At 32.7% G+C, this 142,887-nt stretch overlaps 12 protein-coding genes, 3 long non-coding RNA genes, 1 other non-coding gene and 1 pseudogene across 60 annotated transcripts; 10 read left to right on the forward strand and 7 right to left on the reverse strand.

The window, feature by feature from the left end:
- Positions 1–15,267: 15,267 nt before the first annotated feature.
- Positions 15,268–19,883, reverse strand: LOC123909968 (5-methyltetrahydropteroyltriglutamate--homocysteine methyltransferase 1). Its single transcript, XM_045960941.1, has 12 exons — positions 19,646–19,883; positions 18,532–18,885; positions 18,201–18,288; positions 17,854–17,981; positions 17,378–17,769; positions 17,131–17,294; positions 16,976–17,056; positions 16,714–16,880; positions 16,519–16,624; positions 16,162–16,412; positions 15,865–16,066; positions 15,268–15,781 (listed from the first exon to the last, which is right to left on the reverse strand). Exons 1-12 carry the CDS (start codon positions 19,795–19,797, stop codon positions 15,413–15,415), a joined length of 2,454 nt encoding a protein of 817 aa, XP_045816897.1. The 5' UTR covers positions 19,798–19,883; the 3' UTR covers positions 15,268–15,412.
- Positions 19,884–22,079: 2,196 nt separating this feature from the next.
- On the reverse strand, positions 22,080–25,320 carry LOC123909969 (metal tolerance protein 9-like). Its single transcript, XM_045960942.1, has 6 exons — positions 25,109–25,320; positions 24,901–25,013; positions 24,309–24,554; positions 24,055–24,135; positions 23,573–23,803; positions 22,080–22,752 (listed from the first exon to the last, which is right to left on the reverse strand). The coding sequence occupies exons 1-6, from the start codon at positions 25,296–25,298 to the stop codon at positions 22,402–22,404; spliced, it is 1,212 nt and encodes a 403-aa protein (XP_045816898.1). The 5' UTR covers positions 25,299–25,320; the 3' UTR covers positions 22,080–22,401.
- Positions 25,321–34,450: 9,130 nt separating this feature from the next.
- Positions 34,451–40,481, reverse strand: LOC123909970. 7 transcript variants are annotated; one of them, XR_006810063.1, is made up of 5 exons: positions 38,058–40,130; positions 37,712–37,907; positions 36,736–36,849; positions 36,530–36,615; positions 34,451–34,995 (listed from the first exon to the last, which is right to left on the reverse strand). It is a non-coding gene; the product is annotated as an uncharacterized LOC123909970 (long non-coding RNA). The 7 variants fall into 7 exon arrangements; XR_006810069.1 differs by lacking the exon at positions 34,451–34,995 and adding an exon at positions 35,453–36,043 and having other exon boundaries at positions 38,058–40,481; XR_006810066.1 differs by lacking the exon at positions 34,451–34,995 and having other exon boundaries at positions 35,470–36,615; positions 38,058–40,028; positions 40,101–40,240.
- Positions 40,482–42,064: 1,583 nt separating this feature from the next.
- On the forward strand, positions 42,065–44,877 carry LOC123909971 (serine carboxypeptidase 1-like). Its single transcript, XM_045960943.1, has 7 exons — positions 42,065–42,452; positions 42,936–43,043; positions 43,143–43,417; positions 43,546–43,913; positions 44,043–44,135; positions 44,300–44,405; positions 44,594–44,877. The coding sequence occupies exons 1-7, from the start codon at positions 42,065–42,067 to the stop codon at positions 44,744–44,746; spliced, it is 1,491 nt and encodes a 496-aa protein (XP_045816899.1). The 3' UTR covers positions 44,747–44,877.
- Positions 44,878–47,116: 2,239 nt separating this feature from the next.
- On the forward strand, positions 47,117–49,836 carry LOC123909972 (serine carboxypeptidase 1-like). The gene is made up of 7 exons (XM_045960944.1): positions 47,117–47,560; positions 48,107–48,214; positions 48,321–48,595; positions 48,691–49,052; positions 49,174–49,266; positions 49,424–49,529; positions 49,684–49,836. Exons 1-7 carry the CDS (start codon positions 47,173–47,175, stop codon positions 49,834–49,836), a joined length of 1,485 nt encoding a protein of 494 aa, XP_045816900.1. The 5' UTR covers positions 47,117–47,172.
- Positions 49,837–53,027: 3,191 nt separating this feature from the next.
- Positions 53,028–55,934, forward strand: LOC123909973 (annotated as a pseudogene).
- A 3,282-nt stretch (positions 55,935–59,216) lies between these two features.
- TRNAF-GAA lies at positions 59,217–59,289 on the reverse strand. The gene has a single exon. It is a non-coding gene; the product is annotated as a tRNA-Phe (tRNA).
- A 2,485-nt stretch (positions 59,290–61,774) lies between these two features.
- LOC123904094 (serine carboxypeptidase 1-like) lies at positions 61,775–63,956 on the forward strand. The gene is made up of 4 exons (XM_045953783.1): positions 61,775–62,162; positions 62,750–62,857; positions 62,947–63,218; positions 63,615–63,956. Exons 1-4 carry the CDS (start codon positions 61,775–61,777, stop codon positions 63,954–63,956), a joined length of 1,110 nt encoding a protein of 369 aa, XP_045809739.1.
- Positions 63,957–67,569: 3,613 nt separating this feature from the next.
- Positions 67,570–74,789, forward strand: LOC123909974. Of its 28 annotated transcripts, XR_006810094.1 has the most exons (15): positions 67,652–67,911; positions 68,048–68,086; positions 68,181–68,240; positions 68,327–68,485; positions 68,618–68,750; positions 70,645–70,781; positions 71,120–71,239; positions 71,596–71,859; positions 72,423–72,480; positions 72,711–72,773; positions 72,910–72,992; positions 73,277–73,324; positions 73,921–74,002; positions 74,080–74,221; positions 74,586–74,789. It is a non-coding gene; the product is annotated as an uncharacterized LOC123909974 (long non-coding RNA). The 28 variants fall into 28 exon arrangements; XR_006810084.1 differs by lacking the exon at positions 68,048–68,086 and having other exon boundaries at positions 67,630–67,969; positions 68,315–68,485; positions 72,414–72,480; positions 72,717–72,773; XR_006810074.1 differs by lacking the exon at positions 68,048–68,086 and having other exon boundaries at positions 67,636–67,969; positions 68,315–68,485; positions 72,414–72,480.
- A 1,205-nt stretch (positions 74,790–75,994) lies between these two features.
- Positions 75,995–82,457, forward strand: LOC123909976 (phosphatidylglycerophosphate phosphatase 1, chloroplastic/mitochondrial). 2 transcript variants are annotated; one of them, XM_045960948.1, is made up of 6 exons: positions 75,995–76,330; positions 80,435–81,178; positions 81,289–81,366; positions 81,526–81,599; positions 81,693–81,800; positions 81,978–82,457. In XM_045960948.1, exons 2-6 carry the CDS (start codon positions 80,491–80,493, stop codon positions 82,089–82,091), a joined length of 1,062 nt encoding a protein of 353 aa, XP_045816904.1. In that variant the 5' UTR covers positions 75,995–76,330; positions 80,435–80,490; the 3' UTR covers positions 82,092–82,457. The 2 variants fall into 2 exon arrangements, with proteins under 2 accessions (XP_045816904.1, XP_045816905.1); XM_045960949.1 differs by having other exon boundaries at positions 80,450–81,178.
- A 4,686-nt stretch (positions 82,458–87,143) lies between these two features.
- LOC123909978 (NADH--cytochrome b5 reductase 1-like) lies at positions 87,144–91,149 on the reverse strand. Its single transcript, XM_045960950.1, has 9 exons — positions 90,855–91,149; positions 89,724–89,865; positions 89,461–89,551; positions 89,285–89,362; positions 88,970–89,050; positions 88,765–88,854; positions 87,882–87,947; positions 87,685–87,771; positions 87,144–87,428 (listed from the first exon to the last, which is right to left on the reverse strand). Exons 1-9 carry the CDS (start codon positions 90,952–90,954, stop codon positions 87,336–87,338), a joined length of 828 nt encoding a protein of 275 aa, XP_045816906.1. The 5' UTR covers positions 90,955–91,149; the 3' UTR covers positions 87,144–87,335.
- Positions 91,150–92,445: 1,296 nt separating this feature from the next.
- LOC123909979 lies at positions 92,446–92,820 on the reverse strand. The gene is made up of 2 exons (XR_006810104.1): positions 92,762–92,820; positions 92,446–92,664 (listed from the first exon to the last, which is right to left on the reverse strand). It is a non-coding gene; the product is annotated as an uncharacterized LOC123909979 (long non-coding RNA).
- A 5,348-nt stretch (positions 92,821–98,168) lies between these two features.
- Positions 98,169–101,852, forward strand: LOC123909980 (linamarin synthase 1-like). Its single transcript, XM_045960951.1, has 2 exons — positions 98,169–98,844; positions 100,654–101,852. The coding sequence occupies exons 1-2, from the start codon at positions 98,304–98,306 to the stop codon at positions 101,598–101,600; spliced, it is 1,488 nt and encodes a 495-aa protein (XP_045816907.1). The 5' UTR covers positions 98,169–98,303; the 3' UTR covers positions 101,601–101,852.
- Positions 101,853–104,281: 2,429 nt separating this feature from the next.
- Positions 104,282–109,275, forward strand: LOC123909982 (linamarin synthase 1-like). The gene is made up of 2 exons (XM_045960954.1): positions 104,282–104,956; positions 108,222–109,275. The coding sequence occupies exons 1-2, from the start codon at positions 104,461–104,463 to the stop codon at positions 109,163–109,165; spliced, it is 1,440 nt and encodes a 479-aa protein (XP_045816910.1). The 5' UTR covers positions 104,282–104,460; the 3' UTR covers positions 109,166–109,275.
- A 160-nt stretch (positions 109,276–109,435) lies between these two features.
- LOC123909981 (disease resistance protein RML1B-like) lies at positions 109,436–117,061 on the reverse strand. The gene is made up of 7 exons (XM_045960953.1): positions 116,237–117,061; positions 113,186–114,278; positions 112,651–112,953; positions 112,191–112,497; positions 110,915–112,039; positions 110,468–110,556; positions 109,436–110,389 (listed from the first exon to the last, which is right to left on the reverse strand). The coding sequence occupies exons 1-7, from the start codon at positions 116,731–116,733 to the stop codon at positions 109,583–109,585; spliced, it is 4,221 nt and encodes a 1,406-aa protein (XP_045816909.1). The 5' UTR covers positions 116,734–117,061; the 3' UTR covers positions 109,436–109,582.
- Positions 117,062–135,431: 18,370 nt separating this feature from the next.
- On the forward strand, positions 135,432–139,616 carry LOC123909983 (tubulin alpha-5 chain-like). 9 transcript variants are annotated; one of them, XM_045960959.1, is made up of 7 exons: positions 135,432–135,754; positions 136,063–136,216; positions 136,400–136,496; positions 137,391–137,429; positions 137,854–138,053; positions 138,204–138,712; positions 138,976–139,237. In XM_045960959.1, exons 3-7 carry the CDS (start codon positions 136,484–136,486, stop codon positions 139,175–139,177), a joined length of 963 nt encoding a protein of 320 aa, XP_045816915.1. In that variant the 5' UTR covers positions 135,432–135,754; positions 136,063–136,216; positions 136,400–136,483; the 3' UTR covers positions 139,178–139,237. The 9 variants fall into 9 exon arrangements, with proteins under 9 accessions (XP_045816915.1, XP_045816916.1, XP_045816917.1 ...); XM_045960960.1 differs by having other exon boundaries at positions 136,109–136,216; XM_045960956.1 differs by lacking the exons at positions 135,432–135,754; positions 136,400–136,496 and adding exons at positions 135,779–135,936; positions 139,474–139,614 and having other exon boundaries at positions 138,976–139,096.
- A 148-nt stretch (positions 139,617–139,764) lies between these two features.
- On the forward strand, positions 139,765–141,661 carry LOC123909985 (proline iminopeptidase-like). Of its 3 annotated transcripts, none has more exons than XR_006810106.1 (6): positions 139,765–139,846; positions 139,925–139,987; positions 140,090–140,183; positions 140,372–140,467; positions 140,666–141,295; positions 141,387–141,661. XR_006810106.1 is itself a non-coding variant. In XM_045960964.1 (5 exons), exons 1-4 carry the CDS (start codon positions 139,823–139,825, stop codon positions 140,449–140,451), a joined length of 261 nt encoding a protein of 86 aa, XP_045816920.1. In that variant the 5' UTR covers positions 139,776–139,822; the 3' UTR covers positions 140,452–140,467; positions 140,666–141,661. The 3 variants fall into 3 exon arrangements, 1 of the variants encoding a protein (XP_045816920.1); XR_006810105.1 differs by having other exon boundaries at positions 139,773–139,846; positions 140,666–140,734; positions 140,864–141,661; XM_045960964.1 differs by having other exon boundaries at positions 139,776–139,846; positions 140,666–141,661.
- Positions 141,662–142,887: the final 1,226 nt, after the last annotated feature.

Raw genomic sequence — 142,887 nt, forward strand, 5'->3', positions numbered from 1 at the left:
AAGACAAATCATGATTAACAAATTTAGTCGCCAATTCCTTTATTGCTCTTCTTCCTTCTTGAATATACTTTCCATATTTTATGTCCAGCTGTATCATAGTGTACCAAATGCTCATGTGGCAGTGACTCAGCTAAATGGATCTTATCATATGGTACTTGAATTATTGCCTAAGGGTTCTTATTTGAATTACATATATCATCTCAAGTTGTTTTGCTTGATTAGAGTACTCTAACTTCGAACATTTTTATTCAATATTCTATTATTTTTGTTTCAAATTCCATGTCATGAATGTGATGCCCCTAAGTGTGGGCAACACGTTCCTATTTCTGCATTGCACATTTTTCAAATTATTCACAATACCTTTGAAGTTAAAATTCCAATAAGAAGATTTGAAAAGACAAGCCCTCAAAATACAAAAATTTTTAAAACTCTACTTGCACTGAGAAATATCTCTTATTCACATTTGCTTGAAGGAATAAAAATCAAAATGAACAAAATATATTCTCTTGGGGATTCAGTGTTGGACTTAACCTTATATATATTCTTCTTCTCGGTTGAACCAATGAATTTGCAAGAAGCAGTGGCTAAGTGGCCTCAACTGCGGCCATTGTGTTTGATTTTGAAAGTATTTTTACAACAAAGAGAACTTAATGAGGTATGAGTTTTTCTTAAAAATGTTGTATCTCTTGCACTTAACTGGGTTCTTGATTTTCTAATGGAAGATTCTTGTAAAGTATGGAGGTATATTCTGGTGGGATTGGTTTGTATGCCTCCTTACCATGCTGATGGCAATGTTACGGGTGAACAATTCTTAAACGTGCTTATGCAGTTCCTTTTTTTACTCTTAGGCCTTCACCATATGGTCCACTTACATATACATATCAACAAAAATAGTTCTTAAAGTTCACTTTGTTTTTATCTTTTGCTTTTGTGCTGTAATCTTTGGCATTGCATTAAGTTCAAAACACTTCTTCTCAGTTATGTCATCTCTAAGTTTGTGAGCGTTATATTCTTCAGAATGTTCATCAGAGCCAATCTACTGCAGAGCACAACTAGCGGTCCTTTTTGTGCGTATCTTCTGAACTACAGTTTACATATTTCTGATGTTTTAAAAAAGAGAAAATGTAAAATAATCCTGTGCATTCCTTTGTTTGGATGTCTCTTATTTTTATTATTCTGTGTTAGTAAAAAGCTTATTTACTTTTTCCCCTTTTCATCTCTCAGGTTTTACATCAAAGCACGGCCATTTCTTCTCAGCATTCAGGATCCTCAGCTTCTCATAATGCAAGTCGAGATGAACCTTGGTGCCTTCGATGCGAAATTGAGTATACGTCCCTTGATGTCCCTATGTTGAATTTATGTCCATCGATGTCCCTAAATTGAGTTTATGTCCCTCGATGTTCCTACATTGAGTTAATGTACCTCGATATCCCTAAAATTGAGGGTCTGAATGGAATTTCAACGTGAATGCTTTATAACTTAAATTAAGTGGAGAAGATCCTTGGCGCCTTAGATGCAAAATTTAATATATATGTTCCTCGATGTCCCTAAATTTTTTTGAAAAAACCCTAAATTATGTGTTCATAATTTTGCTCTGTTTTGTTGTCTATTATAAAGTTTATGGGAACATCGTATGGTAACAAGTGCTACACCCAAGCTTTATAGTCGAAAATTATGTTCATCGGTTACTTTAATGCTGGAATTTAGCGTAGAGATTGTGTTATGTTTCAGCCTTTCAGGTCTGATGTAGGTAAAACCTGCGATTGCTTCGGGTCTGATATGGGCTAGTCCTTTGCCGAATGCTACAACGGCTGAGCCTGGAAAAGGGCAATTCAAATGTAAGATTGATGCATCATCCACAACACATTGCATTTTCAATGTGAATGCTTATTGATAACTACAAAAGTAAGTTGAGAATACCTTTGGCGCCTTAGATGCAAGATTGAATATATGTTCCTCGATGTCCGTAAATTGAATATATGTTCCTCGATGACCCTATTGATTATCCGACAATATGGTAAATAGGGGAATCTTGATTATTCAATCATAAGAAGGCTAATTTGGAAAGTAAGAAATTGTGTAATGGCTAGAGGAATTCTTAAGACAATACTCTGTTTTCCGCAAGGAAATTTCTCTCGACACTCCCCAACTCGATTCGGTTTATTCAACTGCCCCTGATTTCTTCTCCCTCGATGTCGCCGGAGAAACTGAAGTCGAAGATCCCCTCCTCGAGCCTATCACGCCGGTTGAGCCAAAGACGCCAACTATTGAACACGAGTCGATGCTAGAAGGTGGTTGATTTTGTGGGAATTGCAAATTCAGAAGCCCCATCCTTCAGCTTCATATAGGTATAGAATTGAAACACATTCTGTTTTGTATTGGTGCATGAGTATTTAGCTGAAACCCCTTGTTAGTTTTTTCTATAAAAAAAATTGTATTTTTGTGGTTGCCTTGGTTGGTGTGCAGAGATAGTGGATTTTTGTGAGTTTTTGTCACCTACTCTAGAAGAGAAAGCTAAACGTGATGCAGCAAGAGAATATGTTTTTGGAGTTATAAAACATATATGCCTCATTATCAGGTATGGTTATAATTTAGCTCAGTGTTTTAAAAACCGGACCGGTCATCGAACCGGTGAGGGTATTGGTTCACTGGTTCATTGGTCGAACCACTGGGTCACTGGTCAAACCGCATGATAAATCGGATTAAACCGGATTAAACCGGTAGAATGAACCGGTCTCTATAATAAAACTATATAGTTATCAAACCGGTCGAATCAGATAACTCGGTTTCTAAAAAAAATCATATCAACTTAAAAATGTAAAAATATCATGATTTCACAAGTTTATTCTTTAAAATTTAAATTCTAAATATAATTATCACACACAATAAAATCCAATTTTAACTTATCGAGAAAGTAGAAACACAAAACAAACAAAAAGCAAGTAATAAAGAAAATAAGAAGTCTGTGTCGGGAAAAAAAAAAGTCATTGTATTTTATTTTTTTGTTACTAGAATATTATTACTGGCTCTGTCCCTAATTATAAGAATTTGTTTGGCAAAGATATACTATTCATTTACCTTGTTTTGACCGTATTTTTTTAATAATATATAAATGTAAATATTAATATATAAGATCTTGTTCAATTTGTTTTAATGAGTATTTTTAAAATATTAAATTTTTATAATTTTTACTAATAGAACATTAAAGATACTAGTAATCAAAATTATGCATTAACGTACGTGCAGTGGTCAAACATGATCTTATAATTAGGAACGGAGACAATATATAATAATTTATCAGTTCAAATAAAAGGTTGTGTACCAAAAAAAAATTATGTGTACAAAACTGTGTGTATAATAAGTGGAATTAGAAGTGACAAACGCATGGCCCAAGCCCATAATATATAATATACATAATCTTTTCTTTTGGTTCAAATACATACACATAACCCTAAATTAGTGCTTTATCAATTGAAGAATAGTTGCTGCGCCGCATCTTTTATCTCCCTGCTTCTTTCTTTCTTTATTTCATTTTCTGTTCTTCTACTGGTGTACAACATGATACTTCTACATACTTCTTCTTCATCTTTAGCTCGCGAGTGTATGAGGAGTTTATTATCGGTTCAAAAAAAAAAATTTCAGCGGGTTCAAAACTAAAAAATATAGGATAATATGTACAATTTTTTATATAATTATTATAAAGTATTTCATCCCTTTCTTCTTTATCTGCTAAAGAAAATATAGTCTTCTTATACGCTTCAAGTCTCAGCTTTTTATTTTTGTTTCTGCTATTTTCTATTTATTTATTTTTTAAAAAAACATAAGTAAAAAAAAAAACTCATGCATTAAAACCGCCGGTTTTCCAAAACCGCCGGTTCTCCGGTTTTTACCGGTTTTGACGGTTCTGGCCGGTTCTCACCGGTTCAAAAGCATGTCCGGTCCAGCAATTGAACCAGACCGGTGAACACTCCGATTCCCGGTTCGACCGGTTCAACCGGCCGGTCCGGTCCGGTTTTTAAAACACTGATTTAGCTATTGACATTGCATCCTTTTGGGCATGTTTGGATTGATTTATATGAGCTTTACTATTGACATAAGCACTTCTGACATAAGTACTTCTGAGACTATTTGTGACTTGTGAGAGCTTATTGAAGTCTGTTTGGATTTGACTTATTTGAGGTTATCTACTAACATAAGTTTTGTGAGATTGTTTGGGATATGAAAACAACTTATGACAATTTTCATAAGTTGTCCAATATAGCTTTTGAAAATAGCTCGTAGCTTACACAAAAACAATTTATCTATATTTTATCTTTTGTTATAAAAATGGCGTATGTAAGTTTATATGTAAGCGCTTCTCATGATAAGCGGTTGTACTATAAGTTGCAAATAAGTTGTTTATCCAAACAGGACCACAGTTTATGAGATGTCTATAAGGCGCTGTTTTCAGCTTATTTCTATCAAGGCATAAACTCTTTATTATATATATATATATATATATATATATATATATATATATATATATGCAAACCATTTGACTTTATTTTATCATTTGTTATAGATATAGCTTATATATAAGCACTAGAATATATGATAAGCACTAAATTAATCTGTTTATCCAACCATGGTCGTTATCTTTCTTCTTGTTTTTTCTTCTTCTCTGTATGTGTCAATTAATCTTAGGGCTGAGCAAAAGATCCGGACCCGCCAGAAACCCGATAAATCCGAGAAATGATGGATGATACGGGTCGAGTTGATACGGTTCACGGGTACAAATATGAAAAAATTCAGTCTTGTATGGGTTAGAGTGGTCGGGCCCGGTCTGGAAAAATCAAATCCAGCGATACCCGAACCGACTCGAGGTATGTATAAAAGGTCATGTGAGTACTTATATTTTCTGCCAAAAAGTAAATGCTATCAGTCTTTTTGCCTATACTAGTACTAGTATACTAGTATAACACTATTTTAATACTCCTTTATGTCACTTTTCTGTAACTTTTCTTATCATCACGTTTTCTCTATTCCAATGTTCCATCTCAATAACTCATATATTAAATTAATTCTTTTAATAAATGTATCCTTGTTTTCTCTCTCTGTTTTATCTTCTTCCTCTACCTTTCTTCTTAGCCATGTTTATGCTTCAACAAAACCAGTGAAACCCATTTTTGTTTCTTCACTTCTCAATTTTTCTTTTCTTTTTTTCTTCTAGTTGTAACCCGATCCAACTGACTCGAAGACCCGCAGTTTCGTCTTAACCGAACCCGTTCAAACTGATACAATTTATGGGCGGAATTGGGCCTTGAAAATGCATGTTCGGTTTCATAAGGTTTGAAGACATTCTCCTCTTTGATTTTTGATTGCTAGATTTTGTTCTGTTTCAGGTCTGATGCAGGTTCCCGCAGGTGGAACCTGCGACTGCTTCGGGTCTGATACGGGCTAGTCCTTTGTCGAATGCTACAGCGGCTGATCCTGGTGCAGCACAAACATATTTGGCTGCTGTTAATTGGAAAAGGGCAATTTAAATGTAAGATTGATGCATCCTCTGTAACACATTTAAATAGAGCTGGGATTAAAACATGGATCCATGACGAACTTGGTCAATTTTCTTTCAAAGATAGAATGGATTGCCCTTCTTTTTGGAGTAGATGCTGGTGAACCTCTTGGTGAGTATAGTTCCCTAATTGATAGTATGTCCCTCGATGTCCCTAAAATTGATGGTCTTAATGCATTTTCAATGTAAATGCTTATTTGTAACTACAAAAGTAAGTTGAGAATACCCTTGGCGCCTTAGATGCAAGATTGAATTTATGTCCCTTGATGTCTGTAAATGGAATATATGCTCCTCGATGTCAGTATTGATGATCTGAATGCAATTTTAATGTGAGTGCTTAATCTTGATTATCCGACAATGTGCTAAATTGGTGAATCTTGATTGTTCAAACATAAGGCTAATTCGGAATGTAAGAAAGTGAGTAATGGCTAGAAGAATTCTTAAGACAAGTATTGAGTTTATGTGTTTGGATGACCCTAATGAGATGAATTTTTTACCAAAATTATGGTTTACAATATGAATTCTTATTCTATGGTCTAAATGCAATTTGTATATGAACTTTTTTATTCATAACTTGAAATACAAGTTGAGATGATCCTTGATTTTCTCATGACGGTAAGTTGGGAAGATGGTTGTGTGCCTTGGTTCCTTCGATGCAAAATTGAGTATACGTCCCTTGATGTCCCTATGTTGAATTTATGTCCCTCAAAGTCCATAAATTTAGTTTATGTTCCTTGATATTCCTAAATTGAGTTTATGCACCTCATTATCCCTAAATAGAGTTTATGTCCCTCGATGTCCCAAAAATTGATGATTTGAATGCAATTTCAATGTGAATGTGTATTCATAACTTCAAATGTAACTTCAAATGCAATTTTCATTTGGAGATATGAAGTTTACCTTATTTATTAGAAAGGACGTTTTCATTTCAGCTTGCCACCTACCTCTGTCTGGTCGATCATTCCACTGGCGTCTTGCATTCACACGTTCGTTTGACTGTCGCTATATATAGGGAAAAAACTCCATTTTTTTTGTCCCAAATTATAAGGGAAAAATCATTTTCAAAAATGTTTTTTTTCTTAATCTCATAAAATTAAATGCAAATTGTATTTAATTTTCTCTCTCCCATTTTCTCAAAAAACAACAACCAATCAAAATTGATTTTACATCTTCCCATGCAACTTATTTCAAGGAAAACCCACAAAAACATATTTCAAATTATCGTGTTTTACTTTTTTCTTAATAAGTGTGATTTTTTTTTTCTCTTATAATTTGGTACGGAGGGAGTATATAATTTGTTACGGAGGGAGTATAAGTGTGTGTGTTTCTCTTCTATTTTTTAATTTATTATTGATTTATAGTCTTATAATCTCAATGAAATCAACATTAAAGGGACATGCTAACTATTTTCTTTGGCATAAGGACATCAAAAGAAGTAATTATTGTATTAAGGCTTAATTAATAAAATGGTCCCTTAAAGACATTTTTGATTTCAGATTGGTCCCTTAAAGAAAAAAATGTCCAAATAGATCCCTTAAAGAAAAAAAAGTCCGAATAGGTCCCTTAAAGACATCTCCATTAATCAGTTTGGTCCCTAAAAAGAGGTCTAAATAGGACCAAACTGATTAACGGATATGTCTTTAAGGGATCTATTCGGACCTTTTTTTCTTTAAGGGACCTATTTAGACCTTTTTTTCTTTAAGGGACTAATATGAAACCAAAAATATCTTTAAGGGACCATTTTATTAATTAAGCCTTGTATTAAAAAGTAGATTACAATTCCAATACTTTCGTAGCTTCTTTAGAGTGTGTTTGGATGAGGGATTTTAATGAGGGAAAATAATGTTTTGAGGGAATTAAAATGATTTGAGTTAAAATTCATTGTTTGGATAATAATTTAAGGGCCCGTTTGGTGCGCAGGATAAGGCGACAGGATAGGATAAAACTATCATATCCTGTTTAAATCTCTTGTTTGTTGCACCAAGAGGAAAGGATAAATCTAACCTATTACTAATCCTATCCTATTACTCCTTTGTTATTTTAATCCTTATTTTTTGGTGGGTTAGCAACCTGATAGGATAGAGCTAACACGCGTATTGTTTCCATTCCACAGGAAAGACCTTCGATTCCCACTCTCTACCAACATCGTATTTTTTCTTATTTTATTTTTTACTCCACTGTCATTCATTCTCTGTACCAACCTCCTCTTCTCTTTCGATCATCGTTCGTTTGCTGCAACTATCACTGTCATCTTCTTCTCTACAATCAATTCAATTTCCTGCACCTTCCTTCCTATTCCACCATGTTACAATCCACAATTAATTTGCAACAACCTCTTTTCTCTCAACTCCACCTTCTTTCATGTAACAATCCAAAATTTATTTGCTTCTAATCATCAAAGGATTTGTTTCTCAGAGATTGAATCGGTTTGTTTTTGTGAATTAGTATTCATATGCTTCTAATTCCTAATTAGTCTCTGATCTTGTTTTTCGGTCCTAATTTTGCTCTACTGTTGATTTGGAAAAAAATTTGTGCTCCTGTTCCTAAAAAAAATTAATTATTTTTTGTTTTCTATAAAAAGTTACATTTTGATTGATTATTTATTAATTTGTAATGTCAATTAAAAATATAATAATTTATTTATTTTAAAAATATGTATTTGTTTCACTAATATAATTTGGGCATTTAAATATATAATAGATATTTTATTGTCAATATTAAGTTGCACCAAACACATGATAAGATAATATAATGATATCCTATTTTTTTATCTGGTGTGCTCCAAACACATGACTCTCTTCAAATATTTGGTTGCGGCCTCCAAATGATATTGTTAACGGCCTCCAACACGTCCAACATGACTCTCTTCTCTTTAACAAGGAAATATTTGGTAATATTAGGAAGAGGAAAGATCAAATTGAGCGAAGGCTGAAGGGGATTCAAAGTGCTCTTGAACGGGTTGACTCAGCGAGACTTGTCTACCTTCAGAGGGATCTTCAAAAAGAATATGATGTGATCTTGGGACAGGAGGAAATTCATTGGTATCAAAAGGCGGGAGAGGATTGGATTCAGCTCGGTGATCGTAATACCAAGTTCTTCCACACCAAGACAGTTATTCGGAGAAAGAGAAATAAAATCCATGGCCTCCACCTACCGAATGGTATTTGGTGCACTGATGATACTACTCTTCGGGAGGAAGCCCAAACTTACTACAAGAACCTCTTCTGCTCCCAAACCCCTCAAGTTAATGATGGCATAGATGATAGTCTTCAAATCCCCACCCTAACGGAGGAGGCGTGTCTATCTCTTACTAAACAGATTACAAGAGATGAAGTTACTCAAGCTTTGAATCAAATGCATCCCTTCAAGGCGCCTGGACCGGACGGCTTCCAGGGTATTTTCTTTAAACAATATTGGCATATAGTTGGAGATGATGTTGTCCGTCTCATATCTACTTCCTTCGAAACAGGGAGCTTCCCTCCGGCCCTCGCTGAGACCCTTATTGCTTTAATTCCGAAGGTTGAATGTCCAACGAACTTCAAGGAGTTTAGACCCATTAGCTTATGTAACACCATCTACAAGCTTATCACGAAAATTATGGTCAACCGTTTACGTCCATACCTTAACCAAATAGTAGGACCTTTTCAAAGTAGCTTCCTGCCTGGAAAAGGGACAACTGACAATGCTATCATCCTTCAAGAGGCAATTCATTCTATGAAGAAATCTAAGCGGAAAAAGGGAGATATGGTTTTCAAAATTGATCTTGAAAAGGCCTATGATAATGTCAGCTGGGAGTTCCTCCAACATTGCTTGCAAAGGAATGGCTTCCCTCCCTCCACTATAAGTTTGATTATGTATTGTGTTTCCAGCTCCTCCTTGATTATTCTATGGAATGGTCGTCGCCTTCCGAGTTTCACACCAACCAGAGGATTGCGACAAGGTGACCCTTTATCACCTTACCTTTTTGTGATTTGCATGGAAATCTTGTCACAAATTATCATAAGAGATGTCGAGGAAGGACATTGGAAACCAGTGAGGCTTTCGAGAAATGGTCCCCCTCTTTCACATTTATTTTTTGCAGATGATGTCCTCCTCTTCGCCAAAGCTACTAAGTCCCAAGCTTTGAACATTGCCTCTACACTAACGAGGTTTGCTAACTACTCTGGTTTGAAAGTCAATGTTAGCAAATCAAAGGTTTTCTTCTCATCTACTACGAAGCGAGGCAAAATTACCTCCATTGTTAACAGTACAGGGATTAACCGCACCTACTCTCTTGAGAAATATCTTGGATTTCCCATGTTGCATGAACGTCTTCATCGGAGAGATTATGAATTTCTTGAAGAGAAAGTAAGCCAGAGACTTGCTAGTTGGAAGCACAATCTGTTAAACAAGGCAGGTCGTATGACACTAGTGAAGTCAGTTCTAAATTCTATACCTAACTATTACATGCAGGTGGCTTAGTTGCCCCAATCGACTTGCGACTCTATAGATAGAATGGCGCGCAATTTCCTATGGAAAGGCACTTCTAATACAGGCATCAATCTAGTTGGATGGGATAAGATCACCAAACCCAAAAGCAAGGGTGGTCTCGGTATTAGGAAAACGAGAGAGGCCAATACTTCCCTCCTGGGCAAGCTGGTCTGGAGTATTCACCAAAACAAGGATGCTTTATGGGTTCAAATAATGAAGCACAAATATGTCAAAGATGATGTATTCATCACTATTTGAAAGAAACAAGGTTCGGTCATTTGGAATGCCATTATGAAAGCCTTATTGATCCTTAAAGATGGTTTCCAATTTCGTCTCGGTAATGGAAATACTTCCTTTTGGTATACAAATTGGTCTGGCAGTGGCATTTTAGCTAACCAGGTGTTATATGTTGATATCCATGACCTCCAGATGAGAGTGAGGGATGTCTACATAGATGGTAAGTGGGACTTTAGCACGTTGTATACAACCATCCCTTCTGAAGTCGAAGACCGTCTGAAATTGCTACCTGTTTGCTTAAATCCCCTCGTCACCGACCGATACACTTGGAAAGGCAATCTGAATGGCCTTTATACTGCCCGAGATGGTTATTATTGGCTTAACCGTATTGATTTTAGCAATAGTAACTCAGACGATATCTGCTGGTCCTGGTTATGGCACATTGAGGCGCCAGAAAAAATTAAATTCTTCATATGGACTGCCCTCCACAATGCCCTCCCGACTAGAGTGATGCTCTCACATCGCGGGTTGCTTCAAGTTCATGTTTGTCCGAGGTGTAACACGGAGGAAGAAACTACTTTGCATTGCCTAAGGGACTGTGAGTTCGTTGAGCACCTCTGGAAAACCATCGGGTTCACAAAACAAACTTTCTTCCATGGAGATAATCTATATGTTTGGTTGCGGAAAGGGATTGACAGTCCCTCCAAATTTTTGTTCCTAGCCGCGATATGGTGGATATGGTGCGCTAGAAATAAGATATGCATGGCTAATGAGTTGGTTTCTCAATTCTCTATCAGGAGGTGTATTGAAGATTACGCCCAAGTGTTAATGAAGTGCTTCTTTAAACAAAATTTGAACTCGACAAACAGGCTAGTGCGATGGAATGCTCTTGATAGAACGGACATGATTTTAAATGTGGATGGTAGCAGTATTGGTAACCCGGGAATTTCAGGCTTTGGGGGGTTGATTAGGAACTCTTATGGAGCTTGGGTCCGAGGATTTGCTGGGAATATCGGTTTCTCAAACATACTACATGCTGAGCTTTTGGCAATGTATCATGGCCTAAACCTAGCTTGGGAACTGGATATAAAAGATATGATATGTTATTCTGACTCCAAAACAGCCATTAATTTGATAGAGAAACCTATCAACGAATGGCACCATTTTGCAGCAATCCTTCACAACATCAAAGATCTTCTTGCTAGGGACTGGCGAGTCACGGTGGTACATACTCTCCGGGAGGGTAACGCATGCGCAGACTACTTAGCCAAGCTTGGCGCCCGAAATGTTGAAGCGTTCTCGCTGTTAGCTACTCCACCTGTTGGCATAAAACTATTCCTTCTAGCTGATGCTAGTGGGACTTGGTTTACTAGATAGTTTCCCTTCCTGTTTTGTTTTTTTTTTCTTTTTTCTCCCTTATTGTACCAAAAAAAACACATGACATGATATATGTTTATCCTGTCACTATCCTATCATTTCCTTATCCAGCTACTTATCCTATCCTATCTCTATCCTATCCTGCGCACCAAACGGGCCCTAAAGGATTTGTCAAATTCCAAGAATTTTTAAAAGGATTTGTTCCTTCAAAAAATGAGGAATTCCCAATTAGAGAGAATTTGAGAATTCTCTTGTGTTTCTAATTTGATTTAAATATGAAATATTAAAATTTGAAAAAAAAATCAATTTTTAAATGATTTAAAAATAAATACAGAAAAACTGTATTTTTTGTTCTCAGTTGAGCTAGAAAACATACTAGAAAAACTGATAAACAAATTGAACAATTTATCCATATGCGTATTTATCTTTTACTAGTAAAAGGAAGGTTGAGTTGCTCACAAGCATGCATTGTGATGATGTGGCACTCTATAAGAAAAGTTTACAATCTCTATAAAAACCTTTTCATATTTCATATAATAGAGTTACTCTAATAATAAATAATAAACAATAATAATATATTAAAATATATATTGTATCTTTTACTAGTAAAAGGAAGGTTGAGTTGCTCACAAGCATGCATTGTGATGATGTGGCACTCTATAAGAAAAGTTTACAATCTCTATAAAAACCTTTTCATATTTCATATAATAGAGTTACTCTAATAATAAATAATAAACAATAATAATATATTAAAATATATATTGTATGTTACAATTCCCTATTAATGCAATTGAAAACAAAGAATTCTTGGAGACACTAATATTGAATATGTAAATTTAGCTAATTATCAAACACAAGCTCTATATAAAGTTAACCCAAAAGCTAATTATCACCACCACCATATCAGGAAGTCTACCTTCTATGTTTTAACATAATTTTAATTTATCTATCTCATGGCAAAAACTCTATGGTTTCTTTGTCTAACATCTCCATGAGAAAAAGTTATGCATCTTCACCTTCCATATGTTAAAGTTACACATTATAGTGTCTTGAATTGATTTAAAAGCTACTGTGTGCACATATATAGTTACATTGTAAGTATATTGGTTTTTGTCCTTGGTAGGTGATGGTGTCTAACCTCTTAGAATGTCAGGTATGTCTACATGTGATTGATTAAGAAATTGATATACATATATGTGATAGTTGCCTATTAATATGTTTGTAAATTGGAATTTTTCTATTACTCTGAGTTTAGAACATCTCTAATCATTTTTTATATTTCTTTTTTAGGTTGGATATTTTTTAAAATATCAACCGGTGTTTTGTTCGATAATTAATTAAACTTTGACTTGAATCGATTAATATGAATATGACCATTTTTTCATGTGAAGGAGGAGAACAGGATAAAACATACTTCTATTTTTGCTTACGTTGCATCATTGCTCCTTATAAAGCCTATGAAATGGCACATCATGTAAGGATGTGTATTTAACTCTAATGGCAGTTTGTAAACCATCATTTTTTTTTAATTGATATAATGTTTATAATTAGACAACTTTTCTTTTTCATTTATTATTTTATTAGTCTAATGTTTTAGCTTATTTGTTTCTTATTTTCTTTTTCATTAATTATTTTATATAAGGTAAAAGATTTGTATAAAAAATTGTTGATTAATGGGAATATAATTAATTTTTTTCATGTGAATAAGTTGAAGAGGATAAAAGAGACTTCTTTTTATTGATTTTGAAGTGCCTTAAAATTTATATAGATCGAGGGTATATTGATGTTGGAGGCATTCAATTAAAAGAGGACAATCCAAATAATTTAGAAATATAAATATGTGTCTCATTTTTAAATACTATATTGTCTACAATGTGTAGGTGATCTACTTGATCTCGATCAAGAGAAATATAGATCTCGATCAAGAGAAATATAGAAACAAAAACAAAGTAGAAATTAAAATAAGTTTTTTTTTTGTTTTTGTAGTTGACACTCAAGTCATACGGTTCTTATAATTGTAATACATGTAAGAAGTATATTGATTCAACTTGACTTAGAGGTTGTCAAAATATATAATCTTCATATATCGTATAACACTTGCCTAAATCTGGATGGTTCAATATGAATATATATGAATTTTAATAGACGGTCCTATTTTAATCTACGTATGTCATCTTATTCTTACAGTCATAAAATGAATCAATGAAAATAATTGTGCTAAAAACATGTTAGTTTAGAAATTGTGCTAAATACTTTTTCCTCCACTTAGAATTGTACTAAAAACTTTCTAAATTAAATTAAAAAAGACAAAAATTATTAAATAAAAATTGTTGATGCTCATTTGTCAAAATAAATTTTAGAAATTATTAAAACCGTAGATGTTAAAATATATTTACATATATTTAGAAAATATAATCACACATATATTTAAACATATTTACACACAACTAAAATTCACCAATAATTCAAAAAATATTAATTTAATTTATATAATAATATAACTTTTTGGATAAATTAAGTACATATTCTAAAATAATGTTTACGTTACAGCTGAAAATAAAATAGTGGAATATTTATAAGAATAAGATGACATTTTTTTAAGAAAATAAGAAGATGACACATGTTAAATCTTAAATTCATCTATAAGACTTTCTTTACATTAACCAAATAACTAAACCTAAATTCAAATATATAAAATCTTCGTCCAAACTTATATATTGACAACAACAAATATTTAAGTTTATATAATATAATAAGAAAAATAAAATAAATGTTCAAGAAAATATTAAATAAGAGGGACAAAAACTAACAATAATTTTGAAGAGACACAAACCTCACCAAGAAAAAGAAAAACAAACCAAAAACAAAAGGACCAAGCAAAAAAAAAAGTGAACCAAACAATAGACTAAAAAATTGGGACTAATAAAGTTGGAATAAAATTTCACCAAGTGAATAAGTGAGAATAAACTCCAAGAGAACGAGAGATGAGTAAGTAGATAAGTTATTTGGAACCTTAAATTGCATAGAACGTAGTAAGCAAATACGCTATTTGATACATAATTTTCAAAAAATGAGATCACGTGGAACAAATAGTCAAAGCCACCATATATGAATCATATTCTATAATCAAAACTTATTTTAACATTTCTCATGAGCAATATTGTCTACAAGTATAATTAGGTATACCTCCAACTCTTATTGAAAATAATAAAATAAGGGATACATAAAAAAAAAAAAAAAAAAAAGTGACATTTGACTATAAAATTGCAACTCATATAAAGAAAACTAAAATCTTATATGATTACACTAATAAAATAAAAAAAATGATACATCCTTTCAAACTTATGAAATATTATAAGATATCTATTACATTAAAATATAAACAAACTACGATATAAATTAATAAAAAATCTAATATTTCTAAACAACTTTTTTTTTTACTCATATACTAATATTAAATATAATCACATTTTAAAATAATATATATATATATATATATATATTATTTAACTATATGTGATTATAGTTATCACAATTATTATTTTTTATTTATAAAAATATTTCAATTATATATTTTAATCAAACCCGTGCAACGCACGGATTTACCCCTAGTTTATTATAAAATGCATACCTACAATGAAAAAGCACAGAAGAGCATCATGTGCGAGAACATCGGATAAAATTCTATATCAAAACATTATTCGAAATATAAAGATTTCAGTTTCCTAACTGGAGCATGTCCTCTAACATAGATGACTCTGTTGTCTGACTATCAATTCACTTGGAACTAGCTAACTGGTTGCGAATGAGCTTGGCAGCAGCAACCAGGTTGGTGAGAGCAGGCTTAACCTCGGTGTATTTTCGTGTTTTAAGGCCACAATCTGGGTTGACCCAGAGGATGTTGCTTTCAAGAACTGCAAGCATCTTGTTGATTCTGTCAGCAATTTCTTCTGTGGGTGGAATCCTTGGTGAGTGAATATCATAAACACCAGGACCAATGCCAGCACCATATTTAACTCCTTCACGGAAGACAGATAGTAACTTCTCATCTGATCTAGAGTTCTCAATGGTGATCACATCAGCATCCATATCAATGATCGAGTGAATGATGTCGTTGAAGTTCGAGTAGCACATGTGAGTGTGAATCTGCCAAACAATAAGATATAGTAAAATTAATATAAGCTCAGTAATCATTCGTGAAGATTAGAGCCAGTGAAGTGAAGCTGAACCTGAGTAGTGTCGTGCACGCCACAGTTTGTAATCCTAAATGAGTGAACTGCCCAGTTTAGATAAAAAGCCTCCTCTGACTTCCTTAGAGGCAAACCTTCTCTTAGAGCAGCCTCATCGATCTGAATGACGGTAATACCAGCTCTCTCAAGATCCTCAACCTCATCCTGTATAGCCAAAGCAATCTGGTAGCAAGTTTCAAATCTAATAACAAATAGACAATGTTAAATGAAACTGATATACTGCAAAATGATTGTCTTCTAAACTTGCATATCAACAGTAAGGGTGATTTTGCATACCTAGGCTGGTCATCTCTAACAAAGGACCAGTTCAGAATAGTAACAGGGCCAGTAAGCATTCCCTTCATTGGCCGTTTGGTCAAACTTTGAGCTGTTGAAGACCAGAAGACAGTCATTGGCTTGGGACGGCTCACATCACCATAGATAATGGGTGGTTTAACGCAGCGGGATCCGTAGGATTGCACCCACCCATTGGCAGTGAAAGCAAAGCCAGATAATTGTTCTCCGAAGTACTCAACCATGTCGTTCCTCTGAATTGGCAAAAAAATTACTAATAAATATTTTTGAACCATATATACACACAAGAAAGAAGCCCCCATTAAGCCGGTCATTAGGTAACAAATATCAGCTCCATACCTCGGGCTCTCCGTGCACTAAGACATCAATGTCAAGCTCTTCTTGGATCTTCACGACATTGTTAATTTCCTCCTTAATGAAATGGATATAATCCTCTTCAGAGATCCTATTCATATAGTGACATATAGCAGGTTAAGTGATAAAATGTGAGAATCATGGAATGTGGTAGATAACTTTAAGAAGACTTTTGCTTACTTGTTGGCCTTGAACTCACGGCGAACCCTTCTAAGATCTGCAGTCTGAGGGAAAGATCCAATTGTAGTGGTTGGAAGAATGGGAAGATTCAATTTTTTCTGTTGCGCATCCAATCTGGAACTGACATTAGTGGCCCTACGGTGATCAGAGCCCTTCAGAGCAGCAGCCTGAGAAAAGAAACCAACAATTTAAGAATAATCCTAATTGCTTAAAATTTTTCGAATACGGAAATAACAGAATTGAAATCCTAAAGAGCACTAACAGCCTTTTGGACAGCCTCATTTGTAACCCTTGGGGAGGACTTCCTTGAAGCCAAAGCGGCTGCATTAGAAGAAAAGTAAGCCTGCAAAATGGAACGCATTAAGAAGTTAAAAAATATAAAGTGTAAGCCAAGACATCCTCAAGGGTATGATGTACCTCATCCTTTTGACCAGAAAATGCCTTGGCCAAGGCATTTACTTCGACGATTTTTTGTGCTGCAAATGCAAGCCAAGACTTAATCTCTTGGTCCAGCTTGGTCTCATTCACCAGATCAACTGCAGTGTGAAGAAGAGAACAGGATGTGGAAACCACAACTTTCTCTGCAGAAGAAAATAATAATTCACATTTAGGTTGTAGCGTGTTGAATATATAAAATAACCAAAAGACAGAAAATAATAAGTACCCTTTCCAACAATGTCCCCAAGTGCCTGCAAGGTGTTCAGCGAAGATTCAAGATTATTGGCCCAAATATTTCTTCCATCAACAACACCAGCAAAAAGAAGTTTTCCAGATGGAAATCCTTGCTTGATCAAATCAAGGGTCTTTGTTCCACGAACGAAGTCAAACCCATATGCAGTGACAGCCTTCAAAGAGGTGAGTGTTTTGTATGCTTCAGCGGGGACATCAGCAAAGTAAGTCTCAACCAGAACATTCAAACCAGATAAAGTTGATTCTAGCTCTGCATAGGCATAATTAAATGCTTGTAACTGGTGAGCATCAAGATCCTTGACAAGGGTAGGTTCATCAAACTGGATCCAAGTAGCACCAGAAGCCTTTAGTTCAGCCACCACTTCCCTACAATAAATTACAAAGTATGATTAAAATTTTAAACAACTAAAATACATGATTAAATAACATATCGCTACATCAAGGCATTACTTGTAGACAGGAAGGATCTTGTCAATTAGGGAAAGAAGGGAGAATGACTTCTCAACACCCTTAGCTGGTTTTGAAAGCAGCAAGTAGGATACTGGTCCCACAAGTACAGGCACAGTATTAACTCCTAGCTGCATAGAACAAAAATACATTTTATAAACATCAGTCGATGAAATAAGTAATTCAAAACAACATTCTCTTGCAATAAACACTCTTCATAGGTTTCAATATTCTTTAGTATATCATTGGTCAGTCGTGGAGATTCTTCCAAGGCCAGAGTATTCAGTAGTTCATTCAAAAAATTTAAATCAAAATTAATATACTTATGCTAAAGCAATTTTTAAACTTACAGCTTTGGCCTCATTGTATTCATCCACCGCCTTGTGTGATGCATATGAGAACTTAACATCTGGACCCAATTCAGGAACAATGAAATGGCTGTACCATGATAGATTATGATTTTGTCACAACTATGATAAATATTAATTCAAATTTCCAAATTAAACTTGTATTCATATATTTAAATGAAATACAGTGATGACTATAATGTATACATCAAATATAGATACATTCGTTCAGTTATCACAAATTACTACAATATTATGTATAGTTATGCACCAAAATGCATTGATACACTAAACTTCAACTTAAGAAAAACTTTTCTAACGTGGGTTAACTTACTAGTTGGTGTCAAACCACTTGGTCATTTCCATGGCTGGCACAGATGCATTTCCTCTCGCCATGGAGAAGTAAATGTCAAAGCCAATCTCCCCACCAGTCCATTTATATCTGTCAGGAACTGCACCGAGCATTGCTGTTGTGTCCAATACTTGATCATAGTATGAGAAGGTGTTGCTAGGAATATGCTGAATTCCAGCATCGGCCATCTGCTTCCAGATGGATAATCTAAGGTTAGCAGCAACCTGCTTCAGTTCCTCAGCACTACTCTTTCCATCCCAAAATGATTCCAGGGCAAATTTAAGCTCTCTCTTCGGTCCCATGCGGGGATAACCAACAATATGGGATGCCATCGCTCTGTTATTACAAATACACAATTTGAATACTTCATATGACCAACTCAATTATGCTAAAAGAATGTTTCTAGTAAATCTACTACAGATTTGTAAAATGATGACAAAATCGATAAGAAATTTGGCAGTCATGGTTCACAGAAATTTGTGGGTTCAACACAGTCAAATAAATCTATGAAACACAAGATTCATTAAGAAAACCGGTGAAGATCAAATCATAAGGCACAATGCAGCACTTTGCATGTATATTGCCTCTGTAGGAACCAAATTGAACAATGTTTTCTTTTATGAACCAGCTCAACTCTGCCAAAAGCTTAAGCTATTAGGTAAAGACACATGTGATGATTTAAAGCGACATTTACACATGATACCAATTATAATTTAAGAAATGGATGTGACCAAATACAATTATAGTGTATGTGCTACATAGTAAAAACATTATAAATTTCAATCATAAGATTCATAACTTATTAAGAGCTATGAATCATATAGAACAAAAACTACTAGATTCTCAATAAACCCAAATTAAAAACTTAAACTACTCTAACTCTAGTGAATAACAACAAAATACAAGTCTGACTACAAAATATCAACTTCAACATGTAGAAAGCATCAAAATCAAATTTTGAAGGCCACAAAACAGAAAAATCATAAAGGGCAATCTGAAAACACAAAAATTGATTTCTGATATGAAAATAAGCAGCAAAAGTATTTAATGAAAAAAAAAAAGAGAAGATAGTAGAAGAAAGGTAAAGAGAAGAAACCGAATAGAAGTGGCACGAAGAGAGAAGGTGAGAAAGGAGCGTGGTGGTGAGTGATGATGATGATGATGATGATGAGAGAAAGAATGAGAAAGAGAAGAGAGTGAGAATTTGAACGACGGCGTGAGACACTGAAAGGATGCTACTTTGTTCATTTACACGCACGCACCCTTCACTCTCTACCTCTTCTCAACCTCATTTCTGCTCTTTTTCATTTTCATTTTTCCTTTTCTTTCTTTTTTCTTTTATAAAGAATTCATTTTTATAATTATAATAAGGGTATATGAAAATTCTACGTTATATTTGTACGGGTATATGAGATCATTAAATAAATAATAATTAAATGAGTAATTTTTTAAAGAATTTATTTTTCTATCATTAAAACAATTATAGTAATTAAATAATATTATTTATCAAAATTGTTAAAAATATTATATTTTATTTTTATTTATCATAATAATCAATATTGACATTTTTTTTATGACAAAATGTAAAAATTTAGAAAGACACTGAGTATTATTTAAGTATTTTAAAGTGAATATTCCTGAAAAATTTAATTAATATATAAAAAACTTAATTGAAATTATAGGAAAAAGTATTAGAGAATATTAATTTAATTGAAATTATTGGAAAAATTTAATTAAAATTATTGATATTAATTAAGTATTTAAGTCACTGGGTTTGATCTAATGATGTAGAATTAGGTAGTATACATGAAGTCCTAGGTTTTATCATTTGATTCAATACCACAAGTATTTTAAAGTGAATGTTCAGAAACATACATTATGTAATACTTATTTTACACAAGTAATTCCATAAAATGGGATAATTTTGAATGAATTGTTTATCCTATTTCAAATGCGCATATTTTTATTATAATAGATTTGCTAACAAATATTAATGTTAGATTTCAATATTATATTTCTATCTAAATATATTTATTCTACGTAAATATTAATGGATTAAATATATTTTTTGTCCCTATATAAAATATAAATATCTTAAATTTTATTTTTAGTTTTTATAAATAAATTCAGTAAGTTTTGGTCTTCAAATATTTTTTTTGTTACGATTTTTGGTCCTTACTTTTCAGTCAACTCATCATGCATTTGACATTTTTTGTTTTCTAGGCTGTAAACCTTTTAAACAAATTTCAAAAGGTCATGCATAGTAATGTTCAAAAGGTTATGCATAGTAATGTTATGTCGCCTAGGTCAATAAATGTAGTTTTTCAAAAATTAGGTTTTGTTATTCAAAAAGATTTAGCGGCATAGCTTGTTGTCGTGTACCTTTTGCTCATATGTAATTATTATAATTATAATATTGAATACACATTGAATTGATATGAAAAAAAAAAATTATATCATTCAAAATTTTAAATTTATTTCCCCAGTTATGTTAGAAATCTTACATAGAAATTTTAAATTCTAAATATAAATTCAAAAATTAATTTTTTTTTAAAACCAAAAAAATAACAATTAAAAATTAGCAGAGAAGTAGCTGAGGAACTAAAAGTTTATTATTTTAAAAAAGAAGTGTTAAAGTTAAGTGTAAGAAACACCAAACAATTTGGTGATGACAATACCATTACAACTAATTTGTTAGAGCATTCACAATGGAGCACTCCAACTTTGAGTACTTAAATGAGTCTCATATGGATATATAACTAATTTATTATTTTTTAATAATAGTACCTAATAGGAACTCAACCCCTCCAATGGAGCACTTCTTAAAAAATTCTAAAATGGGTCTCATCAATAACCTCGCATCATTACAATAACATATTATTTAATTATCTATTTTATAATATAAATTGATTGAATGATAAAATTACAAAATTAGTATGTACTATTTTTTTTTATAATTCGAAAAAATAATTAAAATTCAAAATTTAATTTAAAATAATATTGCCAAATTTTAAGAATTACACAATTAAAAAATAATTTAAAATAACATTACATAATTTTAAGAATTACACAATTAAAAAATAATTTAAAATAACATTCCATAATTTCAAAAATTGTGCTTTTGTGATGTACCAAAAAAAAACTGTTTTTTTTTTTATTTATAAATATTCATTAATTCAAATTGAATATATAAAATAAAATGGGTTCCATGAAAAGAATATTTTAATGAAAAATAAGATTGGTCCAAGAGGAGAGAGAGTTCTTATTTTAGAAGTGGTAACTAATAGGTACTCAAATTAGTAGTACTACAATGGTAGTACCCAATAAGTACCATAAGTACCTAATATGTACTACACCATTGGAGATAGTCTTATTATTACAACTGATTTTATCCGTTATGAGACAACACCAAAAATAAATTTGGTGATGACAATACCATTACATATATAATACTTTGATTAAATAAACTTAGCCCAATTAATCTTAGTTAATTAAGGAGCGAGTCAAAACAATTACTTTGAGAAGAAGAATGGAGTACTTGAATATTTTCTTAAGAAGCATGAGGAAATTCCAACTGCAATGGAAGATGTTGTTACTTCCGGCGGAAACTGAAAAAAAAATAGGCGACAACCACCTAGACCACATTTTATCGTTTTTAGCCACATTTTTCTAACTGTTACCTAAACTCAAAAATATTGCAGTGAAAGTAAAACTATGATATCCATCACTAACATTTTACTACCACAAAATCAATATGCTAATCAAATCCATCACTAACCTTTAAAAAAAAAAAAAAAATCAAATCCATCACTAATCACACTTTTAAGCCTTCAACAATATCAAATAGTTTTCCTACGCCACCTTGAGCTGCTTATGTTCAAGCTTATGAGTAGTATTCAAATCAACATGAACAAAAGCTCTCTCAATTTCAGGTAATTTTTCAAGCTTATCTTGAAGTGTCTCTCCAATATCATGTGCTTGAATAAGTGACATTTCTTCTGACACAACTATATCAACCTCAACAAAATAATTGGACCCAAATGTGTAAGCTCTCAATGTATCAATGTGTTTGATTTCCTTGTCATGGTTCCAACAAAGATATGTTATCTTTGCAAGGTACTCTGGTGGAGCTGTTTTTCCAATCAATGACCATACATTCTCCATCACTGTTTTTGCCCAGTTGCTGATTGTATATAAAGCTATCTGCAAAACAATTGATGTTATATTATATATATATATATGTGCTATACTTTGCAGGCATGCGTTATGAGCAAAGTCAACTATATATCTTATCATGAAATTTTCTTTTATTTTTTTAAGCAAAACGAGAAATATATTAAATAAAAAGATACAGAGAAACTTGTGACATAGACCTAACCTAGCTATAACCCAAATGAGAATACATCGTGATCATACAAAGTTATCATCAAATTTTCAAATCAAATAAGAATAGGCATGTACATTTTATAGACCGGGTAAGGAAATTGGTCCTCGATATTGAGTAATGTCAAAATAGTCTCTGATTTTTTTCTTTGAAAACACAAATATATTCTTAAAATTGAAAGTATCAATCAAAATAGTCCCTTGGTGAACTTTTATTGTTAGAGATTATGATGCAACATATTAACTTAATATGTGGGCCCTCTACGTTGTTCCAACATCCGTACCACGAAATCATTGACTAATTTTTCTATGAAATTTAGGTCTGTTGAGACTAATTTCTTTGTAATTAGTTCATGCATAATTGACCAAAAATTTTGTCACTAAGATGGTCCAAATTTCTAGATAAATTAGTCTCTAGTGTGCTGACGTTGATGCGTGAGATCAATGTGCAATGTGACATGTTAAATTATACGCCATGTCATAGCCTATATCGGACCATTTTTACTAGTAATTATAATTTTGTCTTTGCATTATTACATCTGAAATTGAAGAAAAAAGGTAACTAAACCTAGATGTGTCATGTTTTTATGGTGAAACAATGTTGGATCTGCTGTATGAAATATGAATTGAAAGGACATACCAAGACTGCTCCAAGAGGGTCAAGCCACCAGTAGAATCTGATGGCTAGCACTGCTGTGGCTAAACCAATTGAGTTTGTAATGACATCAAAGAAATGATCTTGAGCATAGGCTCGAACTATTTCGTTTTTGAACCTGCGACAGTATGTCATGAGCCCAACTTTTACCACAGTGGCTGTGACCATAATTGCTATCATCCACTTTTCTTTTGTAGGATCCCTATCAGGTTGAGCCTGTCAATAAATGAATTTGAGTTAGATGATTGTTGAGTAGTGTTTTTGGCATTAGTACTTGTAGAAAAAAGGACTCGGATGCTCTCCCATGGTGCATCATTTTTTCGTGTACAAATTAGAAGTGCTACCGCACTTAATGCTATACTGTCTTAGTTTTAAATAGTTTTTGTATTGTTGCACGGTTGCATTGCAGGAGAGGATCCAAATCCATTTGATATGATTTACTTTTTAAATGTTATATATTTCTCTACCTTTACGATGATTTCCCTCATTGATTCAAATAGTATTTGTAATCCAAGAGTCGCCATGACAGATGCAAATACAACTATCCCCTGTCAATATATTTTTGCAAACCAAACTTTATTAAACTGAATGACTCTTCTGAAAAGAGCCTAATTGCGTTTATTTTATAAGATATCAATATAACACTTACTCTAAAAGAAACATAGCATTAATAATAATATTGTAAAAAATTGCTTATGTTAAAAGAGAAGGAAGCTTTTACCACAGGTTGCATCCTATTCTTGCCAATAGGGTATTGATCATAGTTTGGTTTGCTCATAGTATAAGAAGTGAACCATAATATAAATCCAGACAAGAGATCCAAGAGTGAGTCCAAAGTTGATGCAATCACAGCCAAAGATCTACTTTGAATGGAAGCATAAACTTTTGCAACAAATAGTATCATGTTCCCTATGTTAGATAAATAAATTGCCACCTTCTCATTCCTTTCAAGTTGCTTCAACTCATCCTGAAAATAAAAAAGTTTCCCTTTCATGCATTAGATATGCCATTTTATTAAGAGTTTAATTTTGATACAGCATTGTAGTAAAATATTTCACGCTATCAAGAAATTAGTACTAATCATATGCCTAACTTTAAAATTAGTTATAATTACAATCAATAGTTATGACCAATGAAGCACGACCACTCCTTATATTAGCCCTGTTCCATGTCAAACACCAACACTTATAATTACACTTAATTATGTCATTTTCTCAAATTATTATTGGTGTTGACATGTCGGTGTCCATGTCGTGTCCTGTATGCGTGTGTGTCCGTGAAGAAGAAAATATAATAATCAAAATTTTCATAACCTCTGTTAAGTTTCCAGGTAATGTGCCCAAATCAATATATGAGTCCACTTCTTGGTACCCTTTAAGAAGCACTTCCTGCCTCTTATAATACTTGGAAAGTTTCCTTTGTCTCTCTAAGAAATACAAATGCAAAATTCATTTTAGAAACATTAAAAAAAGAACTATATAAATATTAAATGTGAATAAAAGGGTTGTTGAATTGAATTACTCATTGTTCTTAAGAATAATCCAAAACCAAACTGAGACTCCATTTTCCTTTCCGGCAATCGATGTTCATCCATGCTGATCCTCCATGAAGGTTGCCTAGCCATAGACACATTCTCTGCAGCTATATTTGGAGAAAGAAGCTCAGTTCTATAATCTGTTGAATCAGTTCTAACTTCAGTCATCTTTGCCATGTTTGTGTTTTAATCTTAATCTAAGAATTTGTATGTACTTTAGTCTCTATATATAGAGTTAATAATGCAACATAAAGCATATGATTACTATTGAAATATTATTATAAATTAGTAAACTTGTGAAATAATTTAACAAGGGAAAGCATGGAGAATGCTTAATTAAGAGTTGTGGTTTGAACCATAATTTTTTTTGGGTCTTATATCATGCCTCTAAAGAAGTTGACTTTGTGTGTTGAAGTAGCTTTTATATTAATAATATGATATGAATGGAATATTTACTTGGGAGTACATTAAGTGTTCACATTTTAACTTTCAATTATTTTAAGGAGAATGTTAACATGTGCATATATGGCACATGTTAAGGTAATAAAAATAGAAATTATGTTTTAGAAATTTGTGCATTTTAACTTTTCAAGCATTAAATGTCTTGTATTATTAAATGCTAAATTTCTATATTAAGATATCTTATCATGTGTCATATATGCACATGTTAACAAGACCCTTATTTTAAAGCTAATTTTGGGAAGATTTCAACTGCTACTTACAAAAATAGGTGATGACAGTGTCACGACCAAGATCACGGTGAACTCATGAAACTTTTTTGAAGTCGTTATCAAAATTTATTCGAGCAGAGAAAAATATTGGAATAAAAATATTGATGAACAGTGCGCTGAGAGTTTCTTACACACTGTTTTTTGAAAGGGACAAACACCGAGGAGCTTCACAATTTTTGGAGATTTTCTTTTGTCACTTTAGTGCGCTCTACGTTTTTCCCATTAACGGACGTTATAAATGATACTGTCTGCTACTTAGTGTGCGTTATAAAGATAGATTGTTTTTGGCGTGTATCTGCTATCTACATAGCGGACAAGAATATTTTGACAAATTCGTCGAACGCGCGAGAAAATGAGTATGGTGGTAAAAGAAAATCTACAATTTCTTTTGCAACTAAATATTGGGCCTTCTGTTGCTTTAAGACATATTTTTTTGTGTGGACTTTTAATAATACCAACAATACCCCTGATTTTTTTAGTAACAAAAATTTTTTATTAACAAACTCACCATAATATAAGATTTTTTTTTACATATGTTAGACACAGGCAGGTGCGGAACGCACTTGCTTGGCCCGCTAGTTAAAAAATAAATTAGTTTGTATATTAACGGTGATTTAGTATTCTTATAAAAAAAAGGTGATTTAGTATTTTCTTTTTTAAATGATATGATATACAATTTTTTGGTGTAAATTTATTAAGTTGGATTAATTATTTACTTTTCATTTATTAAATTACAAAAATAAATAGTTTATTGTAAATAAATAAATTTTTATGTTAATTTATAAGTTCTCACTAACGATTATAATGAAGATCGAACTTAGGACCTCATGCATACTACCCAAATCCCTCACCACTAGATCAAACATAGTGGCTTAAAAAAATTGTATTTTTATAAGCTATTTTTTATAGCTTATGCCTTATTATTATATTATTAGTAGTAGTTGGTTCTTATTGTTATTAAAACTTATAAGGTCAAATTAGTAAACTTGATAGTAAAATTGTTTATGTTTCTATTTTACTATTTTTATGCATATTCATCTTATTTTTTCTATATTATTTATTACTAAACTTCCCATAATCTTGTTTTGTTCCTATTTTTATACATAAATTCATAGTTTTATTTTGTTCATATCTTAATAGAGTAAAATTACAATGAAAAATATAAAATTTGAAATATTATTAAAACATGTAAGGAAAATTAGTACTAGCAGAAAAAAAAGTATGGAAAATTAGTAAATTTGTAGTAATTAATTTTATTATATTAAATTAGAAGATTAGATCAGAAGTAGATGAGATTGGCTTAAGTACCATGATTCTACATTTTTATTCTTAAGGAGTAGTATAAATTAAAGATTTGACCGAAAAAAAAAAAAACAAAAAGTAGCAAGATCCATTAATCCAATTTTTTTTATTTTTTTCTAAATCATGAACCCAAATATTTACTTTTTTTTTTTGACACACCAAAAAGCTTGTGCTGCAAGTATTAAGTTGGAAGAGATTCTTAATTTTTTTAATACACGTAAATTATGCACGTGACTTTCTATAACCCTTATATATATTTCGCTTTTCAATCCTTATTGTTCCATTACAACTTATTTTTTATGTTATTTTTGTTTACTCCACTCAAATTTTTTGATTTCGTGTAATTGATGGCTAAGTTTATGGGTTTCAGGAATGTCTGTTCAGACTGACAATCCTCTTGAAGAAGAACACGCTCCTCTCCATAAGCGTTGCAAGGTTTCCTCATATCTTTGTAAAGTCTAAACAGTTTGTTATTTCTTTGTATTCTTGTATTAGGGCTTTGCCACTTGTTAACTTTTTTATTTATTTATTTCACTTTTAGAGAATTTTAGAATTACAAATTGCCTTGAGAGTTGATTTTAACCTTTTGTTAGAATTTGGATTATTATTTTTTAAAATATACAATTGAGTTTTAGACTTAAAACAAAATTACCGTGGTACCGTGATTCATCAAATTTGATTCTACTTTTAGAGGATGCAAAATTGATTTTAGAGATGTAGACATAATTTTAACCGTCGTTCTTTTAGTATAATTAATTTTGTTTTGAAAGTTGAATTTTATCTTAAGCTAGAATTTGATCGGGAGGGTCTCGAACCACTCAATGCCAGAACTGACCCCAAATTAAACTTATGGTGAAAGAAAAAAAAATTGGATTTTATTATTGTTACGATTGAGTTCTAGACTTCATCATAATTGACCGTGTTACCGTGATTTTGTCAGTCAAAATAACCATGAACATATATTATTAATACTGTTTACTTTTGTTTTGTGACATTTTGTTCTCACTGTTCATGGTTTTTTGTGTTGCATAGATATGGAGTGTTTGCGAAGATGCAGTCAAGAGCATTGCCGTTTGGGTTTAAAGCCTTTCGTTGTCAGAATTGGTACAAATGTATTTTTCTCAAGGTAACATGGTTATTGCAAATAAAAAAGATGATAGTTTAAACTCTGGATCGAGATCCAAAAAAGAGAGTCGGGCTCCTACCGTAAAATTGACGGCTTCAAATTTGTCAGCTATGTTGTATGCTTTTAAAAAATCGATTCATGGGAGGTACATTCTAGATTCTACAGCAATTTGTGTTTGTTTCAATTAATTTAACATGAGGTTGTCGTTATTACAATATTAATCAAAATATGAGGGTGATTTAGTGGCAAAGAGTTTTTTTGCCAAAGAGAAGCTTTTTGGGAAATTCTTGATGGTGAACTAAGAGTAAAAATAGAAATTATATGGTCAGATATAACGACACTTAAAGCAAATTGTTCTGAAGATGGACTTAGCTGATTGACTTTAGTCGTAATTTATTCCCTTTTCCCCTTCCTATATGTTAGCTAATGTTGAAAAACTATTCTACTAGCTAACATAGAGAAGTAAAAAAAAGGGCAATAAATTACAACTAAAGTCAATGAGCTATGTTCATGTTCAGGACAATTTGCTTTAAGTGCCATGATATCTGACCATTTAAATTCTATTTTACTCTTAATTTACTATCAAGAACTTCTCAAACAAGCTTCTCTTTGGCAAAGTAACACTTTGCCACTAAATCACCCTCATATTTTGATTTATACTGCAATAAAGACAATGTCAAAATGAGGTTGTCTTTATTGCAGTATTAATCAAAATATGAGGGTGATTTAGTGGCAAAGTGTTTCTTTGCCAAAGAGAAGCTTTTTGGGAAATTGTTGATGGTGAACTAAGAGTAAAATAGAAATTATATGGCCAGATATCACGACACTTAAAACAAATTGTTTTTAAGATAGACTTAGCTGATTGAATTTAGTCGTAATTAATTCCCTTTTCCCCCTTCCTATATGTTAGCTAATGTTGAAAAACAATTCTACTAGCTAACATAGAGAAGAAAAAAAAAGGGCAATAAATTAAAACTAAAGTCAATGAGCTATGTTCATCTTCAGGACAATTTGCTTTAAGTGCTGTGATATCTGACCATTTAAATTCTATTTTACTCTTAGTTTACCATCAAGAACTTCCCAAACAAGCTTCTCTTTGGCAAAGTAACACTTTGCCACTAAATCACCCTCATATTTTGATTTATACTGCAATAAAGACAATGTCAAAATGAGGTTGTCTTTATTGCAGTATTAATCAAAATATGAGGGTGATTTAGTGGAAAAGTGTTTCTTTGCTAAAGAGAAGCTTTTTGGGAAATTCTTGATGGTGAACTAAGAGTAAAATAGAAATTAAATGGTCAGATATAACGACACTTAAAGCAAATTGTTCTGAAGATGGACTTAGCTGATTGACTTTAGTCGTAATTTATTCCCTTTTCCCCCTTCCTATAGGTTAGTTAATGTTGAAAAAGTATTCTACTAGCTAACACAGAGAAGAAAAAAAAAGGTCAATAAATTACAACTAAAGTCAATGAGCTATGTTCATCTTCAGGATAATTTGCTTTAAGTGCCGTGATATCTGACCATTTAAATTCTATTTTACTCTTAGTTTACCATCAAGAACTTCCAAACAAGCTTCTCATTGGCAAAGTAACATTTTGCCACAAAATCACCTTCATATTTTGATTTATACTGCAATAAAGACAATGTCAAAATGAGGTTGTCTTTATTTCAGTATTAATCAAAATATGAGGGTGATTTAGTGGGAAAGTGTTTCTTTGCCAAATAGAAGCTTTTTGGGAAATTCTTGATGGTGAACTAAGAGTAAAATAGAAATTAAATGGTCAGATATCACGACACTTAAAGCAAATTGTTCTCAAGATGGATTTAGCTGATTGACTTTAGTCGTAATTTATTCCCTTTTCCCCCTTCCTATATGTTAGCTAATGTTGAAAAACTATTCTACTAGCTAACATAGAGAAGAAAAAAAAAGGTCAATAAATTACAACTAAAGTCAATGAGCTATGTTCATCTTCAGGACAATTTTCTTTAAGTGCCGTGATATCTAACCATTTAAATTCTATTTTCTCTTAATTTACCATCAAGAACTACCCAAACAAGCTTCTCTTTGGCAAAGTAACACTTTGCCACTAAATCACCCTCATATTTTGATTTATACTGCAATAAAGACAATGTCAAAATGAAGTTGTCTTTATTGCAGTATTAATCAAAATATGAGGGTGATTTAGTGGCAAAGTGTTTCTTTGCCATAGAGAAGCTTTTTGGGAAATTCTTGATGGTGAACTAAGAGTAAAATAGAAATTATATGGTCAGATATCACGACACTTAAAACAAATTGTTCTGAAGATGGACTTAACTGATTGAATTTAGTCGTAATTAATTTCCATTTCCCCCTTCCTATATGTTAGCTAATGTTGAAAAACTATTCTACTAGCTAACATAGAGAAGAAAAAAAAAATGGCAATAAATTACAACTAAACTCAATGAGCTATGTTCATCTTTCAGGACAATTTGCTTTAAGTGTCGTGATATCTGACCACTTAAATTCTATTTTACTCTTAATTTACCATCAAGAACTTCCCAAACAAGCTTCTCTTTGGCAAAGTAACACTTTGCCACTAAATCACCATCATATTTTGATTTATACTGCAATAAAGACAATGTCAAAATGAGGTTGTCTTTATTGCAGTATTAATCAAAATATGAGGTTGATTTAGTGGCAAAGTGTTTCTTTGCCAAAGAGAAGCTTTTTGTGAAATTCTTGATGGTGAACTAAGAGTAAAATAGAAATTAAATGGTCAGATATAACGACACTTAAAGCAAATTGTTCTGAAGATGGACTTACCTGATTGACTTTAGTCGTAATTTATTCCCTTTTCCCCCTTCCTATAGGTTAGCTAATGTTGAAAAAGTATTCTACTAGCTAACATAGAGAAGAAAAAAAAAGGTCAATAAATTACAACTAAAGTCAATGAGCTATGTTCATCTTCAGGACAATTTGCTTTAAGTGCCGTGATATCTAACCATTTAAATTCTATTTTACTCTTAATTTACCATCAAGAACTTCCCAAACAAGCTTCTCTTTGGCAAAGTAACACTTTGCCACTAAATCACCATCATATTTTGATTTATACTGCAATAAAGACAATGTCAAAATGAGGTTGTCTTTATTGCAGTATTAATCAAAATATGAGGTTGATTTAGTGGCAAAGTGTTTCTTTGCCAAAGAGAAGCTTGTTGTGAAATTCTTGATGGTGAACTAAGAGTAAAATAGAAATTAAATGGTCAGATATAACGACACTTAAAGCAAATTGTTCTGAAGATGGACTTAGCTGATTGACTTTAGTCGTAATTTATTCCCTTTTCCCCCTTCCTATAGGTTAGTTAATGTTGAAAAAGTATTCTACTAGCTAACATAGAGAAGAAAAAAAAAGGTCAATAAATTACAACTAAAGTCAATGAGCTATGTTCATCTTCAGGACAATTTGCTTTAAGTGCCGTGATATCTAAACATTTAAATTCTATTTTACTCTTAATTTACCATCAAGAACTTCCCAAACAAGCTTCTCTTTGGCAAAGTAACACTTTGCCACTAAATCACGATCATATTTTGATTTATACTGCAATAAAGACAATGTCAAAATGAGGTTGTCTTTATTGCAGTATTAATCAAAATTTGAGGTTGATTTAGTGGCAAAGTGTTTCTTTGCCAAAGAGAAGCTTTTTGTGAAATTCTTGATGGTGAACTAAGAGTAAAATAGAAATTAAATGGTCAGATATAACGACACTTAAAGCAAATTGTTCTGAAGATGGACTTAGCTGATTGACTTTAGTCGTAATTTATTCCCTTTCCCCCCTTCCTATAGGTTAGTTAATGTTGAAAAAGTATTCTACTAGCTAACATAGAGAAGAAAAAAAAAGGTCAATAAATTACAACTAAAGTCAATGAGCTATGTTCATCTTCAGGACAATTTGCTTTAAGTGCCGTGATATCTAACCATTTAAATTCTATTTTACTCTTAATTTACCATCAAGAACTTCCCAATCAAGCTTCTCTTTGGCAAAGTAACAATTTGCCACTAAATCACCATCATATTTTGATTTATACTGCAATAAAGACAATGTCAAAATGAGGTTGTCTTTATTGCAATATTAATCAAAATATGAGGTTGATTTAGTGGCAAAGTGTTTCTTTGCCAAAGAGAAGCTTTTTGTGAAATTCTTGATGGTGAACTAAGAGTAAAATAGAAATTAAATGGTCAGATATAACGACACTTAAAGCAAATTGTTCTGAAGATGGACTTAGCTGATTGACTTTAGTCGTAATTTATTCCCTTTTCCCCCTTCCTATATGTTAGCTAATGTTGAAAAACTATTCTAGTAGCTAACATAGAGAAGAAAAAAAATGGGCAATAAATTACAAGTAAAGTCAATGAGCTATGTTTATCTTCAGGACAATTTACTTTAAGTGCCGTGATATCTGACCATTTAAATTCTATTTTACTCTTAGTTTACCATCAAGAATTTCCCAAACAAGCTTCTCTTTGGCAAAGTAACGCTTTGCCACTAAATCACCCTCATATTTTGATTTATAATGCAATAAAGTCAATGTCAAAATGAGGTTGTCTTTATTGCAGTATTAATCAAAATATGAGGGTGATTTAGTGGCAAAGTGTTTCTTTGCCAAAGAGAAGTTTTTTGGGAAATTCTTGATGGTGAACTAAGAGTAAAATAGAAATTAAATGGTCAGATATCACGACACTTAAAGCAAATTGTTTTGAAGATGGATTTAGCTGATTGACTTTAGTCGTAATTTATTCCCTTTTCCCCCTTCCTATATGTTTGCTAATGTTGAAAAACTATTCTACTAGCTAACATAGAGAAGAAAAAAAAAGGGCAATAAATTACAACTAAAGTCAACGAGCTATGTTTATCTTCAGGACAATTTACTTTAAGTGCCGTGATATCTGACCATTTAAATTCTATTTTACTCTTAGTTTACCATCAAGAATTTCCCAAACAAGCTTCTCTTTGGCAAAGTAACGCTTTGCCACTAAATCACCCTCATATTTTGATTTATACTGCAATAAAGTCAATGTCTACATGAGATAAAATAATTGAAACAATATAAATTTCTCATAACACAAACTGCGTGTAGAATCTTGAATGTACTTCCCATGAACCGATTTTTAAAAGCATAGCTAGGAAATTCGTAGCCTTGAACTTTATGGCTGGAGCCCAACTCTCTTTTTCGATTTCGATCCAGAGTTTAAACTATCATATTTTATTTATATGCAAAAACCATATATTCCCTTGAAAAAAATACTTTGAAGATTGCTTTTTTGGCCCCTATAGTTTCCTCTAAGGCCCCCCAATGTGACCATTTTGACCCTTTAAATGCGTTTGGATTCTAGAATCCGAAACTAGTTTAAACAAGAAATTGACTGGCTATGGCTGGCTTGTACGTGATGTTTTGCCCAGGAAAACATGGGTTTGGAATGTACAATCCGAAATTCCTTGTTTTTATTGTGTTTGGATTCTAGAATCCGAAACCAGTTTAAACAAGAAATTGGCTGGCTATGGCTGGCTTGTACGTGATGTTTTGCCCAGGAAAACATGGGTTTGGATTGTACAATCCGAAATGCCTTGCTTTTTTAATTTTTGCATTGTTTCGGATTGTACCAACCGGAAACGCTGACATTCGGTTTGTAGGATCCGAATACAACCTATATAGCCTATGTGACAGAAGTTGTACTTTCATAACCACTTGGACACTAGGGCGATTTTTTGGCGTATCTGAGGCTTGAAAACAACGTTTATTCACTCAAAGAGGATCGCAATGCTCAATCGGAGTCATACAAGAGGTAATATGCGCTTTAAACCGTTAATTTTTTCAATTTTCATGGTTTTATGATCACTGTCGCCTTTGGATCACACAACCTGAAACCATTTCGGATCCTACATGCCAAACCGTGCAGTTTTTTAAAATTTTGTAATTTGTTGTTATAGGTAGGGTTTGGGATGGCCAAACCTCCGTTTGAAATGAAACCGAACATCGATGAACCCGACATTGCACAACCTAATGTAGTTGAACCCGTCATAAGTTGTAATTTTCTTATAGGTTCGCTTGTATTGTTTTTAAGTTTGAAGTTGTAATTTACGTTTTAGAGTTTGAAGTTGTAATTTATTTGATTATGTTTGAAGTTATCGTATGTAAGGACAATAGATATTTTTAACTCTTAATTTAGTGCAAAAGAGCAAATTCCGAACCTGCATAATGTTGACTTTAACTTGTAAATATTTCCTGCAGAAAACATGATTTTGGACTCTACAATCCAAACTTGTAATTTGCTTGTCCATTTCGGTTCGCAGGATCCAAACCTGTAATTTTCGTGACCATTTCGGTTCGCAAGATCCAAACCTAATTTGTTTCGGATGGTAGGATCCAAACCAACATCCACACACAATTTTTCCTTGCAAAAACCATGTTCCCATCTATATTTGGCTTGTTTCGGATCCCACGATCCACATCTAATGTATTTCGGACTCTAGAATCCATATCATCCTGAACCCCCCAAATTCAAGGTTATTTTGAGATTTTTGGGAGGTTTAAGAGGAACACGAGGGCGAAAAAAGCAATCTTCAAATACTTTTGTACCAATTCTGACAATGAAAGGCCTTTCTTGAGACTTAAACCCAAAGGGCAAGGCTCATCAAGTATACTATTGCCTGCATCTTCGTAAGCTCTCCATTGCTATACAAAAAACCATGAACAGTGAGAACAAAGATATGTAACAAAACAAAAGTGAACATCATTAATAATATGTTCGGAACCACAGTTATTTTGACAAAATCACGATAACATGGTCATTATGGTGAAGTCTAGAACGTAATTGTATAAAAATAATAAAATCCAAATTTAAACTTAAGGTAAAACGGTTGCGTTTTATGCCTAAGGATACTGTTTTATGGAAGTGTTGCAATTGCTCTTAAAGACAACGTTTTTTGGGATGGTGCGTCCCGCTCGCACCGTAAAGTAGAGCAATTTGGGATTTATTTTTTTTAAAAGTGAGGCAATTTTGGGTTTTTTTTTTGTTACAGTAGTATTTTAAGAAAAAAATCCTTAAATGTCCTTTCCTACCCTTAGGTTTGCTTTAGATCAACATTATGTTACTTTTCTTTAAGAATTCTCCAATTATACTCACAAAATATTATTTTTTTGAAAAAGAATATCATTTTATTTTTTAAATGGAGTTTCTAATTAATACTACTATTATTACTAGTAATTAGACTTGGGTTGTTACACTCTACCCTTGAAAAAATTTCATCCTCGAAATTCAAAATCTACTCGCAAAACAAGAGCAAGTTATTCACATCTTCGTTTAAGTTCCTAACTTCTTTTTAGACTAAACTACAGAGTGGCTGGTTGTTCCACATCACCTAGATAGTCGATCACATTTTGTAGCGTCAGTCCTTCAACCTTACTTAATTGATACCTCTCACGAACAAATCTCCGTCTTTATGAATCCACTGGGTTAATCTTTTTAGTTGTTTTGTTCTTGGTGCAACATTGGGGTTATTCGCGCAAAACTTGTTATAACCAACATTGGGGCCTTTTAAAGGTTTTCCAATAAAACTGGGAAGCCAAATCAGCTGCAATTTTCAAGTCTGAACTGTCCTTTTGACATGATACTTTTAGAGTTCCGGCTTCGGTATAATATGAAACTGAGAAAGACTTTTCACAATTTTACAATTACCAGAACAATCTTTGGCTGCGGTGTCTTGAGTAAAGGTTGAACTTTCTGCAACTTACAAATATGGAGGGGAAGTTAAATACAGAAATCAATCTGTCATGAGCGGACTACACTTTGTATTGACCAAATTTTAAAGAAGTTAACCTTTTTAAAATTTTCATCTGAATTCTTAACCGGGGGTTCCAAGTCAAAAAAAGAAATGTGATATAAAAGTCCTAGTCGCTAACAATAAGAGAGGAAATATGAATATGAAGTGTAGTCCAAGTCCCCGACTAAAAAAAGCAAATTCACATATGGTACCGAGAAGACCATGCAATCATCCATATGTTGTTGTTCTACAATCATCAAAAAGCTTTATTAGGTTGTATTTTACATTCTTGATAGGTTTTTCTCTCCCCTATGTTCTACACAATCACTTCCTGTTACATATAACCTAGATTTTTTTCACATTTGGAAAATTAATTGCAAAAACGACACATACATTAATGAGCATATTAGAAGTAACTACAAGGTTATAGGCAAAGGAAAACCTACCCTATTCGTGAGGGAAACAAACACTGAAGAACCTTCATTGCAACTGGCTTGAAAGGTAAGAGTGCTAGCTCAGGATTCGCAATATCCTACAAAGAGTACATTCATTGGTTAATACAATTACAACTTCATTAAAAGGACGGAACTTGCAAGACCGTGCATGAATGAAGAGACTCTGATGAAGTATTGTTTTGAGGAATATATCACACCTCGAGGATAAGCAAAGATTTTGTATTGCCACACCAACGTCAAAGCAGATGAACAACGGGACCAATATGCAGACTCCAGCGGGGACAAAATACCATGCAGGGTTCTTGCCAATTCTTTTTACAAACAATACATAAGTGAGAAAAAATAACACTAAAAATGTCAAGCAAAACCATTTGTGATTTATGCATTCTGAGGTTATTAATGGAAACTCAAACTCTTAGTAAGGAAATACAAATTTGCTCAAACAATTAACATTGTTAGAGGAACACGTGATTTTGCATCTAGAAGGTGCGAAAGGAAACTAAATGTGATCAAATTATTTTCATTACCAACATATGTTTTTGACAATAGAGAAGAGAAAGGAAAAACAAGGTAAAAGTCTCACAAAAGTGAATGTGAACGAATAGTGAATCTTTTTCACTTTTAGGAGATTGACACGCGCAAACAACGATTCCCCAGCAAATAACTGCATGCAAGAATTAGACCAAATTCATAATTTGCAAATTTTAGCATGCAAGCGCAATGGACCAAATTCATAATTCGAAAGGTACGTTCTCTTTCTTGCCGCTGTTTACAAAGCCACTCTGGTATGATGTTAAGCAACCCTAGTAATTCTAGCCACTGAAGAAATTATATAAATTGGAACCTACAAATTGAAAAATGATGAATACTTCAAAGTCAGCAAACAGGAATCTCAGATTTTGCTACAAAAATCATTTTTCTTGTTATGTTTATTTGACTCTAGTACACTTTACAAACTTTTGAAGGAAGGGCTTTGTAAAGACAAGTATTTTACCCGCGTGTAAGAACAAGAAACTAAAAAAGATATTGGAATGTGGTTTGCAAGACAGTTGTGGTCAACAATTTCAAACAAGGCTAGCTAATTAACAGACCCACAAAACACATTCCTTATTTACAGCATAGTTTTCTTGATTTTGGTAATCATGCAGAACATATCAAAACAAGAAAGGATACCTCCATAGCTGAAGTTTCGTGTAACGTTGTCATTTCCTCCAAAAGCTGCAAAATAGTTCCCAGTCGATCAATAGGAATAAGAACAGCGCCGCCATCTTTGACACACTCTATAGCACATCAGCATATGAAAACCAGTTTTTCCTTTTCTTCAAAATTCTCATCAGAGTTAAGTCTGGATCCATCCAAATTTTGAAAACTGCAGTAATAGTTGACAAAAAAGTAAATATTAACAGACAAATATCTCAATTAATTCAAGCTTATCATGACAACTTGAATTGCTGAGAAGCAATAACTGTAAGTGTCTAGATACAAGTATTTATGTGAATAATATTTCAAAATCTCATACCTCAGGTCAGGGGTAATAACGTGCCAGAAGTTGGATCAGAGTTATTATCCCCATCCTCAATATCTTGTGCATCACTCAAGGATGAGAAATCTGAATAAATTAATGAACTAGAAAAGAAGCAGGAACTTGAAAGATAAGCAACATCCCCCCTTTGGACCATTTAGAATCCAATTACAACTGCCTATTTCTACACTAGATGCCAGAGCTGAATGCTTTTATAATCAATTTACCACTCTGGTATGTAGCAAAAACAGTTATAAATAGCAATGTAAGTTTGTGACAAAATGCAAATTTTCAGTAATTGTTTTAGTTCAGTTCAGCCCAGCACAAATTAAATCCCATAGACCAACTCGTTGCCAGCATATTGAACTCTGCGTGCACTGGAAAAACATATGGATGTTGTCTTCGATTCCTTCATCACAGCCTGCACAATTTACTGGGCACATCACACCGTGACTTGCAAGTCTTTCTTGAGTCGGTAGGCAATTTCGACCAATTCTCCATAACAGATTTTTTATTTTAGGAGGAATTTTAGCACACCAAATTCCAGTCTCCTTCAACTTCATGTCGTTGCGTTGTGCCTGCAAAATTCACACATGACACGGTTCCAATTGATACAACTCATTTTTGAGGCAGGCCTGGTTAACAGGTCCTGCCTTTACATCAGTAACAGAAAATAAATGATTGTTGTGCATAAGAGTGATATCTTCACTGTCCTTAGTCACTTTGGAGCTAAAGGCCTCCAGCATCCAAACATCACCGTTACTAGCTTCTGTGTCTTCCGTTCCTCCTTCCAGGCGCAGTGGGATAACTTCCAGCCCTGCGTTCTTGGAATTCTGACTCTGCTTGTCTTCACACTGAGAACCTGAGTTCATAGCTTCAGCAGACAAAGATGGTAATTGGTAGCTGTTTGTCATTCAGAAACTTCAGGTTGCGTAACTGACTTGGGACATAGCTGATTGGGCCTAGACTAGAGGATCAGGCATGAGTGGAGCTCGGACAAAATATCTTTTTCCATTCATGATAATCTCCTGAACTTCCCTCGCATTTTCTGTAAGTATGAGAGTATGAGACTATTGCTTTGCTTGTCAGGTCCAGTCATAACTGTAGTACCTGCTGGTTGCTGACTGTCCTTTTCTTTGAAGGTGATAGGCACCCATTGTTTCATTGATTCGTTGTTGTGGATGTTCCCCACCTTAGCATCTTCCATAAAGAAAGCCAACGCCTTTGATTTTGGATCGGACACAACTTTGACGCGTCCAAATAGAGAATGTCATTGTTTTTCCTTCCAGATGGACCATTCTGAGCATTAGCATAGCACCTGCATTTCGTCCTCCAATAGTGTCGTTTGGACCCCCTCGCAGCCACATGTATACAGAATTACCTCCTCCTAAATAACCACTTTCAGCTCTAATAAAATTGCCCCACATCTTCTCACTATTGTTAAAGCCAGGATCATGCTTTTTGTTACAAAAGCTTTCTGTGTGTCCCAAAATTCCACAAAAAAAAACAGAAGTTGGCCAGTTTTTCATATATTTAAACAAAACCTTTACCTCTGCACCTTGATCCAGTTCAAAACTCCACTCTTTTTATAGTGGTTCTTAAGTGTTGACAGCTACTCTTAATCTCATATACTTTCTCCATGGACCGTAGTTGTTGCTATCTTCGTACGTGATTGAACCACCAATATGACTACCTATCAACACACCGATCTGCTCGTTCATGAATCCGAAAGGGAGTTGGTGTACCTGCACCCATATATCAGCTGTGTCCAATGGCACTGTAGTGCCAAAGGATAACTTCCTCAACACCAGCATGTAGTTATCAAACAACCACACGGACCTCCATGGAAGACTCTTTCCATGTCCCAGTAATGGTAAAACTGAAACATGAAGCGGTTTTCGTCAATAGCAGAGATCGTTACTTGTTGACTTGGTTTCCACAATGTTGCTAATCTGTTCTTCAGTGGACCTTCAAGTAATGGTAAAACTTGATAGACTGATTTACTACATTTAAGAGGACAGATATTTAAGATAGCCATACCTTAGTTTCTCCCCATTAAATGGTGTATCCTGCTGACTTGGAATGGAAGTGTTTGACTCTATAATCCCTTCACTTAACACTTGGATTAATGGCCAAATCAATCTCCATAAAGCCAAGGAATTCCACTCACCAGGAATTTGATAATTCAGCATACACAATCAGATATTTGATATAGCATCCACAAAAATGAAGATTTAAATTGGAATAAAAATCCAGATCTCTTAATAATTAGATAGTTCCAGCTTGCATAACCCAACCAACCCAATACCAGATACCAGAATAAAATTGGGGAAATGTTCATAATCTCTCAAGGCAGCTGACTGAATCAATAAATTAATTGGGGAGAAGATATTTATAACAAGTCCCACATCGGTCAATTCTGATTGATGGGAGATATATTTTGTTTATATATATAATAAGCGCAGCGGTAATAAATAAACATTATAACATTACCTTTGCCGTCAACCACCGCACGCAATGTCCCGGCGGCTCCGGATCCGCTTGCGGATCGACATAATAAGTTGTCTGCCGGATATCCAATTCTTGAAAAAATTCTCTCATATCTTCCGACAAAAGATGCATTTGCTACTACCATCTTTTCAAAAAGGTGGAAACCACTGTGGCGATCACAGCTCATTCTCCGCTTAGACGACAAAACTTTTCCAGATGCTTTAGCGTTTCGGCAAATAATATTATGTATCTGTTACTCATGCAGCGGGGGCCCTTTGGTTTAGATACCACGTTTCACAATTTAATCCATCGGGAGCTTATATTCGACTTCAACTATCGATATCGATTCCGCTCGCAGCACAAGTGTAGGTGGCTGACAAAAATTCTTAAAAATTTCCCCAAGCTACAAACTCTTATCATTGATGAGATTAATAAGGTTAGGCATTGCCCTTTTTTTTTCTATTTTTTTTTTCCAAGTTCTTTTACTTCTATATTTTTCAAAAAAAATTCAATTGTGTATCATTTTCAGGTTGATAGAGTTCACAATTACTGTGAAGGAAAATGGGAAGACCCAACAATCATTCCAGAATGCCTTTTATCCCATCTTACAACATGTTCACTTAGAAATTACAGCCACTTAAGCTGCGAGCTTCAATTTGCAAAATATATAATGAAAAACTCAAGAGTACTAAGCAACATGACAATTCAGTGTGCCAAATTCCTAGAGACAAATATAAAGCTCCAAATGTCAAGGGAATTATCTTTGTACCCAAGGATTTCAGGCGCATGTAAAATTTTATGTATTTGAATGATAATAGCAAGTTAGCAACCTGAAGTTTGTCACAAACTTTGTAATAACTCCAATAACTTTTATTTAAAAATTACTATTTCTCAATGTTGAGATTGTTTGTCTGTGTACAATAACTTTGTAATAACTCCAATAACTCTTTTATATGCAAAATCATGTTATAATTTACATGCAATGAAGTGTGGTTTTGGGTGTATAGGATGTGTTGAAGAAGCTGCATATTAACATATTAATTCGTTATCTATGTAAAATTTGTTATTTAAAAATGCTAATATAAAAAATATGCTAGTTCCAACCTAAAACCAAACTCCCAAGTAACATAATTAGAGATGTCTCAGAAACTAAGATGAAGAAGATACAAAAACTGCATAAACCGGCCACAAGAATAAGTTAGAGGAACAAATAGATCATCAATATTTGAAGTTAATCACAATGTGCTAAACTGTTAAAATAACTTGATATGATTCTAGAAAAAGGGAAACAAGAAATTAAAATCCTTTACATTGAAGGAGAAGCTAAATTAAATCAGCCGGCTAATCTATGCATGGTCATTGGGGTCAATGTTAATGTCATCACTCTCTTGTTTCTTTACATCACTCTCTTGCACAAAAAGACAAGTCCTGCAGAATTTCCACTGTTTTTCATCTATAAATAGTTAGAAAGTTGAAACTTAAGATATATAGAAACCAAGTTGAGAACAAACAAGATGAAGACGGTTTCTCTTTATGCTTGTTTATTACTCAACTTGAGTGTTTTGATTATTTTTCCTTATAGCAAAGCTAATCAAGCTGACAAACTTGATGAGTTGATTCTGTCTAGAAGCTCACAAAATCCTCCTAATCCTAAGACTTTTACTTGGGAAGAGGAAGATACATTGAATACACAATCATCTTCTGCTTATGTTATACCTCAATTGGGAGAACAGAAAGCTGATAGGATTGTCACATTGCCTGGTCAGCCTTATGGAGTGAATTTTGAACACTACTCTGGCTATGTCACTGTTGATGCTGAGGCTGGAAGAGAACTTTTCTATTATTTTGTGGAATCTCCATATAACCCTTCAACTAAACCTTTAATACTGTGGCTCAATGGAGGTAAATATAGCCTCACATATCCTTTAGTATCATTTTCTCAAATTATTATCGGTGTCAACATGTCAGTGTCTTTGTCATGTCTGGTATTCATGTCTATATCTGTACTTCATAACCGTGTCTAATGTCATAACATATTTTCACTTTTCATAGTAATGGGGGTGAAACATGATAGTATAGTTATCCTAAGAAACACTATTACTTGATAGTGAAACTTGGTTATCATGATGAAGTGATTCTAGCCATGGTTGTTAAACTCTCGAGTTAACTCTTACGAGTTTACATTTGCGAGTTATTAAAACAAGTTAACTCACATGTATATTCTCTATTTAGTAAATTCTTACAAGTTGAAGAAATCTCTTAACAAAATCAGTAAAATTCTCAATTTTAGTTGCGAGTTAACGAGATCAGTCTACATGAGTTCAAAAAGTTTACTCCCGAGTTTTACAAGTTTGATTCTTACAACATAATGTTTGAAACTCACAGGACCTGGTTGTTCCTCACTTGGATATGGAGCCTTTGAGGAGCTAGGACCTTTTAGAGTAAACTCTGATGGCAAAACACTATACCGTAACAAATATGCTTGGAATGAAGGTGAGACAATCCTCATTATCAATATAATTAAGTTCTCTTTTTTTTTATGCATTTCTGTGACATGAGCATCTTACCAATTTATCATTATGAAATATGCAGTTGCAAATATACTCTTCTTGGAATCTCCAGCAGGAGTAGGTTTTTCCCACTCAAACACAACTTCTGATTATGACAAGTCAGGAGATAAGAGAACTGCCCAAGATGCTTATGTCTTCCTAATCAACTGGCTGGAGAGATTTCCACAGTACAAAACAAGAGATTTTTATATAACTGGAGAGAGTTATGCTGGTCATTATGTTCCTCAACTTGCATCCACTATTCTTCAAAACAACATACACTATAAACAAACCATCATTAACCTCAAAGGCATTTCTGTATGTTGTTCCAATTCATAGTTCAAACACTAATAATGCAAATGATGATATCTTATATTATCATATATATATATATATATATATATATATATATATATATAACTCAATTTCATTTTGAAAAATTTCAGATAGGGAACGCTTGGATTGATGATGCCACAAGTTTGAAGGGGGTATTTGATTACTTATGGACTCATGCTTTGAGCTCAGATCAAACTCATGAGTTGATTGAGAAATACTGTGATTTCACTTCTGAAAATGCTTCAGCAATATGTATCAAAGCAACCAGAAAGGCCATAATTGAAAAAGGAGACATAGACTTCTATAACATCTATGCTCCATTGTGTCATGAGTCTTCCCTCAAAAATAGTTCAACTGGTTATGGTTATGTAACGAAAGATTTTGACCCTTGTTCTGATTTGTATGGTAATGCCTATCTAAATAGACCAGAGGTTCAAAAGGCTCTCCATGCAAAGCCTACAAATTGGAGCCATTGCAGGTAATAAATAATCTATAATCACTTTTAAGAAGTTGCAAAATAGTACTATTTGTTTTTATATCTCTATAACTGTTTTTTTTTTTCTATGATGCTAATCAAGAATGTGTTCTTGTTTATGCCAATTCACAGTGAAGTTATTCGTACCTGGAATGACAGTCCAGTTACCATCCTACCCACCATCAAGTATCTCATTGATAGTGGCATTAAATTATGGATATACAGGCAAGCTCAATTTCATTATAGTATTAAATTGTTAACAATGTTATCACAATTTGAATCCACAAGAACAATAATATTATAGTACATTCTTTTGAATAATATGAGAGGTCGCAATCTTTGTTTGATTGATTCCAACCCCTAAATTTAGACGATGCTTTCTTCTACAGTGGTGATACCGATGCAGTAGTTCCAGTCACATCTTCAAGATATTCGATCAACACCCTCAAGCTTCCTATTAACTCCGCATGGCGTCCATGGTATTCTGGAAACGAGGTACTGAAATTAGTCTATCTATATTTTGATGGTGGGACAAAATTGATTGACAATGTTTAATTTTAAAAGGTTAATTTGTTATTTTGTAAATTTGTGGGACAAAATTGATATGGCTTATTTATGGACGTTTCTTGTAGACCAAGTAATAGTGATATTTTTGAAACGTGACAAAATTGTAATAATGACAGGTTGGAGGGTATGTGGTGGGATACAAAGGATTGACATTTGTTACAGTAAGAGGAGCAGGACATCTTGTTCCAAGCTGGCAACCAGAACGAGCTTTGACTTTGATTTCATCATTCATCTATGGAGTTCTGCCACCTGTTTCACCATCAAATTAACGAGTTCTAATTTCTAAGTATGATCCATGTTTCAAATTTAATTTCTTGAAATGCACTTTGTGCGAAATCTACTTGCTAGATTGTAATAAAATATTTATATTCAGTTGATAAAAAAAATTATTTATATTCAACTTTCAATGTGTTGTAGTTGTAGCCATATAATTCAGTATGTGTGTTTCATGTCTTGCTTTTCGATGTAACATTTGTTATGAACCAAATTAGTTGAAATAAGATAGGAAACTTTAATTACAATTATACTCCCTCCGTCCCATTTTATAATACCTTCTTTGACTAAATGCACTGTTCATATGATGTGGGACGGTCATCTTTTATTTATTTTTTAATTGAAACGCATATATCGAAAGAAGGACACAGAGCCCATGCAACAGTTCGTAATATATGAGTTATTTTTGGTCCCTTGAGCTTCTCAAGTGCCCCTTTAGCTTCCAATTTTACATCCCTTGCAAGTTAGGTAGGTAGCAAGTGTGTAAAATAGTAAAAATTGATAAAAATAGTTTGCTATCTACACTGTGAATTGAGTTCGCATTTTAAGCCGTGAACCTGTCGGCACTAAAAAGAAAAGTCCTCCTGCAGTCAAACTGTGTTGCCATGTGACCAATTTTGATTTGCTACGTGTCTGGCAGTGACATAACATCCACCAATCACAAGCTTTGGTGAATTCTATAAATTGACACCCATTGTTATTTCATTTTTTATCCATTGTTAGTTTTTCATCGTCGGATACTCATAACGTTCCTATCGGTATTCTCTAATGATCATGACCGGGAACATTATGGTAATCGACGAGGGTTTTTGTGGCCAAATTGGAAATATTATGACTAATCGAAATGAGTGCCAGTCAAATGAGACTTTTCCATGCACAAATGAGACTATGCCATGCTACCAAATTGGAAGGTGGGAACAACTAGGTAGCAAGATGAAGGGCCGAAAACAGAAGACTGGCCTTCTAAGTGCAAACATGTAGGTGACAGAAGAATGTGATCATGTTCTTCTGCATTAAGGGGACAAACATTGACAAAAGGATCATGCCCCTTTTTTATCCCTCGGAGGACGATTTCATTCACAGTGTCCATTGTTAATTAAATTTGATGTAATTTTCATGTCTAATGTTTTATGTTTTGAGAAAGTTTACATTGTAATGAACAAGTTTTTAATGTAATTTTTCTGTACAATCTTTTAATAAAAATGTTTATATTCAATTTGCCTATAATTTCCCTTTCCTGTTTCTGTTTCTGCAAAACCTTTAATAGAAGGGTCACTAGTTAACATGTGAAATCCTGCAAAGTTCGCTAGTTACCCAACGAACACCTCTCATACCAGAAATATAAAGATTAAAGATGGACTTTAGAATAACATCAACAACACAGTACAATAAAATTTAAAAAATTGTGACTCACTAAGTAAAGAGCGAACTGAGTTCACTACCTATGTAGCGAGGGGGCGGGGTGTTATTTCCATCATTTAGCATCTGAGAAAATGTAAAAAGAAAAACTTGTAATATATAGGGATACGGAATTGATGAATAACTTTTAATTACACCCTGTTCAGAATAAGAGAGAGTCTTCTTAATCAATTCATGGGCTAATTTGTTATCATTGCATTTGGTGTGAGAAAAGATGGGAGTTTCTTTTGCCACCCTACGAATTTCTCGCACGCCCTAATTTTTACTCATCCGCTGTTTAAGTAGCGGGTGTTATAAAATGAGAAATTTGAGAAAAAAAACGCCGTCCTCTACTTAAGTAGCCGATAGTTTTTGAGAAAATGGTAGAGTGGCAAAAGAAACTGCCAGAAAGGATTAGGGAATCGAAAACTAAGCCCAAGGTCTCCAGCAATCTAATAGATAAGAGTGGGAATACCCTCAAAAAAACTTGTTCTCCAAACCTAGAATGAATCTAATGCAGGAACTCCTAAGCTTAAGTTCACTTCATCGAAACAAATCTTATGTAATAAGTTTCGAAATGATTTTTCTGTCATTCTTGTCCACTTGGGAAAAAAATAAAACCAACTTTTTATAATTCTGTGTTTGATCTCTACTGCCGTTTGATATAGTGCACAGTGATCTTTGAACTTCTCCTATTCTTAGTTACGGAGGACATTGTTATTATTATTTCTTAATGATTTGAAGTTAATCACAATGTGCTAAACTGTTAAATAACTTATGATTCTAGAAAAAGGGAAACAAGGAAAATCCATTACATTGGAAGGAGAGGCTAAATTAAATCAGCCGGCAAATCTATGCATGATCATTGGTCAATGTTAATGCCCATGTCATTGCTCTCTTGTTTCTTTATATGCATCCAAGCACAAAAAAACAAGTCCTGCAAGATTTGCCATTGTTTTTCATCTATAAATAGTTAGAAAGTTGAAACTTAAGATATATAGAAATCAAGTTGAGAACAAACAAGATGAAGACGGTTTCTCTCTATGCTTGTTTATTACTCAACTTGAGTCTTTTGGTTATTTTTCCTTATAGCAAAGCTAATCAAGCTGATAAACTTGATGAGTTGATTCTGTCTAGAAGCTCACAAAATCCTCCTAATCCTAAGACTTTTACTTGGGAAGAGGAAGATACATTGAATACACAATCATCTTCTGCTTATGTTATACCTCAATTGGGAGAACAGAAAGCTGATAGGATTGTCACATTGCCTGGTCAGCCTTATGGAGTGAATTTTGAACACTACTCTGGCTATGTCACTGTTGATGCTGAGGCTGGAAGAGAACTTTTCTATTACTTTGTTGAGTCTCCATATAACCCTTCAACTAAACCTTTAATATTGTGGCTCAATGGAGGTAAAAAATGCATCACAAACTTTTTATGTTATGTATCGATCTTTGTTTATTTACATTATGATCCTTGAAATTTTGTGAAAATTACGGATGAATATGGTTACCGTGTAGTTGCAAAGATCTGTAAAACCTCAATATTTAAGTCACAATTCCAATAGCTGTGAAGCACAGACACTCCTCAGATTAGGTGTGTCCCGATGTCGGACAAGTGTCAGTGTTGGACACCGACACGACACCAACATTTATAGTTACATTGAATTGTGTCATTTTCATAAATTATTATCAGTGTCAACTTGTCCGTGTCTGTGTCGTGTCTTTTGTTCGTGTATGTGTACGTACTTCATATTAGTATGCCAATTTACAACACCAAATATGATAAGAAGGATTGATATATAAATTATTACTTACACTTGATACATAACATATTTTCATTTTTCATAGCGATGGGGAGAAACATGTTAGTATAGTTTACCTAAGAAAAATTATTACTTAATAACTTTCCTCTTGATGAAGTGATTCTTCTTACAACACAATGTTTCAAATTTACAGGACCTGGTTGTTCCTCACTTGGATATGGCGCCTTTGAGGAGCTAGGACCTTTCAGAGTCAACTCAGATGGCAAAACACTATACCGAAACAAATATGCTTGGAATGAAGGTGAGACAATCATCAACATAATTAAATTGTTTATGTATGATGCATTAATTCTTAGACAATCATCAACACTATATCTTACCAATTTATATCATAATGAAATATGCAGTTGCAAATGTGCTATTCTTAGAATCTCCAGCAGGAGTAGGATTTTCCCATTCAAACACAACTTCTGATTATGACAAGTCAGGAGATAAGAGAACTGCCCAAGATGCTTATGTCTTCCTAATCAACTGGCTGGAGAGATTTCCACAGTACAAAACAAGAGATTTTTATATAACTGGAGAGAGTTATGCTGGTCATTATGTTCCTCAACTTGCATCCACTATTATTTACAACAATATACACTATAAACAAACACTTATTAACCTCAAAGGCATTTCTGTATGTTGTTCAAACTTCAAAGTTCAAGTTCAAACACTAAATGATCATGTCTTATATTATCATATAACTCGCATTTTCTTTTTAATAAATTTCAGATAGGGAATGCTTGGATTGATGATGCCACTAGTTTGAAGGGGTTATTTGATTACTTATGGACACATGCTTTGAACTCAGATCAAACTCATGAGTTAATTGAGAAGTACTGTGACTTTACTACAGAAAATACTTCAGCAATATGTAACAATGCAACGACAAAGGCCTTAATTGAGAAAGGACACATAGACTTCTATAACATCTATGCTCCACTGTGTCATGACTCTTCTCTCAAAAATAGTTCAACTGGTTATGTAACTAAAGATTTTGACCCTTGTTCTGATTTCTATGGTAATGCCTATCTAAATAGACCAGAGGTTCAAAAGGCTCTTCATGCAAAGCCTACAAATTGGAGCCATTGCAGGTAATAAATAACCTATAATCACTTTTAAGAAATTGCAAAACAGTACTATTTGTTTTGATACGTCTATAACTTTTTTGTCTATGCTAATCAAGAATGTGTTCTTTTTTATGACAATTCACAGTGAAGTTATTCGTACTTGGAATGACAGTCCAGTTACCATCTTACCCACCATCAAGTATCTCATTGATAGTGGCATTAAATTATGGATATACAGGCAAGCTCAATTTCATTACAGTATTAAATTGTTAACAATGTTATGACAATTTGAATCCAAAAGATCAATAATATAATGTAAGAGTGAATAATGAGAGGTCGCAATTTTTGTTTTTATCAATTCCAACTCCTAAATTTAGACATGTTTTCTCCTACAGTGGTGATACTGATGCAAGAGTTCCAGTCACATCTTCAAGATATTCAATCAACGCCCTCAAGCTTCCAATCAACTCTGCATGGCGTCCATGGTATTCTGGAAATGAGGTAGGACAAAAAAGATTGACATTCTTTAATTTAAAGACTAATTTGTTATTTCATAAATTTGAGAGAATAAATTGTGCGACCGTATTATGGACATTTCTTGTAGACCAAGCAATAGTGATATTTTTGAAACGTGACAAAATTGTTATAATGACAGGTTGGAGGGTATGTGGTAGGATACAAAGGATTGACATTTGTTACCGTAAGAGGAGCAGGACATCTTGTGCCAAGCTGGCAACCAGAAAGGGCTTTGACTTTGATCTCATCATTCATCTTTGGAGTTCTGCCACCTGTTTCACCATCAAATTAATGAGTTCTAATTTCTATGTATGATCCATGCATGTTTCAAATTTACTTTCTTGAAATGTACTTTGTGCAAAATCTACTTGTTAGATTGTAATAAAATATTTATTTTCAGCCTCAATTAATAGTTCTGTTATAATACATATCAACTGATTTTAATGTGATGTAGCATTTGTCTTGAACCAAATTAGTTGATAAGATAGGAAACTTGAAATACATTGATATTTGTATGCACTTTAATTTACTCGCATGTCCTACGCCTTTTCTATTTTACCCTTTCGCTATTTAAGTAGCGAACATTATAAAGGTAGGGAGTTCGGGAGTCTGGCCGCCTTGACTATTGGATTTAAAGTGCGACCACTATTCAGTGCTGACTGCAGAGGAAATTCCTCTTTCGGTCTTTCATGGTCTGATGCAGGCTCAGAAGGAAGCATAAACAAAGAGCTGCATCAGACTTCCCGCCCCTCTGCTCCTATCCAAGACTTGATCAATTCAGCAAAAGTCATTTTGAAAATATGATAGAGTAACATTTTTGTAATTATGTCGGTCCTAAGGCCGATACCAAGATTTCAAAAAAAAAACATTTTTGTAATTATGTTGAAGTTGAAAAACACTAAAGTCGGGTGTTAAACACAATTGGCTTGACCATTTTACAATTAAGATCAAAGTTTGAAATGTCGTTCCACTTATGAAGACAACTGATAAGTTTAGCCAGATTGAAAGATAATTTTAAAGTCGGTCTTATTTAAATCACCATTTTATTATTTAACTTGGAATTAATTACTACTGATTGATATGCCTTGTTGGAAAAAAAAACTAAGCCGGTGTTTGAAAATCGGGTTAGAAAGACTCTAAAATTCGACTTTAAATCTAGTTTTTGTCCAATATTCATTTGCAACATCAAATTTATGAGGCAAAACACAAGCCTTTCTCACCTACTACTATACCTCAAGTTCATATATCAACTCATCTCCTTTCTTCCTTGGTGTAACCAGAACAAGAACGATGTGAGAACATTCTGGGTAAATAGGAACTTGTGCAAAGATTTTATGAGCTGTCAATAAAAGCAAACAACGGCTATATTGTGCTATGTACCGGACGTACTTGATGACCAAGACACATAAGACAAGCTGCTTCTATAAATAGCATGCAAATTTCCTTTGAAGAGGAAGAGTTTTAAGCTACAAACATCCTACAATCATGTTCAAATCTCTCAAGTTCAACTTTTATCGCTCTTACTCTTATCTTTACTAGAATCTAAGACATGATATTAATTGAGTAGACAGAGGTAATTTATCTAAGCTTCTCAATTTGTCTTAAGTTTAGATCCAAACAAACCATATATATACTTGTAAATTGCTCAAGTCAATACTTACTGATTGAGTGTATTGTGACTAAGGCGCATCAAGCTCGGAGCTTGAAGGTTGTTGACTAAGGATCAATACTTGCTGATCAAGGAAGTGTAGGATATTTTATAAAGAATTTTGATAGTTTTTAAAGAATTTTCCAATCCACCCAAAACATCTTGTTGAATATGTGGCAATTGATTTTGATAGTTTTTAAAGAATTTTCCAGTCTATCTATATATCAATCCATAGTTCATCACCAAAATTTGAATTCTCAATTTTTTGCTCATGTTGTTTCTTTCTTCTGTTTTAATAATCAATAGATTCAACACCTACAATAATTATATGCATTTTCTAGAATCAATAGATTCAACGCCAATAAATAGATTTGGAATTTTTAATTCAAAAAGATTAATAACAAATGTTTAAGAATTTAATTTATATGCACCGTCAGTGCAAAGTTATTTTGCACATTCGTCCAATAATATAATGACACATCATGTATGGTAATTAAAAACACATGATGTGTCACATTCATTAAGTGATGTGGCAACGTGTCATTGGATGTATGTGTAAAAAACTTTTACACCGACGGTGCACAACAATTAAACTCAATGTTTAATACAATTTTAATAACAAATTTGTAGAATAAAAAAAAGTTTGGGAGTAAAGATTCTGTTTTTTAAAAAAGTTTGTTTTTTAAAAAAATAAAGTTTTTTTTTTTTTAATTCAAAAAGTTTTGAAAATAAATTTTTATTTTGGAAATAAATTTTATTTGGGAGTAAATCTTTATTTTGGGAGCAAAATAAGAAAATTTCTTTTTTTATTTTGGGAGCAAAAAAAAAGTTTGATTTTTTTTTATTTTTTAAAATTATTATATGATGTGGAATTTCAAAAATAAATATAAGTAATGTTTTCCACATGTAAAAGCCACATCAGCAGATTTGCACAGTCATATATCCTATTGTACACCTAGGGGGGTAAATGAGAGAATCTACTTTTTGCATGGGGTAAACAAAAAAAAAATTGAGCAAAGGGGTAAACAAAAATTTGCTTATTTTGCAAGGAGTTAAATGGTCATTTACTCTTTTTCTTCTGATTAATAATGAAAAGTCCTTTCCTTTTATTGCATTATGTCAACATTAACAGCTATATTGAACTAATTAAAACAAAGAGTTATAAACAAGTGCAATGTTCAATTATTTTTCCACAATAGAAAGTGTTCAGTTTGTTAAGGAAGTGGCTTGGTTAGGAGCTTAATTTGTTAATATCATTGGAGCTAACAGGTGTTGTTCTTATTATGGGTGCTTTTGGCTTATTCTCAAATTTCTGTATTTTGTTTGTTTTCTGGGTGGTATCTTAACTAAACTTATCTCATTTTTGAGACTTATACTGTAATTATGGCATACCTTATGCCACTTTTTATTAAATAAACTTTCCTCTTGGCTTCTCAAAAAAAATCATGCATAGCTAGATTGAAGATATTCCTACCCTTAAGTAATCCAATTACATATGCTCTCTCTGAAACTAGGATGAAGATACAGTACAACCACATAAACCACAACAATAAGTTAGAGGAGAAAATATATCATTAACTTTCAAATTAATCACAAAATGCTAAACTATGAAACAAGGACAGTCCATTACATTTAATTTAAGGACAAACTAAATTAAAATCAGCCGGCCAATACATATGCATGGTTATTTGGTCAATACTAATGTTACCATTCTCTTGTTTCTTTAATATGTCTCCAACCAAAACAAAACAAGTACCGAAAAATTTATACTGTTTTTTCATCTATAAATAGTTTAGAAACTTATATGGATATATAGAAACCAAGTTAAGAACATAATGAAAAAGGTTTCTCTTTATGTTTGTTTATTACTCAACTTGAGTCTTTTTGTTATTTTGCCTTATAGCAAAGCTAGTCAAACTGATAAACTTGATGAATTGATTCTGCCTAGAAGCTCACAAAATCCTCCTAAGACTTTTACTTGGGAAGAAGAAGATACATTGAATACACAATCATCATCATCATCATCATCTTCTTCTTCTTTTTCTTCTTCTTCTTATGTTTCAGCACCTCAAGAGGGGCTAAGGCAAGCTGACAAGATTGTCACATTGCCTGGTCAACCCTATGGAGTGAATTTTGACCAATACTCTGGCTATGTCACTGTTGATGCTGAGGCTGGAAGAGAACTTTTCTATTATTTTGTTGAGTCTCCATATAACCCTTCTACTAAACCTTTACTATTATGGCTAAATGGAGGTAAAAATAGCCTTGCACTAACTTTTGTTCTTGTGTGTTTTTCAACTTTTTATGTTCTTTTATGTATCTTTTTCTATTTACATTATGATCCATGAAATTGTAAAAATTATGTGAGTACAGTTAATATGAAGTTGCAGAGAGCTCTAAAATATTAATATTGCCACCATAATTGCAGTAGAAAGACAGTTTACAACACCCCACAAGATAAGAAAATTAGATAGATATTATTAGTTAATATTTGATTGATGGCACACATAACTTCATTTTCATAGTAGTGACATAATAGTAAAATCGGTGAAATTTTGATTTTACTAACAAGTTGAAGAGTCGAGTCTACAGAAGCTCAACAAATTTACCTAGACTCTTGAGTTTGCGACTTAATGTGTGATCCTCACAGGACCTGGTTGTTCCTCACTCGGGTATGGAGCCTTTGAAGAGCTAGGACCCTTCAGAATCAACTCTGATGGCAAAACACTATACCGTAACAAATATGCTTGGAATGAAGGTAAGACAATCATCAATATAATTAAGTTCTTTCTTTTCTTTTTTTTTGCATTTATGAGACATGAATATCTTATCATTATAAAATATGCAGCGGCAAATGTACTCTTCTTGGAGTCTCCAGCAGGAGTAGGATTTTCCTACTCAAACACAACATCTGACTATTACAAGGCAGGAGATAAGGCAACTGCCAAGGATTCCTATGTCTTCCTGATAAACTGGCTGGAGAGATTTCCGGAGTACAAAACAAGAGATTTTTACATAGCTGGGGAGAGTTATGCTGGTCACTATGTTCCGCAGCTTGCATCCACTATTCTTCAAAACAATATACATTATAAACATACCATTATTAACCTCAGAGGAATTTCTGTATGTTGTTCAAACTCAAGCACTAACTAATAATGCAAATGTTTAAATATAGTTTAGGTGCCTGCAAATATACCATTTTTTTAATCCCTAATTTTATTTGTCTTAACTCTTAATTCCTTGAAAATATACTATTTTTCGCTTTTAGTCCTCCATTGTTTTATTTTAGTTCCTGAAATATTTGTTTATATTGAAATCGATCTCTGTAATTGCCGAACTTTTGATTTTAGTCCCTCTAATATAAGCAACATAAGGACTAATGAGTATTACAGTGATCAATTTCGGTATATGCAGGACTAAAACAAAACAAGTAGGACCAAAAACAAATATGTTGTATATTTACAAGAATTTAAAAAAAAATGAAAAAATATATTTAAGGCTACCAAAACATACTTAAACCAAATTCAAATAATGTCTATACGATCATATATACAACTCACAATCTCATATATCAAACTTCATATAATCTTTAAAATGTTCAGATAGGGAATGCTTGGGTTGATGAGGCCAAAGGTTCAAAGGGGTTATATGATTACTTTTGGACTCATGCTTTGAATTCAGATCAAACTCATGAGTTAATTGAGAAGTACTGTGACTTCACTTCTGAAAATGTTTCAGCAATATGTAACAATGCAACAGATAGGGCCTTAATTGAGAAAGGAAACATAGACTTCTATAACATCTATGCTCCACAGTGTCATGACTCTTCTCTCAAAAATGGTTCAACTGGTTATGTAACTAACGATTTTGACCCTTGTTCTGATTACTATGGTATTGTTTATCTAAATAGACCAGAGATTCAAAAGGCTCTTCATGCAAAACCTACAAATTGGACTCATTGCAGGTAATATTCTATAATCACTTCTATGTAATTGCAAAATAGTACTATTTTTTTGACACCTCTATAACTGTTTTTTTCTATGCTAATCAAGAATGTGTTCTTTTTTATGCCATTTCGCAGTGATCTTATTCCTAGCTGGAATGACAGTCCACTTACCGTCCTTCCCACGATCAAGTATCTCATTGATAGTGGCATTAAATTATGGATATACAGGCAAGCTCAGTTTCCTTATAGCATAATAAATTGTTTACAATGCTATCGAAATTTGAATCCACGAGAACAATAATATAATATATCACGTAGATTCTTGTGAATAATGAGAGGTTGCAATTTTTGTTTTATCCTACAGTGGTGATACTGATGCAAGAGTTCCAGTTACAACTTCAAGCTCCCTATCAACTCTGCTTGGCGTCCGTGGTATTCAGGAAAAGAGGTACTAAATTGATTGACATTCATTAATTTAAGGAATTAATTTGTTATTTAGTAAATTTGAGAGACTAAATTGTTCGACCCTTACACTTTGGAGTACTGAAATGCTAATTTATTCAATATATGGTTAATTATTGACTTTTCTTGTAGACCAAGTAATAACATTTTTTTATATGTGACAAAATTGTAATAATGACAGATTGGAGGATATGTGGTGGGATACAAAGGATTGACATTTGTTACAGTAAGAGGAGCTGGACATCTTGTTCCAAGCTGGCAACCAGAAAGGGCTTTGACTTTGATCTCATCATTCCTCTATGGAAGCCTGCCTACTGTTTTGCCATCAAATTAAAGTGTGCAAACTTCTGAGCGTTATGTTTAGAAATGCGTTTTGTCAATGCAGCCGCGCGTTTCAAGGCGCTTTTTCATGGTGAAAACAAGAAGCTACTCTTTGTAGCTTCAGCATAAATTATGGAACCTCACGCCGCGTATCCAAACATATGATATGTATGATCCATGTTCCAAACATATGTATGCATGGGAAATCTACCTTTTAGATCGCAATAAAAAGTTATTTTCAAGTTTCAATTAATAAGTTTTGTTAAGAATATAGATAGTTAGTTAATCAATTAGAGTTAGTTGATATGTTACCAAGTTGGTTAAGAGGTTAGAAAGTTAGTTAGGGAGTTAGTTACTCCAAATAGTCCTATAAATAAGCTACTTCATTGTATATTTTACTCATTCTTTTATCAATCTATATTCATTCAATATGAATTTCTATGAGTATCTTCCTCATGAATACTCTTATGCACTCTATCTTGCCGACATCTATGATCTTTATCCCTTCGATTCCATGATTCATAACATGGTATCAGAGCGATACCCAAGGGATGAAGATTTCGATTCCGCTGCCGATTTCGATTCAGCCATTGAGGAAGATGAAGATCTTTCTTCTGCAGAAGTTCAAATCTGTTTTGGCAGTTTCGGTGATTCAGATCCTTCCACCTTTAATTCTGCTTCGATCACTTCAATCCAGCCAACAATTGATGGTTTCACCATCAAGATTGGGGAAATTGCATGTGTTCTCGTTGATTCAAGCTGCAACTTCGATTCTGCATTTTCTTCTTCAATCGAAAATGAGAAATTGAAGAATCTTGATCTGTTGAATCAAGATATTTTGAATCAAGAGGCGAAGGTAGAAGAAAAATTGCAGAAATTCAAGACACAAACATCGAATCATACGGTGTTATCTGAAATTCCTTTTTCTGCAATTGATCGTTTCGTCGACGTCTTCATCGAACAAGATTCGATTTCGTCAAGATTGGGATCAATCGAACACAGTCTTGCCGTCATTGTAGAGGTATCAAAATCTTGCAATTCAATCTTTTCTGTTTCTGCTGCAAATCACTTTGAGCGTCTCGATCTTTTTGGTATTCTCGATACTGTTTTTGATCCCGGCGGAACAAATTCGTTTCGATCCTCTCTGTTTATGTCGACTGTGTTTTCCATGACGTTTTATCTCCTTTTCCTTGCGATGATGTTATCACTCCACTATCATTCTCTCAAATCATCGCACTTTGTTTTTGATCCTGGTGGCAATCAATTAATCTCGGTTTTCTTTTATGAACTAATGATTTGAGGCGCTCAGAAGGTGTTTGATTTAAGTCCTTTGAAGTCAGTTCACTATTGCAATTTGGTGGAGTCTAGATGATGATTTCTTGAGCTAATATGTTTTATGTACTATGGATATTGAAAGCTTTATCAGTAATGGTTTGGAAAATACTTTTGGTTATCATGAAGCTTTGGTTACAAAGTGTTGAGAGTATCTAGTGGTGACTTGTTGTCTTGTTTGGAGCTAATTGTTCAAATTACTATGTCTCTGCATCATTATTCAAGTTTTGTTTGATAATTAGTTGCTCATGCCTTCAGTTGTATATCAATCAAATAGTTGTTGAAGATTGCAAATTCATACATGTTTTGATGAATTTTCTTACTGTCACCAAAATGGATACCAACTTATGATCAAGTGTGAAGCTTTGTGTGAGAGGAAGTGGAATAGTTTTTGCACATCATTGAAGTATCAAGGAGGTTCTGATACTACTAGCTGCACCAAAGTTCAATAGTTTCTTATTCAAGCTTGGTCTTCTTTACATAGCCTAAGCTTGAGGGAGGATGTTAAACTTGGTCTTGTTTACATATATGGTTTTAGATTACTTCATGGAGTTGCTTATGGTCACTCTTGGTTTGATAAGTGAGGCTCTAAGTTCTGTCATGGAAGCCTTGGTGGTTTTCATATGCTTAACATTTCCTATAATTGTTGAAGCTGCTACCTGAAACATATATCATATGGCCTTTCATATTCATGACTGTGAGCTAATTGTTAATGCTATGGTAAAAAGCTCAGAAACATCTTTTGGTTGGAGGACTATAATTGATGGTATTGTTGGTTCCATCTTTTTGGGTTGATCACATTTCTTTGCCTCACTGTAAGAGTCAAGTGAAGATAGTCATGTACAAGTATGGATCCTTCAAGAACAAGAGAATCGTGCTTTATGACACATTAGTTCAACAATGCAAAACGATTAGGAAATTGTTGATGTCATTGCTCATGAATTTGGACACAGGAAGCTCAACCATACTGTGTACATCTTCGTTGCTATGGTTTACATGAATGCATTACAAGCCAAAATTCAATGTTTTGTTTCTTTGTTTGGTTTTAGCTTTGTAATTCAAACTCAAATTGGTAAATTTCCCAATGTTGAGTTTGAGGGAGGCTGTTAAGAATATAGATAGTTAGTTAATCAATTAGAGTTAGTTGATATGTTACCAAGTTGGTTAAGAGGTTAGAAAGTTAGTTAGGGAGTTAGTTACTCCAAATAGTCCTATAAATAAGCTACTTCATTGTATATTTTACTCATTCTTTTATCAATCTATATTCATTCAATATGAATTTCTATGAGTATCTTCCTCATGAATACTCTTATGCACTCTATCTTGCCGACATCTATGATCTTTATCCCTTCGATTCCATGATTCATAACAAGTTTTGTTACATAACAACTGAATTTCGATGTTACATAACTTAAATTTGTGATAAACCAACTTAGTTGATAAGATAGGAAATTTGAAATACATTGATATTTCATATTTGTAACATTGTGGGACAGTGACTAATTGAACAGAAAGAAAAAAAAAAACAGATTAAGGCTCAATAGTGCCCATGTCCGAGAAATACCAAAGGATGGAAGTGAGACATCCAAAAAAAATAATCTTACATTTATTGTTCCTAATAACGCAACTAAATCCCGGTCATTTGAGGAGTTTGTAGCTCCGTCAACATTAATCTTAGAAATTCTGAAGGTGGAGAGGCTTCCAGAAATGATGTGAATACTGAATATGGCTCCTCAAGGAATGATAAAATTTTAACAATGTACACATATTAGCAATATCTAATTTAAGTTTTATGTATTGCAATTATAAAAAAAAAAAATGTATTGCATTATAGAAATTACATGTTTGTGTTTAATATATTTTAGCAATATTGTTACATGTTTGTTTTAAAAATAAATAAAGAAGAAGAAGTGAATATTGTTAAGTTTTGTTTCTCTATAAAATGAAAGAAAAATAATAATAATGCGGTGAGCGTGGATCGAACACACGACCTTCAGATCTTCAGTCTGACGCTCTCCCAACTGAGCTATCCCCGCAGACATGCTACTAATTACTTACTACATCTAACATTACAATACTGTGTTTTTTTTTTGGCAATACTAATGTTTTATAAAGTTTGAAAATAAATTTAAAATAAAATTCTAACTCATAAAAATTAATTTAATCATAATAATTAAATGATATATAAGATTAGTAAAATATAAATTTATTACATATTAACATCTAGAATTCTAGATGTCTTAAATATCAAAAAATAAAAACATCTAGAAGTCTTAATGTTTAAACAATAATTGATATAATAATGTAGTACAATTATTTTTTCATGTTTAATAGTAATTAATAGTAAGGATTTTGATCCCCTTACGTGGTTAGGAGTTTGATTCATGGCTCATACGTATAGAGAATATTTGATTGGGAGGGGAGAACCCACCTTGTCTGGCCCACAAGTTCCCCGGTAAAGATTATTCTTCGCTAACGGCAATGGAAACTTCATACCAATATCATGGTAACCCAAATCTTATAACACGCGATAATGCATTTTTTACCATCGAGTCAATATGTATATTTTTGTAAGTCAGTTTCTAGCTACTAAGAGTATATCTAATGGGGATAGGCTAATAATCCGCATCATAATTTTTTTATGCTTGGAGCAACCATAAAGTGGTAGAGTGAACATCTAAAATATGATTCAAGTACCTTATTTTTAAGGCATGTATAATTAATTTAATATTGACTTATTTAGTAAATCATATTAATACGAGTTGCATAATTTTGTATGGTTGAAGCAAAATATATGAGTTACAAAAGTATTATATAAGTATTACATGATATTGTAAGGATCACTTGTCAATATGATATTACCATTAAAAATGCTCTCAAGACATTATTAGAGGGACGAGGTTCGAACCCCAAATTGCTAATATTTCCACACTTATAGCGTGTCTGTCTAGTCTAGTCAGTGGGAAAAAAAATATGTTTCATCATACAGTATCTCATTGGATCTAAATTTATATTTATAATAATGTTGAATTAACTTCTTTCAATCACATGCGCAATAACATCTAAAACAATTAAAATAGACACATATTATTTAGATTAAAATATCAATCAATATATGAGATTTAAATTAAAACGAAAGCTAATAATCATTACCAACTATTTTTTCTTCTTCAGTTGAATTCAAAATATCTTGGAATGGCATAAAATCAAAATGGTTCAATGGAATGTGTGTAGCATCGATCTTGGTAAATGTAGTAGTGTGCGATGCACGGACATTATGCGTTTTATAATGAAGCGTCAAAAAATTATTTGTATAAATAGTAAATTAATAATTGAAACAATAGATGTTATCAAAATAATATTAGCAATAAAACTTAATTAAAAATATTAACAATATGAATTATATTTGTAATTGCATTTCAAACAATTTATTTGTAGTGTTTCGTAAATATCATGCAAAGTCCCATTACAAAAATATCACAAATTAGACAATAAGAATGCTAAGAAAAAATAAATATTGAATATTAAAAGGGAAATAAATGAAGAAATAAGGATGAGAAAGAGGGTTGGGTAGAAGGGTTATACAATGACTATGATAAAGTGCTAAAATAGAATATACTTGCAAAATCAACAATATAGTTTCACTCGTTAAATACAAAGAAAAAGAAAGATACAATAAAATCATAAAATTTCATAAACATATCATTCTTCTACAACACTAATAACCCTTCCAAATAGAAATTTCACATGCCCATATATGTATGAGGAGGGATATAAGACATATATATTATAAAATAATTAATTCACAAAATCGTTTTTATTATAGTGAGAGTGTCAATCAACATGTTTGACACTAAAAAAATATTAAAAGAGGTGAATACTTATTATCTAACTCTTGATTTATCCACAAAAAGAAATGATCTAAAGGCTATGATTGATTGATACAATTAGGGTTAGGATTAGTGGTAGGAGAACTATCTAGGATTTATATATATAGATATAATACAAAGTTTATCTCACTTATGCGCAGTAACTATTATTCGAAAGACCAAGTCCGACCTAAAAATAAAGCCTGTATGACATTTCCAAACATTTTCCCACCCCTAAGTAACCCAATGAATTACATATGCTATCAGAAGAAAGTAGGATGAAGATACAGTACAATAGCATAAACCACAAGAATAAGTTAGAACAAATATATATAATTAACCTTCAAAGTTAATCACAAAGTGTTAATAACTTGATATGATTCTACAAAAAGTGAAACAAGAACAATCCATTACATTCAATGAAAAACTAAATTATAATCAGCAGGCTAATCTCTGCAAGGTCATTGGTCGATACTACTGTTACCACTCTCTTGTTTCTTTAACATGTCTCCAACCACAACAAAACAAGTCCTGAAAAGTGTCCACTGTTTTTACATCTATAAATAGTAAGAAACTTATTAGGATATATAGAAACCTAATTTTTTTTTGACACAATATAGAAACCTAATTAAGAAACCCAATTAAGAGCAACATGAAGAAAGTTTCTCTTTATGCTTGTTTACTACTCAACTTCAGTCTTTTAGTTATTTTTCCTTATAGCAAAGCTAGTCAAGCTGATAGACTTGATAAGTTGATTCTTTCTAGAACCACAAAGAATCCACCTAAGACTCATTCTTGGGAAGAGGAAGATACATTGAAAACACAATCTTCATCTTCTGCTGCTTATGTTGCACCTCAAGAGGGGCTAAGGCAAGCTGACAAGATTGTCACATTGCCTGGTCAACCCTATGGAGTGAATTTTGACCAATACTCTGGCTATGTCACTGTTGATCAAGATACTGAAAGAGAACTTTTCTATTATTTTGTGGAATCTCCATATAACCCTTCAACAAAACCTTTAGTATTGTGGCTCAATGGAGGTAAAAATAAAAATATACTCACACAAACTGTTTTATACGGATAACTTTTGTTCTTGTATGTTTTTCAACATTTTATATGTTCTTTTAAGTATCTTTTTCTAGTTATATTATGATACTTGAAAGTGTGAAAATTGTGGATAAATACAGTTACTATGCGCGGTTGCAGAGACCTCTAAATCTTAAATAGTGCGACTATAATTTACAACACCACATGAGATAAGATGGAATGATTATTATTAGTTATAATTGATTGATGACATAACTTCATTTTCATAGTAGTCAAACATGATAGTATAGTTTTACCTAAGAATAAATATCAATTACTTGATACTTGATACTATTTTCCTTTTGAATATAAAAGAACAGTGTGAAACTTGGTTAAATTCTTAGGAGTATAGAATTACGAGTCAAAAAAACGAGTTAACTTGCATGTAAACTTTCTTTCAGGTAAACTATTACGAGTTAAAGTAACTCTAATAAAATCTGTAAAATATCAATTTTACTAGCAAGATTACTAGTTGAGTCTACAGAAACTCAACAAGTTTATGTAGACTCGAGTCTGACAACTTAATGTTTGAAACTTACAGGACCTGGTTGTTCCTCACTTGGGTATGGAGCATTTGAGGAGCTAGGACCCTTCAGAATCAAGTCTGATGGCCAAACACTATACCGAAACAAATATGCTTGGAACGAAGGTACGACAAACATCAACCTAATTAAATTGTTTCATCAAGATGCATTTATTCTAAGACATGAATATCTTATGCGTATGAAATAAATGCAGTGGCAAATGTACTCTTCTTGGAGTCTCCAGCAGGAGTTGGATTTTCCTACTCAAACACAACTTCTGACTATGACAAGTCAGGAGATAAGAGAACTGCCCAAGATGCTTATGTCTTCCTAATCAACTGGCTGGAGAGATTTCCAGAGTACAAAACCAGAGATATTTACATAACTGGAGAGAGTTATGCTGGTCACTATGTTCCTCAACTTGCATCCACTATTCTTCACAACAATAAACTCTACAATCAAACCATTAACCTCAAAGGCATTTCTGTATGTTGTTCAAACTTCAAACACTAATAATTCAAAGGTTTAAATATATTTTTTGTGACCGCAAGTATACCATTTTTTGCTGTAAAAACATTTTGTTAGGTTTTAGTCATTGCAAATATACTATTATTTGCTTTTAATTCGAGTTGTTTTACTTTAGCTCCTATAATATTTGTTTATATTGGAATCAATCTCTGAAATATGTAGAACCTTCGATTTTGGCCCCTTCAATATAAGGACTAAAACGAATATTACATACATATTACAGGGACCAATTACAGTATGAATATATTTTGCAGGACTAAAACAAAAAAACAAAGACCTAATGTAATCTATACTATCATATATATATAACTCACAATCTCATATATCAAACTTCATTATCTTTAAAATTTTCAGATAGGGAATGCTTGGATTGATGATGCCACGGGTTTACAGGGGTTATATGATTACTTTTGGACTCATGAGTTGATTGAGAAGTACTGTGACTTCACTTCTCGAAATCAATCAGCAATATGTAACAATGCAACAGATAAGGCCTTAATTGAGAAAGGACACACAGACTTCTATAACATCTATGCTCCACTTTGTCATGACTCTTCTCTCAAAAATGGTTCAACTGGTTATGTAACTAATGATTTTGACCCCTGTTCTGATTATTATGGTATTGCTTATCTAAATAGACCAGAGGTTCAAAAGGCTCTTCATGCAAAACCTACAAACTGGACCCACTGCGGGTAATATTCTATAATCACTTTTAATAAATTTCAAAATAGTACTATTTGTTTTTACACCTCTATAGCTGTATTTTTCATGAATGTATTCTTTTTTATGACAATTCACAGTGATCTTTATTATAAATGGAAAGACAGTCCAATTACCATCCTACCCACCATCAAGTATCTCATCGATAATGGCATTAAATTATGGATATACAGGCAAGCTCAATTTCGTTATAGTATAAAGTGTTAACACTGCTATGATAATTTGAATCCAAAATAAACAATAATATAACATGTAGAATTGTAGAACCTTTTGAATAATGAGGTTGCAATTTTTATATTATCAATTCCTACTCCTAAATTTAGATTATGCTTTCTCCTACAGTGGTGATACAGATGCAAGGGTTCCAGTCACATCTTCTAGATATTCAATCAACAAACTCAAACTTGCTATCAACTCTCCTTGGCGTCCGTGGTATTCAGGAAAAGAGGTACTCAATTGATTGACATTCATTAATTTAAGAAATTAACTTGTTATTTTGTAAATTTGATAGACGCCCTTACACTTTGGAGTACTGAAATGTTGATCAACTCAATATATGGTTAATTTATTGAGTTTTCTTGTAGACCAAGTAATAACATTTGTTTGATATGTGACGAAATTGTTATAATGACAGATTGGAGGATATGTGGTGGGATACAAAGGATTGACATTTGTTACAGTAAGAGGAGCAGGACATCTTGTTCCAAGCTGGCAACCAGAACGAGCTTTGACTTTGATCTCATCATTCCTCTATGGAAGTTTGCCTACTGTGTCACCATCAAATTAATGTGTTCAAAGCATGATTCATGTTTAAATTGTACTTCCTTCAAATGCACTTTGTGCTAAATCTACTTGTTATATTTCTTATAAAAATTTCAGTTTCATCTTTCAATTAACCGTTCGTTACATGTATCAACTTATTTTAATGTGATGTGGCCAGATAACTTTGGTATGTGTATTGCCAATATTAAAGATTCTCCCTTAATCTATTGTTTGTGACTTGTGAGAGTGTTTCATTTATTGCTTCAATCAACGCAACTATTTCATAATTAATATGTAAAAAATTTACTTATTTTAAGGAGACTTACAGAACCAGTTGAACCATTTTTGAGAGAAGGGTCATCATGAATCCATGATACTGTGGAGAGCATAGATGTTATAGAACTAGAAGTCTATGTGCCCTTTCCCAATTAAGGCCTTTGTGGTTGCATTGTTACATATTGCTAAAACATATCCAAGCATTCCCACCATTTACATACATCTTTATTATTTCAGTTCTTCCACGGACGCCAAAGTTAGGCATCAATTTTGACAACCTCGACATCAACTTTAAAGGACTGGCTAAGCTAATATGACAAACAATCTCAAAGAGGACAACCTCATCTACCTAGCCTCAGTTATTTATCACCTATGGATGGCTAGAAACCTTCAAGTTTCCGAGAATATTGATACACCTGAGAATGTAACTATCAACAATGCTCACAATTGTATTATACAGTTCAAACAAGCAACTAACATGCAGCAGCATATTGATCAAGGTGCGTTTCAGCAACGTCAGAATCATCAAACAACGAATCAGAATAGACATTGGAATAACCCTAATCCTAATAAAAAACGCAATCAGACATGGCACAGACCTAATCAAGGAAATCTCAAAGCTAATAGTGACGCAAATCTATCTAAAATGGGTACCTGGAACCTTGGAGCAATCATCCGCGGTGAATATAGCGAACCAATGGTGGCGGGGACGCTCGGATGGACCCTTAATCGCAGAAGCCTATGGGATATACCAGACTGTCCTTTTGGCACAAGCTTAGTGCTTCAAACGAGTGGAGTTCGATTCACATCTTGAACGACAAAGTTGATCTCCCTCCCTTGCACACGTATGTTGGCTGGCAGGCAGCATAGTTCTGGGTATCAGAAATCTGTTCCCTTCATGACTCGTCATTCTTCTATTTCTTTGGACAGTGGATTTGCTTTAACCATGATAAAGTAGTGTTATGATTCAAAATAGCACAGGCATAACATAATTGGTTGAGGTAAATGCACATGTGGCGAGTGATTCTTAAATCAAGAAATCTTGGGATGTGCATAAATATTGAAATGAGGATCAACGGTGGGTATGAAGAAAATTGATGTGCATAAATATCTTCTGGATCCGTCCCTATATATATATATATATATATATATATATATATATCCACCAAATGCTGGAGATTTTGATTGAGTTTTGGACGAAATAGTGGGAATTCCTTCTTGCTTTCCCAGTGATGTGATGCATCTCCCTATTGGATGTGGAAGCGGAAATGGGTTCGTCTTGTAGTTGGGGTATCGATCCCATACCTCAGGACGGGAGATTGTGCAATGTGCTTATGTTTGAATTTGTTTTCAAACATTTGTATGTCTGTTTCCCCTTTAATGAATTTGAAGTTGGGATCTTGAATCATTTGAGGGTAACGCTTTTCCAACTTCATCTCCTAGCATGAGCTCAAATTAAAGTCTTTCAACTGGTGTGAGTGGGCTAAAACCATATATCTTAGGTACTTGTATATATACTTATTAGGTAACATATTAGGTAACATCTGAGCATGCTTCTCAAATAGATATCATCTCTTTCTCCTCATTATAATATATTTTTATGGGACCTACTTATAAAGATGTAGTATTATTGATGAGATAGTGACACCGATTTAGAATTTTTTAAGAGGTGCTTGGTTGGAGGGATTGAGTACTTACTATGTACTATTATTAAAAAATAATAAATTAGTGGTATACGTGGAACCCAGTTAAGTACTCAAATTTGGGGAGCTACATTGTGGATGCTCTAAGGCGGTCCCTTTTATCACTCTTTTCTTATCGACTACGAGGTAAATAACGTCCGACGAAAAAAAAAGAGCTAAATAAGTTTTTAGTCCTTATAAATACCTCGAATTTTGATTTTAGTCCCAATAAAAATTTCACCTATTTTTGATCCCTAAAAAAAAATTCACACAACTTTTGGTCCTTACTTTTTAATCAACTCTTGTGTATTTTCATATTTTAGAATGATTGTTTTATTCATGTTTATAATATTATAAGAACATTTCCTACAAAAATTTAAATTTTTTTAACATAAAATTAATTATTTATAAATTTTAAAGCGCAAAAAACCTAAAAAATTCATATTAATTTGGTTTCTTGTTAAAAAAAAATAAATTTATGACCACAGAAAAATCTATAAAATTTCGAATGACATGCACAAATCTTAATCTTAATATAATAAAAGATCAGTGGTTTTGCAAATCCCATTTTGAAACCCTAAATCCTTGCCCAATCAATCTCCTACATTTTTCCATGTTGACCAATCACACATTGCCACCTCTAGGTTTTCATATTTAGGTTTTTATTTCCTTTTAGGGTTCACCCTTCACATATACACACTCCTTACACATGGCATTTGACATCTTTGTGTATCATCCAATATAATGTTGACACCTCTAGGTTTACATCTTGAGATTAATTCTAGGTTTACATTTTTACATTCATTCAAATAATTCTTTGCCAGATGTCTCATGTGGACCTCTCCAATAATTGCTGGTTTATGCAAACAACTGGTATTGTTGAAACAATTGGCACAAGTGGTTTATGGAAACAATTGTGATTTTATGATTGCTTTCCCAATTTTTTTCATTTGTGAGATTTTTTTTCTCTCTCTTCCCCCTCTCTCTCGTACGCTCTCTCGCTCTTTCTCACCTTCCTCTCACACTTTCATCTCTCTTTCTCTCTGCACTCCCCATCTCATCCTTCATAAGATCCACACAACAACCTCCACCACCATCTACAAATCAACCACTCGTGAGAGTGATGGAGTGGCCGAGTGAGAGAATATTTGCCGGCGGGAGAGAAGTTCCGGCGAGGAGGAGGAGTTCCGGCCGAGAGAGTTCTTGTGGCGGTTTGTGGTGACACGGCGACGACGGAGGAGACTAAGCTTCTTGCTCCTTCTTTCTCTGGTTCGATCTTAATTTCTATGCTCTATTTATTTGTTTTTTTTTTCGTTGCTTTTTTTTTCTCGGTGAGGATGGTTGAAGATTGGAGGTGGTGGTGATGTGTGGTGGTTATGGTGGATGGTGATGTATCTCCAAATTCATCTTCTAGATTTCATCTTTCTCAATTTTTCAATATTCATCTCTCTAATTGGTTTTATATGTTGTTTTTTTGCAGGCTCCATGGAAGGATAAGGCTCCTCCATGAAATTTGATCTTTGGATGTCAATAAACTCAGGTGACTAGAAAAATTTCATCCCTCTTTCCAACTTTTTCGTTTTTTTTTATTTTTAATTTTTTAAATTTTTTCAGGAAGCATTCCAGTGATAAAATTGAATTTTTATCAATTGGTATTTATATAGTTTATCACAAAATTGCTTACTAGATTGTGAGGTTTTGTTGTTAATCCCATTGTAAGTGTCATTGTTGGATTGTCTAATCTTAATGCTATTGGAGACAAGAAAATGAAACTCAAACTTGGTGGTGAGAGTCTTCTCTTTAATTTGCACTATCTTCATATGTCAGATCTCATATTGATCTTATTTTAATTTATTGTTCTTGTCTTTGTTAATTAGGAAATGATAGATCCTTATTGGGAAACTTTTTCTTATGTAGGTGTGGCATTAGGAGACAGTTTGACTCTATACTAAAGTGTTCAAAGTCACAGACACTAAAATACCGGCAAATCAGTTTGAGTTCATGTCTTTCCATGACATTCTCTCATGTACTAAAGAGAATCAGTTTCTTGGTATGTTTTTTTTGTCATTGTTATGAAGTAGCAATAAATGTCACAAGAAAGGGGGGTTTGAATTGTGACCCTTTTTAAAATTATTTTATGTGAGTTTAAAATAACTCAAGACAATATTTCTTTTAATTGGTTAGTTAACAATTAACAAAGAAATATAGTTAGCAACAATAAAATAAACAATATATAAATGAACAAAATAAATACTGAGTTAGTTGCTGAATAAGTAAATGTTTTAAGGCCCAGAGCACTCTGGTATTACTCAGTTAGTTAGTTTAGTATGTTTTAAGGATTTTAGAGTCCAAGAGAAAAACACACAAAAGTTATCCTGGTTCACCCAACTTGGGCTAGTCCAGTCCTCACAGTCCTTGTGAGATTGTCCACTATAAATGCTCAGATCAGAACCTTCTGTTTCGCATCAAAAACTTGATCACAACTGGATCAATACAAACTGCTTTTCTTCACTCGAAAAGACTTTTACACAAATGTTTTTCTTCACTCGAAAAGACTTTCACACAAATGCTTTTCTTCACTCGAAAAGACTTTCACTCAAAATGCTTTTCTTCACTCGAAAAGACTTTCTCACAAACACTCAATCTAACATGAAAGAAAGACTTGAGAGGGTTACAATATTTGTGGGGAATATGGGTTAAATCAACTCAAGTGAGAGATTGATAATAGCAAGCTTTGTCTATTTGTTTTTCACAAATTTATGATTGATATCTTTGATGCTTTGTTTTGCTTTTGAAGAGTTTATGACTTGTTGATTTTTGCTTCAACTAAGTATATGATTTGATTCTTTTTGCAAACTCTTAATCTTCTCTTCATGTAGCTCCATTGTATTTATAGGCAAATATAACCTTGGAGGAGCGTATGAGAGAGGGATTTGAATTTCAAATCCAACTTGACATGTCACAATGTTGTGCTGTCAATTTGCTGTGAATAGTGCGTTATCGTTGCTTCAGTAACATTACCGTTATGGCAATCTGCACTACACTTTTTATCCAATGACAACCACTGCATTTACGTGGCCCATATATGTCCATAAGAAGGAATTTTTTCTAATTTAGGGTTGGACAACTTGTATGCAAGTGGGAAAAAATATCATGTAATAATTGTACTTGTTTTGGTGACTCATGTTCTTTGTTGTTTTCTTGTCCCCTCTATGTTCCCTTGAAGAGAAAGAGGCTTGCTACAACTTGGCTTATGGTGTGACTTCACCTTGTTGGCCAATTTTCGTCCAAGCCATCATTGTGTGATGTGGCTTTCATTTGAATTTCAAATCTTCTTCAATCATTGATGGAAGCTTCCTTTGTTTGTCCAAAGGGCTTTTATTCACTTTAGTTCAAAAAGGCTTTATGGCCCATGATTCAATTTATCCCATGTTTGGTATATTCCTTACATAAGTGTTTCCTTAAAATACTACCACTTTTGATGAGGCAAAGGAATAATATCTTTGTGAAGCACTTCATCATTTATGCCAAGACTTTAAGATGCTTCTTTTGTTTTTACTCATTGCTTATATGTTTTGCTTGTCCATTGGTTGCTCATCCATAACGTTACCGTTGACAGATGATATCATTATCGTTGAAACATTTCTCACAAAACACATTAGTAGATAACAAGATAATCATAATTAAAATTAATTAATATGTTTGTTATCTTTAAAACATCAAATAAGGATTTTGTCCTCAACATGTTATTGCTGTTTTGAGATAATTTGGCGCTGGTGAAGACCATTTTCTGTTTGAAATACAATCTGGTCAAGCCATCAAGGTCTACCAGTTACACAAGTGAAAGTCCCTTTGTGTTTGTTTATATTGTAAATTTTATGGACAGAGAAATTCTGTTTCTGTTCTGCTTATTCCAATCAATGTTCTGTATTTAACTTTGGTAGGTATGTATCATGCGTTGTTGGATGCCCAGTTGAAGGATCAGTGTCTCCATCAAAAGTAGCTTATGTGGCTAAAGAACTATATGATATGGGTTGCTTTGAAATCTCACTTGGTGACACAATTGGGGTGGGCACACCAGGTAATGAGTTAAGATGACTTTATTTTATTTTCTAATTTTACATTAACGGTGTATTGGTTTGAGAAAATGATTCCTTTTCTTTTCTTTCACATAATTACAAAAATGTTACCCTATTTTTACCATTTCATTTTTTCAAAGATTTATTAACATTTAATAACATAAATGTTATTCTCACCATTTCTCTACAAATAATTGAAAACAGTGAAAAGAGTATACGTCTGTCAAATATTGAATTGAGACTGGGTAGAATTGTGAGATTAATGCCAAACTGTGTTTTTTTCTCTTAATCTGGAATATACATTCTTTTTCTGAGAATTTTCTGTTTCTTTCGTGATCAGGCACAGTAGTTCCAATGCTTTTGGCTGTAATTAATGGCGGTTGTACCAACCGAAAAGCTTGCTGTTCACTTCCATGACACATATGGGCAATCCCTTTCAAACATTCTTGTATCCCTCCAAGTAAGTTAACCAACCTTCAAACGACTATAATTAATGGAAATTCACTTGGATTTTTGGCAGTTGGAAAATTTAGAATTTGCCACAACCATTTTTCTCAGGGCTGCCTTATTAAGATCAAACAGATCATGTTGCAACTGCATACTTTGAATGTGCTTGACTGAGTTGAAACATGAGCAATCCTATCTTTAGATCGGACAGCCTGAGATACATGACTGGCAAATTCAGGATTTTCCAGCTGTAACAAATCAGAAGCATATTTTTTCTAGAATATAGATTTAAACTAGGTCTGCTTTTTATGATTTGGTAGTCACAGTTATTAATTGACATCATTGGTTTGTATTCATATATATAAACAGATTCTTCAGTTGCTGGTCTTGGTGGCTGTCCATATGTTAAGGGGGCTTCGGGAAATGTAGCTACCGAAGATGTTGTGTACATGCTTAATGGTCTTGGTGTGAAAACCAACGTCGATATTGAAAAACTCATGTCAGCCGGCGACTTCATCGGCAAGCATTTGGGGCACCCCTCTGGCTCAAAGACCGCCATTGCCCTTAGCCGAGTCACTGCTGATTCTTCTAAGATATGATTATATATATAGTACCATATAAATATATTTCCAGGTGCTTCAACCAATGACAGATCATTCTATATGTTTCATGTGTCATTTTTTTGTTGCATAATTATAGAACAAGAATAAATTTTCCACTCACATTGATGAGTTAGGAAGCAGCAATGCCTATAATATGTCAATAGCAAATGCAAGGTTCTCATTTGAGTGAAATCTTGCAATTTTTATACAGCCATCATGCATGCCATTCATTTGTGTATAATGATGTATAGTTAGATATAGTTATACACGGATGACTCATTTTTAACTCTAAATTGAACAACAAAATGGTTGATTGGTAGGATTTATATCTTATAATTTTAATTTCATAGAACTTTTCTTTACGCCCTTTTGCTCATCCACTGATCCTTCCTATAACATGTATTTGGATTTACACATTAAATGGCTATGCAATATCAACATGTGGCATTGATAAAGGCTACATAAGGAATAAGAAGAAAGAATTCAATAAATAATTGACTATAATATAATTGTTAATGGTATTTCATGCAATGATTTGGTTAATCTTTTTCCACTTATTTTGTTTTCAAACTTTCTGATTGCAAGTTTGAGCAGTACGTTGACTATGCTCTTGATGTTCCAATGCGCAGATACTCTTCTTACTCCTACTACTGTAAGTCTATATTAACTCTTAACAATATTCCACTTTATTCTTTGATCAAATCTTTATTATTTTACTACTTTTTGTGTAAATTTTACAGCTTTAATTAATTCTCCTTTTACAAGTTTGATTGATTGCCTCATTGAATTGCACTTTCACGACTCATGTTTTTTTTTTGGGTTACAAATGTGTATTTTATATTTAGCCAGCCGGCACCTAAAACTAATAAGCATCAATGGCAGGTACAGTTCATCACCAAATGATTTTGGAGGAGTATCTGCGCATTTTGATGTTCCTTTGTTCAGGTAAACAATGTGGATTCATGTGCTCTTTTCTCTTTTACTTTGGAGTTTGAGTGGTATTTCTTGATTTCTATCAATTTTGTATGTTTGCTCATTTCCTACACTTTTCATGGTGTCAAATTTTGTTCTACGGATGCAGTGACGAACACACAGTCGGTTTCAAGGCCACGATGACTTTTTATACTTTATCTCCATGTTCTCTACAGCAGATCATCCCAACAAGTGAGTTTAATTGTTATTCAATTTCTCCATTTTCTTCTTTTTCTTCCGGTGTTTTTCTTCCTAATTTTGCTTGTATCATTGTTGCTTTTCATCTTTAGAGGGTAATATAAATTCCCTGTTTTAAATTGTGTTTTTATTTTAACAAAAGGATGCATCTAACACTTGATAGTGGAAAATGTAATTCGCATAGAATGAAAAGGATAGATATGGATTGTAAAATTTGAAATTTCTAGATTGTTTGATGATTTATTTTCTAATATTTGCTGAGATTGTGTTTTTTGCAGATAAAGGATGGATTAGCTTGAAAGTTTTAATCATCTGTGTTATAAGAGGTAGTTTCTCTTCTTCTATCTCTTACATTATGATCCTTAATTCCATGTGTTAACAATGAAAGTTAAAAGTGGTTTTTCCATGATATGTAGCTATTGGGGGTTTGTTTTGTTGGTTTGGGAGATTAGGGATCTTCCAATTAGAAACACACTAATTAACTAAGCAACTAAACCCCTTCTTATTTTTTTTTTGTAAGCAACTTTTTATTCCTTTTTTACTTGTGCATATAAATTTGGAACTCATGTTGGCGAATCATAATTGCTACTTTTTAGGGGAGGAGGGATAGGTATGTATGGTTACTACTATTTTATAGGGATGACTACATCATCATTGATACTTTTTAGGAAGTCTTGAGCATCCAATCCTATATTTTTGAATAACTCCTTCACTAATACACACATATTTTCTCATTGATCAAATACACCACTCTTCTAATTTTCTTTTCTATTCATCTCCTCTTAAATAAATAAAGGGTTAGAAGAAGATAATTTTGACATGTTGAGTGTTGAAGTAATTGACTTTTTCTTAACGAAAAATTGATTGGTATTTGATTATATTTTATCTTCTTATGGGTTTTTTTTTTGCACTTGAATTGCAGAGTATTATAGTATGGGGAAATATTGGTGGTGTTTGATATAGGTTACCTGGTTATGCCTTTTTTTCCTTTTGAAATGCTAGAGGTAAAAAGATTCTAACTTCTGCATTAATTTTCTCTGATTATGTCTTTGTGATATTTCAATTAATTGAATTTCTTTAGTTTTGTTTGGTCGGTGGAATGAGATTTTTATTGAGCATGGCTTAAGTGGTGGGGATTGAAACATAGATGAAAAACTTCTATATACACCATGCATGTTCTCATTTAAACTAATGAGGTGAAAAGTACAAGCAATACTAATGAGGTAAATTTTTTGTCACATAGCAGCAACGTGGTTCTATTTGTAACATTTGAACATCATAATTGTCTTGGCAAAATTAACAGTTTTATTGTGTGAATTATATTATTTTTTCTGATTTATATTGAAATTTATTTTTTAACAATTAAGATTATTTTTTCTACTTGATTGCTTGCTTTTTAGATGTTAGTTATTCTTGATTTGATTATCCATTTGATTTTCTCCATGACTATGGATAAACTATGTTCAATATAGCTATGTTTACATTGTTGCACGTTGTGGAATTGAAACCAATGACAAATCATGCCGGTAACATTCAATATAGTTATCTTTTTATCTCAGATATGATGAATTTCCAAATTTTATGCAGGGAACTTTAGATTGTAGGATATGATAGAAGATTATCAATTTGGTTTTGGGCTTTCGACCTGGAGTTTGAAGTTATCAACCAAATTAATGGAAAAAAGGAGCTGTGATTATTTTTTTAATTATTGTTTAGAGGAAGAGAGAAATAGATTGAGTCTATGTATTGATGTTTTTCTTTAAAGTATATCGTAATGTACTCTTGCATCTTTATTGTGCATTGAAACTTTTTTTTCTTCATATTGTCATGATAATGATAATTTATGTGGTTGTTTTTGTAAATTGAATTTGGCTTCGTATGATATAATGAGATTGACCTAGAAAAGTCTTATACATTGAAGGTTGATGAGAGGAAAGGAAGGTAGAAATAATTCTCATATGTTGAAGAATACTATTTTGGAACTTGCTATCATGTCGTTCACAAAATTCTTCTATCATCACTAAAATTTCTCCTACCTATATTTTGAATAGCACTCCTATGTCCCATACCATTTCTATCTATTCTCAAATGGTAGTAATCTTCTTTCTATAAATGTCATGGGTCATAAAAAGTTCTATTATAAAATTCGGTGTGATGATTCACTTGAAGTGTGCATATGGTCTGCAATGATCAATTATGTTTAACCCACTTAATTAAGATTAAATTATATGATGCCTTTAATTTAAAACATCATATATTTGCAATGATATATTATGTGCTTAACCCACTTAATTGACAACATCCATGGTTGAAATAAATTTGGTGTTCCGCCAAATGAACCAATTTGATTAATTTTTATATGCTTATGACTAACTTTATTTGGCTCATAGCATCCATGATTGACAACAACCATGATTATTATGTATATGACGTTCTTTCAAACCTGTGCATCACACGGGGCGGTGACTAGTTGACTTAAAAGCAAAGACCAAAAATCATGATAGAAAATATGTTAAGGATCAAAACTTACTAATTTTTTTATAAAAATTTAAAATGACATTTGAGATATTTATAGTACTAAAAACATACAACCTCCGTGACAATATATAAGCAAAAATTAATTTTTTAGATTCATTGCATATTTAATGTATCTGTCTTATAATATAGATCAGATACATTAAAAAGATGATTTTTGCTTATATATTTTCACAGATGGAGTATTTAACCCGATATTTTATTATTCTCTTTTTTTTTTTTTTACAAAAAATATTTTATTACTCTTGATTAGGGGTGGACAGGACCCGAAAAACTGGCCCAATCCGTGTTAGCCCAACAAAAAAAACCAAATCGGGTCGGGTTCAAGCAAAAAACGGGTTTCGCGGCCTAAACATCGGTTTCATATGACTAGAGATGGGCGGGTCCGGTTTTGGTTTTGTCAACCACGGATAACCGACCCGACCCATCATTTAATATATATATTTTTTATTACTAATAATAATTAATAACTATAATGACGCCGTTTCATCTTTTGATCTATTCCTTTTGTTTCCTCTCCCACTCAAACTTTGTTATTTTTCCAAACCCTAGCAGAGTGAAACACTCAGCCGCCGTCCACTCGTTCCTTCGTTTTCTCAATTCGTTCGTTCGATTTCCCTCCACCGCCGTCGAACTCAAAGTATCCACCATCTATCTCCTCCATTTTCTTCGTTTTCGATTTCTTTATTGGGTTTTTCGTTTTCGATTTCTTTACATAAGAAGAAAGATATAAAACTCCTCATGGCTGAGAAACAAAGAGGCTACACTTCTTTGCGAGGTTGAAGGCGTAGACAAAGGTTAGAGTTTTGATCTGTTTATTTCGTTTTTTGTTAAAGTTTTCAAGTCTTCTCTGTATTTGACTAGCATTTTTATCTGTCGTTTTTAATCTTTAAATCTACATGGTAAATAATAATCTTCAGATCTACACATTCCTCTTCAGATCTACATGGAATGTGGAACCTGAGATTTGTTTGAAGACCTGAGAGAGCTTAGGTTGTGTTTCTGCGATTTTGTTTTTGGAATCTTGTTTTTTTTTCTGGTCTGTAGACTTAGCCTTTGATGTAGCAATTTTAGTTGCAATTTCCTTGGCTTTTGTTGTTCTGTTATTGGTTTTAGTGGGTTTGGTTCAGGAAGAGCTTTTGTCTTCCTTGCCTCTCCCTTTAGTGGGTTTGCAGTATTAAAAAAAAGATCTACATAGTATCTTATTTTTATTTGATTTATGATTTATGGTTCATTGAAAGGTAATATAAAATTTGTTGTGTAAAATGTTGGATCCATAAATCTGTGAACTTGTATATTGACTATTGAGATAGGTAGTGATATTTATATTAAACTCCTATAATTTTATCATTTTATAGCAAGAGATTTGTTACTGCTTACCATCAGTAACAGACATTGTTGATTAATAATATGCCACCAGTCATCACCAAAAATCAATTGTGAGTTTATTATTTTTTATTAATGATGCAGAAATGAAAAGATAACTATACATAGGTCACTAATATGGGATTTGAGCTCCATTTACTAGAACTTATTTTCACAATGAACTAAAAAATCAGAAAACAACAGAAACAACCCACATGTGAAACCATGACTCGACACTAACCTATCAGGTAATTTATCCTGTATCAATCGCCTGCGAAAAAAAATGCAGAAAATTTAGTTACATAAAAATTCTCAGAATGTTGGTACTAAATACTGGTTCAACGTTATAAATACATGAAAAGTTGACCTGTCAGAATTATTAGAGTAAAAGTGCAATACAGATATGAATCAAATGAGAAGGCACTATCCTGCAACCTATGTTACTATAACACTATGCAACGCTCCTATCATGTTATTAAACAATAACAACAAGCCAACAGCAACAAAAATTTCCACTAGGTGAGACTCATAATGTCCGTCATGTATTAAGTTCAAAAATAGAACATTACCTCTAAATCTCTCTTAATGATTTAATTAGTAATAGTTTTTTTGGCCTCTCTTTATCTCTCACTATTGAATTACTCTCCAACAGGTTACCCATCCTTAGTGATAGTTCTACAGATTTTCTACACACATTTCAAACCACATAAGACAAGCCTCTGCAATCTTTTCTACAAAAGAAACAATACCAATTTTCTATAAAACAATTGTATCTCGAATTCTTATCTTGTCTTGTGTAACACCCTTCCATCATAACATTTCATATCTAACACAAGCTTAATTCTCGTTCACTCTGTGGTCTCTAACATCCAACATTTCGTCTCATACAACATTGCAATATGCATGTATTGTAGATGTATAGAGGGTTTCTACATTTCAAGGTTCCAGCGGCTACAACAAGTGCATCTCTAATTCAATTGTGGAATGTGGACACATTTGTCTGGAATTTTCCACAATATCAACCGCAACAGTGAGTTAAACAAAGTTTGTTGCTTGCATGGCTCAAATTAAGTATATGCTTGCATTCACGGTGAGTTCGGCAAAATTACATTGACGCAGTGATTTGCTGAAGCTTCAAAATATAGCTTTTGCTAAAATCATGGTGGCTCACAGTAATTCTGCCAACCTCGTTGTCAATCCAAACAAGCACTAAGTAAATTCCCACCCCTACAAACAATAATTAGTGAAAACAAACAAAAAAAAAATCTCAATTTAACCCGTTCAAAATAATTGTTGTATGTGCATAGTGTTTGTAGTGAGAATCGAAAGGAAAGTAGAAAATAATAAAAGGAATTGTTTGTTGTTGTCTTATTGAATTGTTAAATAAGTTTTAAAATGATTGCGTGCATGAATTAGCCCTTTGCATAACTATATATACAGGGTTAAGAAGAAATACATACAGTAACGAAATGAGAAAATGCAGGAATGAAAGCGTGAATCTGATAAGATGTAAATTGGAAAGTTTGAGAGAGAGAGAGAGAGAGAGAGAGAGAACTGACTGAAAGAATGACGAATGAATGAGTGGCGGAACTGTATGTATTTCTTCTTAACCCTGTATATATAGTTATGCAAAGGGCTAATTCATGCACGCAATCATTTTAAAACTTATTTAACAATTCAATAAGACAACAACAAACAATTCCTTTTATTATTTTCTACTTTCCTTTCGATTCTCACTACAAACACTATGCACATACAACAATTATTTTGAACGGGTTAAATTGAGATTTTTTTTTTGTTTGTTTTCACTAATTATTGTTTGTAGGGGTGGGAATTTACTTAGTGCTTGTTTGGATTGACAACGAGGTTGGCAGAATTACTGTGAGCCACCATGATTTTAGCAAAAGCTATATTTTGAAGCTTCAGCAAATCACTGCGTCAATGTAATTTTGCCGAACTCACCGTGAATGCAAGCATATACTTAATTTGAGCCATGCAAGCAACAAACTTTGTTTAACTCACTGTTGCGGTTGATATTGTGGAAAATTCCAGACAAATGTGTCCACATTCCACAATTGAATTAGAGATGCACTTGTTGTAGCCGCTGGAACCTTGAAATGTAGAAACCCTCTATACATCTACAATACATGCATATTGCAATGTTGTATGAGACGAAATGTTGGATGTTAGAGACCACAGAGTGAACGAGAATTAAGCTTGTGTTAGATATGAAATGTTATGATGGAAGGGTGTTACACAAGACAAGATAAGAATTCGAGATACAATTGTTTTATAGAAAATTGGTATTGTTTCTTTTGTAGAAAAGATTGCAGAGGCTTGTCTTATGTGGTTTGAAATGTGTGTAGAAAATCTGTAGAACTATCACTAAGGATGGGTAACCTGTTGGAGAGTAATTCAATAGTGAGAGATAAAGAGAGGCCAAAAAAACTATTACTAATTAAATCATTAAGAGAGATTTAGAGGTAATGTTCTATTTTTGAACTTAATACATGACGGACATTATGAGTCTCACCTAGTGGAAATTTTTGTTGCTGTTGGCTTGTTGTTATTGTTTAATAACATGATAGGAGCGTTGCATAGTGTTATAGTAACATAGGTTGCAGGATAGTGCCTTCTCATTTGATTCATATCTGTATTGCACTTTTACTCTAATAATTCTGACAGGTCAACTTTTCATGTATTTATAACGTTGAACCAGTATTTAGTACCAACATTCTGAGAATTTTTATGTAACTAAATTTTCTGCATTTTTTTTCGCAGGCGATTGATACAGGATAAATTACCTGATAGGTTAGTGTCGAGTCATGGTTTCACATGTGGGTTGTTTCTGTTGTTTTCTGATTTTTTAGTTCATTGTGAAAATAAGTTCTAGTAAATGGAGCTCAAATCCCATATTAGTGACCTATGTATAGTTATCTTTTCATTTCTGCATCATTAATAAAAAATAATAAACTCACAATTGATTTTTGGTGATGACTGGTGGCATATTATTAATCAACAATGTCTGTTACTGATGGTAAGCAGTAACAAATCTCTTGCTTTTGGTTATGGTTCTGGATTTAAAGTTTTTATCGCAGTACATGACCTTGGGGGATGGATGTGTTAAAGTTCTGTGCCTTTAAGATTGCTATTACATATCTTGCTTATAGGCATTCAATACTATTTTGGTAACACCTGAAGCAATGAGTGGAAACAATACTAAGCTAGGCTGAAATGTTTTTCAATGAAAAGGCTTCATAACAATTAATATTAATTACTATTTCCTTTTGGTTAACGTATACATATTACTCTTTTCTTTTTAAACTGCTCGTCTGTGCATATTCTTTTAGTAAGATGCTATTGCTAGTCCTCATTGTACTTTCATTGATGTTACATTTGTTATTTTTGATTGATCTTTAAATATAAAACAAAAATACAAATCTGTTTTTAATCTCTATTTTCTTACATGAATTTGTTTTTATCTTATCATGTCTAATTATACTAATCACTATTATTATAAATATTGATCATTGAAGCATTCACTGTAGCAGCATGTGGTCAGGCATTAGTTAAGCAAAAATAAACTATAAAAATGCTGTCTACTAGTGCTGCTGCTCAGCTTCCCAGTTGCTCGTACCGCATTCCCAGCCATCTTAACGTCCATCATCATGCCCAACAAAAGAGAAAACTCACCACTATATCACTTGCCAATGCAGATAGCCAAATCCCTCTCAGAACCTTCTATGGTCTAAGTCTTCCTCAGACACACAGTTGCAGTGAAGGGCAAGAAAGCAATTACAGGTCTAGATACAATTCAAATCAGAACGACAAACACCTATTCCTTCATCAATATTTCTCACTTGCTGACTCAGAAGACACCAGCAACCAAAATCCAGAAACCAGAAACCTCAGTCAACATCAAGTAGACAAACAAAGTGAATTCAAGAAAAACAACAAAGACAGTACATTTTTAACTAAGATGTGGTGGGCAGATGTGAAAGCGGCATTTGGACAAAGAATCAACTTTGAAGGCATTCTATGTTCAACTATGGTGATCTTAAAAGACCCACATTTGGCACAGCCCCATATTTCAGTTCCTGATATAAGATACATTGACTGGGCCGCTTTACGTAGAAAGGGATTTAAGGGTGTTGTCTTTGACAAAGATAATACTCTTACAGTACCCTACTCTTTAACGCCCTGGCCTCCACTCGAGTCTTCATTGGAATGTTGTAAATCAGAGTTTGGTCAAGATATTGCTGTATTTAGTAACTCAGCTGGTAATTCTAACATGAAGAATTTCAAAATTGTTCTGAAATTATGGCAGTAGTTTTCGTTCATATAGTCATAGAACGTGTTTTTGTGCTGATTTATTGACATTGTAAATCAGGACTTCGTGAGTATGACCATGATAGTTCAAAAGCTAGGAATCTTGAGAGAATAATTGGAATTAAAGTCATCAGACACAGTGAGTGGTGCCTTTTCTTTTTGGAATTTAATTCTGTAAAGTTTCTTTTAAGTTGAAAATAAATGTTATCTTGAGCCTGTGTTAAAATGCTAGGATTGTGAGAATTCCTAGGGGGAATTGACTCTACGATTATTGTTGATACGTGTATGTATGCTGCAGGAGTGAAGAAGCCAGGTGGCACAGCTGAAGAAATCGAAAAGCATTTTGGCTGTGAATCGTCACAATTAATCATGGTAGATAAGAATTTTGAAACGTTTACTTGTTATCAGACACTTATATTATAGTTTGATTCAGATTTATGTTAAACCATAAATATTCGGATGCAGGTGGGTGATCGGCCCCTCACTGACATTGTTTATGGCAATCGAAATGGATTTCTAACTATATTGACAGAGCCATTGAGTCTTGCCGAGGAGCCATTTATTGTTAAGCAGGTTTGTTTTTCATATTCGTTTTCTTTTTGGGTGTTAGAAGTGTTCAACTTGATTTTCTTTAGTAGTAGAAGAAATTTCACTTATAGAAGAGAATGGGTAAAGTGTAGTTAAAGATAAAAAATGGATTTGTAATAACATTTCTTTCTGACAATAATGTTTTAATGACTGTGATGATAGGTGAGGAAGCTAGAAACTACATTTGTAAATTACTGGTCTAGAAGAGGGTTGAAGCCACTTGAACAGAAGTTATTGCCAGATCCTAGACACTGCGTCAAAGAGCCATGTCCTTGACGTACTTTGTCTCCAAAATACATATTTTTTGGGTCATGAATACTACTGTTCTTTAGTAATGCATACAAGTCAATTTTACTTAAAAATTTATGTATCTCCCTCCTTTTAACCTATCTTTTTGTCAAGTTAAGTTATCTTCACTACTTAGCCTTTGTTGAAAACACGGTTAGTAGCTGATTGACGTCGCACGATCAGGCTGAAGTTCAATTTTGTAGCGTTCACATTGATGAACACTGGGACGTAGTATCAACGTAGTTCCAAACACGATATTAATGTTCCTTCAAATTGGGTTTAGAAAAATTAGAGAATTTTTATACATTTTTTGTTTTGGTAACTAATTTTTATACATTTTTACATTCTAAATAATTTGCACTTAGTATTTTTTAAACTAAAGTCTTGTAGTATACAGGAATCATAGTATGGTATGGGCTTTGGCTAATATGCAAGTGCATCATGTCTTTCATGGTGCACAAGTTCATGATATCATTATAACAAATACGAAATTTATAAAATCCACAGTTGGATTGATAGTTTATATCATATAGATCATTCATGTCAAATTTTAAAGAAATTGAAAATCATATGATATGTCGTTGAGATCCATCAAAATTAACGGTATTTAATAAAACGTAAATACCATTAATTTTAATGGGTCTCAACGACATATCATATTATTTTCAATTTTTTTTAAAATTTGACATGGATGATCTATATGATATAAACTATCAATTCAACGGTGGATTTTGTAAAATTCGTATTGATACCATGAACTTATGCACCATGAAAGATATGATGTCCTTGTGCATGTTAGAATTGGCCGTATGGTATGGTATGTATTATTGAAATTGAGAGTACAATACAATTATGACCATTCTTCTCAAATTTATTGAAATTGAAAATATAATGACCATTCATCTTGGAATCCGATGCCATGGACATGTGAAAAAAATTGAAAATACAATGACCATTCATCTTAAAATCTGATGCCATGGAGGATATTTGAAAAAGGAATACGGTTGTGATACAAGTTTTTCAATTGAAAATACAATGACCATTCATCATAATATCCGATGTCATGGAGGTTATGTGAAAAAGGAATATGGTTGCGATACAAGTTTTTCAATGGAGGTTATGTATAACCTAACCATCTAACCATGATGATTGATAGAAGTTTTCATTTCAGAATTTCTCATATATATAGAGAAGGTAACAATTGTGCTGATAAGTTAGTTAATATGGGTTTTCATTGTAATGGGATTATTTGGTGAGATTTTTTGCCAAATTGCATTAGGGATGACTTTTTCCGTAATAGAGTCGGTCTCCCTAATTTTCGTTTTTGTTGATCTTCTTTGATGGGTTTGGTGTAGCCCCATATTTTTGTTTTCTTTATTTCTTATCAATGTTATCTTTGGGGTGTTGTTGTTGGTGGTTGGTTTGGTGGTGTTCCGTCTCTGTTAGGATATCATCAAATCATTTTATCACTTCTACATTTCCAATTTTGCTTAAAAAAAAAAAAACGTTACCAAGAAAGTCATAAAATTTCATCTTGCATTCTTTGTTCTACTCCCTCCGACCTTAATTATAAGTAAATTTGCACTTTTCAAATTCATTAGATAATTAATGTATATCTGCGATTTCGATCAAATAGGACAAAAAAAATGTAAAGTTTGCTTGTAAATGTGATACTATCATTTTGGATGATTTTGAGGACTTCAAGTATATGGTCCGAGTACCGGTAAATACGACATTTTTAGATGTAGGGTTTTCTGATTCGATTCAAGGATTAAAAGAATAAACAAAAATAAATTCAAGAACTCTTAGTCGGTCCTAGGGCCGAATACCAAGTTTGCAAAAAAAAAAAAAATTCAAGAAACCTCGTATATATAATATCATAATAGATATCTTACGGTGTCATTTGCTCTATAATACCATTGTGCCTTGAAGTGTAATTTCTCATTAATTGACTTGAGCATTTCAATGATTTCCCCTCCTTCCTCGCCCTATATATATATATATATATATATATATATATATATATATATATATATATATATATATATATATATATATATATATATATATATATATATATATATTACATTTGGAACTAGCCAAGTTCAAAATATAATAAGAGGTTCAAAATACTCTCTTCTTCTCCCCTTCCTCCTCCTCTAACTCTAACCGTCACCATTTTTTCTCTTCTTCTTGATCTACTAGAGAGAGGTGATTTAGCGTCAATTTATGCCTAAAATCACCCCTCCAAATCATTTTTCTTTTTATTTTAATTAAATAAGTGTATTTTTCACATATATTTAGTGTTTCTTTTGATTGTTTTTGTGATTTCATCATCCTTTGTTTTGATTTTCCCGTCTTAGTGCGGAGTATTGTTATCCCATCTTAGTGCGGTGTATTGTTGTCCCGTCTTGGTACGGTGTTCATTTGTTTCAGGTTGAAGGATTAAGGTTGATTCAATGCAGATCCAATCAATGACTTTTGTGCCATCAACGCTACAGATCCGGAGGCATGAATATTTCGGAAACTTCAATCTAGTCAAATATGCAGGCTTATGCAATATGTCGTTTTATGCTATTAACACGGATGTTGTGAGTTTGTTCGCAGATTCATCCTTTGTCGTTTTAGCGATTTTGAATTTGTATTGCATCGATGTACTCTTATCAATTTGAATGAATACCTTTTATTTAGTCAAAAAAAAGTTAAAAATATAATGTTTAGTACGTCTGTATAATTTTTTAAAATTATAATTATATAAGTAAAATTACATTTTAAAACAAATAATTAAAGAGAAAAAACCATACTTCCTATGAAATCAGTCAAAGTTCAATTTTATCATATATAGTAATAATACAATATCATATCTAGAGATACACTTAGTTTTTCTTAATTATAGGAGTAACAATCATTTACACTTAATTTTTCCAATTTTTTTTTATAGTATATTATTTTTTATAAGCAAAAGTTCATGGTTGAATAAATGATTATCTGATCTATATTATATATAGACCAAGTACATTAATTATTCAGTGATCCTAAAAAGAAAATTTTTGCTAATAAAAGGGAACGGAGGAACGGAAGAAATACATTAAGAGCTATATAGATAATAATTTTTAGAACTCGTGTATCCCCAACAATATCTCTTATTTTTAGGTGTGTGTGCAAAAAAAATTACAAAAAATAAATAAATGAAAACAAGTGAGAAACAAAACAAATAAGTAATTATATTTTGATAAAAAAATATAACATAAATTTTTTCTATGATTATTTAAATATAATAAGTTGTTTTCGGTAGATAAACAAAATGGCGTTCGACCTAATAAGTTCAACATTTCTGCCAGTTCAGCTAAGATTTTTAGATATTTAAATATATTTGTCGACATTTAAATATAATAAGTTATTTGGTAAATAATAGATACATAAATATTTTTAGAAAAAGATACATAATTATCAACAAAAAAAATACATAATACAATTGGGGTTTCGTAAAAATAAAATAAAACAAGAGGGGTTAAAATATATAATCACTTTGTATTTCAACCATATATAATGTTCAAATTCAGAAGATATGCATGATTCAAATAGTCATATTTAATACGTAAAAAAAATGAGAGAGATATTATTTCTTTCCAAGATATGTTGATGAACATATAATTGTTGTGTTATTTGTTACTAAAACAGATGTTTGTAGTCATATTTAACTAATGAGAGTGAAAAAAAAATCAATTAAGTGTGAATTATCTAGTATTTAAAATTTATTTTTAATTTTAAATTAATACTCAATATAAGAGAAAGTTTACTTTTTAGATTCATTGATAATCTAATGTATTTGATTCATAATATGGACTGGATACATTAGATTCTCAATAAATCTAAAAAGTAAATTTTCTCTTATATTTAGGACCGGAGGGAGTAATATACTAATTTGTTATATTTTCGTTAATTAGTATTCATAACACTTAAATTTTTAAATTAAAAATAAAATTATTAATATTCGATCATGTTCAAAATTAAAAGCTAAAATATATATTATATATGTTTATTTTAATATGAGGTAAGCTATACAAGTTTATAAGTTGAATCTATGTTTTGATTTCACTTAGTTATAATGAGTTGACGTAAAAATTAGATTCTGACAACCTTGATTCAAATTGTTCAAATGACAAGAAAACAAAACATCAAAATGAAAAAGCAACTCAAAAAGAGCGGTCTCTAGTTCAGGTTCATCGACAGAAAGAATAGCAAGACACATCCATAATCTATGGAACATTACAATACCATATTTCTATTTGGCATTATAACTTATAAATTGATCATCACTTCATTACATCAAACAATGTCTTGTGAAACAAAGTAGTAAGTACTAGTAGTAATACCAACTCAGGTGGTTAATTTGATGATCATTTAATGAATTTTAAGGAAATTAGTTATTTAAACTTTGTCAATATCAATGGCAGGGGACACTCATTTGGGGATGCAGTAGTAGCAACGCTGTTTTCAATCTCAGCCATTGATTTTGTGATCAAACAGTTCAAACAAGTAACTGCATGACACAGTTACTGTGTCAAATCCAAATCCCTCATTTGGCATTGGCTATGTTCCGTGCGTCAAAGATACAAGATGAGAAGGTTGCAGATTACAGTTGGAGAAACAGAGGGTGAATTACACAATGATGACAAATCTGATAGTACTGAAACAAGTTCAACTTCTACTTGTAATGCATACTACTTTGTTTTGTTTAGTTGAAATATTACGCATTGTTTTGTAATGCCATTTTGATACAAAGCATATTCTATAGATATATTTGCATTTTGACAAAAACATGCATGTCACAAGCAGGAGTGCAGCCAGCCACAGCCACGCATTGTTTTTCGCTTGTTAACATATTTCGTAAATTTGATAAACCAAAAATGGTTTTACTCAAGTGGTTATTAAACTATAGTTAAGGTCGAATAGATCGAAAACACTCGGTCAGTGCTAAGACAAAAAAAAAACCTGGCTTCTCACAGTAGTCATGTATGAATTTTTACGTAAAAAAAATTTGGAATAATAAACAAGTCTCATCTCAATATTAATGTGTGAAATGGATCAATACAGAACAGGCCAACAAAACTTTCTGACTTGTTGAAGTGTAAAATCTCTATAGAGGATTATAGAATTGGCGTTTATTATGTAAAAAAATGGCTGAATTTGGCCTAAAAATGAATGTCAGAATATAGCTTTTTTCAAGAACTAAAACTGAAACTGCATTTGGGGACTGTATCCAAGAGCTTCAAGGTGAGCAGCCATAGCCTTGTTCATGGGAGGTGGTCCACACCTTAGTATCTGTAAAAGAAATATTTGGTTTAGTTATATTTCTCACCTCGAATATGTGAGGTAGAGAAAGGAGGAATAAATAGATCCCCCTGTATAGCTAGCATTCACCATAGTAAGTGATCTCATTCGTTAATCAAGATCAAATAGTCGAGAATTGTTCAATCTCAATGGCTTAGATGAACTTACTGTGGTGACGGTGGGAAATTTTAACTGCTAGGAAATCCAGGTTTGAAAGTGGAGGGGTAACAAGGTGTGCAAAAATTACCTTAATATCAGATGCTGGTTCAGGTAAATGTGCTTGTATCATTTCCTTGGATACAAATCCAACTCCACCATTCCATATTTCTGGTGGCTGCAGAGTTTGTATTCAAAATTAACATGAGATTACATTTAAACGATGAATTTCATTATCAAATTGATTGGATAGCTGTAAAGAAAAGAAGTTGAAAAGAGTTTGATTACCTGATTTAGAACATAATAAACTTTAAATCGGTTTGGGAACTTAATTGCCAAGTCATCCAGCTCTTCCTGCAAAAGGAAATATGAAGGATATATATGTATATATATAATTTCTAACCATAATCCAAGCTTGTGATAAGAGTTAGCCCATTCTTATTTTCAGTTAGATTGATTTCAGCAACTAGACTTTGTTTGCGAGTTGGTTTTTAGAGGTGAGGTGAGGGCCGAGGGGGGAGGGCTTATTTTTATTTTTTAAATTAAGAACACTTATAAAATGTTTTTTAAAATGATCTAAGTGCAATTGAAGTATTAACTATTTATCAAAATATAGACATAGCCCTCCAAAACTCTCCAAAAACCAACTCGCAAACAAAACCAAAGTTTCCTAAGATATTTTACTGTTCAATGATCAATATTTAAAAGATACTTGATAAAAGACCACTTAAGTGGGATAAGGCTTGGTTGTTATTGTACTTGATACAAGACCTATGAAGCACAGACACTCCTTGGATTAGGCGTGTCCCGGTGTCCGACACCGACACTTATGATAAAAATGAATTATGTTATTTTCTCAAATTATTATCGATGTCGACATGTCAGTCTCCGTGTCTGTGTCCGTGCTTCATATTACAAGACCACTTAAGAACCAAAGTCTGCAATTTAAGTATGATTTTAATATGACCTTATTGAAAGAATACACGAGTAAAATCAATAAGCTGGAAAGTTCTCTTAAATACTTATCTCTTGCCCACAAACTGTTATGTTTCTTGGTGTTTCAGTAGAACAATCATAAAAGACATAACGACAAAGAAATAAAATGCCAAGAGATGAATTAATTTTATGATTTTTCCATTCAATGCACAATACAAAGGTTTTGAAGATTTACCTTTAGAAGAATGTCATCATATGTGACATTGGCATATATCAAATTTACATTGGTTTTGTCTTGTGGATTTTCTAGTATAGCTCTTGCAACCTCAACAAAAAAGAACATATATAATTAATTATTAAGGATCCAAAGTTTCAAAATGCAAAATATGAAAGATCAAAGGAAGGCACAAAAGCTCAATAATCCTTTACTTATCCAATACCTGAAACATTGGTGTGATGCCAGTGCCACCAGCAATCATTCCAAAAGCTTTTACTTCGTTGGGTTGGTACTTAAAACGTCCCTGGAGACATTGAAGTATATTGCAAATTAGTTTGCATTGCATATGGATACATTCATAAACCTTAACCTAATAACTTGAGTTGTTTGGATTAACAACTTTAATTATTAATTTGGTGAACTCAATACACTAAAACTCACTTACTAATCAGGTACTTATCAAAGTATAATAAAAGCTACTCAAATAACATCTAGTCAATGAAGTATTCAAACAGATATAGGGAAGAATTTTAAGAACCTTTGGTCCTTTCACAGCTAAGTAATCACCTTCGCGCATCTCACTAAAGTGATGAGACATTCTTCCTTGTGGATACATCTAATTATCAGCAAAACAATACAGGTAGCAAAAATTAATATGTACACAACATTGATTAACAATAATAAAATAAAATAAGTTAGTTTGTGGTATTTAACCTTAACAACCAATTCAAAGTATCCAACATCAGTGTCCAATGTTGTTGGAGTATATGGTTTGATTACTTCTTCACCAAGACTATCTTTCCCTCTGCAAGATAACAAATATAATCAAAATGACAGCATTATAATTGCCTAAAACTAAAAAGCCCTTCGTTGAGTTTGAACCAGAAAACACTAAGCTCGTCATACTAAAATGAAATTAGGAAATGGCATTATGAAATGAATAGGAAAAGAGAAAAGAAACGAAGAAAAATAAAAACCTGCAGCTGATATGTTGTCCAATAGGAAGTCCCAACACCGAGCTAGAATTGGGAAGATTAAATCTGAATGTGGCAACATTATGACTGAGTTGAGTGCGTTTGACAAGCTTAAATTCCTTGAAGTTCTCAGGATCCAAGCACCCTACAAAGAAATGTAGAAACTCTAATTATTATCGAGAACCAACTTCTCCCTAAAGCTTGAAATTATTAGATGAAGACTTGTGAATGGTATTTACATCTACCAAGCTTCCTTACACAAGATCTCTTTGTATGTGGACAATACATAGGCCAACTTGCAAGATTTGTATAAGAAATAGAGAGTAGAGAAACAATAAAAACAACTGTTTTCATTGTTTCAGATACAAATATAAAAATAAATGGTCCCCGTGAGTTTAGCTCATTTAATAAGAACATCGCGCTATATATGTAGGAGCCGGGGTTTGAACCCCGGACACTCCACTTATTCACCTTTAAGGTGGAATTTCTAGCCACCTATGCTACTTAACCAAAATAAATAAATAAATAAATAAATAAATGAAAACGAGGAAACATTTTATAATTAACAATGAAAACAAAATGAATTTAAATGATATACATTGTCATTCCAAATATTTTTTACAGTGTCAATCAATAATAATCGTCAGATCATTAAGAACGTTTGACTTTAATCATAATTACTTCTAAAGTCATACATATAATTGGTTGAAACCGTAATTTCTTTTGCCCGTGTATCGAAATTAAACTCAACAAAATATATAGAAATAGAAAACACTTTCTAAATTCAAACCATCCCTTAACTACTAGGACATAAGAATTTAGAAACTCTATCAATAACCAACTATACATTAAACCTGGAGTATTTGCAATTCACAGAGGATATCATAACACACATGTACACCAAATACCAAAACTGCACAAACAAAATTGTCATGTTATGACAGACAAAAATAAATAAATAAATAAATAAATTGTCATGTTATGAACGAATGAAATTCAACAATTTTTCATAAATGCCATTCAAAAAAATAAAAAATCATTTTTCATAAATAAATTAGAACGAAGACAAAACCCTATTGAAAACAAATATAAAAAAAGAGGTAGAAGACAAAAAAAAAAAAAAAAAAATGGAACCTTTAGGTTTCTTGGTGAGATAGTAATAGTAAGCGGTGCCACCAACAATGGCAACAAGAGCCACTGCCATGCTTATAACCTCTACCCTCTGAAAATCCATATTTTTGAGATCTGAGATTTTCTCCAAAGAAAGAAGAATGGGTCTTTATTTATTCAATTTGTTCGCAGAGAGAATATGGCTATGAATGAATTTTGGGTCAAAATTGGGTGGCATTGTCAATGGATCAATGTTTCCTCCATTTGCAAGGGAGCATATTGTACACGTCACTCCCTCTCACAACTACAAATTTACTTTTCAATGTTTTCTATCATTTAAAAATGATAATAACTAAATAGTATTATTATTTATCAAAAACGTAAAAAAAATTGATATTTTTTGAATTTTTATTACTCATAATAGTCAATATTGAATTGTTTTTTATGAAAAAATGTAAAAAATTAGTATAATGCTTATAAACAATGATATTGTATTTTTTTCTTATGAAATTATTATCTCTAAAATACAATAATCGGCAAATAATTGTTTGATTCATAAAAATAATCATTAATTTTATATACCGGTACATTCAAACTTTCGAAAGTACCTTAGAAATTATGTGAGTTGTTATGAAGTTGACCTTGAATGTGTAGTTTTAGATGGCCACCTTATTTATGAAAGATTGTTGGACTCTTCATCACCATAAGCACGAAAGACGACTAGTGTAGTTGGCGGTCTTTGACGTAGTTCCATTTGCAACCAATGGTGGTGTCTCCATAAGCACGAATGATGGCTACGGGAGTCGGCATATGGTGGCACAAGTGAATTGCAGTACGGGAACCGATCAAGAGAGAAGGGGGGCCAAAAATTAAGAATGAAAAAATTAATGAAATTGGGCAATTATAATAAGGGTCATGTTAAACAGTATCATCGGAATACTTATTAATTATACTAAAAAAGAATATAAAAAATAAAATTAATATTAAAAACATAATTTTTTACACTTTAAGGTATTAAATTCACATATTTCAAAACAAAATTTTGTTAATGTGCTTAACTAGTGCTCTTTTTTTTTATACAAGAAGGCAAAGACAAAAGAAAAAGCTAAAGAAAACTATCTAGAAAAATAAGTCCCACTAGCATCAGCTAGAAGACAAAGATTTAAACCATCAGGCGAGACAACTATGGAAGTGAAGACTTCATTGTTGTTAGAGCTGGGTATGCGGGCTAACCCGCCCCGTTTAACCCGCCCTGCATAAGCCCGCATATTAAACGGGGCGAACAAGCCCGTCATCAAATATAAACGAGTTTTAAAATTAAGTCCGAGTTCGGTCCGCATAAGCCCGTGGGTTAAACTGTTAACCCGCGGACTATTACAAAAAAAAACTTTTTTCAAAAAAATAAACAAAATTAGTAAAATATTGATATAATAAAAGTTAAAAAAAACTATATTATTAATAATTTTATGTTATAATTTGAACTAACAAATAAAAATAAATAAAGTTTGTGATATATCATTGAGTTTATCTATCTTCTATATATTTTGAAAGTAATGCAACTAAAATCAAATTCAACTCGTTTTTATCGTAATTATTTCTCCACACATATCTCAAATCCATAAAATAAACCCAGATGATATTGAATAAGAACTTTAACTTGTTCAAAATATAAAAAAGAAATTTAATAGTCCAAACCAATATTAAAAGTACAACCAAAAATCTAATACAACCAACCGATTCAAAAACAAAACAGTAATGTATATAATTAACTAATTGAAAACTGAAGGAAAATAGTCACTCCTGCTTGATGCCTCCATTGTAACACTTGAAATCCCTACATTAAAGCATATGATTAAATTGTGATATTTTGCATTAAAACAATAAAAGATAAACTGTCTAATAGTTAAACAAGAGGGCTTAAGATTACAAACCCAAAACAACAGACGGCAGATCTCATCAATCATCAATAGTTATACTTGGTTCATCTTTCTCATCATCATCATCATCATCATCATCATCACATTCATATTTTTCTACAATTCGTCACATCATAAATCATAATTCATAAAAGTGTTCGATTTGGATATGGACCAAATTATTTATAAATGGTAAATTTTATAATTAATTATATATATAAAAAAAGAATGTGGGTCACGGGCTAACCCGCGAACCCGCGGATTTAACCCGCATAACCCGCGGTTTTAACGGTCCAACCCACACGGGCAAAAATATAAACGGGTCAAAAAAAAAATGGTCTTAAGACCGCGCGGGCTGCGGGTTAAACGGGTTGGCCCGCGGACCTTGGTCCGTATACCCAGCTCTAATTGTTGTGGGCACCATGCTTAGCTAAAAATTTGGCGCAGGCGTTGCCTTCACGGTAGGTGTAGAGGATGGCGACCTGCCAATTCCTATTAAGGATGTCCTTGATATTATTAATGATGGCTGCATAGTGGTGACACTCATCAATCGATTTAATAATCAATTTAAGTGCCGTCAGAGAGTCAGAATAACAACAAAAGTCCATAATGTTCAACTCCCAAGCTAAATGAAGACCTTTATATATTGCCATAAGCTCCGCATGGAGGATATTGGTGACTCCAAGGTTGCCAACGAAGCAATGAATCCATGCTTCATCTGCATTTTGAAAAGTCCCCCATAACCAGAGATACCAGGATTATCAATGTTGCTACCGCCCACATTCAAAATCATACCGGTGCCGCCATGAGCATTCCATCGCACAAGCTTAGGTATTGTTGTCTCTTGTTGACGAAGAAAACAATTTTGCAGCAAAATAGCATAGTCTGTGATGCACATTTTCAGAGTAAATAGCGAAACCAGCTCACTATCCAAGCAAAGAGCATTCCTAGCCCTCCAAATCCACCATATAGCCGACATAAATAGAAACATGGTGGGGAAACGAAGGCCAAAACGCAACCATGTGTACGGTGCATCACCTTGGAAAAAAATTTGATCCGAAAAACCAATAGCTTTTCAGATGGTTTGGACGAAATTGCAATCTCTCAAGCAGTGGAGGATGTGGTTTCAACATGATTATTACACCTAGAGCACAAGTTATATTGGAGAATACCTCTATGGGATAACATTTCTCGAGTAGGAAGAGAATTATGCACCAGAGTCCATAAGAAGAATTTAATTTTTTCCAGAGCCGGTAAGTGCCACAACCAGGACTAGGAACCTGTATTAGAAGGATCAACAATGAAAGAATTACGATTAAGCCAGTAATAACCATTCCGAGCGGTATAAGTACCATTGAAATTATTGTTCTGCTCCAGAACACGGTTTAGAATTTTCCTTAAAATAAAAGAGCAAATGTGAACTATTATTTTTTTGTGTTGGTCAGATTTTTTTTTATAGGATGTTCATCATACGGTGATTCAAAGAAAACGAAGATGTCAGGAGAATCATTCCTTGTATTTTTTTTTTGTAATGAATAAATTCAAATTACAATTATACCACCTTTGTTATAACGGTAAATTCTAATATGGACCACTTTATCAAGTGATTCATGATGGACCAGTCACGAATAACATTATAACGAATACGAATTTTACAAAATCCACCGTTGAATTGAAATTTTAGATCATAAAGATCATCCATAAAAAAACTTGGAAAAATTGAAAATCATTCGATAGGTTATTGAGACACATTAAGATAGGTTTATTAAATAACGCAAATCTTAATAGATCTCAATAACACATCAAATGATTTTCAAAAAAATTTAAAAAATTTGTGGATGATCTATACGATATAAACTTTCAATCCAATAATGAATTTTGTAAAATTCATATTCGGTAAATCACTTGTCCACGGTGGACCACTCCGTAGTATTAGCCTTGTTATAACTATTTTATGAAAGAAAATGTTGTTATTTTTGTCCAAATAAAAAGGGTATAGATTGCTAAAACATACTTTTTAGTTTTTTGGTGGGTATGTATAGGTGGATGGGTGGGATGAGTATCTCAAGTTAGAGACATAATTATGTCCTTGATTCTTGGATCAAGGACATAATTAAGTCAGTTAAGCTAAGGGTTAAAAAGTCGAAGGTTTAGAGTTTAAGTTCTAATAAAGAAAAAAAATTATATAATATTATAATAATACCAATATGACCATAACTCTCTGCTCATACCCAAAAGCCACATGCTGAATTAGTACCATTTCCAGCGCAGGTTCATGTGAACCCCTTCTGCATTATATTTCCTTACAGTTGTAGTAGTGGGAACAGGACAGAACGTGTGGATCCTACTACCTACATGCGGCCGAGATTGGATTTTCTGCAGTTTTAAAATCTGCAGTTTGGTGCATTTAGTGTTATTGTGAGAGATAAATTTTTTTGACAAGAGAGAAAACAGTTTTTCAACAAAAACAATAAAAAAGTACAATTGCTTTTATGTTAAATGCAGCAACTTCACCAAAATGAAACTGCAGGGAATCCTCATCCACATGCGGCCCTCACTCCTCCTATTCTCAACTAGTCGCTGACAATAGAATATAAATGGCTTAATTAATAAAATGGTCCCTTAAAGATATTTTTGGTTTCAGATTGGTCCCTTAAAGAAAAAAAGGTTCAAATAGGTCCCTTAAAGAAAAAAAAGTCCGAATAGGTCCCTTAAAGACATCTCCGTTAATCAGTTTGGTCCCTAAAAAGAGGTCTAAATAGGACCAAACTGATTAACGGATATGTCTTTAAGGGACCTATTCGGACCTTTTTTTCTTTAAGGGACCTATTTAGACCTTTTTTTCTTTAAGGGACCAATATGAAACCAAAAATGTCTTTAAGGGACCATTTTATTAATTAAGCCAATATAAATCCTTTTTTGAAATTTCAAAATTCGTCAAATATTCCTTTGAAATTTGAAAATATGTAAATACTTTGTTGAAATTGTAAAACGTCAATCAAATTTCCCCCCAGCTTGTTTATCCCATAATACAAATCTGTTCTTAACAATATTTTTTTTTTGCCAAGTAGTCTATTGACTAGACTTTCACACATTTAAATGTGAAAAAGTGTGGAATCCAGGATTCAAACTCCGGTCACTCCAATAATATTCCTAGTAGCTATCATTTGAGCTACACTTATGGGACGTTCTTACCAATATTTGATTTAAAGTTTATAACATACAACTCAAATATAGAAGTTCAAATTTAGATTAATTTAAATAGTATAAAAATTATGAAACAATATAAATAAATTAAAGGGTTAAATTAGTTTTTAGTCATCATAAATATCTACAATATTATAAACTTGAATAAAAAAACTTATTAAATTTTTTTAAAAGTACACATGAGTTAACTTGAAAACATGGACAAAAATTTAAAATTTGAAATATTTATAGTGATTAAAAATTTATTTAACCCTAAATTAAATTAAAATAAATAAAACAAATATTATACAATAAAAATCATTTTATTTTATTTTGTCTCTAATAGTATATTTTATGTTCTATAAGTAATAAATAAATATTAATTTCGTTACAGATATAGTCGATTCATTTTTAGTTTTCTTATAAAAAAATTCTTATTTATTTATAAATATAAATTTTATATTTGCTTTTTTCTTGTAATATTTTTTTACTGAAAAAAAAGCATTTTTTTTATTAGGCCTCACTTTCAATGTCTCCTTTAGGCCCCACATTATGTTGGGACGGCCCTGTTGAATATCACAATCCACATTACGTTCTAATAACCGACACCTCGTTAGAAGACATTCCAACATAATCGCCAAAGAAGATGACGCGCTTTATGCGGAGCACGCACTTTCCATATTTCTTTCAAATTATCCTCCACGTGATATTTATCATTGCAGATAATATGCTACATAGCAAACTTGTAAACAGATTTGACAGAGTAACAACTATTTCGTTTCCCCTCCCAAACCATCTTATCCTCATAAACCGAAGCAATAAAAGGTGTGATAATAATTCTCTCCACCACTTGATTTGGGAAGAATACAAATTTTAGCAATATTCTAAACTTTATAATTATCTATTATCAAATCTCCAACAAATAAATTATACACACATTCAAATTGAAGTGAGAGAATCAACATTCTTCATTCCCGGGTATAACCCCGGATTAGACATAATACATATCTTATCATCTCTCCACTCTCTTTAACGTTTTAACCACGTAAACCACCCTCCAATTTCTTTATTGACAGAGATATTAAATAGCGACACCAAGGAAGAAGAATCTAACTTTGATCTAGATTAGTTTGTCTGGGCTTTCCCATTTATTAATTAACCAATCAACACACACATTTTAATTTTTGTCATATTCCAAACGGAATATTCAGACACAAAGAATGGCTAAACCATCTCAACAAACAAAAAAAATAAAGAATGGTTAAACCGTGTTAAGCTGTGCATGTTGTATTTTTTGTTTATAATTCAGTAATCCAAGACTTGATTATTAAGGGTGACTTTGTTTAAGATTTTAAAAGAAATTACTTATGTTTTAGTTATTTTTATGTATGGAACTTTTTAAAGTCATTTTAATATAAATTATTTAGAGATTTTTTTTTAAAAATTAAATATGCTATTTCATTTTTGTTTAAAAGCATAGAATTAAAGGAGGTTGAATTTAAGAAAAAATAAAGTATAAAAGGAGGTTGAATTTAAGAAAAAATAAAGTATAAAAGGAGGTTTTGTATTTCTTCTTTGTATTAAAATTGATTTAGTGACATCTGTTAAAGATATAGTTAGTTAGTACAATATTATACACTTTTGAGCTATTTTCTGTCCTTCTCCCATGGATGCAATGTTTCTTAACATAGTATCAGAGTCTATCCTAGATCCATTTGTTGTTTGTTATGGAGACCTCCCATATTTGGTTCACCCGTTGTTGTTGATCCCATGTTCCAGCTTGTTCAGTCCTGGACGTGAGGGGGTGTGTTAGAAGTCCCACATTGGCTAGAGATATGATAAAGATAACCTTTATAAGTGTAGTGCAAACCTCAACTCTTAAGCTAGCTTTTGTGGTTGAGTATAGGTCTCTCAAATTCTAATATCAAGCAAATAGTTTAGAAATTACAAGAATAGATTACAATATGTCAAAAAAAAAAAAAAGCAGAATCTACTACTAATCTTTGTAATATCTACGGAACACACAAAGATGAATTCTTTCATTTTAACCGATTTTATTCACATAAGTCAGAGCTAAACGCTTTAAATTTTTAACACTTAAACTAATTCATTATTTGTAATTTTTATAGGATGATGCTAAAGAGTGCATCTGGTCAATGATTAGTAAGATTAAACAAATGGAAACAAAATGAAAGTTTTACTATTTTTATATATATCCCTTGTAGTCTTAAATCTTACATAAAAAATAAAAGGACAAACCCATCTCAAGACACAAATAATAGCCTCACATATATATCAATAATTAGACATGAATATTACCTAAACATTATCCTTTTTTATATATATATAAACGAGAAGGAAAACTAAAATCATGCAACAACCAACAACAAAAATGGAGTCTAGTAATCCTCCTCATACCCAAAAAAAACCACATGCTGTATTAGTACCATTTCCAGCACAAGGTCATGTGAATCCCTTCATGCATCTAGCCAAACTACTTCGTTGCAATGGTTTCCACATAACCTTTGTAAACACTGAATTCAACCACAAACGTTTGATTAAATCTCTTGGAGAAGATTTTGTGAAGGGTCTCCCAGATTTTCAATTTGAGACCATACCCGATGGTTTGCCACCATCGGATAAAGATGCGACACAAGATGTTCCACCCTTGTGTGACGCAACTAGGAAAGATTGTCATGCTCCTTTCAAAGAGCTTGTGAATAAGCTTAACTCTTCATTACCACATATTCCAGTTACTTGCATAATTGGTGATGGCATAATGGGATTTGCTGGAAGAGTCGCAAAGGAATTGGGTATTCCGGAGTTACAACTTTGGACACCTTCTAGTGTTTGCTTTGTTGGATATTTGCATTATGATGAACTTGTCAATAGAGGAATTATTCCATTCAAAGGTAAATTACGATCAGTGAACTTTTATTATTTTAGTAAGAAATTTTTTTATTCAAATTTTTTTAAGAGATGAAATATTTTATTAAAAGGACGAAAAAAAAGAGTAAATTTTGTATTGAACTATGGAGGACTAGTTAATGAAACAAAAAAAAAAGTAAATGTTTATATTAAAAATAAGTGTTTTGCTAACGAGTGTCATCATTACATTCTTTAAGCATCTTAAATAGTAAGTTTGCATAAAAAAAATTATGAAAACATCTGAAGTCAATGCATTGGGAATTAAAATGTTTAACTTTTTGAATAAATTATTATTTTTTAAATAGAATGCTTAAAAGAGTTCCCCTAAGACACTCGTTAGCATTTTTCTAAAAATAATATTTTTTTTTTTAAAAAATTAACAGTTAAACTACACTAATTTCGAGATAATTTTACTATATTTGATTCCTTAATAAATACTCCAAAGGCGGGTGTTAGCATTTTTTTCATATTTTCAAGATAGTTTTAAGGTTTTGTTTGAAAGGAAAAATTTAAACAAAAAATGCATAAAAAATGTGACAATTTTGTGCTTGGTAACTACAAATCTTAGTTCAACTGGTAGAAATCGTAAAATTGTTAAATCAAACACCATGATATGGGTTCGAACCCAAATCTCTCTACTTTATATGTGTGAGTTTTTTAAATCATTTGTTATTTCGTCTATTTAAAAAAGTTGTAACAAAAGTATATTTATTTTGTTATGTTAATTTTTCTCTTTGTCGGGACCTGAATTCTGGACCTTCAACTCTTTATCCCTTACCACACTCTGTTTACGTGTGTATATTTACTCAGAGTTGCTCATATATATTTACTTTTGACAAACAGAGTTTTTTTTTTTTTTTTATTAAATTTACATTTCCTTTTTATTTTTAAACAAGGACATTTTTGTCATGTTATATATTTGAACCACATTTTTCGTAAAAACAAAAATATATTTGGACCACATTTTTCTACTTTCATCACAAAATCCAGGTAGGCTGCTTATGAAATGCGGCCCATCAATAATACTCCTTCTTGTTCTTTCCTTGTGAGATAGATTCGAAGTTTCAACACTGTTTTTTTTTTTTTTTTTAATATATAATAATACTTGATAATTTTGGAGTATTTATCTAACAACCAATGAAAATATATCATATGTATGTAAATTAAAAGTTGGTGGATACGATATATAAATTTACTTATTCCGTCAAAAAATATATAAATTTATACTTATGTTAATTTGTTCTCATTGGATTGTTGGATAATTACGCCAAATTATCAAAGGATATCATAGGCCCCACCATCGAACAATATATCATGAATCATTTAATAAAAGAAAAAAAAATAAAAATCATAAATAAAATATTTTAACGGTACTATCTTAAAATTTTCTTTCTCCATCATCTCTTCAACCAAATTATACTTTAGAACTCAATTGAGAGCCATTAAAATAAGAAAGAGAACTATATTTTATATCTGTTGATCCTCTACAACAAACCATTTGCATCATGCAACCATTATATTTATGGTGGTCCTTATGGAGATCTACATATTGAAAATATAGATTTTATTCTGTCGTAACTTTTTTAATTCCACTTTAACTATGACAATATTTTTCTTGAGTAGTTGTTGAGATTTTCACTATGACCCTTTTTTTTGGGAAAAAAAGTGGATAAAAACACATCATCATCTATATATAAAAACAACTACCCCGCTAATATATAGTCTAGGTAAAAATTAATTATTTCATGTTCACATTGTGAAACTTGAGTAACGTAGTTTTGTGAATTTTTTAGATGAAAGTTTTATGGTCGATGGCACCTTAGATACAAGGTTAGATTGGATCTCTGGAATTAAAGATATAAGATTAAAAGACCTTCCAAGTTTCATGAGAGTCACCGATCTAAGTGATATTATGTTTGATTTCTTGGGCTCTGAGGCAAAAAATTGTTCAAGGTCATCAACAATCATCATTAACACATTTGAAGAATTGGAAGATGAAGCCCTCAACTTCCTCAGAGCAAAAAACCAAAACATATATACCATTGGCCCACTTCACTTGCTTGGTCGGCATTTTCCTGACAAAGAAAATGGTTTTAAATCAAGTGGTTCAAGTTTATGGAAAAACGACCCAAAATGCATAAAATGGCTGAATAAGTGGAAACCTAGCTCAGTTTTGTATATTAATTATGGAAGTATTGCTGTTATGACAAAAAATCACTTGAAAGAATTTGCTTGGGGAATAGCAAATAGCAAGTTACCATTTTTATGGATAATGAGGCCAGATGTTGTAATTGGTGAAGAAACTTCAAATTTACCGCAAGAGTTTATAAATGAAGTTAAGGATAGAGGATACATAACTAGTTGGTGCTCTCAAGACCAAGTGCTTGCTCATCCATCCGTCGGAGGATTCTTAACTCATTGTGGTTGGAATTCTACGGTCGAAGCAATTTCTTCAGGTGTGCCTACTATTTGTTGGCCATTCTTTGCTGATCAACAAACAAATTGTAGGTATTTATGCAACACTTGGGGGATAGGATTGGAAATTAACTATGATGTGAAAAGAGATGAGATAACAAAACTTGTGATGAAACTTATGGAAGGAGAGAAAGGAAAAGAAATGAGAAAAAAGTGCTTGGAGTGGAAGAAGAAAGCTATAGATGCTACTGATTTGGGAGGATCATCATACAATAGTTTTCATAAATTAATTAAAGAGATTCTTCATCATCACAATGGTATTTAAGCGCTCTTGTTTATAATTGGTCTAATATCAAATAAAAGGCTATAGTGTTCTATTATTTTAAAGTTACAATATTTTTTATTTGAGCTTCAATGTTATCATATTAGACTATTCTAAATTTGGTGTTATCCTCCATTAGTGTAAGGAGTTTGTACCTTAATTGTATTTTTCCTCATAATGTTACTATTGTAGTTACAAAGAGGGAAATAAATGATTTTTTTTTTTATTATGATACTATATTGTTCATTTGATTAATTTAAAAGTGATGGTTCTACGCTATAAAAAAATATTAAAATTTTTAAAACTTATTCTGTTGGACACAAAAGTGTGATAACAACTTATTAGTTTTTAAGTTCACTTTTCTTAGAGCAAATTAAAGAAAATAAATCATTTTAAAAAATTGAACTAGATGTGAAATCTTTTTACTTAATGAAATCAATGATGACTTTCTGTCAAAAAAAAAAAAAAAAGAAAAGAAATCAACGATGACTTTCTTAATCACATTTATTGCAACAATAATCTTTTCTTTAAAATCAACCAACACATACACAATTATTTTCTATCTGAAAATTATGTAGTTTGGAATTCATTTTCGTATTAGAAGATACATAGGAGCAAAGGATCAGTCTTATCAAACATAATAATAATTTTTTTCTTTTAATTTTCCATCTCTATAAATTTACTTTGATTAAAAAATAATAACAAAAACAAAATGCATTCATTTGTAAAATTGAAATACTTGACTTGAAAAAGTCATTTTGCTTACTGGTTCGATTTGTGGCTTGTTTTCGTTTCTGTGGCTGGCTCCTAGTTTCATGGTTGTGCCGTCGTTGGTCGTTGCTATCCGGTGGTGGTCATGGCGGGTTATGGTCTCTTTTGCAAGGCTTGTCGGAGGTGAATGTTGAGTAAACCCATCGGGTGCACTCTGTCAGACTGAATTGGTATCGATGATCTTGCTCTGGCTTTTTGGATCCCCGATGATTCCAGATTTGTTGAAGTCTACAGGTTTCAAGGGTTTGGGTTCTGCGTCATTGTCTTTGTTATCCGTATGAGTCCTTATGCCTAATTCCAGACTATTTTGATATGTTCATCATTTGATGTGAAATGCTTGACTTTATCAAGTCCTTGTGCGTAACATTCCTAGGCATGTAAACCTCATATATGTCGTCAAAAAGCATACTTTGAAGCTCTATAGGAGGAGTCTCCAAAACTTTAATGTCAAAAGAATCAACAGAGTAACTAAAATTAGCAAGTTAGTCCGTGTTTCTATTTCCCTCGAGACAAAATGACTTGCCAACTCAAAGCAAGAAGATGTCTAATGCGAAGCACCAAAATGGGTGCTTCCATTGAGCTTACTCTATCCGTCACCATATCTATCAGCACTTTAGAATCAGTTTCAACATGGAGATGAGTGATTCCCTGCCTTCAAGCAAGGTTCATCCCTAATACATGCCCCACATCTCTGCATGAAGCGCATCACAAGATCCAATTTTTCGATTGTAGTCCTTGATCCACTTGTCATTCGAGTCCCTTAACAAACCTCCACACCCAGCAAGGGCTACCCTATCATTTTGAGATCCATCACAGTTGGACTTGATCCACCATTCTTGAGATATTTTCCAATCAATGTAGATAGTGTCACTTTTTCGATTGCTTCTTGGGTCCTGAGAACACCCTTCAATTTCTTTTTCCACCTTGAGAGTAGTAAAAAGTTGGGTTGTGTGGGCGTTAGGCATGGCAATGGGGCGGGGCGGGGACGGGTTTTGCCCTTCCCAAACCCAAACCCATAAAGTTCGGGTTTCCCCAAATCCATCCTAAATTCGAGCGGGGATAAAAATGATAACCCCAAACCCATACCCAACGGGGATCGGGTATCCCATCGGGTTTCGGGTATCCCCATTACGCCTCTTTCCACATGAATTTAGATTATATTTTAGTATTTTTTTATTAAAAAAAAAGTTAAATATCCAAAATTATTTTCTCTCAACAATATTTTTTTAAATAACGAAAAAAAAATAGAGAAAATGGTTTGTTTAATACTCAAATTAAAATAAAAAATAAATATATCAACGTAATTTAAGAGATTGTTTAAGCGTTTCTAATTTAAAAGAGGTGAAATCTAATTTTTAGTATAAGCGGGACGGGTTCGGGGACGGGTTCGGGGTGGGTATCAATGTACCCATTACCCGCCCCAAACCCATATTTTGAAATCGGGGAAAACCCAAACCCAGTCAACTCGCGGGTATGAGTTTTATTGCCATGCCTAGTGGGCGTTGAAAGCCTTCTTCAAAACTCATTTGTTTATCCATATCCACATGTGTCAACACGCCACCATAAAAGTTGAAATTCAATCCATCTCATAGATATGATTGGTGATATTCTTGAAGATTCAATCCCTGCAGACACTAAATTTATAACTCGCACATAATACTTATAATTTCAGACCTACTCTTCAATTACCCAAAGATAAAGAAACAAAATCATCTCAAAATATATACCATAGACTCATATATGATTTTATCCCACATATGGATATTCCCTAACAAGAAAGCATTAGTCAAAATTTTGTAACACAAAATATGCTTAGTCAAAAACATTATCCTTAACATGGCATTATATGCTTAGTCAAAATTGTAACAAAAAATATGCTTAGTCAAAACATAAAACATTACTCCATTATATATACACGACAAGAAGGGAAAACTATACATACCTCACCTACCCTCATTGCCTTTATCAACACACAAATAAAACCTGTCACCAGTGAACTATTTGTCTAGGTCTTCTTCACCCACAAAAATATCAATCCCACCCTGCACTCCTAAAACTGTAAAAAAAAAAAAAAAACCAAATTTTGTTAAAAATGGAGTCTAAGCCACATGCTGTATTTGTTGCATTTCCAGCACAGGGTCATCTGAATCCAATGATGCAACTAGCCAAACTTTTCCGTTGCAAAGGTTTCCACATAACCTTTGTCAACACTGAATTCAACCACAAACGTTTGATTAAATCACTTGGAGCAGAATTTGTAAAGGGTCTCCCAGATTTTCAATTTGAGACCATACCTGATGGTTTACCAGAATCTGATAAAGATGCAACACAAGATGTTGAACCTTTGTGTGAGGCAATTAAGAATAATTGTTATGCTCCTTTTAAAGAGCTTTTGAATAAGCTGAAAACTTCATCACTTCATGTTCCAATTACTTGCATAATTGCTGATGCGCTTTCGGGTTTTGCTGGAAGAGTAGCAAAAGATTTGGGGATTCAAGAGTTGCAATTTTGGACTGCTTCTGCTTGTGGCTTTGTGGGACATTTGCAGTTTGATGAACTTGTTAAAAGAGGAATTCTTCCATTCAAAGGTAAAGTAAAATGGTATTATTTAATTTGATCAAATCTTATTAATGAAACAGTCCAAATTAAGTACTCATGTTTAGATGATGCAAGTTTCTTCTAGTTTATCCAATGTTATATATTCGATCTCTGACTTGGGCATGCAATGACGTTAAAACTTTTAGGAAAAATTTACTATCCAATTGGGCGAAGAATTAATCTTTGCAATTAGGCACATAGATATTCGTTAAAAAAAAAATCAAATCCAAATTGAATTACATTTTATTTGTTTTAATCTTTGAATTTTAAATTCATTTCTAAGTCAATTATATTGCTCAAATTAACAAATAACTATGCAAAATTTTCTCTCAAGTTGAATTAAAACATCAATTTAGTATAGTAGAATAAACAATATATAATTAAAAATTTTGCAAATGTGTTATATACAGCTTAATTGGCAGAGACATTGCAAATTATTGCATAAATCGAAGTTCGAATCCGGATACTTTCACTTATTCACCTTAAAAAAAATATGAAATTCTAACTACTATACTATTTAACCTAAAAAAAATATGACGACAAATCACACATTCAACCAAAATGATAGTTTGTAATTGTGGATTATTTTATATACCATTGACTGGCGTGCCCAATACCTCATGCTTGAGACTAAGACAACCAACGATAAAGACATTAAGACAACAAAACATGGAATTGCAACATTTTCGTAGTACCTATACTTATTTAAAATAATTTTCCCGATGACATTTTCATTGACTAAAACGATATTTTGAATTTCTATAGCATGATGAACTACGCTTCATATATATAATATAGGCTTAATTAATAAAAGGGTCCCTTAAAGACATTTTTCGTTTCAGATTGGTTCCTTAAAGAAAAAAAGGTCTAAATAGGTCCCTTAAAGAAAAAAAAGTCCGAATAGGTCCCTTAAAGATATCTCCGTTAATCAGTTTGGTCCCTAAAAAGAGGTCTAAATAGGACCAAACTGATTAACAGATATGTCTTTAAGGGACCTATTCGGACCTTTTTTTCTTTAAGAGACCTATTTAGACATTTTTTTCTTTAAGGGACCAATATAAAATCAAAAATATCTTTAAGGGACCATTTTATTAATTAAGCCTATAATATAACACACAAATAGTTCAAACTTGAGTTTTCCGACTCCAAGGCAAATCCGAATTGTTTTTTCTGGTTCTCTTTATATCTTGACTAATTGAGTCATGTCTATAACTAATTAATCTATCATATATATTTTATATTTATAACTAAATTGAATTTTCTAAGATATTTTTTTATAATCACTTTTACGATATCTTGAAATCTTTGAAGTGGATTACGCACTCGCATTAAATATATCGATAAATGATAGTTTATGTTGGAACACAATCACTTTGTGAACACACACACACACAATAATAAGCGCGATGCCTAAAACCAGAAAACTGAACTTTTGCAAGCTTATGAACACTAATGAACACTTTGTGAGTTATGAAAGACTGAGAAACAAAATGAAATGAAGAATGAAATTCTGGTACACAGTAGACAAGTGTTGTCCACGATATGTTCAGACACTTGTCGTAACACTTGTCTTAAAAGAGAGAACAATAAAGCAAGACATTAAAAACAGATACTGAAAAGCATAAACAACACACAATAATTGTTAACCCAATTCGGTGCAACGTCACCTAATCTGGGGGATACCAGTCCAGGAGGAAATTCACTATCAGCAGTATTAATTCAGAGCTAAACTTCCCCGTTTACAGTTCCTTACTTAATCTCTACCCAATGCAACTTCTACCTAGGAACTCCTAGATATGAGACCCCGTCTCACTCCCCTCAACCTTACAACCAGTAAGGATTTCAATAACAACAGAATGGAGACACTCTCCTTGACAAAGATGAAGACACACTTCAATGACATTAACATCTAGCCAACGACTAAGTTCACAATTTGGAGTTGCTTAAAAGTTTCCTCCAAGTACAATTCTCAACTCATTACCTACAGGTTTCTGAGTGAAGACATAGTGACCATCTCACAACCCGAGTGGTTCACTTTACACCAACTCTCCTAGAGAGTGGCTTAAAGACACGAAACCCTTAAAAGACTACATCTTTGATATTCTATTTTAGCTTCAAGTTTCGGTGTATAAAACAGGGTTAGCAACACCCTTTATATAGCAGAAGACTAGCTTGGGCTTCAAGACGAAACTAGGTCTTCAAAATTGCTGCAGCAGCAGATATATTTTTGAAATAAATATTATATTTTCTAAAAGTTATTTTATTTCTTTAGAAAATAGAACTAGGGTTTAGCTGCCTTCAGAAACACATTGATCACGTGCGCCTTGTTGTATAAGTCACCACGAAATAATTCTTCAATCAAATCTTCAAAAGATTGAGTAGAAAATAAAAACGCTAGCTGGCGCGCAGTCAAACACACAGGTGTTGTTCCAATGTGTACGCACACCTGTCTCAACACATGATGTATGTACATATGTCTCAACACTTGGCTAAAAGATGTTTTTGCAAAATGTAGCCAACATACAAAAACCCAACAAAGAAGATGAATGTTAGGGAAGAATCACACATTCTCATTATACACTTTGATCAATGATACAAGCATATATAGTTGTTACTTACACTCCAAGTTACAGCTGTTACCACTGACTAACTTCCCTAATTTTCTCAAAATTGTAACTAACTCTTACTAACTAATTTTGTTACTCATAACAAACTCTAAAATCACTTTAACAACCAATGTTAATGTCACAAGAAAGTATACAATGTCAACAAATGAATTACTCGTAACAGTTTAGACAATAAATTCATGAATTGCTATCTTGCACTAGAAAACAAAAGAAATGATTGAAATAACTTAAATTGAAATTTGGCTCAAAAAAATTAAGAATTTCGTATTCTTATATCTGCAAGTAAAGTGTCTGTATTTTGTATTTATAGAGAAACTCAAAGTACTTGATGAAGGACAATGACATTGTAGAATGTGTTAACATGTCTATATCCAAACAATTATATCATTACTTTACAAAAAATAAATATAAAATTTCCGTCTTATAAATTATCAACAGTAAAATACTAAAAAACTCATAATAAGGTTTAACTTGTGAACATACAATCATTCCCAACAATCACAACTACTAAACCAAGTGATACACTGCATCAACAAATGTTGTTAATTTAAACTTAACCACTGCAATCATCCAAATTTATATTTTGAAAATTTCTCTTAATTACAACTTACTTTTGTCAAAATTTTAGATGAAAATTTTGTTGTCGATGGCACTTTGGAAACAAGTTTAGATTGGATCTCGGGAATGAAAGATATCAGACTAAAAGATCTTCCAAGCTTCATAAGAGTTACCGATCTAAATGATATCATGTTTAATTTCCAAGGTTCTGGGGCACGAAATTGTTTGAGATCGTCAACAATTATAATCAACACATTTGAAGAATTGGAAGGTGATGCCCTTGACACCCTTAGGGCAGAAAATCCAAACATATATAACATTGGTCCACTTCACATGCTTGGTAGACACTTTCCTGAGAAGGAACATGGTTTTAAGGCAAGTGGTTCAAGTTTATGGAAAACTGACCCCGAATGCATAAAATGGTTAAATAAATGGAAACCCGGCTCAGTCCTATATGTTAATTATGGAAGTGTAACTGTTATGACAAATCACCAATTGAAAGAATTTGCTTGGGGAATAGCAAATAGCAAGTTACCATTTTTATGGATAATGAGGCCAGATACAGTAATGGGTGAAGAAACTACAACATTGCCACAAGAGTTTCTAGATGAGGTCAAGGATAGAGGATACATAACTAATTGGTGCTTCCAAGACCAAGTTCTTGCTCATCCATCTGTTGCGGTGTTTCTAACTCATTGTGGTTGGAATTCTACACTGGAAGCTATTTCTGCATGCGTGCCTACTATTTGTTGGCCTTTCTTCGCTGAGCAACAAACAAATTGCAGGTATTTATGCAACACTTGGAGAATAGGAGTGGAGATTAACCATGATGTGAAAAGGAATGAAATCACAGAAATTGTGATGGAAATGATGGAAGGAGAAAAGGGAAAAGAAATGAGACGTAAGTGCTTGGAGTGGAAGAAGAAAGCTACCGAAGCTACTGATCAAGGAGAATCATCATACAATAATTTTCATAACTTAATTAAGCAGGTTCTTCATCAAAATGTTATTTGAATACTAAATACTAGTCTAATTAATATGGATTATATTTTGTTGAGATGCAATATTTTTGTTCTATTACTTTTAGCTAAAGTATTTCCACTTGATATTTTTGATGTTATCAATGTTAGCTCTCCTAATATTTGACTATATGCAGTATTTTTTTTATGAATAAAAACTTCTCACTTAATCAATCTTTATATGATTGATATTAATAAAATCTTATGGAGAATGTGATACTAATTTCTAGCTATAATATAGACTAATACTGCTACATAGATAAAATAGGCCAAGTTTGTCATAATGATCAAATGTAAATATGAATGTATTTGATATTTGAGCAATTGGAGCACATGACTATATATGATTCTCCTCTTGTAACCAAAGGTGACAAAATAAACAAATGTTATATGATATGCATGAATTGAGATATCAAATCTTATTGGTAGCAAAGTTCTTTTTCAAATCAATCCATTCATCTTCAAGTTTCTTCTTGTTGGTTAAGGCCACTGTGTAAGAAGTCTCATACTTTTTCAAATTTGTTAAGACAATCTTGCACTGTGGAACCCAATCTTGTGCAACCTCTGTCTTAATCTTGTTATTTATCACTTCACGTTGCTCCAAATCTCTCTTCAACTTGTCTCTAATCTCAACAAGACCACTTAATTTTTGTTCTAATTCAACAATCTCAGAATTGATCTTTTCAAATTGTATATTACCTCGAGATATTTCACAATTATTTCTCTTTTCTCTGGCTTTGGCACTTTCCAATTTCTTTGATATAAGAGACCTTGATTGAAGCAATTGATCATAATCTTGTATAGTTTTTTGAGCATTCACAAATCTTACATCAACCCCTTCAATGAAAGTTCTTAACTTGCAAATAACATGATGAAGCCTAATAGGGATTTGGCTTTCAAATTGGCCAAGTTGTTCCAAAATTTTATGGAACTTTTGCTTCACTTCATTGTCTGAAGAGAAAATTTCAAGTGGTGTCTCCAAAAGGGTCTCTAGATTTTCAATAATTGTTCCCACATTTGGATCTTCGAGTACCGAAACAGTTGTTGAGTCGGTGCACATGGGAGACAAATCATAACTGTCACATAACAAACTCTCTAGCTCTGAAATTGGATCCCAAGAATCTTGTTCGAGTTGCGGATTGGTCAAGTCTTTTTCTTTTGACACCATTTCAATGGTCTGATTTGGATTCATAATGTTGGAAGCTCTTGCAGTGTCAAACTGAGACAAGCAATGAAAAAAATTGTTAATGGAGCAAATGAGCAATGGTGGTGCTAATTCTATTGTTAAGTTGCTTACTTGATTCTGTGGTATTGAACTTGTATTTGTATAGAAATCATATTCCTCCAAACTTTGTGGTTTTGTCTTGGAACCATTTGCTGTTGGAACTTTTTTATTTTTTTGAAAAGGCAAAAAAAATCATTAAAAAATGCAAAACAAAAGCACAAGATGTGCCTTACATAAGAGAAACAAAAATTAAAGGCTCCACTAATCATGGAGATCAGTTAGTGGTCACAAAAGGCAAAACAGAAAACAAAACACAAGATTTTACCATAGTTAAGTTCGGTTCGTACTTAATTTTTTTATTTTTTATTTTGGTTTATAATGGCAACCCATGACCTCTAGCAGCCTATCCAAATCTCTCACCACTAGACCAAGCCTAGTGGCTATGGCTTACCATTCATACTTAATTGTTAATAGTAAAAAATGATAAATATTATTCTACTAGTGGGTGAAGTTTCATACCTACAAAAATGTGAGAGGAAGATGTTTTATTGGAGTCTAAATTTTCAACCTGAATGTGAGTCACAATAGTTTGATGTAATTCCTTCTCTTCATTTTTATGATCACATCCAATTGTTGTGACATGCAACTCATTCATCTCTTCAAAATTGTTAGATTCTTCTAAGTGATAAAGTGGAAACACCCCACAACCCTTTATCCTCTCTGTTGACCATTCTCCCTCCTCATTTTCAAGTGAAAATTCAAAGGATATGTTGCAAGGATTATCCCATGCTCCACTTTCTTGTATTTGACTATGCAAAGAAATGTTTTTAGCACCACTTCCGACATCAAGATACCAAAGAAACACATGATCCGTAACCAAATGCATAACAAGATTAAGCAAAGAGGCAGATTTTACACCTATTCTTTTGGAATTTTGGTAAATAGAACATTGAGCGTATCGGTACTGATCAATTGACTCGGAAAGAACAATGCAAAACACTAAACCATATAAACCATGTTCTGGAAGATGTCTAATAGTTACTGAAGAAGTTGAACCTAGATGATGATTTTCTTCGGAATGAAAACTAAATCTCTTAGGAACATGACCTCCTGGGAAGATCACAGATTGATAATATGGTTGAGGTTTAGTTCTATGTTCAAAAGGTATGTCCAACGTAGTAAGGTCCGAGACTAAAGAAATGCAGTTGATAGCACTAAACAATCTTAGTGACGGTGGAAGCTCAGACACAGACATGGACACGAGTTTCTTGCAATTATCTAACCTTAGCTCTTTAAGGTTGTTAAGGTTTTTGATGTTTGGTGACAAACTTTTAACATTGCTTCCACTTAGTTTTAAGCATTGCAATGATGATAGTAAACCAATGCTATCAGGAAGTGCCTCTAAGTTGCAACAATTTTCCAAATTCAATGATGTTAAAGTTGATTGCCATGGTTTGAAGTTGAAACACAAATTCGATGCATTGAGTTTTTTGCAGCCAGAAAGAACTAGAGTACTAAGAGAACCAATTTCTATATAGTTTTCATTTTCCCCAAAACCAACAAGATTATCACAATTGTGTAGATCAATCATCTTCAATTTCTGGCAACACAAAATTGATGAGGGCAATTCTTTGATAGATGTACCTGTAAAACATAAGTTACATCAGCTAGATTAGTTATTTTCATTGGCTATATATATAGTAAATCTTCGTGTAATTTTCCGTGTATTCACAATTATATTATAATTCTTTTTTTCCCTCTTGTCAACTATTTCTATCAAGAATAGTAATAGTACCATCTAACCACAGTTTCTCGAGTTTGTTTGAAGTGACTGAGAATTCTTTCAGAGATGAGCAGTTGCTAAGTTGGATGGTTTGAAGAGAATCTAAATGATTGTCAGTATGAAAACTTTCAATCTTCGTACAACCTTCTAATTCGAGATCTTTAAGCTTGTCGAGAGACAAAATTGAAGGATGGATTTCACACAAATTTCTACAACCAGTAAGTGCCAACCATTCCAAATTTGTAGCCTTAGACAAGTCTGGGACCTCAACCAACTCATTGCTGAATCTAAGGTCAATTTCCTTTAAATTTGCAAGATTCTAAAAAAAAACATCATAGAATTAGTTACAGCAGTTAAAAGTTGTTACAGCGGTTAAAAGTTAGTTGCTCCCGTTAGCTATATATAATTTTCACTCTCATTACAAACTCAACCAAACACATTATGACATTCATGTATACAATACTTTAATTACCTGAACTCCGTCCCAAAGCTTTTGAAGGTTGCTGTAAGGCATGGAAAGCTCAACAAGCAAATTAGCACTAAATTTTGATGGCAAAGACTTCAAACAATATCTATGCCATTCAAGGTACCTCAATTTATCAGACAATGAATCCAGACCGTTTTCTGGAAGATATATATTGCTTGTCCCGTTGCACTTTCCATAATAGAATTTGAGAAATCTCATCTCAGACATTTTTGTAAAGGAATTAGACTTTAAATGTAGATCCTCCACTTTAGACATATCTAAAGTTATTCCTTCTATAGTTTTAGTTCCCTGACAAGTATAAAAAATAATTAATAGGAAATAATAATAATAATAATTATTAAGGTATTCTCTCTACACACTGCTACTTGCAACAGTTGTAGAGAGAATATATATCGTGTTGATCCTTTACAATAGTTGTACTATGTAGCTGTTGTAGAGAATCCAAGTTCATATTATATAATATTGTGCAAATTAATTAATAAATATTCATATATTTATAAAATATCATTTTATAACTTACCTTATTATATTTTAGTACATCATACACTTCATTGGGATCCCACAATCGAGTTCTGCTTCCAGGGTCCTTAGGGGATTCTTGATGAACAATATTCCAGCCCATTTCTTGTATTAAGTCATGCATTTGTATCGTACCCTTATTTGAAATGGTTACAAGAGACTTTTCTACAAGGTCTTCAATTCCAATAACTGGGTGGAAATCACAAGCTTCCAATAGATTTGTCACGCGATCTCTAGATTCTTCTTTGACAAAGCATGCTATATCTAAGAATATGTTTTGTTGATCACTATCTAACTCATCATAACTCAATTTCAACACATTTTGAATTTTCATGTTTGGAATCTTCTTGAGCTTCTTCAATTCACTTTCCCACGCTTCTTTACTTCTTGAACGAAGACGCACACCTAAAATTTTTAAAGCCAAAGGATTGCCTTTGCAATATGCAATTACACTTTTCGAGAGCTCTTCATATCCACTTTTAAGATGTTTTTCTTTGAATGCACTCGAATAAAAAAGTCGAAGAGAATTGTCTTTGTTAAGTTCCTTGACTTCATATATTTCATCAACATGGTTAATTATGTGCTTATCTCTAGTGGTTACAATTACTCTACTTCCTGGTCCCAAAAAATCGCAATCGCTGCTGATTAGATCATCTAATTGTTCTGATGTAGCCACATCATCCAAAACAATAAGAACTTTTTTTCGTCTAAGCCTATTGGTCACACAATGATATTCAACTTTTGGTACATTAACATGAAGATTTTCTTCCTCTAACAGCTCTGAAAAAAGCTTGTTGCGCAAGAAATCTATATTATTCTTCTCTATTTGTTCCCTTACATTTGCTAAAAAGCAATGACCTTCAAATTGAGAAGATAATTTGGCACGTAAAGCAATTGCTAGGGTTGTCTTACCTATGCCACCCATGCCCCATATCCCAATCACTCGAACATCTTGTGAGTCCATTTCCAATAATGATTTAACTCCTTCATAATTTTCCTCAATTCCAACCACTCCCTTTAATTCAATTGGGTGTATGAGATTCAATCTTTGCAAAATGTCTTTAACAATATCTTTAATGAATTGAGATTCAGACCTGACATATAAAAATGATAAAAAGAGTAACGAAATGATTAACAATTCAATCCAATAAAAGAAAAAACTAAATGCTTATGTAAAAAATAATAAAAATATCTTACTATCTCCACCCCCACGATAATTGTTAGTTACTGCATTAATATTGATTATTTTATTTTAATTTTATTATAAACTAATTTATGTGTATCATTTTTAAATTAATCATAATCCACTGTGCATTTTTGAAATTGATCAATACTCAATAGTAAATAAGAATATAGCATCCAAATAAGTTTTTATTTATTTACAACTTTTGTTGACATGTATGTATCCATTGACCTTGAGTGACAATGATATAGGACGAATGAAGTGTTTTCTTTAACACATCACAAATAATAATATCATGATATTATTTTAATTTTATATATCATATTGAAAAAGTCATTTGTTGAAACGGACTTGAGTGAATTTTTTTTTAAATAATAATATCATGATATTATTTTAATTTTATATATCATATTGAAAAAGTCATTTGTTGAAACGGACTTGAGTGAATTTTTTTTTTTGTAAAACAAAAAAAGTATCATTTGCTTGACATTAAAATCTCCCTGTAACTTTCTCAAAAAAAAAAAATAAAATAAGGACAAAACTTATATGCATTTTCTTAGATGCAGTTTTTCCTGTTTCTCTCACAAAAAGTAAGTTATTTATATTTTTTAATTAAAAAAAGAAAAAGAAAATTGTTTTTAAATAAAAATAACTTCCCCCATGTATCTAGCACAGTAAAAATTGTGTATATGAAACTGTACATAAATTTGGTCCAAAAAAATAAAATCTCCATGTATCAACTATCAACCAAGTTCTGTCAAAAAAAAAAAAAACTATCAACCAAGTTGGGCTCAAGGATGATTAATTAAGCGGTTCTGCTCAAATTGTTAATTAAAGACAAATTGTTCAAGAAAACATAACTTCATATCATAGAGCTCATTTTCTTTAAAAATCGGAAGGTTAAGAAAAAATTTCAAGAACACAACTTTTTGCTAAAATTTGACTAATAACACTAGACATATTTTGGTCAAGTAGTTTAGTGGTTAGATATTTCACTCTTAAAGTGGATAAGTGGGATACCAGAATTCGAACTCCGCTCACTACATATAATGCAATGTTCTGCCAACTGAGCTAAACTCACGTAACTATATAATTTTAATTGAATTTTCACTCATCAATCAATTTTGTATTGTCCTTGAATTTATCAAAACAGCAATAACATCCCTCAAGTTATGAAAGTTATGTCAAATCAAGTTCATACCAATTCATTTATCAGAGATAATTTAGGGCCTAATTTGATATAAATTCAGAAATTTAAGGGAAATTAGCTATTTCGATAAATTTGAGACCAAATTGATTAATGAGTAAAAATTCAAAAATTAAGTTGCTTATTTACTCAGTTTTAATTACTAGTTAATGATATTTATCAAAAAAAATAATACTAGCTAGTTAATGATCTTATTCAAATAAAACAACTTGAAAAGAAGGACAGACAATTTGATGTATAATTTTTTTATTTTTTGACTAAATTTGATGTATAATTTTTATTATATACATAGTTCATAACTTGATATATAAGCCTGTAAGATATTTTGAAAAGATAAAACATAAAAGTTTATTATTGATATGTTAATAGTTAAGGACAAATCTTTTAAAAAAATCTGAGTTCGTATACTGACTAAAATATTAATTTATCAAATTATATTCACCGCTTAATCGAACTTTGCACCAAAGTTCATTTATCATAGAAATCGGAGGATTAAGACCTTAAGACAAGTTTCTTTTTAAGAAGTTAATAGCTTGATAGATTAAAGTAAAAAGTGTTCTACCAAAAAAAAAAAAAAAAATTAAAGTAAAAAGTGCAATTGGAAAAAGAAGCAAAATCCCTTTGCAGCATAAAACAAAGATTGAATGAATATGAATATATACCTATAAGTTTGAAAATCCCAACCAGCCAAATTAGCTGCTTCTGTGAGAGCACTTCTCCAATTGAACACTTTGTAACTATTTTTGGTCTTAAGATGTTCCGCAAACAAGTTTTGGTATGTACCTCTCTGATTTCTCACATGTGATGGATCTATTTTGTAGAACACAGGTATCACAATTTGTCCTCTTTCTTTTTTGCATTCTATAATCTTCACAATTTCATCCAAACACCACTTGGAGGAAGCATAGTTTATTGAGAAAATGATAACAGAAACATGTGATTCTTCAATGGCTGTCATGAGTGATGGCCCAATTCCCTCTCCTTTTTCAAGTCTGTTGTCTATATATGTTTCAACGTTCTTATTTTTCAACGCTTCATGAAGATGGCTTGTGATGTTGTCGCGAGTATCTTCGCCTCGAAAGCTAAGAAAAACATCATATTTTTTAGGGGACAACATCAAAGAAGAAGAAGAAGAAGAAGAAACATCAAAGTTGGTCATTTAATTTTTTGGTTTGCCTTTTTTTTTTTGGATGAAATTTTCTTGTTTACAATTAGAAAAAATGAGTATTATGCATAAAAAATAAAATGGTTGAGATAATAAAGCAGGGGCAGAGAGACACATTCAATGGTATAGGGACCTGGCCCCTCCAGAATTTAAAGTCTTTCTTTCTTTTCTTCTTTTTCATAATTAATGAGATATGGTTTGCAATTTTGTCTTTGGGGTAGTTGGTAATTAATGAGGAAAATATTTACTAGGATTTTTTTGTTTAGCTGATATTTTGATGACTAGTGTTTATGACTTCAGATCTGCTCGAGTCCTCTTGTCCTCCAGTTTTCCACTTAATCATGATTACTTTTAACGATTCCTAGCTCATACTCCCTCCGTCCTAAAAAGAATGACATGCGTGTTTCGGTCAACTGGGTCATTCTTTTTGGGACGGAGGGAGTACTAATTAAAGAATACTACACAAGTTCCAAAATATTGTTACTATATTTGATTTCTTAACAAATAAATGCTGCCAAATATTAGTTGGTTCAGTAGTAATTGACGCTGAACTTGATAGGGAGAAATATTTCTATTAATTTTTTTTACCGTCCTTTAATAATTTGTTTAAAACAATCAAATATGATAAATATTATGGGAAAAAGAAGTGAGACGATTAGGCACAATATTTGGGTATAATGTTTTTTTTTGTTACAATGGAGTATAATATTTAGGTACACTATATTATGAGTGTCTCCAAATCATTTATATTGGATTACGATTAACCGAGTAGGAAATTGATTTGTAGTAAAGAGTTGAGCTCTTTCTTTTCTTTTCTTTTTTACCATTATCAAATTTTTTCTTGGATATCCACGGTCAAGATCTACGTATTGGTGGTGGACTCCAATCGAATAATAAAATTTTTATTGTCTATCCAAAAAAAAATTGATTTGGAATTAAGGATTCACACCGTAAGACTTATTTGATCTTTAAAAATGTTAAAATGTTATATAATTTAAGATTTTGAATAAAAAATTGAGAATTTTTTTCATATATTATTCAAATTTAAAGATCTCATAGAAAACTAACAGCAGCTTGCCAAACAAAAGCTAAGAGAAAAAATAGTAAGGGTATTACTTGGATAAAATCTACAATTGGCCGGATTCAAAAAAGTGTAGGCTTCGGGTAATTTCGCCAAGAAATAACTACTTGAATAAATGGCAAAGTGAATACAAATACAAACCAAGCTAAAGATATTAAGCATAACAAAGATGTTGTTCTTTAAGAAAATGAATTGTACTTATTAGTGTTCAGTCGGTAAGGGGAGGGAAAATAAACAGAAATGGATACTTAATTCAATGGGTATGCTTTCTTTTAAAATATATTTGTGACGACGATCATTGATCTCGATATTGTCATGGCTTTGCAAAGGTTGTGGTTAAAGGATGTACCGTCTAAGGCTGGAATTTTTGGACGGAGGCTCTTATTATCAAAATTGCCAACTTGCGTGGCTTTAGCTAGCAGGGGAGTCATCTCACCAATCCTTTTGAGTTGTCATGTGCATTTTATTTTAGAGAGGTCGAAGATATTAATCATGTGTTGTTTAACTGCCAATTTTCGCAACAAGTGTGGAGGAAAATCTTTTGTTGGATGCAAGAGGACGCTATCTCTTTTGAAGATATTTGGACTCACTTCAATATGTTTGGCACATTGGTGACAGGCAATGGCGGATCCGAGGTGAAACACTTGATTTGGTTTGCTATAACAGATGTCTTTGACGTATCCGGAACAACGTTATGTTTAGAGTTGCCTTTCCAAATTAACTTGTTCATGTGGATCAAATTATGTATATTTCATTGTTTTGGTTTATAGGTAGAATTAAAATCAATATTCCTTATGGTTATTTTGATTGGTGTAATAATATTTTAGTTTTCCTACATAACATCTAAAGATATTTGAGAATTGTAAGTGTATAATTCAATTTTGCTTATAAGAAAAAAAAAGTATATTTCTAAGAAGGTGCGGTATGTTTTATGAGTTTTGTGGAGTTTATAAAATGCATAGAATTCATGTCTTTCTTTTTTGTTTTTTTTTTCTTCTCACTTTCAGTATCCGGCCAATTGAACTGCTTAATCTGATTCGGAAATCAGTTCTACATCAAGTGTTTCAGTTTCATCCCGATCGCAGTTGCATGGATCGAACCATGGATCTCCCTATCAAATTCAACGCAAATTACCACTTCACCAACTAACGATTGGTAAATTTCGAAGAAACGAGAATGCATACTCCTCCGGCCTTATTTATAAGCAAAAGTTAACAAAAAGTTTTGGCCTTAAAAATAAGCAAAAGTTACCAAAATCAACTTTATTTAATGTTATTCTTCCAAAAGTACCCTCATAATTGTTCTATTTTTTAAACATAATTGTAGAGTTCCAATGCAAATAAATTATAAGGTTATTTTAGAAATTACAATAGAAATATCACATAAAATTAAGACAAAAAACTACTCCTTAATAAATGTGCAAAAAAGAATTTTGATTTACAAAAATGGCCTGGGCAGTACTTTCTATTTGTTTCATTGTAACGTGGACTTTAAGGAACGCGTAACGTGTAACGCGTAATGTTTTAATTGTCCTCTATATTGACAATGATTGATCTACATACGTCGGTTGCACTACCTTAATATTTGTATTTTGACAATACTACTTTCAAAAATTGAACAACAAAATTAATCTTTTATGTATATATTTACAAATGGCTAGGCTGTGCATATTATCATTACGGGGAAGGATAGAAGCATTTCAATTTCTTTGGTGGTATTTTTAAATCGAAAAAGGGAGAAAAAGTGAAATATTTGATTTGGCTTGTGACAACTTGGTGTTCTTGGAGGCTTCATAATAACATTATTTTCAAGGGTGTTATAGCTGATTGTGCCCAATTGGTAGATCAAATAAAGCTTATTTCTTGGATTTAGTTTATTGGTCGGTCAGGTAGACATTGTCCTTATTTCTATTCTGATTGGTCTGTTAATCCCTTAGAGTGCATTCTTAGTATTTAAAGGGATTCTATTGTATTGTAAGGATTTGATGTTAGAATTTTTGGGTCACAATAGTAATATTACATGTGTTAGGGTCATTATGTAATTAGCCAAAGCATCAGTGGTCTAATTAATAATTAATAATAAGTCTATGGCTAAAAACATAAATATCATGAAAGGTAATTTATTGTGTAGATACCATAAGTCAATATCTAATTTGACGAGGGGCCAAATTAGAATATTGAAAACTAAGAAATAACCCTAAGGTTATTTATAAGGGTTATGGTCCCCAACTGTAGATATACCGTGAAAACGGTGTCTCATCATATTTTACTCTTCATCCCCATCAGAGGAGATTCAAGGAGCCCATAAGGAATTCTACGGTTGGAAGATCACATACCCGGTGAACTTCAATCCATTAGCTATGGCAAACTCAGGTACGCTTCCGCTTATGATTATAATTATGTTTTATTTCTTAATGATTACCATGATCGGTTCTAGGATTTATGAATCAATTTAATTCTAACAAGTGGTATCAGAGCCACTCATGTTTGATCATTAAGAAAATAAGATTTTTAATGTTATCGGCTTTAATTTGTTTTTCAACAAATTGCTTAAGTTTTCGATTACTGCTTTAAGGATGTACGGTTACTCCTTTTAATTATACATCCTATAATGGATTTTGGTTTGTGAGTTGCGCTAATATGCTTGCATATTGGTTTATTCAGAATAAGGGTTTACTTATATTATTCAAGTTCATTGGTAAAATTATGGCATTTTTTTTTTCTTCTTGAAATTAAGGTATTTTATATGGTTTTCGTTTCATGATTATTTGGTATATGAACTATGCTTTTCGGTTGATTGCTCTTTGCAATACAGTTTTACCTTTCGGTTTCCGTTCCTGATTGTTTTTATGCAATATAAATTCCTCATTCAAATTGTGATTAAGCTTAATAAAGTGTCCCCGGATATTTCATTCTCGCGTCAAGAAAATCATACCCCAGTGCTATATATTCATGAGGAATTCCAATAAAGATTATATTTACAGTTCTAGAAAATTGCAATTTATGCAAACTTGGTTACGATTTTGGTAAGTATTTTAAATTCAAATATTGGACAATTTAAGGATATGTATTTTAAAATAAGTTGATTGAAACATAACGCTGTCAAAGTAACCTCTTTTGTGGAGATTAATTTTTTTTTTTTTTTTTTCGGCTTTTCACCACCAGTTGAATCTGGTTCGGGGGTCAGTTCTGGCATCAAGTGGTTCCAGCCCCCTCCCGATCGCAGTTGTGGGGGATCGAACCGCGGTCCTCCCTACCAAGTTCAGCACCAATCACCACTAAACCAACTAACGATTGGTCAGATTAATTTATTTTGAAATACAAAAGGTTGTGTGAATATTAACCGGCCCAAATGAAGGTAACTATTTTTACAGAATTATAAGTGCAACTGTGGTGATAAACATGTGATAATTATTCGGTTTTACGTGTGAATAATAAATTGGCCCAAAGGAAAATTTGTTATTTGACATGTTTTTATTATCAGTGTTTGATTACTACGCCAAGGTATCACTGAAAAGTTAATATTTTGTCCAAAAGATAGAATGTTAATGGATTCCCGATATCTTGTAATGGGATTTACCTTTATTTGAAGGGTACTGTTTAGCATTTTCCTTATTTAAATTTAAAATTACTTTTATTTTAAGGCTTATTTGAGCATATTTTGCTTGATTTTTGTTCTCTCTTCAGTTATGAATGACATGTTGAAGTTTACTTTCAACGTCAATTTAGTTAAATGGCTCAAACTTCAAGTTCTAGAAAGTAAATCTTTTGATAGTTCTTGAAGTATGGATCACGACGTTGCGTTAAGGACTGATTCTCCCTCACCTCGTACGGATGAGAGTACCTCTAAACAAAAGAGGGAAATTGGAAGGTGGGAGAGGTCAAATTGCATATGTTCGATGATCATAAGAAATGCCACTATGAGAACATTCTAGAGCAGACTATCTAAAAAGATAAATACGGTAATAGTTTTCATTAAGGAAATTTGAAAAGAGGTTTTTCAATAACGAAAAGTTTGATATACCTATGCTTTTTGGGAAACCTTAATTCAATAAAGTATAAGGATAAACTGCAGATAAAGTGTCTCAAAAGGAACAACAACATAAATAATTTAAAGCAGGTAACGATAGTTGTTTCTTTTGTGGAACTAAAGGGAAAAGAAATATTACTTTAACTGTCAAACATGACATGTTAAGGGAAGATATATTTCTTAATCTGGTTTGTTTTAAGGTTGATTTAACTTTGGTATGTAGACACATGTTGGATAGATTCCGGTGTCACAACTAACAACAGTGTGCCTATGTAAGTGTTGGGCATAAATTTGAAATTTCCACGTAAACAGTAAGGTTTTATGAATTGTCGGCAACTAAGTGATGGTGAAAGATACATCTATATGTGGTTGACGACAAAACAGTTCAAGTTGAGGCAATTGGAAAATTTAGATTAGTGATAAAGACTAAATTTTATTTCGATTTTGATGAAACAATTTTTGCAGTGTCTTTCAAACAAAAATTAAGTTCTATTTTTATTTTGAACCTATTTGATTTTTCTTGTTTATTTGGGAATGAAAACTTAAATTATTTCAAAATTTAAAATTAGTTGGTTTTGGTTCTTTGTCAGGTTACAATAATCTCTATTCAATTTAACACAATTGCTTCATTTAATTAACCAATGAGAATTCAGGTACATTTGACACAAGATATTGGGTGACATCTCCAAATGGAGAATAAAGAGACTTATGTCAAATGAAATCTCAGACTCAGGTTTTACAGAAAAGGGAAAATAAACCAATAAAGGAGATATGAGGCCAATGAGACTTTTGATGTCTTTGAACTTATAAATATTGATATTTGTGTGTCATTCTTTCCGGCTGTTTGGAATGGTAAACAATATTCATAATGTTCAAAGACAATTTTCTATATGGCTTCATTTATCTCATTCATGAAACAAGAAAGTCATTGGACGTGTACAATTTTTATCCAGACTGATGTTGAGAATCAACTCGACTAAAGAATCAAAAGAGTTAAGTTTAACCGTGGTAGTGAATACTATGGTAAATTTAACAATTCATGATGAGATCCTCATCAGTCGCTATTTTTAGAGTCTTTTTAGTAAGTTTTAATATCATTTTATTAGTTTAGTGTTTAATTTAGAATTATTTTAAATAAATTATAATTTTTGATTTATTGAGTCGATTAAATGTTTTTCTCTGGTAATATGATATTTTGTGCAGTTGTTATTTTGTGAAGTTAGTGATACATTATCTAGTATGATTTGATGACCAAAGAGGGAGTGTATCAATATGATGGGCTGGTGTGAATAGAAAAGGAGAAAAATATTACCAAAGTTGGCCAATTGAAGGAAGAAAACGTGGGCCTTGCTACTTGAATTGGCCCAAAACCAAGAAAGAGAGAAAAGGGAGTTTTCCATAACCAGAGGAAATAACACGCAGCAAAGCGGATCACGAACAACAAGAAGAAAAAGGGAATCACGAATCACTGAAGAGGAGAGGAAGCATATCACGTTCAGTACAACAACAACAAGAGCATCACGCACAGCAGTAGCAACAGTGGCGAAACTAGAAAATAATTCTTGGGTGGGCCGCAAAAAAATTATAATATTTAAATTAAATATAAAAATTATATTTCATACAAAAATTTAATTTAGAATAAATATAAATTTTACCATAAAATTAAATTTCATGCTCTAAATAATATTCGACGTGTTCCAAATGACTTGAAAAATTATCAATGATTTATTTTAAATTAATATGTATATAAGTTGGATCATCAAAAAATTATATATTTTATTGCTTAAAAGATAATTATTATTTTTAATTGAAAATAGTTGTGCTTTTTTTATAAAAGAAAAACAAAATTGTCTATTTTTTGTATTGATACATATACATGAAAATTAACATTTTATGAAAAAATGTGTTTGGTTAAGTGGTTTGAGGAATTGTTTTGGTCTCAAACTCTCCATGGGTTCAAATTATGGGTATTAAACATGAATTTTTTAAAAGAAAAGAAGAAAATGCAAAAAATAAGGGAAGAGGGAGTTGAACACAGGACCTCTTGCCATAAAACCATGCTACAGACCACTAGGCCAAACTCCCAATTTAATATGTTTATACCGCAACCAATATATATATAGTAGATAGGTATAATTTTATTAAGCTCCCAAGGGTATTTAAGTACTTTCACATTTTTGGGGGGTGGGCCATGGCCCTCCCCAGCCCCCCCCTAGGTCCGCTGATGAGTAGCAACAAGCAGGATCATCATGTTATCCGGTTTTGTTTTATTTTCTATGTTGTTTATTGTCACCGTTATGTCCAGGGGCGGAGCCCTTCATGGGCTGGACAGGGCCATGGCCCGCCCCAGAATTTTTAATTTTTTTTCATAGGTATACTATTTAGCGGCGGTTATAAACCCCCGCTAAATAGTCTGTGTAGTTTGTTATATTTTATTTTGCGGGGGTTTCAAACCATAAAATCCAGAATTCTTTAACAGGTTTGCATTTTACGGGGGTTTCAAACCCCCGCTAGTTTTACGTCCCAGAATTCAAATGATTCAAATATACTTTTTAATTGAATTTTTTAAGCATCCCTTCTAATGTTTTATTGTTTAATAATTTATAGATGTCTTAAAATTTGTAATTTATTTTGTCGAAGTATTCAAGTATATTTTTTTGGAGAAAAAACTACTCAAATTTTTATTTAAAATAGAGTTTGTGCATAAAAATTCATGTTTGATCAATCTTTTGTTAAAAAAATTTAAATTTTTGTTAGAGAGATGCATATAATATTATAAACATAAATAAAAAAACTAATTAAAAAGTATGAAGTTTACACATTTGACATAAAATATATTTCATAATATATTTTGAAAATTTATTTAATAAACATGTTAATGGTCCACCTTTTGACTATTTTTGAGATATCCATACTAGACAGATTCTCAATATGATATGTCTTTTTTTTAGTAATTTTTTTTGCATATTCGATTTATATTTGTAGCGGCCCGCCCCAATTTTTCGGGCTAGCTCCGCCACTGGTTATGTCTAGCTAAATTCTCATGATTGGTCCTTAGGGGATTCTGATTTTTATTTCTCTTGAAACATGTGATTCTCATTTGATTTGATATATGAATTACGAAGTTAGTTTCTTCAATTATTCTTTGTGCTTAATGCTTTGCATGACTTGATCAATTGTGTAATAATTTCAATTATTTGTTTTACTATGACGATAGGAATGAATGATCGATCTAGGAATGATTGATCAATTAACTTTCACTTAAGACATTTCGGATTGTTAATTGAGATTAAAAGATTAAAGTTTGTAAACCTCAATTGATCTTAGATTACCTAAGACATTAGGAATCGATGATCAAGAGAGAGGATTATGTTACCAAGACATTGGACATAATCATTTTTGATTTAATCTAATCGTGAAACTAAATTGAGTAATTTGTAATCATACATGAAATTATCAAGAGAAATAGTAATTAGATGAACCAAAAGGATCAATAGTTTTTCTTTCATTCAATTTGAATCCCAAGTTATTTTTAAGCTTATGATAAAAATCCAAACCAAGTTAAACTCCCCCCTTTGCATTTTAATTATTAATCCTAAATTAATTTAATTGTTTTGTCGAGATTGAAACAATCCCTGCGGATACGAACTTTATAAATTTTATTACTTGACGACTATTTAGTACACTTGCTAAATTTGTTATCAAGTTTTTGACGCCGTTGCCGGGGATTGTTGATTAATTTTGACAAGCCGATTTATTTTACTTAGGATTTTTTTTCCTGTTATTTTAATTTTATTTTTGTATATATGCAATTTTCTCTTTATGTCTTCTTTAGTTTATTTTGCTACTAAAAATTTTCTCTAAGTTTTGTAGCAATGAAATGGATTGATAATAGATTGGTTGATTCCAAAGAAATAAATATCATTTGTTATCAACTATGTTTACTATCTTATGCACAAGAGAGATTGGATGCAAAGATTTCGAGATTGAAGGCGAGAAGTGATTTTTGTGGAGCGAATCATCACAATGACTATTGTGAGGAGTATTGTTTGAATGAAAAAGAGCGCGAACTGATCAACATTGATTACAACTTTCAACTCAAAAAGATTTTGGATGAATTTTTGAGGTCAAATCAAGGTTCATTTGATGGATTTGAAGTTGAATGTTGTAATCTTGTTGAAAAGGCAAATGAGTGTGAGAAGTTGGTTGAGATGGAGATGAAACATCATGCTATTGGAGAAGAAGAAAAATTGAAAAACAAGAAGAATGACATGATAAGAGTAAATCATGTTGATCTCTATGTAACGTTTGAGTCTCAACTAATGGAGTCTAAAGAGAAAAATCTCTTGCAAAAGAAATCTCATTCTTCTCCAAGGTGGAAGAGTGCTTGTTCCAAAAGCTTAGTTGTTGGAAGATGGAAACATTTGCTTCTCTATGTTAAGTTCATGGAATTCTTAACAAACAAGAGGAAAAAGAAGGATGATGTGTTCTTGCTATCATTCAGGCCACCCTAACAGTGGTTGAGGTGTCAAGCTAATGACGTTAAAGAAGCGCTTCTTGGGAGGCAACCCATGATAGGTAACTCGGTCTTTAATTTTCTTTTAATTTTTGCATTTTATTAAGTAATAAAAAGCACTGTTGAATGAATTTGTCACTACTCTATTCTTATCTGTTTGAGTTAATATTTAATGTGTGACTTGATTTTGAGCATTTAACTAGAATGTGCTTGTTAGTTTGTTCTCCATCTAAGTAGTAACTGTCAACTTACATTATTGATTGTTCTTTGGTTATATTAGTTTGCTGATGATTTTTGAGGAAATGATTTCTGTTTGTTTAGCATGATTCCTAATGGCTCTAATTCTTCTATGTTATCCAAACTGTGAGGTCTTGAGCCTAAACACTTGAATTTCTTTTTTTTTACTATGTGAGTTCCACGTCTCTCCTATTCTCTAGAACTTGCTTGAATTCTCTTGATTGATTGATTGCGATGAATAATGCACCGAGGCACGTTTTTGTGAGCTTGAACCTTTGTAGCCTACCCTTGAATATTATTATCCCTTGCTAGCTCCTTTGAGCCTTATTGAAAGAAAAATGTTTTGATCTTACTTCTTTTTGAAAACCACATAATTTTTACAAAACAAAGAAAAAAAATATGATTTTCTTGAAGTTGATCACCTAACTTGTGATTTGAGCACAATGCTCATCATTAAGTTTGGGATTGCTCTTGGGATTTGCAACCTGTTAAGTTTGGGGTGGGGTACTAGAGAACTAAAAGAAAAATATTTTGAAAAAGTTTGTGAAAAAAAAAATATATGAAGAGAATGTCCCTCACGAAAAGAAAGGAAATGGTGAAAGAAATGAAAAATAAATAAAGAGAATGCAAAATGCATAACACCATGCGTAAAAAAAAAAAAAACAATGTGTTGAGGGACTTCTTTGTGAAAACAAAAGAGAAAAGAAAATTTGAGCATGGAATGAGTTCACACATTGTGAATTCATTTGCATGAGGAAAAAAAAATTGTGAAAACTAAGTTCTCTAGTATCAATGTGATGATTTCGGGGGATCAATTAATTTGTCCACTTTTGTTTGAAATAGGTGATCTTAACAGCTTCAAGTTTTTCTACCTAGTTTCCCAAAAATATCCACCCTTCAATAAACCTAAGCCACGCTATAACCTGAAAAGTCCTCGAAAGGTGCATATTCATTGTATGTCGATCGATTTTTAGAGTCCTTGCAAGCCTATGGTAAAAAGGTGTAGATTGTGTTGATTGAGTGTATGTCCCTAAACACTTGAGAGAATTTTGGTGAGAATGTGTGAAGAGAGAATTGAGCTTGATGGATGAATGTTGGATGAATTGTTTTGAATTTCCAATTGGTTGTTAGTAGATGAAAGTGCCTGTGAGCATAATAATATTGTAAAATGACATGTTTTGTTCTTATTGATTACGGAGATAGATTAACATGAATGTTTGGTTTGGTGTTTGAGGTTGAGTTGCACTCTTTTGAAAGCATTGTTCCTTGAGGACAAGTAACAGATTAAGTTTGGGGTTGTGATGAGATCCTCATCAGTCGCTATTTTTAGAGTCTTTTTAGTAAGTTTTAATATCATTTTATTAGTTTAGTGTTTAATTTAGAATTATTTTAAATAAATTACAATTTTTGATTTATTGAGTCGATTAAATGTTTTTCTTTGGTAATATGATATTTTGTGTAGTTGTTATTTTGTGAAGTTAGTGATACATTATCTAGTATGATTTGATGACCAAAGAGAGAGTGTATCAATATGATGGGCTGGTGTGAATAGAAAAGGAGAAAAATATTACCAAAGTTGGCCAATTGAAGGAAGAAAACGTGGGCCTTGCTACTTGAATTGGCCCAAAACCAAGAAAGAGAGAAAAGAGAGTTTTCCATAACCAGAGGAAATAACACGCAGCAAAGCGGATCACGAACAACAAGAAGAAAAAGGGAATCACGAATCACTGAAGAGGAGAGGAAGCATATCACGTTCAGTACAACAACAACAAGAGCATCACGCACAACAGTAGCAACAAGCAGGATCATCATGTTATCCGGTTTTGTTTTATTTTCTATGTTGTTTATTGTCACCGTTATGTCTAGCTAAATTCTCATGATTGGTCCTTAGGGGATTCTGATTTTTATTTCTCTTGAACCATGTGATTCTCATTTGATTTGATATATGAATTACGAAGTTAGTTTCTTCAATTATTCTTTGTGCTTAATGCTTTGCATGACTTGATTAATTGTGTAATGATTTCAATTATTTGTTTTACTATGACGATAGGAATGAATGATCGATCTAGGAATGATTGATCAATTAACTTTCACTTAAGACATTTCGGATTGTTAATTGAGATTAAAAGATTAAAGTTTGTAAACCTCAATTGATCTTAGATTACCTAAGACATTAGGAATCGATGATCAAGAGAGAGGATTATGTTACCAAGACATTGGACATAATCATTTTTGATTTAATCTAATCGTGAAACTAAATTGAGTAATTTGTAATCATACATGAAATTATCAAGAGAAGTAGTAATTAGATGAACCAAAAGGATCAATAGTTTTTCTTTCATTCAATTTGAATCCCAAGTTATTTTTAAGCTTATGATAAAAATCCAAACCAAGTTAAACTCCCCCCTTTGCATTTTAATTATTAATCCTAAATTAATTTAATTGTTTTGTCGAGATTGAAACAATCCCTGCGGATACGAACTTTATAAATTTTATTACTTGACGACTATTTAGTACACTTGCTAAATTTGTTATCAATTCAGGTGAACAACGTCCAATAATTTTTATTTTTATTTTTCAATTAAAACTGCAACATATGCCTTTAATATCCGGTTAAAGCAAGACCTTATAATACAAATGAGAAGAAGGTACATGTTTTATGATCCCACAATTAAATTTCATTTTTCTATCAAGAGTTCTTTGAGGATGTCGAGTTTGCAGGGAGAGATATGGTTATGGAGGAATATATTGAAATTTCCACAGGTGTTTAACTCCCCATACAAGAAATTGTTCCATATGAACAAACTCTTACACCTCAAGAACATATGTCATTCAGGAGATCCACGAGAGAAAATAGAAATACAATAGATGATTATATTGTATTTATCCAGGGACATAAGGTTAACATTGGAATGATGGATGATGATCTGATCAGATTTCATCAAGCAATGAAAGTTCTAACTCTCAAAGGTGGATCGATGCCATGAATAAAGTGATAACACCCATAAATGACAATGACATTTGGGATCTTTTCTCATTGCCATAAGGTGCGAAACTCATTGGTCTTAAATAAAAATTTAAGACCAAGAGGGATTCAAAAGGCAATGTGGAGAGGAAAAAGGTTCGTTTTGTTACAAAGGGATTTACACATAAAGAAGACATTGATTATAAAGAGACTTTCTTTTCGGTTTCTTCGAAAGACTCTTTTAGGCATGTTATGACATTGGTGATGTATTTAGAACTTGAGCTACATATGATGAATATAAAGACAACGTTTCTAAATGGTACATTGATGAAACAATGTATATGGTGCAGCCGCAAAATTTTGTTTCAAAAGATTCAAAGTATACGGTTTGCAAATTTAAGAAATCCATCTATGAACTCAAGCAAGTATTTCAACTATGGTATTTCAAAATTCATCAAGTGATCATCTCGTTTGGTTTTGAGGTGAATTTGGTCGATGATTGGATATACCATGAGTTCTGTGGGAGCAAGTAAACCATTTGATACACATGTGAATAAGGGGGACAAGTTTAGTCTCAATCACTGCCCTATGAATAACATTAAAGAAAAGTAAATACAGAAGATTCCACATGCATCATTGGTGTGGAGTCTAATTAAAGTTCAGATTGTACGCGTTTTGTTATTGCGTATATTTCTGGGATGTTCGAAAAGTATTTAAGTAATTTAAGATTAGACCATTTGAAAGCAGCCAAATGCGTCATACAGTACTTAAAGAGAACTAAGGAACACATGCTCATATATTGGAGGTCAGATCAGTTTGAGATCATTTGGTATATTGACTCTGATTATGTTGGATGCAAAGATAACATCATGAGGCATCTGATTATAGAACTTTGTCACGGGGCTGCAGATAGTGGATAAGGAGTTAAAGACCACTAAAGTTATTTGTGACAATAAATCAGTAGTTCTATTTTCAATAACAACAGGAACTCGACGAAGTCTTGTTGTTAAAAATTAAGTTCAGAGTGAACAGTTGTCTATATAGCATATCAGTACAAACTCCATGTTGCGGATCCGCTTACTAAAGTTTTCCACCCAAAAGGCTTCATGAGCATATTGCTCATATGGGTGTCAAGTCATTTTGTGATATTCAGTTCTAGTGGGAGTTTGTTATTTTTAATGCTTTTATAATATAGACACACTTCAGTTTAAGTAAGACTTAAGAATATTTTCTGTAGAAATAAAGTTTTGGTATGTTTACACTCTGACTTTGGTTAAGGTTTGATCTCACTAAGGATAAGGAGGACCAGTTGAAAATCGACATATACATACCAACTTCATGTGATTTTCATGCTACACATTTCATGATGTATCTATGTCATTTAGTTGTGTCACTATTGGTGATCATTGATGGGTTTAGTTATGATTAATGTAACGAAAATCACTTTGGTTCTATATATTGGCATGACTAATGGACGAGATAATTTGGATATGCTTAAGGAATATAATGGCGAATTTTGAGCTCATAAAGTCTAACACATGTGTATAATTACATATGTGACCAGTGGGAGATTGTTAGAATTTTTGGGTCACAATAGTAATATTACATGTGTTAGGGTCATTATGTAATTAGCCAAAGCATCAGTTGTCTAATTAATAATTAATAATAACTCTATGGCTAAAAGCATAAATATCATGAAAGGTAATTTATTGTGTAGATACCATAAGTCAATATCTAATTTGATGAGGGGCCAAATTAGAATATTGAACACTAAGAAATAACCCTAAGGTTATTTATAAGGGTTATGGTCCCCAACTGTAGATATAACGTGAAAACGGTGGCTCATCATATTTTACTCTTCATCCCCATCAGAGGAGATTCTAGGAGCTCATAAGGAATTCTACAGTTGGAAGATCACATACCCGGTGAACTTCAATCCATTAGCTATGGCAAACTCAGGTACGTAAGGTTTGGTCTAGTGGTGAGGGGTTTGAGTAGTACGTTATAAGTCATGGGTTCGATCCTCAGCTCATTGTAAAAAAAAAAAAAAAAAGGTACGCAAGCTTATGATTATGATTATATTTTATTTTTTAATGATTAACATGATCGGTTATAGGGTTTATGAATCAATTTAATTCTAACATTTGAGTACTCCTTGTACTCCTTATTAATACAATTTTTACTTATAAAAAAATATATTTTATGTATAAAATTTCTATGTCAACTTTCACACCAACTAGCAAATACCCGTGCTATTGCACAGATTTGTTATAGCCTTCGTTGTTATGTTTAAGTGTTAGTATAAACTATAGAATAAAATATATTCAATTAGTTAAAGAAATGTATTTAACTAATACAATTGAAATTAAATAGCATAAGTAAGTAAAATGCTAAATATCCCTCTAAAATTTTAAAATTCATCAAATATCTCATAAAATTTGGAAATAAGCAAATACTCCTAAAAATATAAGACGTCAATCAAATACCTCTTTTCTCCGTTGACTCCGTCCTTTTTTATGACATGGGTGTTAACTGAGTATGTGACAATTGTTAGTCAGACTCCGCATCACAGAGACTGATTTGAGTGTCAGTCAGAGTCCGCATCACTGAGACTAATTTGAGTGAATAGTCACGTCATATGAGATATTTGACCGAAATTTATAACAAATATAGCATTTCAACGACCATCTTCATCTTTTATTCATGAGAGTTTTGTTCATCACTTTAATGGTGTATTATTCTCCATTATTCTCCTTTCCAGCATGATGGGTGGTGGAATTACTTCTTCAAATCCCAAGAAGGTGAAAGAAACATGAAGGTCTTCTTCCATGGATGAATCTAAGATTTGTTATAGACTTCTTCCATGGAATTGCTTCAAAGATTTGGGACAGATGGAGTAATAAATATTGGATAATTTCTTTTAGCGCCCTCTGGGCTTCTCGTGCACCGTTCTTGTTTTCAATTTTACATTTTCGCTACTTAAGTAACAGACGTTATAAAAATGAAATGTTTTTGAGAAATTTTGAAAACACCGTCCTCTACTTAAATAGAAGACCGGTCGGTGGTCATGTCTTCTACATCAATCAAGGGTCTGCCAAGTGACCAATTTTGATTGGCCACTTATGCGGCCAAAATGCCTATAAATAGACCCCATCAGTTTAGAAAATTTTCACCTCTCCGACGTACTTCTCTTCTTCTGTTTCTCTTATTTTTAGTAATTTTAGTTTGTTTATTTTTTGTCATTTTGTGTGCAAACTACTGCATAGTCCGTTATCAGCTACTCATACCGCTCCCACCTGTGTTGTTTAGTCATCATGGTTGGGAATAATATGATAATCGATGAGGCACTTTTGTGTCCAAATAGACATAAAATAAGGGACCAAATTGAAACCTAAAATAAATATAAGGGACTAAATATGCAATTAAGCCATAAGTATATGTTATTAATGTACTTAGTATATAATTAATAGACTTATAGTATACTTCCTTGATAATTTTGTCTCATAAGTTAGTTTTTTCTCACAAATTTGTTTGTTTCGATTTCTTAAAAATAATATTAGCATGTTTTTTGAAAAACAACACAAGTGTCAAAATAAAAATAAAATAAATAACAAAAAAAATTGTTTGATGGGTCAGCTTGTTAAGTCGCTTGTCCGCCATTAAATGGGGCGGGCTGTGATTTTAGACTCGACCACCTATTTCTACGGGGGTTGGTGCGTTTTGGGCCACACAATCCCAGGGATGGCAAAAAATCCCAAACCCGAGAGACCCACCCGAACCCAAACTCAAGTCAACGGGCGAAACCCGATTTGACTGGGTTTGGGTTCGGGTGACACCCGATAATATGGGTGTGGGTTTGGTATCAGTCAAACCCACACTCGAAATATTTTATAATTACCTAATTACCCCCATAGTCTCCCTCAATTTCCTTGGAAGACCTTAAATTTTAGTTGTAATTTAATTTCTTGAAAGTCTATGTTGTAATTTCTTGAAAGTCTATGTTTGAATTTCCTTGGAAGACCTTAATTTTAGTTGTAATTTAATTCAAAGTCTATGTTGGAATTTAATTTCTTAAATTTGCAAATTAATTTCAAATGTGCTGCGGGTTTGGGTTTGGGTGTAAAAAACCCGAACCCAATGGGTGTGGGCGTGGGTGTTGTTTTGCCACCCGAACAGCCTTTGGGTTTGAGTTTGGGTGCTGATTTCGGGTGTGGGTTTGGTAAGTGTCAAACCCGCCCCATGGGCGCCCGTTGCCATCCCTACACAATCCTATATTGATTCAGTCCGCTACTTAAGTAGCGGATTTTTGCACCGGGTAGTTCGCTACTTAATTAATGGACGGATAGTGTCAGATTTTTTGGATCTTTGGTAACAGTCAACCTTTCAAGGACGGTGGCCAATTTTGATTGGCCACAAATAGCAGCCGTTAGTTTGCTTCCGCCAATGAAATTCAACCAAAGAATCTATAAATTGGAACATTTTCTTTGCATTTTTTCTTATTCTAATTTCTTCTCCCATTTCTTCTCACATTAGGGATGGCAAAAAAAAACTCAAACCCGAGAGACCCACCCGAACCCAAACCCAAGTCAACGGGTGAAACCCGATTTGACTGGGTTCGGGTGACACCCGAAAATATGGGTGTGAGTTTGGTATCAGTCAAACCCACACCCAAAACTCATACACCCACCCGAAATATTTTATAATTACCTAATTACCCCCATAGTCTCCCTCAATTTTATTGGAAGACCTTAAATTTTAATTGTAATTTAATTTCTTGAAAGTCTATGTTTGAATTTCTTTGGAAGACCTTAATTTTAGTTGTAATTTAATTCAAAGTCTATGTTGGAATTTAATTTCATAAATTTGCAAATTATTTTCAAATGTGCTGCGGGTTTGGGTTTGGGTGGAAAAAACCCGAACCCAATGGGTGTGGGCGTGGGTGTTGTTTTGCCACCCGAACAGTCTTTGGGTTTGGGTTTGGGTGATGATTTCGGGTGTGAGTTTGGTAAGTGTCAAACCCGCACCCATGGGCGCCCGTTGTCATCCCTATCTCACATACTCTCTTAGTTTAGTGTTTATTTTTTTATTTACGTTATTTCAGGCATAAACGGTCTCAATGTCCATCGTCGATTAGTCATAAATTTTTGAAATTGTTTAACTTCCATTACCTAAACAACGGACAAGAATATTTTGATAATTTAAAAAGGCGCTTGAGAAAACCAGTCAAATGCAAAAAGAAAGTCTCTAAATATCGTCAAACAACAAATAGGCGCAATACTTTTAAATATTGTTCTAAGAAGAATGTACTAGCTACCTTCACAGTGACACAGTTGTATCCGCACCCTCAAAAAATTCAGATTGGCATTTCCATTTGAGTTCCTTAAAAAATCCTTTGAAAAACATTTATGTGTTGGATGATGCGAGAAGTTTGGGAGATCATTTATATTGATTGAGTCAAGAATACCTATATTAGAAAATTTGACACTACATATCTTAATCTTAATATAATAAAGGATCAGTGGTTTTGCAAGTCCTTTTTCCTAACCCTAAATTCTTGTCCAATCAATCTTCTACATTTGTTTCTTCTGACCAACCACATCTTGCCATGCCATTTAGGGTTTCATTTCATTTTAGGGTTCAATTTAGGGTTCAATGTTCACATCTACACCTTCTTGCACATGGCATGCTATTCCTATGCTTCATCTTACACATCTTACACATGGCTTATTATAATTCTTTGCATGACTCATATGAACCCTCTTATAATTGCTGGTTTTGTGATTGCTGGTTTATGCAAACCATTGACACAAGTGGTTTATGGAAACAATTGTGGTTTTATGATTACTTTCCCAATTTTTTTTCATTTGTGAAATTGTTCTCTCTCTCTTCCCCTCTCTCTCTCTCTCGTACGCTCTCCCTCTTTCTCATCATCCCACAGTTTCATCTCTCTCACTCCCCATCTCATCCTTCACCATAACATCCACACCACAACCTCCACCACGATCTACGAATCAATCACTCGTCATGAGAGTGAGGGAGTGGCCGAGTGAGAGAAGATTTACCGGCGGGAGAGAAGTTCTGGCGAGGAGGAGGAGTTCCGGCCGGGAGAGTTCTTGTGGCCGTTTGTGGTGACACGGCGGTGCTCGGCAACGGCGGCGACGAAGCTTCTTGCTCCTTCTTTCCTCTGGTTCGATCTTAATTTCTATGCTCTATTTATTTTATTTTATTTTTTCGTTGGTTTTTTTGTTGGTGAGGATGGTTGAAGATTGGAGGTGATGGTGATGTGTGGTGGTTATGGTAGATGGTGATGTATCTCCAAATTCATCTTCTAGATTTCATCTTTGTCAATTTGTCAATATTCATCTCTCTGTGAGTCTGTGACTGTTATCTGAATTCTTGGAATCAAATCAATCTGAACTTGATTTATTGGCTTGTGTCTTCTGCTCTTAAAATTTGTGTTGCTTGCTCACAATTTTCACTCACATGCTTTTGCAGATTACCTTTAGCATTCTATTTGTCCTTGTAATTGCATTTGTATCAGATGGTTTGAGTACAGTGCCGGACAAAGCATCTGTCCTTTCTTCAAACACATCCTTCAGCCATGAATTTCACGAACATGGGGATCAGATAATAAAGAATTGCTTCAGAGGTGAAATAGTTTCTTCAACTTGTGTTATCTTTTTTCATAGGTTGAGAATTAGTCATTTAACTTGTGTTGTATTTGTTATTAAATTGTAGAAGTTCTCTGTTGAACAATAAGCATATACCATGTAATATCACTCACTATATATAACACTAGGGAAGTCTTTAAGTTGTCAATTGATTGTTGCAGGGAAGTTGGTTTTCGGTGGTTATTCAGTTTCAAATCAAAATCACCGGAAACGCCAGTCGCGCCACCACCACAAAAGCTTTCTCTATGCGACAGACAGGTACAATTATTCTAAATCTATAATTTTTCTAGGTTTTAGGTTTTTGGAAAATTTTGATTTGTTTCTTTGATTGATTGATTGAATAAATATAGATAATGGATATACTCAATCCTTTGTGTTGTTATGTTGAGTTAGAAAATTTTGGTGTTGTTAACCTTAACTTACTATAGAAAATATGGTGTTGAGTTACAAAAACAATATATCATATTAACTAAGATAAGCAATCCTAATCCCTTAATTGATTCTGCTATTCCTATACTTTTGGATTATTTTAGTAGTTAGTTGAATTTTTTAGCAGTGACTAAAGTCCTTCAAAGTTTGGCATTGTATATGAGGATGAGGTATAGCAGAGGCACAAAAAAATAAGGCTTATTGGAACTTATCATACTCTTAAGTCTTAACATAATCCACTTTGTTACTCTTTGATCCAACAGAACCAATCAGAACTTTCACAACCTTTTGTTTTACTATTTGTTTGGACTAAAATTATTTGTGTTTGTTTCTTCTTGTAAGGATGCTATAAAATTCCTTGATATGCTCATCTCTATGGTTAAGGATGATAAATTGCATTCTATTATTGTTCCATTCTCAAACCTAATAAGGAATTTGGGGAAGGTTCATTCATATGAACACAAGACTTGCTCTTCAAAGTAGATTTTTCAATTTTTTTAGAAATTTGTGAAGTTTAGTACTATATGTTAATGTTAATTTTGTTTTGATTCATGGAATGTGAATTAATCTTTTTTTCCCTTAGAGTTGTGCATATGATTTTGTGTAGGATTTTTCAATTGATTTTTCAGATTAGGTTGTTTGGTTTGCCAAGCTAAGTAACAGATGTATTATATGTTATGTTAATTTTAACTATGGAGTTGTTGATTGTGTTGTGTTCTGCAGCATTTCCACTTGCCATGGGTTGCGGCTCCTCTTTTTCAGGTAATCAATTGCTTGCCATATTCTTTTTTTACCTGCAGCTGAAAAGGGGTTGGGAAAAATTAGATTTTTTTTTTTGTTTTGGGGTTTTTATTTGTGATTTTGGGTTTGTAAGGTAAGATAGTTACTGATGCATAATGAATTTAGATATTTGAGGAATGAAGAAGAAGAGATATATCTTGGTGTCTCTTTGATGTGCCATGAGTCATGACATGAAATGAAATAACAACAAACAAGACAAGGATGTATGCACCCACAGGAAAGTTAGAGAAGTATGGTCCCTTTCAACCCCACATATTACTTATTACTACTAATCAACTAAACTTTGTCATTAATTAAGCCAATTTCTAATGCAGTTCAAATTATCTATTTTTCTTCTTCACTCTTTAGCTTGACAGTGGCCATTTATTGTGGATCTGTTATGTAGTTGGAAGAGAAATTGTTGAACTATGCCTCGATCGTATCCGAAAATTAGCAGACAGTTGTACTGGATTGCAAGGATTCTTGGTATTCAATGCTGTTGGTGGAGGTACTGGTTCTGGTTTGGGATCATTACTTTTGGAACGATTGTCTGTAGATTATGGCAAAAAGTCTAAACTCGGCTTTACCATCTATCCTTCTCCTCAGGCATTAAAAATGAAGACAAAATGAACTGTTTGTGAAGCATCAAACATTTGTTCCTATCTCATTAATTTGTTGCTTTACATTATTCTTTGATTTTTTGGTTTTCTTAATTCAAATTTTATGCTTTTCTTATTAACTGTTTTTAACATGCAGGTATCTACTGCAGTTGTTGAACCTTACAACAGTGTTCTTTCCACGCATTCACTTCTTGAGCACACTGATGTGGTTGTACTTTTGGACAATGAAGCAATATATGATATATGCAAAAAATCATTAGATATAGAAAGGCCAACTTACACTAACTTCAACCGTTTGATTTCTCAAATCATCTCTTCCCTGACAACTTCCTTGAGATTTGACGGTGCAATCAACGTGGATATTACCGAGTTCCAGACAAACCTGGTTCCATATCCTCGTATTCATTTCATGCTTTCATCTTATGCTCCTGTAATATCCGCTGCAAAGGCCTACCATGAGCAGATATCAGTTCCGGAGATCACCAACTCAGTTTTCGAGCCATCAAGTATGATGGCTAAGTGTGATCCTAGACATGGAAAGTACATGGCGTGCTGCCTTATGTATCGTGGAGATGTTGTGCCTAAAGATGTGAATGCAGCAGTTTCAAATATCATAACAAAGAGAACAGTTCAGTTTGTTGACTGGTAATTAGACTTGGACTTCTTGGAATATCACATTCTGAGTGACAATTTAGATTATGTTCCTTGAAAGTGATTTAGTTAAACTTGCCTAGAATGGTCAAAATGCTGAAATTATTCAATTTTGCATGACAATATAATTGCTCTATTCTTATAGGGGACATAATAAATTCTTTGTAATATGATTGAGCTGTAAGCACAGAGCAAACTTTTCTTTCGCCTTTTACTAAAAATCAATATGATTGAGTGATTTTGGTGACTAATTTCAGGTGTCCAACTGGTTTCAAGTGTGGTATAAATTACCAGCCACCAACTGTAGTACCGGGAGGTGATCTTGCCAAGGTGATGCGCGCGGTTTGTATGATAAGTAACAATACAGCTGTTGCCGAGGTTTTCTCTCACATTGATCATAAATTTGATCTCATGTATGCTAAGAGGGCATTTTTATTGTCATGCACTCATGGCTGTTAAGAATTATATTGACATGCAAAAAAGAGTTAATAAATAGTTCACATATATGATTGATTTTAAGTTAATAATTCAAATTGATATAAGGGATTTCATGAACTCCCTCTTTTCATTAATGAAAAATAAGAAGCACAAAAGGGGGATACGTTTCGAATATCATTGGCTTGAAATTTTGATCTGATTAACAGAATTAAGGTATTTCGATGCTACTACTTTTCTAGATATTGTATAAACACTCATTAACTCATATGATTGATTAGGCACAAATATGCTAATTTCTCTATCTACTTGCATTGCAGTGATACCTCACCTGGTGTAGCACGCGACGCATTCAACACCTTCTTCAGTGAGACCGGATCCGGAAAGCATGTGCCAAGAGCCATATTTGTTGATCTGGAGGGGGAACTTCCCCGAATAATAGAAGATTTTTTGATCCTGAATTTTACCGAATCATTCTATTTGATCAGGTTAGTTTTGAAACGCAAGTGTGTTTCATGGATCAAAATTCCTTCTATTGTGAATTTACATTTTTTCTCTTTATCAGCGAGGTGCAGGGAAAAGCACACCCCATGCTTGCTTAGAGCAAAACACCACATGGGACCTCATTGACGACATTGAAAAATTAAGAGAACATTTGGAGATTCCAGAATGGCAGATCATCTTTTACCTCTGGTTGTTTACCAATTACCAGTATACGTTTTGTGATTCTTACGTAACAGTATATGATTTTATGATCCATATAATATACAGGTATTTGGGGGGTTATGGGGAAGCACACTTGCCCTTGCATACAGCCAAACTCACCCAGATAAGGTGTATAGATTTGTTTTGATTTTCATTGCCCTTATATAAAAAATGTGTTTAATTTTTCCATGCTATGTTCACTTTTTTAAATATTTAATAATTTTGTTACAGGTTACTGGCATAGTCCTCAGGGGTATCTTCCTTCTAAGGAAGAAAGAGATTGATTGGTTTTATGAAGGTGGTGCTGCTGCAATATTCCCTGATGGTATTAAACTATTCTTTTATTTGTTTCTTTAGTGAATTAAGTTTGAGTAATTGTCATGCGTAATAAGCATTCCTTTTAAAATATGAAGTTGTTTTTGACTTGATATATAGAATAAGCCTGAAACTTTAGGTTATATAAGTTTCTATGCATGTGAGAACTAATAGTTTTTGCATTTTGTATCATGTAAGCCTGGGAGCCATTCAGAGATCTTATCCCAGAAAATGAGAGAGGCTGCTTCCTTGATGCTTATAAGGAGATTAAACTCTGATGATATCGAAGTTCAGGTGATTGTTTTGTCTGGTTTCTGAACTTCTCTGGTTTTTCTTTAAATGTTGTTTTGGTTTCACGGCTATTGTTTCATCTTTTGGCCTGACTCATTGTTGTTCCTCTAAACAAAAGTTATTTTTTATATTTAGATGATTCATCTTGATTGTTCCATTTCTTTTTCTTTTCTTCATTTTTTACTCCTTATTAATTTGCAGAAGTATTCCTTATCTTTGGCGACGACCGAATGCTTGCAGTGGCTCATGGTCGCGGTGTATATTGTGATGGTAAAGATTATTACACTTTTTGATTCAACCTTTTCCTTCTATATAATTTGTACCTTCTCATTTGCCTCTTCAATTCATTTCTTGCTGCAAAATTATGATTACTAGATATTTTGTGTTGATTGTGACCAGAAGCCTCGCGTCGGCTATAGCGATGGTTCATGTGGTGATGATTTTCCCAAGATAATGGTGTAGCTTACGGTGATGGTTTATGTTGTGCATATGTTGCCTTCAATGATGAGTGACTTTTTGCGCATGATTCTTCTTGGTCTCATTCTTCTTGACATACAGGGGTTTTATTGTTCCACTTTCCCAATGAAATAAACTCTTTCGGAAGACCTTCCCTTAAGCTTTCTTTGAAGTTCTCCGCCCAAGACACTGTAGATTTAAGATTACAAATTTTTGTTCATCTTCAAATCTTGATCTTGACGTTTCTGCAGGCGAAATTGCTGCTCGTGAAGAGGGTTCTCAAGAAAAGCATGATGATATAGAAGATGATAATAAGGCTTAACCCTGCCTCAACCTTCATCTGGGAAGGAAAACATGATTATAGTGTTTTTCAAAGTATCTTGAAAAATTATAATTCATTTTTTTATCCTATGCTTCATGTTTGTATTGATTTTGCTTGATTTTCTCCCGTGTTGTTTACTTCCAGGGATGAAACTTAAACTCTCATTCAGTCATCCAAATTCATTATAGAAGAAGGCCATATATTTTCAAGGAGGGACATTTAAGTCAAACCAGTTCTCTAAGCTAGCATTTGAAAATAAATTATCAGTTGAAGAGAATTCTATTATCCGACTAATTTTTAATTTGGAGATAGTTTGTAATTGAAAATCGATTACTTATTTGTACATTTCGTTTTGATTATGTAATTGGATATCTTATAATACTTAAATTGGGTCCAGAATATAGCTACACTTTTTTTAATATAACATGCTATATACTTAATGTGTAATGACAGCAAAACCTAAAATGAAATATTGTTATAATTTGCCATATACCGTATAAGTAATAAGAATGTGAAAGAGTTATAATTTGCCATGGTGTATAAGTGTGTGAAATTATGATCACTCCAATTTCATTTATGCAGTATTACTATGGTCAACAACATCCATGATTGATAACATCCATAATTGATATATAAATGGTGTTCCGCCGAACCCGTGCATCGCACGGGTAGCCGACTAGTTTATTCAAATTCTTAAGAGCATTAGGTATCTTACTTATATATGTTATTCAACTCTTTATAATGCGAGACTTCAACCACCAGACCCGACTCTGAGCTAAGACAACGGGTGCCATAGTCTAAGGCCTATTATATTTTTTTTTTTATAGAAGGCCTATTATTTTAAGAGGCCCAAATTCTTTTATTATGCATACCTACTATTACGAAGGAACAAGCATCTTCATCTCTCTTGGCAAATCATCATCAACCACCACTGCACACCACCGAGCCGCTCCCCCTCCGCCACCTCCATCTCCGTCGACAGTCGCACGCAACCTCCACTCCATCGTCGTTCTCTCTCTCTCTCTCTCTTTCTCATGGTTTCATTGCGATATGTTTTGTGATCCACTAGATCTTATATGTTCTTGGATTGAAGTTTTTCTTTTTCTAGTGGGTTTTGAGATTTGAACTTTATTTTTGTGATTTTTTGTTTACAGATCAGAATGGATTTGTTGTTTGATTTGGATTTGATCTAGTTTTTTTTTTCCTGGATTTTTTCTTCCCTAACTGTTTTATTTTTCTTCTTTCTTTTCTGGATTTCTGGACATGTATTTGTTTAATTTATGTGGTTTTGGATTTTAATTCTCTGGGTTGAAGTGTCTATTTTAGTTTGTTTAAAGATTTCGAATTTTGTTGTTGAAGTTTATGTAAATCTTCATGAAGATGAAGAACAAATGAAGGAGAAGATGAAGAAGGAAAACAAAATTGAATGTTGGTGTTACACCATTAGTAACAGTGGACCTGTGAAAAACTAACGTTTTTTGAAAAAAATTAATGGAAAGGACCAAAATGACTAACAGAAAAATCTTTAAGGCACCAATTCAGACCCTTTTTTTCTTTAAGGAACCATTGTAAGACCTAAAATGTCTTTAAGGGACTATTAAATAATTAAGCCTTCAAATTTCAATCTTTAAAGAATGATATAAAA

This window comes from Trifolium pratense, linkage group LG2 (assembly GCF_020283565.1).
Source record: "Trifolium pratense cultivar HEN17-A07 linkage group LG2, ARS_RC_1.1, whole genome shotgun sequence".
Classification (NCBI taxonomy): Eukaryota; Viridiplantae; Streptophyta; class Magnoliopsida; order Fabales; family Fabaceae; genus Trifolium; species Trifolium pratense.

Bases quoted from the DNA above. Each gene is read 5' to 3' on its own strand.
- LOC123909985 (XM_045960964.1), top strand. From the start codon at position 139,823: ATGGCAGATCATCTTTTACCTCTG. The intron at 139,988-140,089 runs GTGTATAGATTT...ATTTTGTTACAG, and splicing joins GCCAAACTCACCCAGATAAG to GTTACTGGCATAGTCCTCAG. The intron at 140,184-140,371 runs GTATTAAACTAT...GTATCATGTAAG, and splicing joins TGCTGCAATATTCCCTGATG to CCTGGGAGCCATTCAGAGAT.
- LOC123904094 (XM_045953783.1), top strand. From the start codon at position 61,775: ATGAAGAAAGTTTCTCTTTATGCTTGTTTACTACTCAACTTCAGTCTT. The intron at 62,163-62,749 runs GTAAAAATAAAA...TGAAACTTACAG, and splicing joins AGTATTGTGGCTCAATGGAG to GACCTGGTTGTTCCTCACTT. The intron at 63,219-63,614 runs GTATGTTGTTCA...TAAAATTTTCAG, and splicing joins TTAACCTCAAAGGCATTTCT to ATAGGGAATGCTTGGATTGA.
- LOC123909976 (XM_045960948.1), top strand. From the start codon at position 80,491: ATGCTGTCTACTAGTGCTGCTGCTCAGCTTCCCAGTTGCTCGTACCGC. The intron at 81,600-81,692 runs GTAGATAAGAAT...ATTCGGATGCAG, and splicing joins AATCGTCACAATTAATCATG to GTGGGTGATCGGCCCCTCAC. The intron at 81,801-81,977 runs GTTTGTTTTTCA...CTGTGATGATAG, and splicing joins AGCCATTTATTGTTAAGCAG to GTGAGGAAGCTAGAAACTAC.
- LOC123909972 (XM_045960944.1), top strand. From the start codon at position 47,173: ATGAAGACGGTTTCTCTCTATGCTTGTTTATTACTCAACTTGAGTCTT. The intron at 49,053-49,173 runs GTAATAAATAAC...GACAATTCACAG, and splicing joins ACAAATTGGAGCCATTGCAG to TGAAGTTATTCGTACTTGGA. The intron at 49,267-49,423 runs GCAAGCTCAATT...TTTCTCCTACAG, and splicing joins ATTAAATTATGGATATACAG to TGGTGATACTGATGCAAGAG.
- LOC123909968 (XM_045960941.1), bottom strand. From the start codon at position 19,797: ATGAACAAAGTAGCATCCTTTCAGTGTCTCACGCCGTCGTTCAAATTC. The intron at 17,057-17,130 runs GTACATCATACC...TCCATTTTGCAG, and splicing joins TTTCTGGTCAAAAGGATGAG to GCTTACTTTTCTTCTAATGC. The intron at 16,881-16,975 runs GTTAGTGCTCTT...TTCTTTTCTCAG, and splicing joins ATGAGGCTGTCCAAAAGGCT to GCTGCTGCTCTGAAGGGCTC.
- LOC123909971 (XM_045960943.1), top strand. From the start codon at position 42,065: ATGAAGACGGTTTCTCTTTATGCTTGTTTATTACTCAACTTGAGTGTT. The intron at 42,453-42,935 runs GTAAATATAGCC...TGAAACTCACAG, and splicing joins AATACTGTGGCTCAATGGAG to GACCTGGTTGTTCCTCACTT. The intron at 44,136-44,299 runs GCAAGCTCAATT...TTTCTTCTACAG, and splicing joins ATTAAATTATGGATATACAG to TGGTGATACCGATGCAGTAG.
- LOC123909982 (XM_045960954.1), top strand. From the start codon at position 104,461: ATGGAGTCTAAGCCACATGCTGTATTTGTTGCATTTCCAGCACAGGGT. The intron at 104,957-108,221 runs GTAAAGTAAAAT...TCAAAATTTTAG, and splicing joins AGGAATTCTTCCATTCAAAG to ATGAAAATTTTGTTGTCGAT.
- LOC123909980 (XM_045960951.1), top strand. From the start codon at position 98,304: ATGCAACAACCAACAACAAAAATGGAGTCTAGTAATCCTCCTCATACC. The intron at 98,845-100,653 runs GTAAATTACGAT...TGAATTTTTTAG, and splicing joins AGGAATTATTCCATTCAAAG to ATGAAAGTTTTATGGTCGAT.
- LOC123909981 (XM_045960953.1), bottom strand. From the start codon at position 116,733: ATGACCAACTTTGATGTTTCTTCTTCTTCTTCTTCTTCTTTGATGTTG. The intron at 112,954-113,185 runs GTAAGTTATAAA...TATACTTGTCAG, and splicing joins ATGTACTAAAATATAATAAG to GGAACTAAAACTATAGAAGG. The intron at 110,557-110,914 runs GTATGAAACTTC...AAAATAAAAAAG, and splicing joins TTCCTCTCACATTTTTGTAG to TTCCAACAGCAAATGGTTCC.
- LOC123909983 (XM_045960955.1), top strand. From the start codon at position 135,862: ATGGTAGATGGTGATGTATCTCCAAATTCATCTTCTAGATTTCATCTT. The intron at 135,937-136,062 runs GTGAGTCTGTGA...ATGCTTTTGCAG, and splicing joins TTGTCAATATTCATCTCTCT to ATTACCTTTAGCATTCTATT. The intron at 138,054-138,203 runs GCATTAAAAATG...TTTAACATGCAG, and splicing joins CCATCTATCCTTCTCCTCAG to GTATCTACTGCAGTTGTTGA.
- LOC123909969 (XM_045960942.1), bottom strand. From the start codon at position 25,298: ATGGCAAAGATGACTGAAGTTAGAACTGATTCAACAGATTATAGAACT. The intron at 24,136-24,308 runs GTAAAAGCTTCC...ATATATTGACAG, and splicing joins AGAATAGGATGCAACCTGTG to GGGATAGTTGTATTTGCATC. The intron at 22,753-23,572 runs GTATGTCCTTTC...ATTGTTTTGCAG, and splicing joins ACCCTCTTGGAGCAGTCTTG to ATAGCTTTATATACAATCAG.
- LOC123909978 (XM_045960950.1), bottom strand. From the start codon at position 90,954: ATGGATTTTCAGAGGGTAGAGGTTATAAGCATGGCAGTGGCTCTTGTT. The intron at 87,772-87,881 runs GTAATCAAACTC...CAAACTCTGCAG, and splicing joins TTTATTATGTTCTAAATCAG to CCACCAGAAATATGGAATGG. The intron at 87,429-87,684 runs GTAATTTTTGCA...TTTCTTTTACAG, and splicing joins AACCAGCATCTGATATTAAG to ATACTAAGGTGTGGACCACC.